Genomic DNA, 143,681 nt, shown 5'->3' with positions numbered 1-143,681 from the left:
CATGCCCGTCTGCCAAATTGCCAATAGAGTTCTTCTTTTTATGTCGATATTAAACCATCTCACCCCCATGCAAAAAAATAAAAAATAAAAAAGAGAGAAAAACAACCCTAGCTAGCTGAATACATATATCTTATGCTTAATTTGAAGAAAAGGTTTGCGCTTAGAGCCTTAGAGTTCTCAAAATTCATGGAGATGGTAGAGTGTTTCTTTGATCTTTCAAATTGAATCATTTTCCATATCTAAATTAATTAGAAAATGCAATAACTACTCCCAATTATTTTTGCTATAAAAAATCCCACCTCGAGCTCGATTCTCATCAAAGACAATGCTTTAAAAGATAAACTTCAAATACATATTGGGATTGTGTGATTCAACATTATAAGCTGTAAATGGATGAAGTTAATCTCATATCAGAAAGGTAATTTAACAATTTACAATATATAAGTTTGATATTCTAGTGTAATAGCATCGAGACTTTTTGAGATAAAATCTCACACTTTTGAATGATTTTATTGGCTTGCCTTCACATTTTGTTGTACCTCTGTGAATAAATTGAGGATACTGGCCGGACCAGATTTAGTAGTGGGTTCACAAATAATAGTCCAATGACAGAAGGAAATGATCAAATTTATCATAAGTCCGCAAGACATAAATGTGCGACCCCATTATTGTGAACTTCAATATTCAACTCCCTCGATCACTACAACTTTTCTAAAAGGTCCACTGCATGTGAGAAGATTGATAACGAAGATGTGTCTAGATGATAGTTGAGTACTCCCTATCATAATTCCTTTTTTCTTTGTTCTATTAATTCTAGTCTCAATTCTAAACCAGTAGCATATGATCGAGCTAAATGTTATGAAAACCCAATTGCCCGTCAAGTAGTCTTTTGTAATTAATAAATCCTTTTGAACAAGTCTTATTAGGAAGTACATGACCCTTGAACTTATGAAACCCAATTGGTCCCAATTTACAAAACCTATTAAAATTAGTGATCGAATGGACAAGAAGAACAAATTAATGTATACAATTGTCTCTTTGGGGTTAGAGAAACACCTTTAGTGCTTTTCTGGAGAATATACAAGACATATGGGGGATTTTAATGACATTTTTAACGTCTGTAGTGCATCTAATAGAAACGTTGCTAAGTAAAATACTCTTAAATTGGGAAAAATAACTCTTAAGTAGTGTAATTTTATAAAGGGAAAATTTTAGCTAAAGGATTCTAGCAATACCTTGTATCTCTATTCATATATGAATTTTACTTTGTGTCAACTGAAGGTTGAAACTTTTATTTTGTGTCAATTAAGGACCCTATTCTTTTTTTCAGTTTTTATCTCAACTTTGGCCCAACATTAGACCCATCAAATCTCTACCAAATTCAACAAACTTATACTTTGTTTAAATTAAGCTATGCATCTCATTTTTACAACCATATAAATATCACTCAAATCAGACATTTACAATTCCAGATAATCAGTCTCAAAGTAAGGTACCCGAAGCTGTCTAATCGGATCTCTGAGAAAATATTTGAAAAATTAGACAGTTTCGGGTACCCTATTTTGAGGCTGATTATATGGAGTTGTAGAAGTCCGATTTGGGTGATCTTTATATGGTGGTAAAGATGAGATGTATAGCTTTAAACCCAGTATAAATTTGCTGAATTTGGTGAAAGTTTGATGGGTCCAATGTCGATCTAAAGTTGAGATAAAAGCTGAAAAAAAAAAATCTTTAATTGACACAAAATAAAAATTTCGGTCTTCAGTTAACACAAAATAAAATTTATGTCTTGAATAAAGACATGAGATACAATTGAAGTCCTTTACTTAAAATTTTTCCTTTTAAGAATAAGTGTTGGGTGCATGAAAATCAAACAAGGTTTTTTTTTTTTTTTTTGTGGCAGGGAACCAAACAAGGGTTGAGTCCTTTAAAAGCACTCTAGCTAGTTCACCACTACCAATGTAAAATCATACAAAAATATATATTGAATTTACGGTTTAGTAATTAGGAAACTTTTTCGATTTATATACTCGGTCAAAGGAACCGTTTTCAATCCATATCTATGTTTAGCTGTATAGTGTGACTTACCGAGTTTAGAAAACTTGAAGTCTTGAATCACAAAAAATATAATATTATACATTGGACCCAACACCCATGATTAACAAAGGTATCGAAAAAATTATGTAAAAATTAATGATGTAGCAAAATATGAATGAATGGATGATGTGGATGATGATTGGCAACTTTGTCGTTGATGGTCACGATCAATTGGGCAAGTTGTCATGTGATCAAACACCAATCCCATAAAGCTCTCTCATACTTAGTGATTAAAATGATTAGCTCAATATTTTACTACTCGAATGCTAAAATTTCATACAATACCACAACACCTTCCCAAAAAGAAGTGTTTTGTAATCTTTTGTGGGGCTTGCACTTGTTCCCTTGCTTTTTGAAAAGTTGGCAAATTGGAGGTTTGAATAAAGTGAAGGGTTTTGGGCATTGGAATTAGGAAAAGGAGAAGGCATTCAGAGTGGGTTTCTTTCATGATTCCATTCTCACTTGGTTTTGGTCCCCCAAATACCTTTTTCACTCGGTGTTTTCTCAGTTATTACCTGTGAATGCTGCACTAAATGAGGAGCATAGCTGCATAAATAGCTACCTTTTTGTGCTTCTCCATGAGAGAGAGAGAGAGAGAATTGGGATCTGGTAAGCAAATATTCAATGAGTTATGTAAGCAAGCTTCTTACTCAATAAAGATTCCATAGAATTTGATAATTTTCTAGGATCCGTGAGAGGAAATGAAGCTTTCTCTCTCATGTGAGAGAATGTGTTTATTTCTCTTATCACCAGTATTTAATGAAAAGACAGACATAAAAAATATATACACTTGTAATAAAAATTGGGTGCTTTAATTTACAAATAAAAACTTGATTCTAAAATATATTTTTGTACTTTATTAATATGTATTTGTGGGATTTTATAGCTTGAGTGATACAACGTTTCAATCCAAGATCTCCATGATAAGAATTTGACTCCTATCATCTCCTTTTATTGAATAGGAAAAAAAAAATTTCTAGTAGAGTATTTTAATTTCTAATAACATCTAATTTTTGGGTTCTTTAAGTCCATTGTAGCCTTGTAGATTTTATTTAAAAATCAAAAGCAAAGCCCAGATAGGTGGAGCCAAGCCCAAGAATCCTAAACCTCGTTTAGATCATATACCGAATATTCCACAATCCACAGTCAGTGGACCCACATGTCCATTCAAAGACTATGGTGGGCAAGGAATAGAGGATTATCACTCAGCACTCAGCACAAATGGGCATCACGTGCCCTGCACATGACATCCCCTCACTTCCCCCTCACCTTTTCCTTTCATTTTGGCCCTCTTTGCAAGTGCTCATCAGGGGTCCAGTCCAACAACTTCTATCACAGTTCTATAATTTACCTATTCGATCGGATTCTTAAATTAATAAGAATATTTGCATATTCTTTCTGAAAAGTTTAGTAATAATTAAGAACACTGAATTATAGACATACTCATATCTTTTGCTCATTTGAAATAAAAAAAAGCTGTTTTATTAAATCCACGTACTATATTTATTAATCACATCTTTTATAATGATAAAACTTAATAATTAATTAGCATAAATAGATCTTTCATAGGTCTTATTTTTATAAGAATTGTGATTAACAATGCGAGGAATGATATATACACACTGTTTTATTTGTTGAGAGGGCTTCTAATTAACTTGAATATTGGTAGGACATTTATCTTTGTCAGAGTTTCATTACTTAACCTCCAATATATCTCTCCCCTTAATTTCTGTTTAGTAGTACCCTTCACGAGAATCACCCAAATTTTTTAAGAGGAAGCACGAACAGGACACGTACGTAGTACTCAAAAGCTCTTTGTTTCACATGAATTAGAAGGCACATATGCAACATGTACAGCTTCAGTTATGGTACGTCACTTTTTATAGGAGTTACACACCAAACTAACATGCACCAATTACCAATCCAAAACCACAAGAAAACCATGAATATATAGCACAGTCCTGCATATATATATAAGATAAACCCAAATGCAAAAACAGAAATTAAACAAATTAATGAAAGTACTATACAATGCATAGGAAGTGGATTGTATCAGTCACATTGCCCTCACTTGCTCTCTCCCTCTTGGTATTCATCATATTCTTTAACTTTCAAGTACTAAAACCCCCACCAATCCCTTCACCCAAAACCACCACCCTCCAAACCCAATTCAGCCTCGTCATTGGGATCCTAACCCGCCCCGACAATTACGACCGCCGCCACTTCCTCCGCCTCATCTACGGCATCCAATCCTCTCCCATTGCCCACATAGACGTCAAGTTCATCTTCTGCAGCCTCACAAAAAACGACCAACGCCTACTCGTCGCCCTAGAAATCCTACGCTTCAACGACATCATCATCCTCAACTGCACCGAAAACATGAACAACGGCAAAACCTACACCTACTTCTCCACCCTCCCGCACGTGCTCCAGCGCAAATACGACTACGTCATGAAGGCGGACGACGACGTTTTCATCAGGCTGGACCCCCTGGCCACGTCACTTAGGCCGTTGCCTAGGGTGGACTTGTATTATGGGTTTGTAATCCCATGCAATAGCATGAACCCGTTTGTGGATTACATGTCCGGGATGGGGTTTGTGTTGTCCTGGGATTTGGTTGAGTGGATTGGACATTCGGACATCCCTAGAAAGGAGGTGTTTGGACCCGAGGATAAGCTGGTGGGGAAATGGTTGAAGATGGGGAATAAGGCAAAGAACAGGTTTTCCAATAAACCCGGGATGTATGACTATCCCGGGACTAATGGGAAGTGCTCGCATGAGCTTATACCTCAGACTGTGGCTGTGCATAGACTCAAGAGGTGGGATCATTGGTTGCATGTGCTTCAATTTTTCAATGTAACCAAAGGAGTACTAGAGCAATACTCTAATTATCACTAGCTATAAGCTAGCTATACCATCTCTGCTTCAACTATTTATTAGGAAATTAATTTAAGTAGAATTTGTTAATATCTTAAGGGATTAGTAATATTCGCGCATGCTTTTCACAATTTGACTTTATGGAAGTATCTTAATTTGCAGGTCCTAGCTAGTCATATATCTTGATGTTAAAATGAAGAGCTAGTGAGTAAGCTTTACTTCTGATTTGACTGATAATCTAAATTAAAACTTATATAAACATGATTTTTTTTCTTTTTTTATCCATACAAAATATCTTTTTTGATTCTGTGGTCATGTGTACCTGATGACCATATACAGGCAATAATAGGATGGCTATTAACATAATTTTAGGATGAAAAAAGAGTAAATATCTTAAACTACCTACTATTGAGCACCCATATATAATTCTATCATAACTACGAATGCTTCAACAATATATGAAACTGAGATATTGGAAGAAATTAATGATAGAATGGGAAGCGCGTACCAAGAAATAATGAACTACCTACGTTGTATATTGACTTGAATTAGTATTACATTATACTAGCTTATACTTATATAGGCACTGGTGAATTTTGTGGATTTTTATAGTTAGCAGTAATTAATTTAATGTTATGTGATACAGGTTGTAATTTAATTTAACTTCTAACAACGATTATGCGATGGGAAAAGAACGGGAAAAGCCTATCTAGGTTCTTTTCTTACCTAAATCGACTAGGACTTTGAAAATGAACAACCAAAATGTAAATAAAAGAGCAACATGAATTTAAAAGAGAGGTTAATAGAAAAGAACACTAAAATAAATTCAAGGAACAAGAAATGTTCTTGAGAAACCCAAAATATAAGGAAATTGCATAAGCATAAGAAAATACAATAAAAGAAGCCTTGAAAGGCTATGCAAATGAAAACAAAGATAGATTTGAAAAATAAAAGCCACTAGGCTAAATTGGGAGCAAAAAGCTTGCTGATCGAGAAATTTACATTGTTGTGAGTTTTTTTGGGGTTGTGAGTTTTTTTGGTGTTGTGTGTGTTGGAGAAATTGGATCCTTAAAATTACTTTGTGAGCTTCCTTTTATAATAAAACATTTACTTTGTTCTTAAGTTTTGTAGTCATGTGTGGCTTAGAATGACTTGTTTTTAAAGTAGGTAGACAGCTATAAATGAGCTACTTCAGTGGTGGACAACTGTCTATAAGTTGTGCATAAGCTGTGGATGAGCTTGGAATAACTAAGTCACTTTTATCCAGCCAAGGTTGTCCACCGAAAGGATGAGAACGAGGGTGGTCAGTCGAGAGTTTAGTTGAATTGGTCGTGTAACTTGGCTAATGTCATATACATTCAGACTTCATGCTTTTCTCCTCATTCACTTGTCAACAAATGCTTTGCCTATCCTCATATACTTTATTCCCATGCCACGTGTTAAACTCCCACTTTCACCAAGTTTGGAATTTTGCTTGCAACAAATTCATTCATTGCTAGCTAGTGTCCAGGGTAATGTATATGTATGTATATATTATGGGACTATGGTTGTATTTTGCATATGAACTATTACTCCTCTTTGGCATGCGTCCAAAGAAAATAAGAAAAGAGAATAGGCCCTTAAACGTACATTAAATGAAAGGGGTCGCTTGGCTCAAAGAATAGGACCCATACCTATGTAAATCTAAGGGGACCTATAGATAAGGTATCATCGCTAACAATATCGGGCCGGGGTATTAATTACCACAAGTTGAAGGACCCATTAAACATAGAGTAAATGATAACTACCCTCACACTCACTTTGAGAGTTGGATGCATCCGAACACGGAGATACATCCAAACCCATGAATTCGTCCGAGCCTAGGGACCTATATGAGCTCGTAGATTCATCCAGGTTTGCACTCAAAACTCACGGATGCATGCATCCAAGTGTACATGAACCCACAGAGGTATTTCCATACCACCCGTGACTAATGAGACCTAAGAATTCCATGTTCTATTAGGATTCCAACTCCCATATGGATCAAAATGGCTTGAATAAGAATTCAAGTATAAGAGTTCACTCCCACAATGAGTATACTTCCGGATGACTACAAATTTATCCAACTTACAGTCTTAAGGCCATAAGGATCGATTCATTCTCTATATATATACTCTCATAAGATTATTCAAATGTATGTAATTCTTAAGCTCTAAGTCATTGCTTTGAGTTAATAACGAATCTTGTTTACTAAGTTGACCGACAGAGAGCCTTTGGCCAACACCACACTAGTGTCACCTTATCTCTAAAGATTTTTCTTCTGTTTATAGGACTGTTGCTTTTTGAGTTTAGCTATTTGGAGATTTCATGTTACAATATATATATATATATATGTGTTCCTTCTCCTTAATCAAGCATTGCAAACCTTTAATGCCCTCTAATTTTGGGAGGGGTCCCAACAAAAACCTTTGAATGATATTATTTTTAATGAAATTACAAACAACCTTTACCTTCTTTTACACAAGAAAGGACTCTTTCGTAGATGTTGGGGTACGTAACCTAATTGGAATGGCGGTAGAATTGCCTCTTCTTTATCTAAGTTCGATCATTCTCCCTCCCTAATAAAAATGGAAACAAAAAGAAATGACTCTTCCAATTTTTTTCTCAAGATCAACAACTAACAATTAATCCTATACGACGGCACACAACATACCCACTCATAACTAAGCCATTCCAACTCACTTGCTCACTAAACCACTATTAATTCCTTCAAACCATAACATTATTCAAGAAACTTAATATTTAAGGTGACAAAATTAATTTAATGTGGTGCCCACTTGTAGTTCCAATGTTTAAGAATATTTATCATTATATTTAAGGTCTCAAATTTGAATTCTTCCTCCAAAAAAAAAAAAAAAAAAACCCAAATAAATATTGTGAAAAATAAGTTACATTATAATTGATACTATTTTTTCATTTAAAATGGTCAAGAGAGTTATATATAGGCTATAGCGCACAGAAGGAAAATTCATAAATAAAAATTTAGCCTATAGCTCACTCAAAGACTGCACTTCCGTAACAAGAAAAAAGGTTCATTTTTGCTCACTATAGTGAGCATTATATATCATCATAGTAAATAAGTGACACATGCCACTTGACCACCTTTTTGTGATATATGTCACTCATCCACCATGGTGGTAATGCTCATTACCACCTTTTCGTGGTGAGCAAAAATAGACTCAAAGAAAAAAAGACTCTACTCCCCCAGGTCAAGTCCTTCTTATCCTAGAATTATGGTCTTGTCCATAGACTGGGTCATGTCCAACCAACATGCCTTTGGTAGGCTTCTCAGCAACTCTGGCGTTAGAAAGAAGTTAGTATACAACAATTGTATACAACAATTGTGTACACTATACAAAGATCGATTATTTCTTAATTCAAGTTTGGTTACGAAGCCACTGATCTCGTCTAGCTAAAGATAAATCGATTCCAAAATAGGGTAAGTAAATTAAACCTTCAAGCTATTTTTTTCTCTTTTCTAAAGACTAGAGTTGTAAATCAATGCAATTTAAGCTTGATTCAAGTGCATATTTTGATCTTGAATCCACTTAAGACTCACTTATATATTTATATGAGAAGAGATTATTTCATGGACTATGCCTTATGGGTATCATCTCATAATAAGATGGGACACACCTCATTCAAGAATTAGTGCTACATGAGAGGAGGTGTATGTGGTCAAGATAAAAAAATGTAGCATGTTCTCCCTAAAATCTAAATATATTGCAAATTAACTTCCTCATCTTAGAAAATGGGCAATATTTAACGTACACGGTACACTTAATCTATAGCCAACTGACAAGACGTACCAAGGTCTATATACATATTCTTGTAGAGCGCCGTTGGCTAAAAGCTATACCCATGGTGTCTCATCAATACCCCACACATAACACACACATTTCTCAATCATATTAAATCCAAAACAATATAAGACTGTATAGTCTGTATGTCAATCCATTCTATTTTGGAGAAAAATTTATATATAAAAGGTGTATACATCAGCTCTCTCACAATTAATGGTCACATGATTAGCATGTGAGGACATGTTGTGAGAAAGTAGGTATATACACCCTTTACATGTAAGTTTTTCTCTTTTCAAAAATATAGAAATAGACTCAAAAGTATATAGTAAACACATCAATAAAAAAATAGTATATAGTAAATACAATTAATCATGTGTATGAAATTGGAGAAGGTTGAAATGTTGAATGGGTGGGCTGTAGAATACACATACTAAGCGAAAACAAGATCTTGCATGAGCTACAGCCTACAGCCCATATAGCCCTTAAGTGGATTTGTTCTTGATTGTGGTAGATGATAATCATGATACTAGTCTCTTTTTATAAGAGTAAGTAAAAAATGCAAATCTCATGGTGACGGTTGTTAATAAAAAAATTAGTTTTGTTATGTTGTTTTGCTGGGCCCTATTTTATCTTACCATAGACCCAAATACTATTCGGGCCGGGCCTTGCTCACCCATTACCAATTTTTTTTTTTGCTCACCCATTACCCAAATAAAGACCCATTACCCAAATAAAGACCACAATACACTAACAATACCCCACGAAAGCACCAACCCGAATAGTTTACCCAAAAAAACCGAAAAAGCCACAAAAAACGATTACGCCGTGTCGAAAAAGAAAGCAAAAAACGCTTGTAAAAGCAGCCTGATACGGATATAATGCCACGTGTAAAACGGTCAACGTCTCTGTCTGACTGAGACTTGCCTGACTACCGACTACACCACTTTCCCTCGTAGAAAAAACCACTGACGTCGTAGACTGCAAACTCCACACACACCAACAACAACCACCTAACCGACGCTTTGCCTTTTTCCTCTTCGTTCGCTCGGAGCCCCGAATCCCAAGGCCGAACCCGGAAGCCCGTGACCGATGGCCGTGGCCTCCGCCAGCCCCGAGAGGATCCAAGTCCCGCAGCAGCAGCATCCGATTGTCGAACCGTCGCCCTCCAGACTCTCCACCGAAGTCGCCTCCGAAGGCTCGTCCTCACCTCCCTTATCATGCTCCGCCGACACACCTGATCGCAGCGATCCTTCGTTCTATTCTCCCGTTGCTGCCGTCACCGATCTTCAGGTTCTCACCGTCTTCTTCTTAATTCACTTAGCTTATATATATGCTTGTGCTGTGTTTTAGGAAAGTGCTTAGTTTACTCGCCCAGTTAGGAAATGTGTTCATTCTTATGTATTTCTTAAATTACATGCCAATTTAGTAAGGAGAAATTAATGAATTTGCTTTATTATGGAAATTTAGTACTTGGTTTGCTGAAAAAATGGTTTTTAGTAAACTGAGGAAGCTTATGAGTGATATTGGGTCGTGATTTTTGATTGATTTGCTCTAATATTACAGTCTGCGGCAACGTTGAGGAGCGAAGAGTATCGGCAGCTGTTTCGTCTTCCACCTGATGAAGTGAGTGAACCAAATTTTGGGTTTTATACGAATTTTTTTTCCCATTCTAGTATTTTGGCTTTCCCATTTTAATGGATTGTGAAAATTGTAGGAGTTGTTTGATAACATTTTTTTATATAATTTTAATTAGTAAGAGAAAAGATAGATGAGGGATGAGAGAGGTAGGTTGGAGAATAGATAAAAAATTAAAATTGAAAACTAAGGGTCTGTTTGGTAAAATATCTTAAATAAAATTTAATTGACGAAGAATACCATGGAGCATGAGTTGGAATTCACTTCTGCGGAGGAACCTACAATGATAGTAATCTTGGGAGTAATGTTTGTGCTGTTAGACATTGCAGTGAATGATAGGAGTTAAAATGTCTGGTTGTCTTTGGATATCTTCACTTTATAGTTAAGTTATGATTCAAAGAACAACTAAAGCTTATTCTGTTTTTTACTTATCAAAGAAGAAAGTTCAACTATGGCAAGCAAGAGTGCACAGATTTATAAGCTTTTGGATGGCATTTAAACTATTTGTATGCCAAAGTGAATCTTTTTTATGTCCACTTGTGGCATATATACAGTACACACATACATATATCATACATGCACAGAGGAACATGCATAGCGTGGATCATTACTTTTATGCTCTTTGAATATATCTTTGACATTAATCTCTTTTTCCTTTTCACTATAGGCCCTCATTGAAGATTTCAATTGTGCATTCCAGGAGAACATACTTATTCAGGTTCATTTTATATATTTTATATGTTATTATTCAGAATGTTAAGTTGTATGTCAGGAGTTATCTATCTGATTGTTATACAGTGGTACTGCTTCTCATTGTTTGGTAGGTTATTGCTTTACCATGAGTAAATGGTGAAATAATGATTTTGGCCAACATTTTAATTTTATATGTTCTTTTTAACTTCTTGATTGAATGGTACTCTTTAATGCTCAACATTTTTTATGGCTTTGCTAACTTTTTATATGTTTCTTGTAGGGTCATATGTACCTGTTTGTTCATTATATTTGCTTTTACTCAAATATCTTTGGATTTGAGACAAAGGTACGGTGGTTCCATTTTAGCCTCTTTATGCTGATCTTTCCTTTTCTCCCCCCTTTGTGTTTAGCAATTTTGGATAGAAATTCCACTATTCTAATGCATGTTGTGATTAAACACTCATTCATGAGGGGCAACTGAAAATGGTTTGATACAAAAGAGATCTTGGATAACAACCATCTACCAAAAAGTAAAATGAATACACAACTTTACTGGCTAATATAGTAAAAGAACGTGAAGAAACATAGGATTTTCTCAGTTTCACTGCTTTCTTGTTGATGAGAAAGATGATGATAGAAAGATAAAATGGTAGTCTTTTTTCCTTCCCCCCCTCCCTCTTTTCTTTTTATCAGTATTTTTTTTTCTTCTGTAATTAGTTAATGGAGTCTATTTGTTAATCTCTTCAGAATCCACAGAACAATCGAGACTGATACTAATATTTTCAAGACCCTTTTGCACTCTTTGATATTAAAATCTGACAATTTGTTATATATAGAGAAATTAGTTGTGTTAAGAAAAACATAGTTTATATCGAACTTGCTGGCAATTTATATAGTGAGCCTTTTTATGTTGTAGGTCTTGATTAGTTTTAAAACTTGTTGATGAGCTTCTGGATGTGGATGAAGGTCTGCAACTCTTTACGTGGATCCCTTTCCTTGATGGATATGATCTTGTTCATCTATAGTAGCCTTCAAAACCTAGAATCCAGCCGTCACATACTTTAGGAGATGGCCCTCTTATTAACGATATGATGCCGATCTCTACCTGATACAAAGATTTTAATACTTTTTGGGCTTAATCTAGTCTCACTAAAATGGCCTTAAGTCTTTCCTAGGGCCTCTTTGCATTGAAAGCTTACAGTGCCTATTGGAGTATGTAGAACTTTGTTGCTAAGACAGTTTTTGAGGCTGGTTGAGTTCAGGAAGGCCCTGAATAATGCAATAACAGATAGAAAGAATACGCCCGTTCTCCATGGATCCATGCGGTTCAAGAAGTTGTTTCAGATGACTAATAGCCCTCATATCGAAGATATGATCCAAACAGATCTATACTTGCTGATTTTTTTTTATTTTTTATTTTTGTTTTGTGGTCAGTGTTGTCCACAAAAGATGGCCTTAAGTCTTTCCTAGGACATTAGGGGGAGACAGTTCTTTCGCCATTTTACAATTTCTAGTGGGCCATTGGCATAAGTGGAACTTTGTTTCTAAGACATTTCTTGAGTAAATTGTAGTCAGGAAGGCCCTGAAAAAGGTGGTTATGGATAGAAATGAATGCACCGTTTTCATGGATCCAGACATTTCTATGAGTGATTCGTTTCCATGGATCCAGACGGCTCCATAAATTGTTTCAGGAGACTTAAAACTGATTCACTTTCTGTGTACAATTAGTTGCTACATAATTACGTTTTCAATTTTGCTTTGGACTTAAAAAAAAAAAATTATGTACTAAAATATAATTATGTTTTCAATTGTTCATCAGAAAATAATCCAATTGCACGAAGTCACAAGTGTACGAAGAGCGAAGACAGCAGGGATCTTCCCTAATGCCATAGAAATTTTTACTGCAACGAAGAGGGTAATGCTAAATCTGACATTTATATTCCAACTTTTTACTTTGTAATGGCGATATCTAGTAAACTCCTGGCCTGAACCTTTATTAATGTCATTTCAGTATCAGCTGCAATGTCTTACACCACTTATTGATTTGGCAGTACTTCTTTGCATCCTTCCTGTCCCGTGATGAAGCTTACAAGATCATAAATGATGGATGGTTGCAATATGTTAATGGTGCCAAAGAGATTACAGAACAGCAGGTGTTTTTATTGTATTACAGTTAGTGGTGATAAATGTCGTTTCCTTTATTTGTATTAATTCAAATACAAATTCTGCTTTTACTTCTGTAGAATTTCCTTCGAAAAAATTTCATTTTTGTTTCTTAATTTTTATTTCTTCCTCCTAGTGCATTTAACTTTACATAACTCTTTTTGTTAATGTGAACCATGCATAACATAGCCATAAGAATTTTCAATAGGAAGTATAGTGTATGGTTGTGAGAATTTCTGAGTGATTGTATTCATCACGATATGTATACTAGTTACAGGGAAATGTAAAGGCCTATTAATAGTCACAAGAAATTTTAAAGGTGTAACTATTAAAGAACTTGGCAAAAAATAAATTTGACATTAATAAAGAGACAACTAGGGAGGCTATGTAATATATAGTTTTTGGCGTAATGTTTTATTTCCTCTTTCTTACCTTTAACTAAGTATCCATGTTTCATGCTTTCAGAAGATGCTTTAACAGTGAACTAAAATTTCAAATCTCTTATGATCTTTATTTAGCTTTTTTTTTTTTTCCTTCAAATTACTCTAATGTTTGATATTTTAATCTCGCGAGGACAATACTGATATAATCATACAATACATAGATTAAATCAGTTGATATTCAAAGTGACAATACTTTGTTTTGTCCACAGATGATGGATTTTAGAGTGCCCGACAATATTCAAACTATTCAAACTATTCTATTTGTAAAAGGTTTTGAACTCCATTTGGTTTAGCCACCACTGAATTGATTGGATTAATTTTTCATCTCTGGTGGCTGAGAGGACTTGTGAAAGGTTGATTTCTAATTAGTTATTTTGGTATATGTATTTCATAATTGTCGTTTCGTAGCTGCCGTTGTGAGTATAAAATACTCGGGTCTGTCAAATAAGTCAAAACAAGAAAAAAAAACTTCCATAAGCTTTACTTATTGTAAAGTCTCCCTTGTATTCCAAAGTTCTTTGTTGTTACATGTTAAATCCAAAATCCTGTTTAGTGAAAATTCTCCGCTGTTTTGTGAAAATTCTCCCCTGTTTTGTGCTTAATCTTCAGCCATCCTTTGAAATTTTTGAACTTATGATTTACAGTTTGAAGTGTATCTCTACATGAGCATGAATTCTGTGATTTTGAGTTATAGCTAAAACTTAATATCTTTTAAGTTTTACGTAAGAATTTTAGTGATTCTTGATTTTTGTAATGACCATGGTAAAGTTAACATCTGTTATCCATCATAATTATATTTTTTAATTGTAGTTTGGGAAGGGTAAAAGTAGCTCAAGCATGGAGTAAGCATATGAAATCACTTCCTATATGCTAACTGTAACTGCGTGTGATATGTGTCATGTATGATCAGTCTTTTGCCTTTATTATGAGCGTTACATGTGCATATGAAACTTCAACATTTTTTTAAGTTTTGAGCAGTTATTTATTGCTTGTCAGTAATTGTATCAACATATTACAGTATGTTGTGCTTGACCCAAAAGATATCATCATTACTATCCAAACCCTGTGCATTTCTAAGGATACTTGCTGACCTCAGCGTGTCTTTATCTAAACCCTCCTCCCTTCTCCCTCACCCTCTTATGTTCGGATTTTATCTCAGGAAACAGTATCTGAGACCAGCAGCCAAGAGAATGGAGGCGTAATTGAAAAAGTGGAGAGCTCTAATTGCTTAGTTAATGAATTGGATTGCACTGACAGGTACTTCATGAGAAATGTCGTTAACATATTCTGGTATTGATGTTTTGTGACACTAACTCATCTATGTTTATTGCATCTGTGAATCAGGAGCAAGGATACTCATATTTCAAAAGATTCCGAGCTTCCATCCATTGTCGAAGATGATTCTGCGTCGACATCACTTCCAGAGCCACAATATATTGTACAAGAGGATATAGAACCTGTTCCGAATAGCGACCCTTTATCTTCAAGAGATACCTTGATCTGGAAGGAGGAAGATTATGATTCCCCAAAAAGTGAGTTTACAATCTAGGATCATTGCTCATGTTGCTTAATTTGTTAAAGATGAACTTGCATTCATCCTGGGCTCCTTTGTCTGTTATAATTGTCTTTGTGGTGTGCTATGTCCCTGTGGAATACACATCGGCTATCACAATACCACTTGATACATCACTTTCTAGAAGTATGAAATATTTGGGGTCTTTAGGGGACGTTGTGTGCATAAGCCCCTAGACTTTAACTTAGTAGTAAAAGGGTAGGGTGGGGTTGAAGTTTGTCACAGGTTCAAATCTTGCTAAATCGTGCATGTGTGTGTTGCTTGGCATTGACAACTAGCTTTTGGTAATTTATTTGATGCTTATGTATATTTTCTTGACCGCTATTGTGCCGTCAATTCTTGTTTATATCTTGTAAACTGAGCTGGTTACATTTGACATGCAGTTCCGGAATTTTATACAAAGGTTGCAGAGTCGCAGTTTCCGGTAGTTCCCTTTTCTTTTTTAAAAATTCATTATTTTTATGTTGTGTGAAATACATTCCTCTCCCAAGTTTGGCTTAATTACAATAATTCCATCGTTTTTAAAATAACACTCAACACTTTAACTTTCATGTCTAGATGACATACCTATCTGCTACTACAGCACCAGAATCTTGCATTGTCATCATATATTAATTATTTTATACTGAAAATACCATTTTGTATAATGTCTGTGAAAAACAAAGAAAAGAAAGTGCTATTTATCCCAACTTTTTTCCTCAACCTTTTGACACATGTTATGCACACTATCAGTTCACCTAAAGAAAAGCAATAATGTTGTAGAACTCAATGTGAGAATACCTCATAAGTTGGAAAAAGAAGTTGGGTTCTATAACATTATCCAAAAATAAATACCAAATTTGGATATCATGTGTTCTGCAAATTAGAAATACTAACATGAAGGCTTCTGTGATTCTAAGCACCATTTCTTTGAGTCTCTTTCACTTGAAAACTTAGATCATATTTTGGGCAAGGAAAGACAAAGGAAAAAATTAGAAAGAAGAAAAAAAAAATGAAAAGCTCTACCCAAACACCAAATTATCACTCACAGAAACTTGTACAACATTTCAATCGTAAGTCCACTCACATTTTTCCCAAACACCACACACAGAGTCAAACCCACACCCACTCACCAGACAACCCAAACCCCAAAATCAAATTTGGGCGGACCAGGCAGATTTGTTTTTGATAGGAAACAAATATTTTTATTAATAAATCAGAATAACATTTCAACAACAGAGAACCAACAGCCAGTCGAGGGTTCAAACATATCCATTAACCATCAAATTTAACTAACTATTAACAATACAACTAATCAGCACAGACTGAATCAAAATTCACAAATATACCTAAAGAGTCAAACCCACACCCACTCACCAGACAACCCAAACCCCAAAATCAAATTTGGGCGGACCAGGCAGATTTGTTTTTGATAGGAAACAAATATTTTTATTAATAAATTGGAATAACATTTCAACAACAGTGAACCAACAGCCAGTCTAGGGTTCAAACATATCCATTAACCATCAAATTTAACAGCTATTAACAATACAACTAATCAGCACAGACTGAATCAAAATTCACAAATAAACCTATGATTTAGCAGTCTTCCAATCCACATTCAGCAGAAAAAGAAAAAACTAAGGGCCAGTCAGATAACATTTTTTTTATAATTAAAGAAGGGGAAAAGATATGAGAGAAATGATAGAGGGAGATGAGAGATGAGATAGGTGAAGCAGGAATGAAGGAATAGATAAAAGTAAAACTAAAATATAAAACGGTTTAAACTGTTTTGAGTTTTTATTTTTCAACCATTCTATGTAATTTCTGTCATTTCTCCCTGTATTTTCTATCATCCCTCTTCTCGTTGTCCTCTTCATTTTCCCTCTGTATCTTTAATTTTTTTTTAAAAACCTCCAAAACAAAAACGTTATCGAACAGGCCCACGATACAGCTCCTCCCAATCCAGTTTCAAAAGACAGAGGGAAATCATTGAACCCACATCCACTATCATAACCTGAGCCTCCACCACATTGCTGTACAACCAGTCAAAAGCTAAAATTGAAGACCCAAATTCTAAAACAGAGGTGGATGGGGGAACTCTGGCAGTCTGGCAGAAAAAGTGGCAGATTAATGGTGGCAAGGGGAGTTGGATGACTAGAATGGTGGTCAGGTGAAGGTGATAGGAAATAGTGATGCGAGAGAGATGTGAACTTTTTGATGTTATAGAGGAAAAAAGAAATAAAAGGAGACGTGTGAGGTGGTGGATTTGGATGACTAGAATTGTGGTCAGGTGATGGGAAAGAATGATACAAGAAGATATGAACTATTTGATGTTAAGGAGGAAAAAGAAAGAGAAAAGAGACATGTGAGAAAAATGTAGAGAGATAAAGGCGACCAAGAGAACGAAGTGAGCTGATAGGAAAAAAGGCTTTAAGCACTCAAGGGCAAAAGGGTGCATTTATATAATGTAAAAGGTCTGGCCCAATTTAACACACACAAGGGAAAAAGTGCAGTTTTAAAATTGAGGGGGGGTTTCTGCTATTAGAACAAAAGCCTTGACGGAAGGGAATATAATTTGATCTTTTTTTCCTGCCACATATATATGTATTCTTTTTTCCATTTTGGAAAAATAATTTGAATTCATGCCCATCTTGTGAAGTGCAGATTAAGGCTGAGGATTTCTTTCGTTTCTTTTTTTCTGACGATGTGTTCACTGAATCATTTCATAGAAGTTGTGGAGATAAAGGTAAGATACTTGGCGTGAATTGCTTATATTTAAATGTGCGTTATTTAGGTTTCTTGATGGTTACCTTTTTTAGAATATCGAGGAAATAGCCTTCTTATACTTTTGTATTTCCTGCTCTTTGCTTATATGAACTTATGCCTTTTCCAGAGTTAAGGTGCACTTCATGGCATCCTCACGAAAAATTTGGGCATGCCCGTGATGTTTCATTTCAGCATCCAATAAAAATTTATTTTGGTATGGCTGCATATTATGCTCTTTCTTTTTCACATTTATCTTTTACTTCATGAATTTATTATATGGGCCTACATGCTTTGTAGGTTGCTTTTATTATATGTTTTTCAGTCCCCTTTAGTATTATAAATGATGTTTCGTTTTGTCATAAAGGTGCAAAATTTGGTAGCTGTCAGGAGCTCCAAAAATTTCGAGTTTACAGGAACAGGTTGATTATTATTTTAAACCGTTTCTTGGAATTAGTTTTCATAGATTCTGATTATTATTGTGTAGGAGGTAAAGCAATTAACTTAGGCACCATGCCAATTTGAGATTGAGCACATGCATATCTTATTTTAGCTTTGGCCAAATCAGCTGCATACATTATGCTGATTTGGATTGTGAACTATTATTGAGCTATTTTCTGTAACTTTTTTCTACTTTGCTTGTGTATGTTGTTTAATTCTTCTACCTTGTTTTTTTGTATCTTAAGCATAAATAACCTGCCATGACTTTAGTCCACAGAGCTCTCACAAGTTTCTGTTAATTTTGTGACACTTTGACTTTTTTGCCAGTCATTTAGTTATTGAGACATCACAAGAAATCAACGATGTGCCTTATGGAGATTATTTCCGCGTTGAGGTATAAGCTTCATTTAATCCATTTTTACACTTCCCCCTATTTGTTAAATATGTTAAATTTCCTTTTAAAAATTTTTCTGCGCAGGTCCTTACAAATTATCTTAATAATTTATTGATTACGCTATTAATTTGCATGTTTTTTCCCCATGTTTCTAATATCAGGGTCTCTGGGATGTGGAGAGAGATGCTGATGGATCAAAGGAATGCTGCAATTTGAGGATTTACGTGAATGTGGCATTTTCAAAGAGAACTGTTTGGAAAGGTGTGCCCTGAACAACACTTGTTTATTTTAAATTTATCTTGGTTTGTGTTGGCCAATCATTGACATGAACATGTGACATGGGAAATGACATGATGCAACATGGGAAACATGAGAGCTTCCAAAAATATGACAATGTGGAAAAGACAGGCATGTGTACATATACATATACTTTGTTGTATATATTCAATTCCCAAAATTTTTGATTTACATAAGAATCAAGATGTAGTAAGTCATGAAAAAAATATATGATATGTTGTGAATGTACAATTATATATTTGTAGCAAAATGGAAGGTAAAATAATAGTACAAAATAATTAAAGTTTAGTTTATAACGTGATCTAATTGTGTTGGGAAGGTTTCAAGACTATGATCCTGTTGTGTCTTAGCCTTGTCTGACAAAAAAAAAAAAAAATTTAAAATTATACATGTACATGTCCTGCATGGGGACATGATCACTCTGAAGTGGTGGTGCATCAGAGAGCATTACATGGGTTGCACCCCCTAAGCATTTTCCAGTAAGTTTACTTCTCCACTGATCTCAGTGTGATGATACTACTAGTTAAAATCTACCAATATCATTTGAAGCTATCTTTCTAGACTTTCAGACATGTGCTTTCCCTACATGCATGTCCCAAAGAGTTTTAGGGGAGTTAGGGCCTCTTTGGTCCCTAGTTTTGTGCTTTAGGTTGATTTGGCTTTACTTCAAGTTACTTTATACAGAAACCAATGTCAAGTAGTTTGATGGTGTAAATACTACATATAAGTGGGGGAAGTCCCTAGGAAAAAAATTTCTTGATCCAATCTTGTCATTCATAGAGTTGGGGTTCTTGATCATTTTGTTCAATGGAGATTTATTTATCTTGTCTTTTTAATGTTATTTCACATAATTTTAGAGATCCATGTTTAGAAAGCTACTCATTAGTGGCTTTTTTTTGGCGAACCATTAATGGGTTTATATCTTTATACTTTGCACATTTTTTGTGTGTGACATTCTATGCATATTAAATATATAAATTTTATGATGTAAATAACCTGTATATTAAACAATTAACATTTATGAATGCGTGTGTGTGTGGGTGCTGAATCAGCCTCAGGGGATTTGAGGCCATAGTTGCTTGAGGTACTTGACTGCTTGAGCCTTTGCTTTGGTCTTTGCTCAAGGTTTATATGATTCGCAAACATTATAATTTAAAGCATTTTTATTTGGTTACATTTTCAGATTTTGAAAACATGCTTGTGTGTTTGCTAAACTGTCTTGAAATTAGAGATTTCAAACTTTTAATCTTGATCTGATTGGAAGTGGGTGTATGTGGTCACAGGCAAAATAGTGCAATCTACCATGGAAGAATGTCGAGAAGTTTATGCAAACTGGATAAATATGGTATCATTTTCTTTATTTAGTTATTCTATTTATTCAACTATCTTGAATTTGAAATTTGTCAAAGTTAATATTAACTTGAGAATCTGTAAGAATGTGTGCGTTAATGTTTCTTTCAGGCGCATGAATTGTTGAAGACGAAGAACCTTGAGAAACAAGAAGGTTGGACTCTTGTAGACACAATTCCTCCGCAACATTTTATTCTTTGGCAATGCAGATGATGACATTAGCATGATGAATAATGAATCATAAATGCAATTATTTTTAACTGGGATTAATTCATGCCATTATTTTCGTAAAGCAGAGATAATTCCTGCAGTTAGCATGGTTCAGAAATGTGAAGTTCATTCTACAACGGAAGCAGTGATGGTTGAATCTTCAGAAGGGTTTTACGAGCCAAGTGATCACACTAGGATACAACAAATGTCTGAACCCATGGATACTAACCAGCAAGTTAATGAACTGTTGCAAGCAAATCAGATTGATACTTCCTCTCTTACATCATGGTTAAGAGAATCTTTGAAGAAATCCGGGTTATCTTTGAGAAGTCAAAACCATCTTCCCTTAATCATAGTTATCATTGTTGCCGTGATTTTCATAATGCAGGTATTACTCTCCAACCATATGGTCAAATAATCAATTATCTACTATTATATATCAGCTTTGTTGTTGTGGAATCTTCAACTACATACCCCATAAATAGTTAAGAGTGCACATTTCCTTGGAATTGTTGTTGTCATCTTTGTTGGAATAAGTTGCTGTTATTTTTTTAAACTTTGTTATTATGGTCAAAGCTGTTTATAGTATGTTTGATGATGCATAATGTGACAATGAATGTGAATTTTCATTGTATCAGCTTCTTAATCATTCATTAGATACTGGTGTAATGCATTGTTGTTTTCTTTGGCTGTAGTTGAGCATACTTGTGCTACTGGCCAGACCTCAACAAATCCATGTGCACTCTCCTGTGGATTACTCGAGTGGCTTTGGCAGTGGAGTTGGTGGAAGATCATCTGAAGCCATTACTTTGATGGAGAAGCGAATGCACCACCTTAAAGACGAGATGCAGTTGGTTGAGGCTTGGCTTGAGAGGATGCGGAATGAACATTCTCTCTTAAAAGCTCAACTTGAAGACTTTAAGCATCTCAGTAAAGCGTAAGATAATATCCAATTGTATATCCTTCTCTTTCATTTGGTGTTCTTTTTTCTCTTCTTATGGTCTTCTTATGAAGAAATATATGTTGTTGTTCCAAGTCGATTTGTCTTCTTATTTTAACCACCAAAAAATAAAAAGGAAATGTATGTTCAGTTTTGTAAGTTAATAAATTTGTAGAGAAATTTCTTGAATAGAAATGTGTAGTTCATCAGTCCTCTTGTGTAATAGGCAATCATAATTTTTCAAATGCTATCACTTGATTTTGAGTAATAAATTAAAGCGCATATTTTTCCCACACATTCCTATTTTTTGATATAGAATTGTCCTCTTATATTTTACATGTTTATATATATCCAAAGCAATGTTTTAGTGTTTAGGATTATGCGTTTTGGATTTATGATTTATATTGCATAGAAATTAATGAAAGTTAAAACAACGTAGTTTTAGATATACAGTATCAACAAAGAAACTTGGGGAGAGAATATGAACTTGGGTTGCAGAGGCACCCTAGGGTGGACTGTATCTGCAAAATGATGTTGCCGTAGCCTTGCTTCCTTAATAGAAGTTTTACTTAAACACCAAACAAAAGCAAAAGAAGCTACTTGCCCAGTAAACAGGAAGAGTATCAATTTAAAATTAACTACATAACTTAAACTTGCCCAATAAACATTGAAAGTTATATTAGTAGATGTTTATTTACTGATATTATGTTTGTGTTTGACTGTTTGTGTCCAACCCAACGTTATTTTGGGTTTAAAGTTGAGTATTTAAAATATAAATTAGAAAGATAATACAGTAGAAGTCTGAAACGATGTACTTCTGAACATTAGCACCGTATCAACACATAAAAGATTAAAAAAGAATCTGGATACCCATTCAACCCAAACAAGTGCATCCTGATAATAAAATGGAAGTAATAGCCCTTATTAATTTTTATTTGAGAAGTTTTGGGTGATGATTTTCCGTGTAATAACATTTAATCCAAACACTTATTGTTCATTGTTTATATGACCATGTCATTTTGAATTCCACAGCCATTTATCTAATGTGTCCCATGCTCTCCCCATTAAAAATTATTGAAAGCTTGCTTAGAGGGATTGTTTGGTATTCTTTCCGAAAATTGGTTTTTTGTTTTCATTAGTTACAAATATAGATGAAATAAGAAAGAAAAAATATTCAGCATCTGCAGTTTTTGGGTTGACCATGTGGTGTTGGGAAAGAAATAAGGATAAAAAGGAGTTAACTATCAAGTGTGATAATGGTTGGAGGCTATGAATTAATCATACTACAAAGAGGGGCTAAATAATCCTTTTGACCCATGTGGTTTGGCTCTTTTTTTCACTTTTATTCGTATAATTTTAATTTCGGCAATTTATACTTCTTGTAACGTCTACAATTGAACAAAACTCGAATTTCTGTCAAATTAGTAAAGCAAAATTGACCATGTGGGACATGCATAGTAGGGCAATTTTTCCCTTTTTTTTTTTTTTTTTTGGGTCTGATGTGCAATTTTTTCCATTCAAGCATGCGTGGGTGGAGTCAACAAATTCTTCTTTTGATATATAACATCATATTTTCAAATTTTTTTTTTTTTTTTTCACTTTTATGCTTGAACTTTGAATTGTATCCCCAATTTGGTACCCACTCTAATTTGCTCAAATTATTTGAACTATATCTATGCATCGAATAAGTACTAAATCATAATGTTGTCAACCAAATTAGTCATGTGCATAGTCCCATGAATAGGTTCAATTACGCATGACAATGTGATAATGTGCAATATACATAACCATTTGTATTAATTTGACTGACGGAATTAAGATTTAGTATGTATATAATATAAAAACATAGTTTAGATAGTCAATGGGAAGAAAGTAAAGTTTGGATTTCTGAGACACTAATCAAAGGTCAGGCACCACCAAAGATAAAAAAACTATATTTACACCATAGTCTCAAATCACAAGCCAAAAGGAACGTTGGAGCTACAATGGTTTGGTGCTAATGACCTTCGGAGGTAGCCCATCAACAAAAATAGACTGTCTATTACTTTGTCCTCTATTACTTTGTCCACGGAGCCTATAATAAATTAGCCATGGACCTAAGATTGTGATTTGTGACCTGTGACTTGTGAATTGCGGGCTACGCATTGAGCCATTTTTGTAGCTATTCAAAAAGTGCTTTTTTATTTTTTTAAATATTATATTTAATACTAGAGGAAATTATAGATTTGGTCTACTTATTTTATATAATTATACCTAGTTCAATTTTGATTCACGATCTTTTTTAAGTTTAATTTTGGTCCACTAATTGTTTCATTTGTTCAATAAAGGTCCAGATTTGTAACTTTAAATCCTTTGAGTTGTGTTTTCTTCAATTATAATTGAAGTATAAGTTATATTTCATCATTTTTTAGTCATAAAAACAAATTTGGAGTATTATAATCTAAGAGAATTGAGATTTGGTGAAATTTGAAAAATTGGCAGTTTCGGGTACTCTAATTTGGAGTCAATTATCTTGAGTTTTAAAACTTCAATTTGAATGATCTTTATAATCTAAGAGAATTGAGATTGGGTGAAGTTTAAAAAATTGGCAGTTTCAGGTACCTACTTTGGGGTCAATTATCTTGAGTTTTAGAACTCCAATTTAAATGATCTTTATAATCTTAGAGAATTGAGATTGGGTGAAGTTTGAAAAATTGGCAGTTTCGGATACCCTACTTTGGGGTCAATTATTTTGAATTTTAGAACTCTAATTTGAATGATCTTTATATGGTTGTAAAGAATAAATGCATAACTTTAAAGCAAATATATATTTGCTGAATTTGAGTGAGATTTGATAGGGTAAAAGGCAAGCCAAATTTGAGAAAACAAATCTGGACCTTTATTGAACAAGTGAAACAATTAGTGGACCAAAATAGAACTTAAAAAAGATTGTGAACCAAAATTGAACTAGGTATAAAATAATTAGACTAAATCTGTAATTTCCTCTTAATACTATATTTATAAATGACAAAACCAATGTGTTCCATTGAGTAAGGTTTCATGGATATGGATCCTCTCCACTTTGGTATAGCAAATGGGAGAGCTAGATTTATTAGGTCGTTTTTATTGTTTCTGATAGATAGTTAATTTGACATATGGATGTATCATCAAATGATATCAAGTACATCTAGATACCTTGTTTTCATGACCATTTGGAATAGGAAAAATTACAGATTTGGTCCACTTATTTTATATCTAATTCAATTTTGGTCCACGATCTTTTTTAAGTTCTATTTTGGTCCACTAATTGTTTCATTTATTTGATAAAGGTCCAGATTTGTGACTTTAAATTCTTTGGGTTGTGTTTTTTTCAATTATAATTGAAGAATAAGTTATATTTCATCATTTCTTAATCATAAAAACAAATTTGGAGTATTAGAATTTAAGAGAATTGAGATTAGGTGAAGTTTGAAAAATTGGCAGTTTCGGATACCCTACTTTGAGGTCAATTATCTTGAGTTTTAGAACTCCAATTTGAATGATCTTTATATGGTTATAAAGAAGAAATGCATAGCTTTAAAACAAGTATATGTTTGCTGAATTTGGGTGAGATTTGATAGGATAAAAGGTAGGCCAAATTTAAGAAAACAAATCTTGACCTTTATTGAATAAGTGGAATAATTAGTGGACCAAAACAGAACTTAAGAAAGATTGTGGACCAAAATTAAACTAAGTATAAAATAACTAGACTAAATCTGTAATTTTCTCTTTGAAATATTAGGCGAAGGGCCATTAATTAATGTTCAAATAGACCTCACATTTGAGTCACAAGGGGACCCAAGACCCCTATTGGCCTAGCTAATTGGATCATGAGTGCTCATTGCACACACATAAATTTAAAACCTACCCTACCATTTTCATGATTGATTTCCCTGAAAATTGTAGAATGATGCAATCTCCGACGAATTATATTTTAGCACTTTGGATTGACATTTGAAAAGGACACAAAATATGAAATAGTGCACATCACACATATACAAGAGTAAGCTGAAAAATTTGGCCTTTCAGAGAGTATCATGACCCTCATAAATTGGTGAAGACCACCGACCTCTAAAGTTAATCTAAACCAATACTGAATGAATTTAAACCACTCTGCTCCCCTTTTTTTCTTTTAGGTTTTTTGTGGTTGCTCACTTTGGTAAAATAAAGCTGCTGCATGGATTTTTGGGGGATTGAAACGGTATCAGCCTCGATCTTCATAAGAGGGTTATGATTAATTTGGCATGTTACACGTTGTTCTTATTTTTTTTGTAAATTTCTGAAGAAGATAAAGGCCCTGGAAAGTGCAACATTACAAAACGTAGTCTTCTATTCTTTACATTGGTTCCTAAGTGTTGTACTCGTTCCTATAGATCATGTCCACATCATATGTGGAGTTGATTACTTGTGCTGATTTGAAGGATGATTTTTTTTATATGATGATCTTTAACGTGTGTCCAAGAAATTAATAGTTTGGATAATAGTAATACACGGTGAAAAGAGAAGAGATCCATAATGCACACTTTTGCTTTTTCATGTTAAAATATGTGCTCTTTTGTTTAATTATTAATGGGAGAACAATACGTGACATTTTTCTTTTAACACAAATTTTGATATAAATTTTTAATGGGATCTATTTCATATAAGATTTAATGATCATAATTATTCATATAAAAAATTAAATAAATTGGAAACTAATTACCTACAAAGATTAAATTAATGGTCAACATTTCAAGTGTTTATTTTGTTGACTATTTAATTTTTGTATGTAAATAGTTTCTAATTTACTTAATTTTTTGTAAGGATGATCCATTAATAGAAACCAAAAAAATAGACGGTTCGGATAATTGAAATCCTATATAAAGTGGGCCACATTAAAAACTTGTGTCAAAACTTGAATAAAAAAATATAATGTCACGAATTCGCCCCCATTAGGCCATCCACAGTGAGGCTATGATTCTGATTTTGATTCTTAAAAATGGGTCTCAAAACTTGATTTTAATACTCACAGTGGGCCGGTGATATTGATTCTTATATGACCTAAGTTTAATATGTGATGTTAATATATATATGAACATCACTGATACTGATTCTTATTGAGAGTGGGGCCAACCCATGTATGAAATCAGAGAGGAGAGAGACAGTTTGAGGGAGAGACTCTTCCATGGGGCATGGGGAAGATTTAGCCCGCTTTGAGTGGCAGACATTGATTGGCAGATGGCCCCCCGTCTGATTGGCTTTGGGTGACGTGCATGTGGGATCTGGGCTTCCTCACGAGCGGCCAAGATTGCACGACCATTGGTATCCAACGGCTGCAATTCAAAATACATTTTGGGCCCAACAAAATATTCTGCTTTATTTGAATTGTGCTTTCCCGTAGGTAGATCAACAATGGTGAATAGATGTCCGTTGGAGATCAACGGACAAGAATAATTCCTTTTTTTTAATTTAATTAATAAAAATACTTAAAAAATGCAACAAAAAAAAAAAGCATAAACACATAATTGATAATAGACACATTAAATACATAAACACATAAATTAACGATAACAAACACATAATCAAACCCATAATGGCCGTTCAACCAAATACTTGAATGAATACATAAATTAAACTACAACAACGACATTCTTCAGTGGTTCCCATGGGTTGAGGACGATTGACCCACGTTGACATAAACATTCTTATAAATTAAAATTATAACAATATGAGGTTTTTGCTTTGGCCTCACAATCAACACATGGTAATTGAATGCCCTTCCCGCATGTGCATCTCGAAAGGAGTCTCGTCCAAGCAACTCGAAGACTTTAATAATTGTTGTTTCTTTTCTTATTTGTTTTCAATTATTATCTATGTGTGTTGCTTATATATATATTTTTTTTATTATGTTCCCTTATGCAAGTTGCGTATGTGCCCAGTTTATGGTTCATGTTTATGAAATTAAATAAATTTGTGTGTTGTGTGTGAAATGTTAGTTCATTAACCTTTATTAAATAGTGCATTAGATCAAGATAAAAAAAGTAATTTTTGGGCCTTCAAATAATTAATATGTAAATATATGTAAAATTGGACTCTTTTTAAATATTAGGTCCGTTGACTTTAGGTACCAAATTGTAATGTTTTTTTATTTTAACTACCAAAACGTTCATGTAATTCACTTTAGATACTAAATTTCAGTTTATGTACCAACTTTAAAAAACATGAGTATACCAAGTTGTGATTGTCTAACAGTCATAACTTTTTTATTGATTTGTTATTTTTTCAATATTTGCAAGGCTTAAACTTTAATGTTTAGTCTATGAGTTATATGACTTCATCCTCTAAGCCTAAATCAAAAACATTAAACCCTTATAAATTTTAAATTTTTATGACTTTAAAACAGTCACAACTGTGCATAACTGTATAGCAAACCAATTTGTGACCTAATCCAAAATGTCTTGTTTTAGGTTAGTACCTAAACTAAAAAAAATTAGTGTCTTGCTGCTTTTCTGAAAAATTATTGATATTTGGTATTTAATCCTAATTTTCTATTAAATATTTTATTAAAATAATGTCATTGGTATAATTTTCATAAATAATTACATTATAAATTAAAATTAATGACCACTTAATCAAAATTAAGGCTAATTTAAATTAGTACAACAATATTATTCTCAACACTATTCAGATAGGAATCAGGCCACTTTATGCATCAAAATCGCTTCATCCATCAAAATCAAAATCAAAATCAAAATCAAAATCAAAATCAAAATTAGAATCGCTTCATCACTGTGGAAGGCTTTACAATCCACACACTAACTAATCACCACGTTTGATTATTGATAAGTATTATCTTAATTAGTGGAAAGGATAGATTGCATGTATAGGACCCGATCGAATATGGTAATCTCTTCTATGCTCCATCCTAAGCACAATTTTTGTGCCTAAATTAAGATTCCAATTTATCACCTAATCAATTAAGTATGAAATCATCTTTTTCTTCTTAGATTATTCTGTTAATTTCTTCAAATGATAATAATGAATAATAAAAACCCTCTTCTCCATCATACTTAGATATGGATCTACTAGGCTAACGCAAGTAGTGAACGACAATGGAAAAAAATGAGTTATGTTTAAAATAGATAAATAATTCAATCTCTTTTAATATAACCAAAAAATTATAATAACTTATATATATGTCGGGCACTACTATTTTCACTTCTGTTTAGTTTCTAACAATTCAAATCGAGTATTTTATAATCTTTATAAGAAAGTAGACTAACGTCTCTAACAACTTTTAAAAATATCCAAATCTATTGGTGATATATATATATATTGTTTGTGGATAAACCCACACCGATCTAACAGCCAATCATGGCTGGACACGTGGCCGGTCAGACCCAACTTCAGTGTTTGACTTCTCAGTGGTCAAACTTTGACCTTCACATCATCATGCAGCTCGGCACTTCCTTTGTTAGCTCAGATCGGATCACCCTGGCGAGCCTTTCATGCCTGGTCCGACCCGAACCGAGGATCTTCCAAAGGATTGAGTGTTCATTTATCCTTAGTCATCCCAGTTCGGCTCGGCTCGGGTCGGCCCTAAGGGAACATCTTTTCGGACTCTAGTCACAACCAGCTACGACTCGGAGGGATCACTACCTACTTGATCGGTTCGGTTCGAAAGTTCATGTCTGATCCGATCACACATGGACTTTATGTGCATGCATAAGGACGTGTGTTCGGGTCGGCTCGGATTCCCGTCGCCATTCCAAGGAAGATCATGTTGGGACAAACCGCCATACTTAAATGCACTTGAAAAGATCTTCTGACAGATGAGACTTCCCAGCTCACATTCATGACTATTGAGGCAGTTCACCTGAACCTTCCATACTTGCATTCAATGCAGCATTGAATGCAAATGAGGTGGGTAGCTGTGCATGCCACTATTCACGACCGAACGCGTGGATCTTTCTCAACCAACCAACCACATGCAGGTAACTTACTCATCACAATTTCATTTGCCTATATATACCAACTCATATGCACAAAATCACCCAGTTATCTATCACCAGACAAACACTTTCACAAAATTTCCACTCACCCAAGAGCATACCCAACTTGCTGAGAATAAACCCAGAATATTTACCTTGTTCTTCCCATTCTCCCAAGTTCATCCTTTGTTCTTCCTCGTTTACATTCAAACACCACCAGATACACATCACTGACTTCATCACCGGAGCGTATTGGGCTGGTACCATACCGGTCCATCTCCTTTGATTTTGTGTTCGTTTGCAGGAAGGTCTCACGTCATCATCCAACAAGACTTCAGATCAGTCAGGTCACAATTTCTAAGTTGTTGCATCTATCTTACGGAAATTTGCATCAACATATATATATATATATATATAAAATTTTTTTTTACTTACAAAATGATGGCGCTTTTCAACTTTGCATTGAGCATTCAAATGCATGATTGCGCACTTTTTTTTTTTTTCTTTTTTTGCAGATACACATTAAAATTTAGGATTTATAGTTTTTATTTGAGATGCATATGTATAGGTGTAATTATAGACTGTAGCGACAATAAAGTATAACTACAGTACATCTATAATAAGTATTGAAATCCTCAATACGGTACCTTGCTGTTAAAATTTTAAACCCTCCATCTATATATTATTGAAACCTCGCTCTGCCTCTGCCTAATTCTTATGCACTAGCAATGTAGAGTGTGGTAAGCTAAACATGAGTGTCAGTGAATGGCCCATCATTGAAATGATGAAATACGTACGTAATACATGCATTTGGAGGCCACAGAAAATATTGCCAAGAAATACTTACAGTTTACGTCATGCAAATCATGAAGATATTGATCGAAGGTTCCACCAAATTAGAACCGCCATGAGAAAAAGGCTGTTCATATATAAGATCAATTTACTGTGACATGCATGCATGTTCCTCGTATGCACATAAATATATCCAAATACTTATTTGCTCCCTAAATTCCTTCTACCTCCCAATATCAAACACCACCAAACATATATACCAAACAGATTATTGTGGACATCCAGTTCATTTACTTGAAAAACGAAAAGAAAAAAAGATTTGCTCATATTATAATTCTTGTTTTTTCTCTTTATTTTTTTATTTTGTTCAAAGAAATTGACATCTTATAATTTTAAAGACATCGCGACTAATGAATCACTTGAAACAAGCATAATACAGTGAATATAGCTCAAGTTGCACAAGGTCACATAGAAAAGTTGTAGAATACTAGAATCTAAGTTCAAATAGTAGTAATTTGGGGATTTTGTTTGATTTGGTTTGCTGCTTTGTTTTCTGCCTTACTGTCTTGGTTTGTTTTTGTACTGTTCTTTGCTTTTGTGGCTGTTTTAATGGAAGTTTCATAGTGGCAAAAAAAAAAGTTCAAATAGTAGTAAGAAAAAATAAAACAAAAAGAAAAGATATATATTATTTGATCAGCGCACAAGAAGGCAAAAAATAGTAGAATCTAAGTTCAATGCATCGTGCCAATCTGTACCAATCGGAAGTGAAATTTCATGTGAGAAAAATGATACTATTTGATCAGCACACAATAATGCATGGTTGTAGTACTAGAAAGTGATCTATAATTATTTTCTCAACAATGATTGTACAGTTGAAACAACATTGGCACGTAAATGTACATTTTGTGCTTCCATTGGCTCATTTCCATTTTTTTTTTCCCCTTAATTAATTCTTTCTCATTCCCATTTCCTAGGTGTGTGTATCATGTGACACATTTCATTACGCCGGAAAAGTTTTTCTCTCTCTCTCTCTCTCTCTCTCTCTCTCTCTCTCTCTCTCTCTCTCTCTCCAACTATTGGGCAAGAAAGTAACCACTCAAATCAATCAAGTGTTGATGTGGATATAATTTGTAAGCACCATATTACTCCATGCCACAAAATATGTGACCCTTATGGAGTTTGACCCATCTTGTTTATGGGCCCATGTTCATCATTTCGATTTTAGCCTAAAGTTGTAAATGTACATTTTCAACATCCAATAATATTTATCAAACAGTTATATCATAGCTAGTTGGCTATTCCTAAGAGTTCTTCGAGCCCATGATGGCATATATCATTGGCATGCACTAGTACTAGAGTAAGCCAAAACAATCTTTATTTGGATTTTCGGGTTTAAATCAAATTTGGATTTTAATAAGTACCATGTATACCAGCTACAGAAATATATAAATATATATATATAAACAATTGACGTACATTGAGTTAGCAAGCTAGCCTAAGTTTAGTTTTAAGGATATTGCGAAGGGATATACATAAATGCTCTAAAGTTAACTAATTAACAAATTAATATAAAGATAATTTCTCTTTTTAGACTCATCACATAATATAATTTTATAATTCGAACCGTTCATTTTTTAAGTCTCACTTCAAAGATCATCTTTGTAAAAAATCTCCAAAATTATAAAACTTTTAGTCATTTGATTATAATAATAACCATTTATATACTTTTATCGAAATCTAGTGTTTGTCCATTTATTTGATCATAATTAGATAACTAAATGGTTTTTTATTTAGTTGATTTTTTGCAATGTTAATATTTGAAGTGGAGCTTAAAAATTGGACGGTTAGAATTTTGAAATTACTTATGTGGTGGACCCAAAAAGATAGTTAGCTTCGCACTAACTTGCTATTTAGTTAGCTTTAGAACGCTTCTCTATATATATAATGAAGTATTTTTATCAATAAATTCTAAGGGACGAAGTTTGAGCAATTGTGAGAAACAATAATTATTTATAGTTGGAAATGTGTAATCTCCTAGATAGATAACTCATGGATTCCTATTAATTCCCAACATTGAGTGAAAAAAGTGCTTACAATTGCCTAAAATTTATCTTTTTTTTTTTTTGCCACTTTAAAATTTTTCTCTTGATAGAACGAAACTGCTTATTTAAACCCATTAATTTACTTTCACGCAATCCATGTCCAATCCAAGATGAGATTGAGCCCAAGATAGGGAGAATGAATTTTAACCAAAATACAATAGCAGAAAACCTACTATTTCCCTTTGGTGCTAAAAACCTACTATTTTAGGTTAGTCCCATTGCACAAGTAATTCCCACAAGAAAAAAGGTAGTAGCTAGTAGTATACTAGTATACATGGGAGTTGGGTTCACTCCGTGTTCGAATAAACTAGACACTATGCAACCACAACTTAAGGGCTAGTTTGAGGTTGAGGTTTGGTAGAAAAAAGTTATTTTAAGTTTTGATAGGTTATAAGTATTTGGTTATAAATTTTAGAAATGCTTATTTTCAAAATTGAAGTCAAAAGAAGTTGTTTTTTAGGGGGTCAAAATAAGCAGATGATGGTTCACAACTGTTTTATATCAGAGCAATACCAAATTGGTCTTAAACTAATTTTCATACATCTTATTATTTTTTATAAGTGAAAATATTAAATTTCACATGAAAATTAAAGTTGGCGTGTAGAAGTTGGAAAGAGAGTGAGAAGGAAAGACAGCAGAAAGAAGTTGTAAAGAGAGTGAGAAGGGAAGACAGCAGAAAGAGAGTCAAATCTTCAAATCCATTCGATTTCGATGATCATGTTAAAATCTTATTTAAGATGTCTCCTTGACACCTTGTTTTGTTCTTGGTTAGCTTGGTTTTTTTTTTTTTTTTGAGAGAAGAAGGCTGTAATTTTTATTCAAGTTGCATCATTATGCAGAATTACAGCAAGCCAATTTGGCCAGTTATTAAGAGTAATAAGAGAGCCAACATGAGAGACAGCATACTTGGCAAGGTGATGTGCTGCATTGTTGCTGGTTCGTCGGCAGTGGCAACAGGTTGTCGATGCGAAGCCCATTAAAAGAAGTTTGACATCCTCAACAAGGACCCCATCAGTTGCCAGGCAGCTAGAAGGTTCATTGATGCAGTTCACTGCATCCAGTGCATCCATTTCCAAAACAATATGGTGAAGACCAAGATCTGAAGCAAGTTGCAGCCCCATGATAGCCGCCATGAGTTCAGCTTCGCGTGGCGAATGGGTGCCAGGGATATGCTTGGAAGCAGCGAGAAGGGCCTCCCCACAGCTGTCCCGAACCACCACCCCCAGACCACACGCCCGAGTTCGTGTAGACACACCTGCATCCACATTGATCTTAAAAACACCCTCCGCAGGCTTCTGCCATTTTTCCACAGGTCTGTTCATCATGGGGCTCGGTTGGAGGCGAAGCCAAGCCTCTTTGTATTCAGTAGCAAAAGTAATCATGCGGGTATACTGATGCAATCCATCTCCAACCACGCCAGTATGCACAAAATCATTCCTCATATTCCAAACGCCCCAACAGATAAACGCAAATTCCTCCTGCTCGGCTTTGGAGAGAACAAGTAGAATTGAGTGGAAAAAATCAGTGAAGGTTCCCTCCCTGTACCAGCGCACCAGCTCACCAAGAACAGAGCAGTGCCAAACATTTTTTGCAGCACTGCATCCCCAAACAGCATGAAGGACCGTCTCTGGTTTTTTCCAACACCGAGGACAGACAGGCCGAGGGATGATCTTACGATTGAAGAGATTGACATTACATGGAAGGATTTCTTGGCAGCAGCGCCAGAGGAAGAGTTTGATCTTGCCCGGGATTCTCAAATTCCATAAAGTGCGCCAGAGTTGCTGATTGGGCCGATGAGAGGAGCAGCTGGGGAGGGTCGAAATGGTCGCCGAATTCATGGCAAGCCAGTACCCACTCTTAACGCTGTAAAGCCCATTTTTAGTATAATGCCAGATTTGTCGGTCAGGGTGATGCAAACTGCCAAGGGGAATACTAGCAATTATGTCGGCTTCCTCCATCGAAAAATAGTTGTAAAGCAGCTCATTGTTCCAGACACCTGACGGAGTGATGAGGTCGCTGACCAAACAGTCAGTGGGAAGGAGCCGTGGAGATTGCACCGAAAGAGTGACAGGTGTTGGAAGCCATTTGTCATGATATATCTTGATGTTGCACCCATTACCAACACGCCACCTGATGCCATCCTTTAACAGACCACGAGCCCAAATGAGAGACCTCCAAATAAGTGAGGGTCGCTGGCCAATGGTGGCATTCATAAAAGAGCCATGAGGGAAATATCTGCTTCTCAAAACCCGGCTGGCCAGAGAATCAGGGGAGTGCACGAGACGCCAGCCCTGCTTGGCAATGAGGGCTTTATTAAAATGCTCAAAGTTTCGGAAGCCCAAACCCCCATCCAACTTGGAGGTGCACAATTTCTCCCATCGTAGCCAATGTATACCATTCCCCTTTACACCACTACTCCACCAAAACCGAAAGAACATCGCACGAATCTCCTTACAGACACCCTTGGGCATGCGAAAAACACTCATATAATAGGTAGGAATAGCCTGAACCACTGCCTTCAGTAAAACTTCCTTCCCCGCCTTAGAGAGAAACTTTTCTTTCCAGCCACTTAATTTCCTCCAGATACGCTCCTTTACTGATTGGAAAATGATCTTTCGCTCTCGCCCCGCCACACTGGGGAGGCCAAGATATTTTTCATGACATTCCACTTTCGGCACCCCCAGAACCTGAGAGATAATAGTAGAAATTAAATGGTCAGTATTTTTGCTGAAACACACCGCTGATTTAGAGAAATTCACCAATTGGCCAGACACTTCGGCATAGATATTGAGCATGGATTTTATCGCCCAGGCACTTCCTGGTGTGGCCTCAAGAAAGAGTAAGCTATCATCTGCATAGAATAAATGTGTCAGTTCTGGGGCATTGGGGGCAACTTTCACTTCTTTTATCATTCCCTGGCGGTCTGCATTATTAAGCAGGGTGGTAAAGCCTTCAGCGCACAAGAGGAAGAGATATGGGGATAGAGGGCATCCCTGCCGTAGCCCCCTTTGGGGTAAAATATTCCCCAGCGGGGCACCCCGCCAAAGGACTGAGAAACTCACCGTTGTCAAGCAATCCATAATCAGAGAGATCCATTTTTCATGAAAACCCAGTTTTTCCATTAGCGCCCGTAAGAATTCCCATTCCACACGATCATACGCCTTAGCCATATCCAGCTTTAGGGCCATTTTCGGGGTGCCATCCGCAGGCAAGGTCTTAATTGCATGGGTCGTCTCAAAAGCCACAAGGACATTATCCAGAATCAGGCGCCCCGGGACAAAAGCACTTTGGTTTTCCGAAATGAGTTGGGGGAGGATCTGCTTCAGTCTATTGGCAAGAGTCTTGGCGACCAACTTATAAAGAACGGTGCATAGGCTGATAGGCCGAAAATCACCCACATTTTGAGGAAGAGCCACCTTCGGGATAAGGGCCAAGAGAGTGTGGTTGACACTGCGGACACTCTCGTGCCCATTTAGAATTTTGAGACAGAAGTCCGCAACCTCATCACCTACAATTGACCAGTATTTTTGATAAAAAATCGCAGGCATCCCGTCAAAACCCGGGGCTTTGGTGGGGTACATTTGCTTCAATGCAGCTTCAATTTCCACACGAGTGAACGCCCGGATAAGATTGTTATTCTGTTCAGTCGTCACTTTGGGCTCCACTAAAGAAAGAATTCTGTCCATATCCACCCCACCGGTACTGGTGAATAAATCAGTAAAGAAATCACAGAAAAGAGCCCCCAGCTGAGCATTGTCGGTGACCCACACCTGTTGATTATTATACAAACCTGCAATATAATTTCGTTGCCCCCGCTCTTTTGCTGATTCATGGAAAAACCGTGAATTCCTATCCCCCTCCTGTAGCCATTTAATGCGCGACCGTTGCTTCCAATAAATTTCATCGGTTTCAATTAGAGATTCAAGTTCTCGTGTGATCTCCTTTTTGCGAGAAGGATCTTGGTTGGGTTGAGGGAATTTCTTTAGTTGTTCAAGCTCAAGTTGTAGCCTTTTAATTTGTATCCGTCGCCCCCCATAGAGCCTCGAGCTCCATTTTTTAAGTTGTAACGCACAGTGATGCAGGCCTTGTGGCACCGAGCTGCTGCGTGGAAGAGAGAAATTTCAGGCATCACGGATGACCTCTTCACAGCCCTCCTCTAAACACCACTGCTGCTCAAAATGGAAGCGTCGGGGAGGAAGCCCCCTAGTCGAAGTGCACTGTGATTGCACCTCAACAAGAATAGGTAGATGATCGGAACCAGGAATCTGAAGATGATGCTTCATAATATACTCAAAATAATTCCGAAAACTGGAGTTAACCACACAGCGATCAAGGCGTTCCCGAAGACAAAGTTCCCCATTCTGATATCGCTCCCAAGTGAATAAATCGCCAGCAACACTGACCTCTGATAAACCACACTCTAGGAGCACATCCCGGAAGGCCCCCATTTGCCCTGGGGGTCTCACCAAGCCACCAATTTTTTCTGAGTCAGTCACAATTTCATTAAAATCCCCAAAAACCATCCAAGGACCCGTCCTCATCCCATGCAGTCGTCTCAGCAACTCCCACGAATGATGTCTATGATTAGTCACCGGGTTCCCATAAAAGCCAGTGAGACGAAAAGTGGAGCCAGATGGTTGTTCAATAAACATGTCAATATGACCCACGGAATAAGACAGGAGGTTAAGATGCCAGCCATGCCGCCACAACATAATTAGACCACCACCCAGCCCCCGTCGTCCCACACGCATAGCACCTTTCAGTCCCAAAAAAATTGGAAGCTTTTCCATTTGTAACTCCGTCATTTTTGTCTCCATTAAAAAAATGACGTCCGGCATATTAACTCTCAAGACGTGCTTGAGAGAGGCGAATGTTCGAGGATGCCGGAGACCTCGAACATTCCAGCTTAAGAGTTTCATTGCTTGTGGTGGGCCGGCTGTCCCGGTCCCACCACTTGGCTCCTAGGCGAGCCTGCTATAATTCCGGTATCAACAGACGGTTGGAGAGAGCGACCCTTCTTATGTGACCCCACTATCATGTCTCTTTCCCCATGCATATCTTTCCTTTTACCCCCCAAGACACTAGCCGCCTCATAATCCATAGAAGCTGGACTGGAATCATTCTTGTCTTTTCTTTGTCGGGGCCCAGGTTTGGCCTTAGAATGTTGCTTCCGAGGAGTCGCCCCATGCAAAGTGTCACGCATAAGATTCCCCAGGTCCTGAACTTGTACCTGGGAGGGCGAGTTCCGTGTCGCCAAGGCTTGTTGCGATTCCTTAGAGGTGATAAGGGGTGCAAGGTTGAAAATATCTTTTTCCACACTCTGGGTTAAGCTCTCAGAGGTCTCAATTTGAGTTAACAGCAACTCTGTGCCCAACGACGTAGAAGAGCCCCCCTCTCTCTCCGTTCGTTTTCCCCCTGGTGGTGCCCCAATGAGGTCTACATCGACCATCGGACCTCTTACGTCCTCCTCCTCATGTCGCATTTGCTTTCCCTCAGTTTTCTTCAAAGCGTCTATCCGTTTCAGCCGTGCAGCCTCTTCCTGCTGTCTCCTTTGTTCCCCAATAGCAGCAAGCTCCTCCCGAGACACACGGGTTTGTTGTGTCACTTTAAAAGCTGGTATAATGGATCCCTGGTTGCCAATCAATTGGACCGTGTGTTCTTCTCTTTCGTCCTCAGCCTCCTGCCCGCTGGCCTCGACAGGGCGATACTTTGTAAATGCTGGTTCCGCTTTTAGCCAACTCCCCCATTGCTTTCCGGGGTCGGCACGGTCAGAATCCGTGGTACAATCACACTGTTTGAAATTGTGTCCAATCCTTCCACAAACATAACAGAAGATTGGAAGCCGTTCGTAGAGCAGTTGTATTTCAACCCTTTCCCCATCTTCCAGAGTTAGTCTTTTAATCCGAGGTAGTGGTTTCGTGGTGTCGAGTCGCACCCGAATACGAAGAAACTGCCCTACCAAGTGGTGCTCATATCCTCCCCCGACTTCCAGACACGTCCCCAGGCCATTCCCGATCAGCATCCCCACTTCCTCCGTCATATATAATAGTGGCACATTGTGTGCTTGAACCCAGAAATCGGCATGTATCAAAGCCATAGCATTCGGGGCAACTGTACCATTAGGTTCCTCCAAAACAACCAAAGCTTTGTCAAAAGTCCAAGGGGCTTGATTAATGACCCGTTGCTTATCCCCCTCGGAAGAAAAGGTGAAGAGAAACAGGTTTGGTCCAAGGTCTTTTGCGGAAACATTCCTCATAGTGTCCCAGAGTTTCAGCATCGTGTTTTTGAAGGCAGGCCGATTGAAGCTCTTGGGTGTTAGGACCTTCGCCACCAAGCTCTTCCGGAGAACCTCTTTGTTAACTTCCGCCCCCAGCTTGCGAATCGGAATCTCCTCCTCTTCCCCTTCAACCAGAGTTAAACGTTTGGAGAAGGCAGACTCAATGGAATCCATGGCACTGATCTCCCCGATGACCAAGAACAGGTTGGGTTCGGAACTTAACACTGAAAAGCCGCCGCCGGAGGGAACAAAAACTGGCACAAGGAGCCAGGAAACCCTAACGTGAAGTTAGGTTGGAAAAACTCCTACAAAAGCGGGAGGAGAGCATACCCAATCAAAGACTTTTTCTATTAAGCACAGGTTAAATTTATTTTTCAACAGTAAATGATTTTACGTTGTTTTGGAATCCTTGGTTAGCTTGGTTAGACATGAGGTTTTATTGGGTAAAATTTTCAATGAAAGGCACCATGGCTGCTATGGCCATCCACTAATCAAAAATTGAATACCCTTTGGGACGTCTCAAATCATTTTTTACTATGTGCCGACTCTTTTACCCTTACAAATATATTGACATGCACATATATAACGTGAGTAAGTTTGATAAAAAAAATAAAAAATGAAATGGAATGAACGACAAGGACTAAAGTGAGACACAAGTAAAAGTTTGAGTACAAAACTCAAAAGAGAATTTGACATACTAATGTGAGAATCATGAAAACTGCCACTATATATTGACTATAAAAATCATTATTCAATGGTTGGATTAAGGACCAAGTATTTTCATGACCAACGAAATGACCAAAACTCATGTTTAGTACTCTATATTGCATATAAATGGACACAAGAAAAGATGAATAACTTAACTAACTTGTATATCATTTTACTAGTAAAGAGAGAATTGCAAACAATCGATCAGGACATCCCAGTAGTCAAGAAAATCGCCTAGATATTCATTCACTCACGAAAATAACTCTCTGGTGTAGATCGATTATGCCACCGTCCATCATATATAAATGGGTCCAATTAGAGCTATATATTGTTGATGGCGATGTGAATTGTGAACTGATGAGAGGAGCCAAACTAGTTATCGTGGGATACTGACTAGCACATATATAAACCACGTCACTTTCCATATATATGCTTCCAATTTCACCTATACTTGATTGAAATAGATATGCATAAATACTAATCTCACATATATATATATATATATATGTATAATTTAATTTGTAAGCATGCATTAAATCAGAAATCAGAAATGATTTGTAAATAGAGCGTCAATACAAACACTAAAAATAATTGTAATGGTAATCAATACTAATCATATTTGGTGGATCAAATTTTCTTAAGAAATTAAACTAATTATCAACTAGTAATTAATACTTGAACTCTCGATCAACATCAAGATTAGCTCGGCTCTAGTTTGCCAAATATCTATAGGAGGCCGGGTAAGATTAATTGAGATACCGGTAAAAAGAACGTACTTTGATGTTTAAGTCAGTATTTGACATGCTCAAAGTCAATGTTTTATACGCTAAAATTAAAGTAGAATTTTTATCAAGACAAAGTTGTTAAATCACTGTTTAGATATCATGTAAATCTTTCTAGCTAAGACATTTGGATCATAAATCTGTTTGGTTTGGTTAATTCCTACTCATGATTATATTGTCAATTAAGAATTCTTTGTCAAATGGATTTTTTTCAATTTCAGTACCTAAATTTTGTCTTATGTCCCAGTTAATATGGTATATATCCAAATATTTATTTTTCCTACTTAAACTATTATTTTGTCTCAAATTGACATAAAAATATAAAATCAAACTTCTGTGAAAAAAATGAAAAATAAACAGAACCTAGGGGCATTTTAGTCACCCCAATTCATTTACTCCCCATCTCTTTCCCCACTCCGGCCCTTTTCTTTAATCAGAAATTGCAGACTATATAGCATCCCTTAGGCAACAGTACGTAGAGTTGTCAGTGAACACTGTGCAGTGCAATCATAAGCTCGACGTATACAAGGAAAAGTACATTAGCAAAAAAAATAACCATTCCATTCCAAAACAACCAAACCATGGCAGTTGGGCTTCGAATAGGAATATTGACCTTAAAAACCATCCATTAAGACATCAAACCACATTTCATTTTTAACTTTTTTTGTGTGGCAAGTTCTTAACTCTTTACGGATGGATAGGGTTACTATTTAATTTCTTCATTAGTGATTTTTATATCCCACAATAATGATGATCAATAAATGTTGAAATGGTAAACCATTGCCCTATTCAGAATGAAAAGGATGTACGTACATTGATTACTATACTTCATTTATGAGACAATCAAGAGTTAGGTAAAAATTTATTATTGGCCAGATGTATGAACGCCTGTTTTAATTTGTGAATCTCATGAATCGTTCTCATAAAATCTTTATTCTTTTTTTCTTTCTGATATCTAAAAGTAGAGTTTATTTTGACTTCTTCAATGTTAATAAAAGTCTAAATCTGGTAGATAGATAGATATATAATAATATTACGAAGACTGAGAAATAATTGACTTTAATTCAAGCCGCAATATATATTGGCTTGTTTTCTTATATACCGAAGGCAGTTTTGACTGCATTCGAGAATTGCTCTGTGGAACCATCAGCTTCGGACATCTGGAATTATAAGTGATAGACTGCTCATGTTATTACTCAAAACGACAAGCGCTTTGTTGATCCCTTATAAGACACGCAACCCGACCGTTCCGCAAATTATATTGATTTTACATTAATTACAATATTTACAATTACATTATAGATTCTCAATTATAAAACTCCCAACACATATTTAAATACATTATAAAAACTTCTAATTAATCCCACAAATATTAAAAGTCAAGAATATTATAAAGAAAAAGATTCAACAGTAAGTTCAGTAACTATAGTTACAACTGCAACTACAATTGTCAAGCGATCGATATTTATGCTGAGCACTCAATAATTTAAAATCCGTTGACGCATGTGCCAGATATGTTCAAAAATTCTCCTTATTATTACGAAATTAAGTTATGCCTGTATGTGAAGGTAACAAATCAAACTTAGTTACGTTCTTCTAAGTAATTTTAAAAAAGTTTAAGCCCTTGATATTAATAAATTATAAATTGTGGATCTTAAACTAACACACCAAACTGACAATTGTCTGTGAAGGTAACAGTTCTCACCAAATTGTCGATCGATATAAGTTTGGGTAGGTGCAGATTGATCAGCAATTGCAGTACAACAATTACAAAATACATACGTATATGAATCCAAACGCAATCAACGTAATTAATAAAAATCTCAGATAAGAAATACCAAACCATCTTATACATACGATTAATTAGATTAATTAGTCAGTCAGATTAAATCTCTATAACGAATTAAGAGACAATTAATTAAGTCTTTAATATAAAAAAATTGACCAGTTTTAGAGGACCACCGACTTAGTGGGAGAATTATTTTTAATTAGGATCACGCTTTGCACAGGCCACCGTCAAAGAGTCGCAGTCACAAATCTTCACAGCAGTATCACTGTGTATCATCGTCGATGGCTACGTGCTGCTTGCTGTCACAATTACAATATTGACCTCTCAGGCTCAGCTCCCTTTCCTTTTTTTCGGCTTATCGAAAGTGACCTTCCTCAAGCTTTGTTCATGTTGGGATTTAGGGCACTGAACTCCCACGTTTGTCACACTTTCATGCACGCACTGCTATATATATGTCTTAAATCGTACCTAGGAATATTATGGTCCATTTGATATGTAATTTTTTGTTTGGATAGTATTTTTTTTGTTTTTATCTATAGTCGTTATATAAATATCATAAACGAAATACAAAGTAATTAAGGAGATTTTTTAAAACAGATTTCGAATTGCGAATTGAAGCCATATATCATACATGCATGTAATAAGCGTGGATGGTCCTGCGAGAGACTGTATATAATGTGATTGGGGCACTTGAGCATTATGCCATGCGTACATTATGTAATGCTAGCTGAAAATGATAATTGTTGACTACAGAAGATTTAAAGACGCTAGCTAGCCTTCAAAATTTTTTGGCAACAATATTAATATTTCAGCTTTGAAAGTAATAGTATGTACTTCTATATCATCAAGTAATTCAATTTTTATCAAAATTTGAAAAGATGGTAAAGAAAAAGGCAAGAATAATAAAGTTCTACTACTCTTCTGTGGTATATGCTTTTTGTAATGTTTTGTAAATGGAAAAAACGTGCAAGTTATGGCTTCTGGGAGAGTCATCTAAACTTGATTGGGTTGATTATTCTTGTAGATGCATGCATATGGGAAACTTGTCAGTACTCGATAACTAGTTCATCCAACTATAGTTAAATAGGTGAGTAGTAGGGTTTTTTGAGGTCCCAAAAACATATATGCATACATATATTTATTAAAAGAATTCATTTCTGTAATGAATTGTAAAATTTAGATTCCCTTTAGTGGAGGTTTCTAATATTTTATTTTTTTGCCAGTAATTAAGAGCAACTATTATTATTTGTTAACAATAGAGCTTTTATAATAATTAAATTAGTTAACTGTACGAAAACTTCAATAAAAATGGTTTTCTATATTAAGTAAGTTAGTTATTTTCTAAAATTTCAAAGATATATAATTATATATTAGATGATAGGTTATTTAATTTGTAATGATTTTTCTACTAACCTTTTAATTGAAAGGAGGGAGGATACAAGAAAGAAAATATTAAAGAACGAATAATGTATATACATTACAGAACTTTTAAACAAAATCTGAAAATTATTTTAGTTTTGGTTCTGCATATTCTTACAACTATTTTGGTTTGATTTTGTATGAGAGGGTATTTAGCCGGTACTACATCAATGTCCCATAAATTACTCAATCATTTACTTATGTAAAATCTTAAAGGAGAAGTTCTGCTCGACGTATCCAAATAAGAAAATATAAATACTTAAGAGGAAATTACAGATTTGGTCCACTTATTTTATACCTAGTTCAATTTTGGTCCACGATCTTTTTTAAGTTCTGTTTTGGTCCACTAATTGTTTTATTTGTTCAATAAAGGTCCAGATTTGTGACTTTAAATCTTTTGGGTTGTGTTTTCTTCAATTATAATTGAAGTATAAGTTATATTTCATCATTTCTTAGTCATAAAAACAAATTTGGAGTATTATAATCTAAGAGAATTGAGATTTGGTGAAATTTGAAAAATTGGCAGTTTTGGGTACCCTACTTTAGGGTCAATTATCTTGAGTTTTAGAACTCCAATTTGAATGATCTTTATATGGTTGTAAAGAAGAAATGCATAGCTTTAAAACAAGTATATATTTGCTGAATTTGGGTGAGATTTGATAGGGTAAAAAGCAGGCCAAATTTGAGAAAACAAATCTGGACCTTTATTGAACAAGTGAAACAATTAATGGACCAAAACAGAACTTGAAAAAAATTGTGGACCAAAATTGAACTAGGTATAAAATAATTGGACTAAATCTGTAATTTCCTCAAATACTTAAATTTGCTCATATACATTAGTTGATCGAATATAATTTTTCTTTTAATAATCACATCTATAATATTTAAACTCATAATCTATTCCCACAAAGAAGAAATTAGGTATCACTGTTAGACTAAATGATTGTTAACAACTTACCAGAATTTGGTCTGAACAAAAACTATAACTATTTTATTTTTCTAGTTCCAAACAATTATGTTTCTTCTTTTTTTTCTCACTTCGGTCATCTCTTTCGGTTCTCTGCTTCTAGTCTTAAAATAGCAAAACAAGAAACAGAAGAAAAACGTTATGAAATTTAGGAGCATACGAATTCAGCCAAGCAAAACATCACAATAACCTCCATTTCCAACTGATTGGTTGCTTATCCCTCAATTTGACTACGATTTTTATGTTCCTTGTGCGCTAAAAAAAAAGGCATGGTCTCAATTAATCGAGTGAAAAAACGGCGCATGCAGAGAGGGGTACTTCGGTCATATCCCCAACAAACCGAGTGAGAAAGTGTTCGGTATGGACGGCGATACCCCAACCTCCGTTACGTCAACAACAAAAGTACCCCCCTCTGGTACCAGGTCGGTGCGAGCAGTCAAATGGCAACAATACATAATTATGGTCGGCACCAAGGGCATTTCTGTACTTTCACTCCTGGCGCACGTGATACCCTACGCGGAGAAACAAACAATCTTTGCCTTTTTGGGGTTGCGTCAGGATATCAAACATGGGCCGGTGGTACCGTCGTGGTCTACGTGTAAAGCAACCACCTGCTGCTGCGTTGTGACTACTGTAGCGCTGTATTGCTTTGTGTTTGGGGAGAGAGAAAATATAGAAGGAAAAGAAACTGCTTTTCCTATTTTAGCCTTACCTGGCTGTGTTATAGAACAGTCAAGTATGCAAATTTGATTTCTATCAAGGGTTAGAAAAGTCACACCACACTTGATTATCAGTAATAAATTAATTTCGGTCATTTTAATTACGGTTCTTTAGTCCTTACTTCCCCCAATTTGGCGGGAAATACATTTTGTATGTACAAGGAAAAAAGGAGGATCAAAACGGCGTCGTTAGTGGTTAATTTCTCTCTCTCTCTACGGGTTTATTTATTTAATGTACGTTTAGTACTACGGAAGAGTTTCCTGGCAGTGGCTTTGAAAGGGCACTTTGAGCTGACGAAGTTGTCCACCAGGTGGAGGTACGTGCCGAGCTCGTGACACGTGGACACGTTCGTGGCGTTGATGTACGGCGAGTCCTTGCTGCTGAGCCTAAGCTCCTTTCCCACCTCCGAGTACACCCACTGCGTGTCCAAGACCCGGTTCTGGATCCAGTTATGGAAATCCGGACCCGCCTTGTCCACGCTACTGCTGCGCTTGCTGCACGACACGTGGCGGGCTTCCTCCTCGTCAACGACGAACCCGGGAACTTTGGTAATTACGTCATCGGAGTTCACTATGCGCAGGACTTTGGCGCCCTTTTTTTCCAGGTGGCGCCGGAAGCTCCGGTTGCCGACCCGGGGCCCTCCGAATGACACCACGGTGACGAGCGGCGCGCGGTTGAATGTCGTTTTGATGTCATACGCGGCGAGCGTGGCGAGAGCGGCGCCGAGGCTGTGGCCGGTGATCGTCAGGCTGAGGGGCTCGTCGCCGTAGGATTGAAGCAACCGACCAATTTCTTGGCGTACCATTTGTTGCAAACTCGGCATTAAATTAGTCCCGGAAGTGTAGAGGCTGAGGAATCCGCTTTCCACCATGGGTGGGATCCCGTCTGGAACCTTTTGACCAGGTCTAGACGGTAGATGTGTCAAAGGGGCTCGAAGATTTTCGAGCCATTCCAGACACGTAGCGGTGCCTCTCAAGGCAATGACCACGTCGCGGCGGCCAAGCCTGGCGATTTCCTTCCTGTCCTGGCAAACCGCTACGTAGCCAATCCAGCTGGACTGGGTGGCCACCCAGCTGGGTCCCTTTTCGATCCAGCTCGGCAGCTGGATTCCTGACGTGGCACGTAGATTTTTTGTGATCCGGTAGCCGGTCTTGGACAGCCCGGTGTTCTCAGACAACGTGTTTTTCGGGTATTTGCAGGTGGCGTAGGAAGGTGAGTCGGGGTCGAAGTCGAAGGCCTGGTACGCGGTGTCGACGAACTGGCCGTACCGGAGAATCTCGCGGCGTAAATTGTCGTCAAGTGGGTCGAGCAGACCTTCCCAGTTCTTGACGCCTTGGTACTCCATCCAATTTTTTCCGATTTCAATGGCTGGTCTGGTGGTGGTGGGGGACGGGAGTGTTAGAGAGTCCCGGTGGACCGGGTTGAGCAAGTGTTCCCAGTTGGAGATGTTGTGTGTGGTGAGGGTCTGGTAATTGGGAGTTGTAGGTGGTAATTGAGTGAGGGTGCAGCAGCTGATAATTGCCTGCTTGTGTTTAGGAGTTGGGAGCGTGGAGCTGGGAGTTGCAGTAGTACTTATGGGTCTGATTATAGAGAGCCTCATTGTGACTTGTGAGTACGTAGTTGTGGAGATTATGCATATACAAGAGAGAAAAGGGAGTGAGAGAGCTAGAGAGGTCTCTCCCTTCTAAGTGGGATGGTGGCAAATATTCAATTGCGTTTTGAAGGGCCATGGATGGGCCATTTATAATTACAAAAAGGGTATACAGAGAGAGAGAGAGAGAGAGAGAGAGAGAGAGAGAGAGAGAGTAAAGGGGTAGTGCTTAATTTGATGAGGAAAAAAAAAGCTAGCTATGACAGTGTTTCACACTCGTACTTTAGAAGGAGAGGAGAGAGAGAGACTTTCATTAAAGTCTATCAAAAGAGAGAGACTGATGAAAAGGTGGATTACTTTATTAGCTAGAGAGAGATATAGAGAAATATATGGTAGGTACATAACATACGGAAAAGGGTAGTAATTCGGGGTTCCTATGTAATGTGTGTGTTCCAATTCTGTCAGGTCTGTATTCACTTAATTGTATGCATACGTATACGACATGATTATTAATTACGTCAAATATCCTCGGACACAAATACAATCATATTGTTATGCTTTCATATGGAGATGGTCTTTTAACACTACAAAAAATATGAGCAAAGTCCACTAATGATTGGCGGCTACAAAATGGGTGGCAATTTGGAACTTTAGTGCATATTGCTCAATTGCCACCAATTTTTGTTAAAATAGAGGCACTTTAGTCTCTATTGCTAATTGCCACCCCTTTTATAGCCGCCAATCATTAGTGGGCTTTGGTCATATTTTTTGTAGTGTAAGTTGAGACGGTCTTAACAACGTTACTCCTATTTATATGGGTCTTATTTGTATTAAAGAGATAGTCTACAAAATTATCAGTTGAGATAATTTTAATAACATTTTATATATATAAGAAATAGCTAATATATAACCATTATATCATTATGTGGTATATTTTAACCCAACTCGGATCAACTAGGCTCCGCTTGATTTGGCGGTTAAATAGAGGAAGGGAATGTTTTTCATTGTCCATGTAGGCAGGGCCGCACGGGGACTGTTGGACCCAAAGGGTTACTCATGTAGATTTCTTTCGATCGTTAGTTAGTTTACTAGGAAGAAAATGGAAAACAAACGCAGTTCACAATTTTAAATGCCAACCTCATGCTTCAATTGCGTGCATGTGCCCTATGCCCTCGTGCGCATTTCAATTCTACAAATGCTTCAATAAAAATATGCCTATAACTTTGTGTACTAGGCTACTAGATAGGTTCATTTTTTTTTTTTTTTTGGGTGCCTTTTTCTGGTAGGCACAGACTGCACAAAGAAAGAATTGCAGTATGTACGTAACTTTGTTGATATTGTACTTATGTTCAGAGTTGATCTCAAGTTTTTTATGGTCGGGGCCATTATACAAAGTATAAACATTCATGATGTTACAAGACAAAAAAGAGAAACGAAGTAATATTATAAAAAATAGATTGAATTGGGTTTCCTACAAAAGAATAGAAAATTATACAATGAAACTTTTTATGCACACTCAGAGCTTTTGGGCCTCTAACCTAAAAAAATTGAGTTTAAAGCCTAAAACATGTCATTGTCCTAAACAAAAAACACTATTTTCGACCCTGGATTAGACTTGAATGGCTTGAATGAGCAATTTCAGAGCAAGTTAATCTTTCTTGTTGGAATATATTAAAGAGCTGAATTTTTTTAAGGAGATTTAGAGTTCAGTCTATTTTATGAGTCTTTTTTAGACTAAGACTGATAGTGATTTAGAGTTTTTAATTAAGTTATTTTATTTTTCTTCTTTGATAACTTTATATTAGGTTTTAACTTTTTGAACTCCGTCCAAAATTTCCAAGTTAAAACCTAATATGCAGCCTCTATAAAGCTCATTCTATACTCTAAGAGGGAAAATACCCTTCAAATCGAGGGAAATATCCTTCAAATCGGAGAATGACTTTATTATGAATTAAATGGATTTTCTTATAAATTAAAAAGACTTTATTATGAATTAAAAAAAATTCTTATAAATTAAAAAATTTTATTATGAATTAAAAGGATTTTTTTATAAATTTTAAAATACCCTCAGGCCATGTTTGTTTCACCTTCTAAACAGGGACTGGGTTAGTTAAGACTTTAAGCCCATGTTTGGTGAGCTTAGGATTAGAAAAAATGAGGCTTAGTGAATCCTCTCCAACTTAAATCAGCCTTCTTAGGTGGGCTTAATGAAACCCGTGAAAATGTGGAGGTTTAGCTAAGAACCTCCTTAGCTGGGTCTACCTAAGACCAAACTTAAAAATCAGAACACACTTCATCAATTTCATATCGAGAACAAACTGAAGGAGAAAGTGGGCAGCAGCGACTTCATCACTGTGGGCAGCGGCGACCGACGAGAAGAACTAGGCAGCGGCGACCGGCGAGAAGAACTGGGCAGCGGCGACCGAGGAGAAGAACTGGGCAGCGGCGACCGGCGAGAAGAACTGGGCAGAAGCGACTGGTAATTTCAGGTTGTTAGTCCTGCACTGCACCAAACATAGGACAGGACTATTTTCATTATCCAGGTTGTTAGTCCTGCACTGCACCAAACATTAAGGCAGTTCTTAGCTAGCTTAATCCATGCCAAGTCAGTCCATGCCAGTCCCTATAGCTAGTCCAAGCCAAGACAGTCCTGTGAAACAAATGAGGCCTCAGTCTTTATCTAAAAACTGTTTTTTTAATAGAAAATTAAGATTAAATACCAAATATTAATAGTTTTTTAATAAAGCAGCAAGACACTAATTTTTTTTAGTTTAGGTACTAACCTAGAGTAAAATATTTTGGATTAGGTCACAAATCAGTTTGTCATACAGTTGTGACTGTCGAACAGTTACAGTTGTAATTGTCAAACAGTCACAGTTGTGACTATTTAAAATTTATAAAAAATCAAAATTTTTAGGGTTTCATACTTTTGATTTAGGTTTGAGGGATGAAATCATATAACGCAAAGACTAAATATTAAAGTTTAAGCCTTGCAAATATTGAAAAAACAATAAATCAATAAAAAAGTTATGACTGTTAGACAGTCACAGTTCGATATAACTATGTTTTTTAAAGTTGGTACCTAAACTGAAATTTAGTACCTAAACTGAAATGACATAAATGTTTTAGTAGTTGAAATGAAAAAACATTATAATTTGGTACCTAAAGTCAATGGACCTTTTTTTTAAAGGCCTTAATTCTAATTATCTCATTTTTTTTATTCATCTTTTTTTTTTCTTGGTAAAGAGCTGAATTTGCATGTATGGGTGGTGCGTACGTACTTTCGGCAATTAATACGGTTGCATGGTATAGTTTGGAATTTTGGAATGTGCATGGCATATCTTAAGCTAGTGGGATTGGAACCAACAGTTGTTTTTTAATTGGTTCCAGGACCTCCAGGTAGATAGATATATAGATGTTATTATGTTAATAATATTTTGGAGATTGCTTCAAGCAAAGTAAGCATATAATTTATGACAAGCCATATACGCTTAAATCCCATTTCATCAGCTTAATTACTGTCAGTAATTAAATTTCGCGTACACTGGAAGGGCATCAATTAATGGATTAACATCAAATATCTTAAGCCGTAAATATATATATATATATCAATGCACCAATCACATGGATTGACATGGTAAAAAAATCTGCTTGCTAGCTCCTAATTTTGGAATATCTCACAACCCATATTTTCAGTGTGTCATTTCTGTTAAATGCAAACTCAATTTGTACATTAAATATACCAAGGCCACACATGATGTTTCCAAAGTCTCAACCCTAGACTAGCTAGGCTATGCACGAGAGCTTAATTAGCTTGCTAGAAAAGTTTTTGAGGTGAGTTAAGCCAAACACATAGATAGCGGAGTGCTATAAAATTAACTAGTTACTAAGTTAATATGAAACTAACCATATTTTTGAGTCCACCATATAACTAATCTCATAATATGAACCGTCCATTTTTTAGATCATACTTCAAAGATCATCATTGTAAAAAATCAACTACATTAAAAATCATTTAGTTATCTAATTGTGATCAAATAAATAGACGATCACCGTTTTCGATAAAAGCATATAAATAAATGTTATCATAATCAAATGGCTAAATAACTTTCGATTTTGAAGATTTTTTATAAAGATGATTTTTTAAGTAGAGCCTAAAAAATGGATGGTTCAGATTTTGAGATTACATTATGCAGTGGGCCTAACATGGTGGTTAGCTTTGTATTGACTTGCTAACTAGTTAGTTTTAGAGCATTCTTGCACATAGATATATGCATACACATGCATATATAAATATATATATTTAAAACCACATTGTTTTGGATATTAATAAAATGGCATTTTTGCACCAATATATATATATATATATATATATACCACCTAGACTATTGAGAGTGTGCACATTTACCACCAAAAAAAAAATTACAATCAACCACTCATACTTACAATCAATTTAAAACTAAAAATTAGAACTCGTCTACCTATACCCTCAAAAATTGGCAGAGGAAATAGCGATGAGCGCTGCAAGAAACGATCGCATGTTTTGGTGGCGTTACCAAATGCTTGGTATCAAGTGTGAATGTGCGAACATTCACACCTGAACTAGTTCATTGTAAATATAAGCCCCTTCTAATGTGAGATCTCTTAAATAATTTTATTTAAGGGATCCTTTTGGGCTTATTATATTGTATTTTAACAATGCAAACCATCTATTTTGTAGGTCTCTATTTTAAGATCATCTCTGCAAAAAATTAGATAAATTGGAAATCATTAAAATATCTAATTTAGATCAAATAAATTGATGAACATAGTGTCTTCGAAAAACACTTGAAATAAGGATCATTTAATCAAACGTTTAAATAGTTTTCGATTTATCTAATTTTTTACAAAGTTGATCCTTGAATTGAGACTTAGAAAATAAACGGTTTAGATCATCGAATTACAATGTAAAATGGACCTCACAAAAGATCCCTTATATTTACAATTAAATAAGGAATCACACATTAGAAGAGGCATATACATATATATATTGTTCTTATCTTCAAAATTGTGAAAATGTGGAGTGTTATCCCACATTGGAAAAGTATAACCTTGCATAGTTGCTTATAAGGGTTTGAACTACTCCTCTCATTGCTAATTGGTTTTGGAATAGATGTCTAGATTCTTTCATGGTATCAGAGCAGGTTCGCCCACGTGTGTTAGGCCGAGTGGCCACACGTGCTCCACGTCACCCAATATGAGTTGTCCACGTGTTTGGCTTAAGTGACGCCACACATGCAGGGGCGTATGAGAATGTGGAGTGCATGTTATCCCACATTGGAAAAGTATAACCTTACATAGTGGCTTATGAGAGTTTGGGTTATTCCTCTCATTGCCAATTAATTTTGAAACAGATGCCTAAATTCCTTAAAAAATAAATCGAGTTTTCATTTAATTATTTTTTTGACATATAAATGTACCCTAAAATACTACACCCTAAATTCATAGAACTTTATCTTGAACTCAAAATAATATCATTTTGAACATAAGTGTAATATTAGCATATAAAATATGAGCAAAGGGTTAGGCTAATTAGCTATTTGTCTAGTATTATTTTTCTTCATAATGTTAAGAGATGTCATAAATTCGAATCTCCTTTCTCTCAAATAATCAAAAAAAGAAAATCAAAATATAAAACTTCCATCAAGGTTTGAGCAAGATAATATTTTTAGATCCGATGGGCCAATCAGGTAGCTGAGTGCATGTGTATGTGCTACAAATTCTTACATGTATATATATATATATATATATTTTTTTTTTTTCCCAATTATGGCACTTGATATTTAAAGCTAAGGAGGTACGAAGCTTTTAACCATCTCCAAGGAAAAGTAGTGTTTGTGTCACATGATCACATCCTGCACTTGAAGGCCCACTTCTATTTCTTCTTTTCCTCCCAATCAATTCTTTATAATTTATCTGGGAGATCGATGAACTACCGTTTAAGGCTTGGAATTATTGAACCGTTGGTATTATCTTATTCTTATATAAAAGCTGTTCTTTAGTCTATATTTGAAGTACGTGCTTCAATTCTCACGAGCAGATCCAAATGCCGTACTGATCTGTCCCCCAAAAAATGGAAAAGAAACTATCGCTGAAGGGACATTTTGGGTGCTAAGTAGCTGAGTTGAAATTTAACGTATTGCTACCCACATGGGGAAATGACAACTGCGTGTACCAACTCATGCCATATTTACAAAGACAATGATTAATTATTGTATTGTATAGCCATGGGTATATCATATATGTACAATTAATTAATTAATTATTTACACCAAAAGCACTTTTGAGAATTTTTTATATTTAATTTTGGATGAGAGAGAGAGACTGAGAGAGAGACTGATACAAGAATTGCTTTCTGAATATCTTTTGCAAGATGGAGCATCTATAGCTAATCATCAAAACTAAATAAATGGGTATGCATAGATGATTTATGCTAATTAATTTTGTGGTCCTACTCCTACATGTGGTCAAAGATATTATTTTGTAGAAAATATTTTCTTGATGGATAATTTGGTATATTATGCTGTTGTAAACAATAACGCTCAAACACTCATTGATTAACTCGTCAGTAAATTAAAAAAGTAATCATTGAGTTATTGTGTATAACGCTATTCTATATATTGAATATTTATCTTAGAATTTAAGTTATTAGGTGGAAAGATTTAATGAATATTTGTTGTCTTATTAGATACTTAACTCATCTGAAACTCCTCTTTAGGTGGCCGGTCATGATATATGTGGACAAATTAATGGTTTCTCTTTTGGATGACCTATGTGTACGTGATTCATATAAAGAGTAACTTATATTTAGTGACTATTATACCATATTGAATTTCCTTCCGAAAAATTTAAATAACTATCAGGTGGAGAGATCCCATGAAAATTTATGGCCTTATAGACACTTAAGTACTTAACCCTTTCAATACGAGCCTAGTACTCAAAGTATTATACATTCTTTTGTTTATATGTACATAGAGTTATTCATTTAAGCATAAAGCATGTTTCAATTTTATTAATCTAACAAAGAAGCAACAAAAAATAAATTATAACAAGAGAAGCGTATTCCAATAACAATTAATTATATGTGCATATATATATATAGCTTTTACTAATATTTTATCCAAATTAAGTTGGGGTTAATCTTTAGGAAATCAAGTACGTGGACCCTTTTCCATCATTTTTCTTATAATCCCCTTCCCATCAATTTATGTGGCTGAAATGTGGTGCATGCCTCTTCTTATATTTAATTACATTTATGATTTAATTTCATGAAAATATCTAACGCATATATTTAACTTTTTTTTATATTGTACAAACCATAGGAATATAATGCTCATCGCATATATGCAGTCTTTTTTTTTTAGAATAAAGCATATCATTGCATTAAAACAGTCAAAAAGACAGAGAGAATACAAAATATGAGCCCAAAGACTTACGAAAAATGGAGTAGAAAAGCCCACAGAAAATTCAAGATCTCATAACATCGGCATCGAGCAGATACTATAACCACCAAACGAAGCCAGAGAGGCACCGTAGGAATTAGCGAACTAGTCTTTAAATGAGGCTTATCATATACTTATAAATCAAATACGGACAAGTGTACCACTGCGCTACAAAGGTTGGGTCACTATTTAATCTTCAATATATAGTTGATGGTATTGTATATGTGTGATTAAATACTATTTGTTTTTTGGTTCTTTAAAGAGAAGTTAATACCAACTTTATGATAGGGAAAATAATAATATTACCATGATGAAAACGATCGATGTGTTCACTTGTTTGGATATATTGGAAGACAATTTTCCCCAGCTTCTAAGGTCGCATATATTTCTAGAAATGCACAAGCAATTTTTCCTGATCATGCATGAACTTACAAGCCTTCTTGTTGATATTGACAATGTTGATGGAACTAATTTATGATATTCATAAAATTTTAAAATAAAAAGGACTTGTCTACTACATATTGCTCATGTTTAACTATTCACTAGCTCATGTTAAACTATTCACCAACTGAAAATTGAACTTTTCATGCATGTATTGCATGAGATTTTCATTTCTCATGCACATTTTTAAACCCGCATATATACCCTCTTGGCTCTTACTGCATCTTCTGCCCTTGAAAATGGGTGTAATTTTTACGTTTTGTTAATTCCAAATACCTCTATTAGAAGTTTTTAAAGGGAAAGATTGGAACCAAGTACCCATCCTCAGAACCCTTGCCTAGTTAATTCGATTTAAGTTTACATCAAGCATACAGTAGACCCAACTGAGCTTACTTGATTTTGGACCAATCCGATGGGTTTAAACTCTCTTTGTGGGCCCAATTGAGACCTTATTATATAGTCTAATTATTTGCACGAGGATATAAAAGGGGGTTTTAAATTTTTTATATACGAGTCCCTAGCTAGCTATGAACTTTTTCACTTTCTGGCCCAAGCAAGAGGCACATAGACTTACATCAGGTGCATGGGGTTCACTATTATGTGGAACATATCACGAGGCAGAAGCGCCGCATAAAAATCCATATTAAGCCAAAGAAGAGCGAGTGGACTTGAAAGCCATTTGGTACTAGCTAGTCAAAAACTTCCATTACCAGTTCCATTAATTTTAATTATTAAATTTTAATAATTTTTTAATTTAGATATCAAAATTAAATAACATTTTAAATTAAATAATAGTTAAAAAATCAAACAAAATAATAAAGTAAAATATATTAAAATTTACAAATATTCATCACATGTCACTACAATAAAAAAAATAATATTACATCACAAATATTATATTAATTTATACTATATTGTATTAAAAAAAAATCAATCTAGTCATAACTTAACTATGACTGTCTTGGTAAATTGAAAGAGACAACTCACACTACTATATTATGTATTATTTTGAGTAAAAGTATTGTTTTGACACCTATTTATACTATATCGTAGTATAATTTTTCTAAAAATAATTCAATTAAGTCACAACTAAATTTGAAGTTGTGAGTGTCGTACAGTCACAACTAAATATAAAGTTGAGACTATATTAGCAAATTTTCAAGATAATGTAAAAGCCTCAAAGGTAATTTTGTCAAAACCTTATAAATTTTAACTAACACCCATCATATGTGGGCCAAAGAACAAAAATATCAAATAAAAAAGGCTAAAATCAAATGAGCCAACATTTTTGTGACCTAATATAAAAAACTACATTTAAATTTAGTAGTTCAATTGAAATATTATATGGTATTCATGTTATACCAAAAAATTATTGGAATTTAATATTTAATTCTAATTTTCTATTTTGATAATAAATACGTTACTAAAATTAAAGATTAGCAAAATTATAAATAGGTAGAAAACAAGTAGAGAATCTAAACTCATTAAGTCAGTATGTATATATTTATAGGTCCATTGACTTTAGGTACCAAATTATAATGTTTTTTCATTTCAACTACTAAAACATTTATGTCATTTCACTTTAGGTACTAAATTTCAGTTTAGGTATCAACTTTAAAAAACATGGTTATATCAAACTGTGACTGTCTAACAGTCATAAATTTTTTATTGATTTATTATTTTTTCAATATTTGCAAGGCTTAAACTTTAATATTTAGTTTTTGGGTTATAGGACATCATCCCCCAAACCTAAATCAAAAGTATGAAACCTTTAAAAATTTTGATTTTTTATAAATTTTAAATAGTCACAACTGTGACTGTTCGACAATTATAACTGTAACTGTTCGACAGTCACAACTGTATAACAAACTGATTTGTGACCTAATCCAAAATGTTGTACTCTAGGTTAGTACCTAAACTAAAAAAAATTAGTCTCTTGCTGCTTTATTAAAAAACTATTGATTTTTGGTATTTAATCCTAATTTTCTATATATTTATACACCTTAATTAGTTAATTATATCTCAAAGGTATTTAATATTTAGATGACATGAGATTATTATTTAGTAACACTCCCTACTAAGCTGCGTCAATGTTGGAGGCATTCAACTCTCCCCACAAGGCAAGACAAACAAACGTACTGGACCCATTTAACATTTGATCCAAACTTAATTTGCAATAAGTGTACAAATTTTATATATGGAAATGGAAGACTAAGAATGCTGAATGTCTCTAGTCATGGCATTGAGGGCGAGTGTTAGTTTAACCCCAACATCGATCATCTGGGTAGCTATATGTATATATATGGGATCATGTGGCTATATTATAAACACATACATATGCACCATTTCTTTGTAAATCACTTTTAAGGCTGAGTCTTATTTGATGATTTATCATGGTATTACGGAGATTTAAAATTCAAATTTATGTAATTATACTATCCTACTATATATATAGAGGGAGCTAATTATAGTGGTTGAGATATACTCGCATATATGTTATATTATGGTATTAAAGCGTGTAATTCATTAGGGTTTAGGGTTTAAAGCCCGCAATTCATTCGTACAATCGTACCAGTTCAATCACATGTATTTCATATCACTTGTATAATTGGTTTACGTGTTTGATTTCTTTTTTTTTTTTTTTTTGGCTACCGCGTTTGATTTAATCTGACCAGATGTGAGAAGGCTTAGAATATTAGACAAAATCTTACATCAGATGCTCTCTATATATCATGTATCTAAAACAGAGCCCACATGACGTTGCTAGGCCTTCATATGTACTGAAGGCCAAGTGGCCAACTATTCGTTTAAAGAGCATTTCGTTTTTTATTGTTTGGGTAGGAAAAGACTATTTTGTTATTATTGATGTAAATTGTAAAGAGTCGAAAGTACTACAACAAAGAAAACGGGGAAGAATATGGACACTAGTACTTCCTAGTGAGAAGTGACAGTGATCAGAATCAGATGCATGCGTGTATGCCATAAGAAAATGTATCCTCTACTCACCGCTCGATCACTCTGCCCTCAATCACATTCCTTGGTGATTGCTCCCTCAATTCCTACTATCAGGCTATAAGCCAGAGGCCCAGAACATGCATGCCAAATTAAACAACTGTAAATTATATTTTTGGTCCCCATATTTTCATCTAAAATAATATTTAGTCCAAATGGTTTAAATTTTATTAAATTTTTATATTTTATGTTGTTTATAAACTAAGGACAATTTTGAAATTTCGTCAGTACGTTGATTGGACAAAATCCATATTTTTAATTTGGGAATAAATTATTTGTTTGTTTTTGAAAAAGAAAATTGAGTTAGGAAATTAAAATATCATCTTACGGACTTTCTAAAACTAATTTCAATTTATATTTTCGTGTTTATTTCTAGAGAAATTGGGGTTGGCAAAATTTTTAGAGTTTGAACTTTAGTTTAGGATTTCTAGATTCTTATTTGAAAATCAAATTCAAGACTACATACATTATTTTCGATTATTCTTGAGTAAAACTAAAAAATTTTATGTTGGATACAGAATGTCCTAAAACTACCAATATAAAACAAAGATAAATTAATTATCAAAACTTAAACCACATGTCCCAAATACGATTTCAGGTCAAAACACATAGACTGATTATATAATTTACCCATTAAAGAATTGGCCACTTTGTTTCCTTGCTTTTTTTTTTTTATTCATTCGATCTTTAACTTTTACCGTTTTATAACCTCCTCTTGTCACATTTCTTTATTGGGTAATTTATCATTGAAAATTAATGTTCTATTGAGAGCATATATTGGAATTTGACATCAAGAATTCTAGCTAAGACTCATTATATAATTAAAGTCTAAATGGATCTCTTCACTAGTTGTTAATTAATTTTAAATTTAATATCAAAACAGTCAAATTCACATATACTCCACGTTACCTTATTTAAGTCGTCCGCATATCAAGTTGAGACTTTATACAAAATCTCCTATCTGGAATTCTAATTGCATCACAATATACAAGGTATTCAATATAAAACTCCTTCAATTACGTACAATCCACTTTATGCCTTCTGGTCCATAATCTTCGGTCACCAAATGGGAATGAGGATAGCTTGATCTGTTGATCAATCATCTATTAATTTTCAAGTACTTTTTCGTTTTCAAAGTCCTACATAAGGTTAAACAAGCAAGCAATTAATTAAAGAGAGATTTAGAATTCAGTCCATTTTATGAGTTTTTCTTAGACTAAGATCGATAGTGATTTAGGATTTTTAAGTAAGTCCTTTTATTTTTCTTCTTTGACAGTTTTATGTTAGGTTTTAATTCCAAGATTTTGGGTTCTACCCAAAATTTCGAAGTTAAAACCTAACATGCAGCCTCTACAAAACCCACTTTACACCCTATGAGGGGAAATACCCTTCAACTAGAGGAAAATATCCTTCAAATCGGAGAAGGACTTTATTATGAATTAAAAGAATTTTTTTATAAATTATTATAAATTAAAATAATTTTTTTTTATTAATTTTAAAACACCCTCGGTCTCTATCTAAAAATTGTTTTTCTAAAGAAACTAAGTCTAATTATCTCTTAATGAAACAACTAATCCTTGGTTTTAAATTAATATAAGATGAGCTTAGAAGAAAGTACGTCTGAAGATGAAGTTATGTTTCACTTGGCCAGCCCGTATTCAACAATAAATGGAAACCTCGTGTTGTTCATTTTTCAACTCATCTTTTTTTCCAATTCCTATATATGGCATAAAACAATCAAAGGAAGAAAGCTACTAACAAAGTAAAATTGGTTTGCATTCACTTGGCGTTTTGACTGCTTAAGATTTTCCCACTTAATTAGCCATTTTTCACATTACCTTTGTAGAACGAAAAGGTAATGTGAAATGAGGATAAGAAACATGTTTTTTATGCTGATATGGTACGTGTTTGTCACCAAAATGTCATTAATACTTTGAAACATCGAAATTTCCTAATCACATTGGAGAAAATCTGACTTGTCATAATTCTCAATGTAGCTCATATGGACTTAACATGAAATCGATCCAATACATATGATTGAGTTTACTTCAATAAATTATTGATTTCATAATTGTGTTAGTTGAATTCAACAATTGAATTTGTTGTCCATGCATCACTTGTCTCTCATATTAAGTCTATTATATGAGCCGAAATGTCCTAATTCTAACTCATTATGTCACTTTTTTTACTATTTAGACTAACCTCAAAGAATTTCTAATGTCAAGATTTATTTGAATACAGACATAATATCAGCACATAGAATATAACCAGAGGATGGATCCAAACTCTAGGAAATTAAGGAAGATATGAAATTATGAATTGAACTTCCTTGGTTTGTACTTTTTGCTTCCCTTTAGCTCCATTTTCTATATATGGTAGTTACCCAAAAGAAATTGGTTCCGTACGATATTGATCTTGGATCATAAGTCATAACCCACTCAACCCAAATTGAGTTGCAGGTAAATATCCATTAATCATGGCAGAACAAGTACGTGAAGTTAAAGCTCATGATTGGGTAGGTGCTCAACCTTATGAATGGTGAGAACAAGATATCTAGCTGGTCCTCAACTAAAATATGCACTTAATTTGGGAAGCATTTTTTTGGAGGATAAGAAGCTAGTTTAGTAGAAATGAGGAATGTTTTGGGTGGTACGTATATATTCAGTTTAGGTGAGGGAAATTTTGTTTTCTAAGGAAAAATGGCCAACCATTTAATTGCCTACTGAAGACGTACATACATCTTTCCTTTGTGCCCATCTGAATTGGAAGTAGCTTTCGGTTCCAACTTTTATGCAGACAGTTGGATTTCATTATTTCATGGGTTGGTTGGTATCCAGGTGACTTTTTTTTTTTTTTTTTTTTTCTTCTTCAACGGCAGGGTGGGGAACATAGACAGTACTGCCACGTTGCACACACACATCTTTTGAGAACTGAGTAACTGAATTGAGTCTCAATCTTCATTTCATAAGGAAATGAGGTGTTTTTAGACCCAAAATATGTTGGTGTAATTTCATATATCTCAATACCCATTTGATTTTTATGACGAAATTGCTCTTATAGAATTGTTGAGAGTAATATTTCACGTTGGGGAAGTAAAGCATTGTCTCACATTTCTCTACTAATTACTAATTGATTTTGAATTAAATGTTCTATTTTTCTTAATTTATTACAGTTACTGCAATTAGATAACAATCCAACACCAAAAAGAAAAAATGCTAAAAAAACATCGATCACTCATTAATTGATAATCAATTTGGCGTATCACAGCTGTAGTGTGCTTCTGTGACAGCTATGGCCAGAAAAAGTTTAATTTGTTTAGTTCTTGGGGTGGCATTTGGGTCAAAGCAAAAATCAAAGACTTTGGTGGAGTACCTGATCAATCATTTGAACCACAGCTATAAACAGGTCGATTTGAGCCATGCAATATGAAAATTGTTAACTTAATAAGTTGGAAATCAAGCTTTCAGACAGTAATTAGAGAAAAAAGTCAGAGCAAGAAACATGAATCCTCAACATTATTGTCAATTAATTAACAAGGAAGACCCCATTCAAGCCATAAAGGCATAACGGTGATATATATGTTTGTTCGTAGAGGCATGGACTCTAGAGCACTCTATTGACTAGCAAAAATATTCTAGACCAATTAGGTGACAGACAATTTGATGAATTTTATTTATATATTTATTTACTTTTGCATGAAACATATGGTAAATTATTGTCTAATGTACGGTTCAAATTCATCGATGCATACATGCATGTTTCATTTGAGAAAACTTCTGAGCAACCAAATGAAATCCCAAAGGCTTTCATCAATGTCCAAAATAATGCAATGTCAATCATGAGTTCATCAACATATTTACTATATATATAAATGATCTCAATTTAATGCTAAAAACCTGCCAAATGTTTTATGTACTTTTTAGTCACATTAAGGATATCGAACCAACTACCAAGCAGCAAGAAAATTATACATTAAATTCTTGTAACGGCCAGCCTTCCAGCAAGATACATGCATGCTTGTCAATCACTAGATGGGACTTCAATTTTCTTTAATTTCTTTTATCCTTTCTTATTTAATTTCCCATGTATACTACATTGGTTATATACTTATATAGATACATATATCATATAAATACATATTCGTATTCACACATGTGGGTGTAATAAGAAGAGTGATTGGGGGTTGTTTTGGCAATTTGATCATTTAGAAGCAAACAAATGATTGGTTGAAGTTTTATTGTTTCAATGCGATGGATATGAGGTTCATTAAAAGGGAGGGATCCTTCAGACCTTTCGGGAATGTTCACTAGGTCCATTAAGAGAGAGAGAGAGAGAGAGAGAGAGAGAGAGAGAGAGAGAGAGAGAGAGAGAGAGAGAGAGAGAGAGAGAGAGAGAGAGAGATGGGGCACTTATAATTAATAATGCAGGACTCTCTATCTGTGGGGTTAAGATGTTCTACACCTTACAACAATTAATATGCTCCTTTACGTACCACACCTTATCACTTATTGAACGATTCATATATGTTCAGATGTTCTATTGCACAATTAATAATTTCATATGTAAGCAGAGAAGGTTGTTAGCATTCCACGTCAAATGTTTTACTACTAAATTAATAAACTATGAGCCCCAACCGGCCACTTTTTAACAGGAATAACGAAAGGAATGTTGTTTTTGTTGTGAAAATAAATATTTGAGATATGTAGATTGATTATGAATAACTGTGTGGATTATTTACAACTTACAATTGTCTCATAGGAGATAAAATAACAGTAAATTACTAAAAAGTTCATTTTTAGAGTCTTTTGTACAAAAAAAAAAACTCATTTAAAAAGTTGAAATGATAAATACGTGCACTTTGTATAAATAATTTTTGTACAAAAAAAAATATAATGTGAACTTTATTTGTACAAAGTGGACCTATTTATCATTCAAACTTTTTAAGTAAGTTTTTTTGTACAAAGGCTCTAAAATAGACTTTTTAGTAATTTACCCATAAAATAACTATCAAATATTTAGTATATTAAATGTGATATCTTGATACAATTGATATCTTCTTAATTGTATCAACATTTTTTTGAGATAAACTCAACACCCGATCATAACTATATATAGTGATTTAATCGGGAAGAATATTATTAGGAGTGGTACTATTCCCACCCTCTATTCCTATTTTCCCACCCCCTATTGCAAACAAAAATTAATTACAATATACCTTTTCATAAAATTACCAAGAAGGACATTTAAAAAACAAAGCAGTCAGGTCGCTTGTCCTCCATGGAAACCCAGATGTGGAAACCCAGGTGCAGCAAATTAATTGGGGTACTACTTTTGTAGTACCACCATTCCTCATAAATCATAAAAAATGAAAGACTATAGAGGTGGGCTTACAATCCATCGCCTACACATAAATTTTTCAACAAAATGTAAAACAATGATGCTCCATACCAAACAATGTAATCAGTCCAAATGAAAGTATTTAGGATCTATTTTTCTATTGTATAAATTATTTCATTATCTCTATTCTATAAATAAAAATGTTCCTAACAATGAAATTCGCTCTTTTCATGTCCGTGGCAAAATATAACAACTTGAGTATAATTTTTTGTATTGAATGAGTTTCTTAAGTATCAGTTGGGAACTTGGGATGCTGCCATGGCAGCTGGGTAATTGCTTCTTTTATCTTTTTCTTTAGGGCTAGGGTTAGAGTTGGGAGGGAGAAGGGGAAAAAGATGAAAAGGGTAGGAGTAATTTGGGAATAATGGTGGTGAGATAAGTATATTTAAATTTTTTTCAAACATTCTGAGGGGTGGAAAAATTAGGTGGGTGATGAAATAAGAATAGGGGGTGGGAATATCACCACTCATTATTTGTATAATATGAGAGGCAGAAATTATGGTATCATTGCTAACGGTTCAACTGGGATGCACATACCTCACACCCACTAGGTGTACATACTCAAATTAAGTGATTAAGTCATCGCTTTAACATGTAGACGGAAATTTGAGAACTTTATAATAAAAGCAGTATACAGGAATAAAAAAAAAGTAATGAATTCATAACATTTGTGAGTATACGTGATATAAATATGTGAACCTTTATATTTGTAATACAAAAAAAATAAAAAGACAGTAAAGACAAACATGATAGAGAATCCACTTCCAACATGAGAAATGTTTCTTATTCTTTAGCGGAAAATAGGGTCTCACACTTGGGATAAGAGGTCGCAAAATAAACAAGAATAATAAAAAAAGTAGGGTAATTTATTCATGCAAAAACTAAAACTTCTTAAAATAAGATAAATAAACTTAAATTGAAGACCTAAAGGAAGGAATCTGATCGAAATTGGGGTGTGTCATTGTTGGGGAGTGGGGACAACATGGGTCTAGCTCGAAGATCCCAACATATCTCAGAAGATTTAGCCTCTAAAGACAGTCACTTTTGTTTTTTGTTCGAAAAACTGTCACTTTATCATTATTTTCTTAGACAATTGACGGTCCAAGAGTCAATGTAAATCCTTGACTACAAAACTAGTGTTGCAGCTTTAATTAGACCACAAATTTCCTTTCTTTGAATAATTGACCGGTTTGTTCCCACAAGACATGGCATACCTTTTAATGGCCATCAAATGGGTCATTGTTTCATACTTCCTTGCAGTGCTATGCATTAAAGAAAGGCAGGCCTAAAAATCGAAGCTATCCAACCTTGCTAGTATGAAAAGCCTGCCGCCCATTTAATAGATTTGGTTCTGATCAAATGAAGGCCAAAAGTTAGATCTTCGCGAGGACTCCATAATTAATTAGAATATGTTGTTATAGAGATGTGATTCATGTGTTAAATAATCTGTAACATTAATAATGTTGCCTTATTGATGTATTTTTTTTATTTAATCAGAATCCCTAGTCAACATTGGGGCCGACCTAACCACTTTTCGACCATTTTTAAGTCGGTAAGTAAAGATTTTCGATTGATTGATTGTTTGCAACAATCATCCTTGAAGGGGACCTAAAAAATATATAGTTTGAGTTGTCTATCACATTGTGTAGTGAGTCTAAGAAAACCATTAGTATCACAATAATTTACTAACCAATTAATGTTTAAGATTAAGTTTATTCTTTCCGCTGATTATATCCAACTATCTTTTAGTGCCATTTCAAGCCTGCCAAACAAAACAATGGGTGATGAACGTCGTTAATACATTTTAATAACACATGATCGTCTTGTCTTTTCCACAATATTTATTGTGTTTGATCTTTATCCTAAAGTTATGCAAGAATCTTAGGGGAGAGAAATACTACTCAACCAATAACTAGTTAGTAAAATTGTTGGTTTCTCAATTGAAGGTGGAGTTATGAAAGGCACACATATGGCTATTCTAACAAATGATTGGATTTGGAGGTAATATAATCATCTAGTTGGGAATGCATTACTTCTTAAAACAAGGTGTCAATAGATAATGCACTCCTTAAAACAAGGTGTCAATAGATGATGTAGAGAGGGGGACTGGTCAGTGGATTGAGTTAAGATGAGCCAGAACCATGTAAATTGGTGGTGTGTAATTGGGTTTGTTTGAAGACAATGGTTTATCTTGTTTGTGGTTTGCAACTTTGCAACAAAAGTTTCGTGCTTGATTTTGAAGTAGAGTTTTTCATTATTCTTTGTGCATGGTATACTTTGATGCTCTAACAGTCCAAGTGATAAATCTTTTATGTGCTCTCGTCTAGACAATTCACACGCAGTGCAACACATTCACTAGAGGAGATAACTTATTTATGAAAACAAAAGAAGTGTATATAATATCTAAAGTTTTTTTTCGGGTAAATTAATATCTAAAGTTTATGAGATAAATTGGATTCTTTATTATTAGCATACATTTTCTTTTGAGAAAAAACAAAAAAAAAAAAAGGAAAGAAAGAAAGAAAGCTAGCTTCTGAGACAACCGAAAAACTTCTTACAACAGCATGATGTCAAGGCCTAAGCATACTAGATGCCAATGTGCAACATCAGTGTTCATCATTTGTCTCATTGTACCTTTTCATAGTCATTTGCAGCCCCACTCTATTCCCCCATGAAATTTCTGATTGAAATCCCTCTCCATAATGCTAAATTGCCAAGTAATATGGAACTTGTATTGATTCACCATTCATTTATTATATGGGGCATACTGGAATATAATTATATAAGTCAAAACTGCATAATGATTCATATTTTGGCTTACATACCTTGAAATTTCAAACTCAAAATCCCATGATTCGGTTAGCCAGACACCATGCCATATATGTCAAGAAAAGCTCAACATTAACTTACAGAGAGGACAGACAGGTTTTTCTTTATTTCTTTATTTTTCTTTCTTTATTTCTTTCTTCCTTCTTCTTTCTTTCTTTCTTTTTTCTTTTTACACTCTGTTCATGTAGCATCCAGGGCTAAAATATATATGCATCAGGAAAAGAAAAAGCTCCCACACAAATCATATCAATTGCCCACTTCCCACAAGAACCATATCAGTCGCTCACTCTGCCCCAGCACTCTCTTTTCTAATCCAATGTTGGACAGGTCTTCTTGGATTCCGTACTCTCTGCTTCCGTGAGCTGGGATTCCTCTGCTCATTGGTATTTGGCCTATTTGAGGAACCAACGTACTTCCTTGAGCTGGAACTCCTCTGCTCATTGGTATTTGGCCTATCTGAGGAACCACCAGAATGCATTTCTGAGGCGACCAGAGGATCTCTTTGTTGTTGTTCAGCAGATTCTTTGGCTGCCACAGAGGTAGATGACGTGACTGGTGGTGAAAGAAACATACCAGGCACGACAACAACATTTCTTTTAGGTTCATTTATGCCACTGTTTTCTTGCTGTAACTTCAAAATGGCCTCAAATCTTTGCCTTCGGACATTCTCTGAATCAGACTGAAGGACTTCCTCACTGTCATCATCTTCATTTTTATCCAAACTCTGAATCCAACACAGCAGTCAAATAGTCAGATAACTTAAATTAAAAAATAAACAAGACTTGACTTGTGTGCAAACATGTAGAGTATTGCTACTTAATAGAAACAGATTTAACAAAATATTTGCCAAATGATCAAATTAACACAGGTGAAAGCTTCAGCCAAAGTTGACACTGGAACCACAAAACCTGAGACATGGATCCATACTTATTTCTACCATTCTGGACCAAATTTTGGCACATGCTTTCAAAATATGCGGATTTATTTCTACATATGCATCAACTAGGTCTTCTATTATCAGGACATTTAGGTTCTACTGCCAAGTCTACCATCTTCTATAATAGCTGTCAATGTAGCCATGTACTTATTCAAAAGTTTCAAATGGCCATATAAAAAATGTGGTGAAAGCAGATAAATTGACTTTATGTTCTTCATGCATTTCAAAATAATTGAATTTAGCTTGCTATAAACAGGGAAAAATGGGCAGACAATTCAAACGAGTCATAGAAGAACCTAACAATACTATATGCGTTATCTTTTTTATTATTAGGTGGGACATCTATATCACAAATTAGATGATGGGGTATATACCACTGAACTCACATAAACTGAGTAATATTCCTTTGAATACTTAATACAAATATACTAATATTGATTTTAAACAAACAGTTCTCATTATAGCAGAATACTGAAATATTTATTTATCTGCAAAACCCATAATTTGTAGTTAGATGACATACAAGTTCAGAGGAATGATTGCCAACCAACTCAAGCACGTGTTCAAAATCCTGGGCATGAAAAACTTTACGGCAAACTGGGCAGTTTCCCATACTCTCTTCCACAGCTTCACGTGTACCTAACAACAACAAATCATCACTCAGAAATTAATATAATACCAGAGAGAACTACAAATGTGTTTCAGAAAATATAAAATGTTACACATGACATGGCACTTGTAGTCACACCATAATCCATATGTTTAACGCAGCCCATCACCATGGGACACATTGCAAATGGTTCTAATCCATCTCACACATATATTTCTTTATTTCTTAAAATAAAATAAAAAAAATAAGAGGGTGTTGAGGGGGCATAACCCATAAATATGTGGTATATTAACATTCTTCTTCCTCATAGAAGAATATAAAGAGCGTAGGAGCTATCCTTAATCTTCATAAGAGAACATTGTAGATCCCCATATGCAGGACTATTGAACTACAACCGAAGGCACCAAAAATCCCACCTACAGCATAACTCTCTATAATACCTGATTCTCCAGCCTCACAACTCTCCCGTACCATTGGAAGGATCCAATTAATCCGAAATAATGAGAAAGTCCGCAATTGCCACGCCAAAGGATAATGAGAAAGCCCGCAATTATTCCAAACTAAGTCTCCTCAGATGCATGCACGCATGCCATAAAAACCTGTGTCCCCAAGTATACAATCAACCCCAAATTATTAATTTGTTTTGGACTAGATTTGGATTGGACAGAATAGCTAGAGTACTGTTTGTGTTTGGTGCAATATGGGATGGACTATTGTTCAATTTAATTGTGACAGTCCATCCATTTTTTAGGCCACCCAAACATGGGTCTTAGAGTTTTGCTAAATTTAATTGTAATAGTCAAATCCAGTCCAGCTTCCCAAATGAAGCATAAAAGAATAAAAAAGTAAAACAACAAAACATTTATATTCAGTTTGACTACAATCTATGTAGTGAACGAGCAATTCAAGACAATCTGATCAATACTCTCACAATCACTTTACAAAAAAATAATCTGTACCTTATTTGGCACACCTGTTTCCCAAATGATCTTAAATAGGAGTCAAAAGGGAGAGCATGGGAGCTTTTTCTCTCAACTATAGAACTAGAGCTACATAAGCATGGGAGAGTATCTCATACATGCACAAGCACATGTGAAGCACACACTCAATACAATGTAAAATCATAATTGTCCAAAGAACATGAAGTCAAAAACCCTTATACAAACAGCAGCTTTGCATGTTCATTCTTCCTTTATTAGACCAACTCATATATGTAACAATCAAAACAAGAATATGAAGAAGAAATTGCCACTAATTGCAGAACAATAGCAACAGTCATCATGTGCAAGTGAGGATTAGATAGTGAACAAACATGAAAGTAGATAATATAACATGCTAATCCAATCGATAACGCTAGATATTAACTCATTGAATTTATTCTGTCTAATCAATAAGCTTTTGATTTGGTTTAAGTGCTATCTTGGTCTACTTTTTCTAAATTTTCAAAAGGTTTTAATCATATCTCTGTGTTCTCTTTTTAAAACCAACCAAGTTCAATACTAACCCAAATAAATCTTAAGTAAATAATTTTAAATTGCTAAATTATCTCCTCGAACTTCTCATGTATACATACCTTTATGATTTGACATGTCCTTAACAGACCGCACATGTGCACTTGATGAATCACTGGCATTGCTTTTTGCTTCTGTTTGAAGCCAACTCCACCATCTAATGATGCACTCACTGCCATATTTAGAACAAAAGGGACAACAAAATTTAAGAACCAAAACCCTTGCCAAAAATCTGAGACCAAAAAAAATGAAAAACTGTTAAGAGACTAGAACTACCTGTGAAAGCAATGGAAACAAGACATCAACTTCATAAATGGCAAAACTTTACTCTCCTCATCTTCTGGGACCAAAGGATTCAAACACAATGGACAATCACCATCAGGGTGATTCATAACAGTGAGCTTCTCCACTGCTTCCTGGACACATATTTCAATGAATCAGTCTCCAGCATATGCAAGTCTTGAGGTATCCATTAAGGTACATATAATTTCTATTCTGCAGCTTTAGGGTCATATTTTACACAAATTTCTTGAACTGATATTCAAACATTCATGAATACACAAAACTAACATAATGTGCATAAAATTGTTCATCAAAATTTTTGACTTCCACATTTTAACAAAGGAAACAATATTTGCTAAATGACTATGGCAACAATTACCTCACAAATTGCCACAAGCATTAAACAAGATGAGAGTGCACAAGCTTTGTCTCGTATACAACTTATCAGATACTTTTGACTTTGTTCATCAAGACCCTTTGAATCTAAAAGACCAATATGCGGCGGTTCCTTCGGATACTACCACCAAAAAAACAGATAAATCAAAATCGAAACAAAGCTAGAGTACTAATCAGCACGTACAGAAAAATTATTCTCATTATAATCTATACCTGAGAACCTGCTCGAATCCCAATAACAGCTTCCACAAACTACAAAAAAAAAATTGCAATATTCTGATTAAATAAGACACTTTGCTCTACCAGCTGAAGCTTTCACACTAAAAAATTGCGAAAATCAAAGAAATTGAAACGTGAATCCGCTGTTTGGCAGCTGGGAAATTTTAGGAAAACATGGGATGCAGACAAAACGTGTTCTTTCGATTTTTTTCATTTCAATTTCCCAGACTTTCTCGGCAAACAAACAGTAGGTGAGAAAAGGACTACCTGTTGGGAAGCGACGTCGGCGGTGCGAGGTTTGATGTGGAGGTGGAGATGGGGAGGATACGAATCGAGAACCATGCAATCGTCGCCGTACACGGATTGTACGGCTTCCACTTCTGCCGCCACTTCTTCTTCTTGGGCGGCCATTGGAGACAGACTTACAGAGAGAGATAGAATGGCCTGGTTTCGGCGTTTCGGCGAGAAATGATAAATATCGGTTCGATTTGGTTTGGTTTGGTTTCGGCGTCCCTTTCTTAATTTTTTGGTGGGGTCTACTGTGCCGTCGTTTTGCCACGTCTAGACTCGAGAGCTGGATGATGGTGGTGCACCGGGCGAAAGCCGTGAGGAGGGGATGCCAATTTTTGGAGAAATTGTATTTATGCCTTTCATTTGGGAGATTTCAACTTTATCCTTAAATATTACATAATTTTTTAACAAAACAAAAGGCTAGTTACAGACGAGTAGTAAAATTTCGGTTTCCAAAAAATTTTTGAAGAAAATTTTGATTTCGATAAAGTTAGGCAAAAATGACAAAAATTGTTATCAAAATATAGAAATTTTGAATGAAATTTGATCATATATTTATTTAACATATTATCTACTACATTGATAAAAAATATTGAAGAAACCAAATTATATAGTAAGTTTCATATGATATAAGGTGAATATAATATTTGCTGAAGACAAATACTGTTAAATAAATTAATATAATGAATAAATAAAATTAGTATATTATATATACTTTATAATCTATAGGCTAAATTCTAAACTAAAGCCTATATATTCTATAATATTTACTCTATATTGTTTATGATATGATATAAAATATTAGTATTTAGGTCCTTTAGGATATTTTTAATTATTTTTTATGTAGAAATGTATTAGGGTTTAAAAATAACTAAACAAAACACCAAAATGGCCAAAAAAACTCCAAACTTTTTTTTTTTTTCAATTGCCCAAAGGCCCCAAATCCTAATCAATCCTAAATTTTTTTTTTCCTTTTTTTTTTCTCTTTTTATTTATTTATTTATTTTTCTTTCCTTCATTTTCCCTCGTGACCTCTCCCTATCAATATAGTGAATTCTAGAGTCAACCCATACCAAAAGATAAGGAGGGTTACAGTACGTCCTTTTGCCTTCCATTCAAAAGTAAGAATCTGATCTCCATAGCTTTTTTTTTTTTTTCTAGGCTCTTCTCCATTCTCCAATCCTAGTGCTTCAGCTACTTTTAGGTAAGCTAAGCAAAGTCTCCAGTAGTACAGTCTTCTTTTCCCTCTCACCTTCTCTTTCTCTCTCCGACTCTCCTAGTCCTTCACTCTGATCTCCCCCTCTCTCTCTGATCTCTCCCTCTTCCTCTTCTCCCTTCAGCGACGGGCGGCTCGATCTGCCTCTTCCTCCCCTTTCTCCCTTCTGTCTCTGCCTCCCCTCTCTCCCTTCGGTTTGCCTCCGATATTTTCGGCGAAATTTCAGTGAAATTATGGAAATTTCCCGAAATTTCTGAAGTCTTGACGAAAATATCTTGGTATTTTTATAAAATCTTGCCCTCCCCAAAAAATGAAATTTTCCTCCTTGGTTACAAATTAATCACTAAATATTTTCATATTTACAAATTACTCAATCTACTTTTTTGAAATTTTATTTTAGTCACCATTGACCAAAATGGAAGAATATAAATTACAATAGATCAATAAACATACATTTTCATACAAATTTATATTTGTACCAGGTTTGTGTTTGATTGCTACACAACAAAACGACTTAATGTTTAGCTCTCGGGTTTTAGGTGAACCTACGCCCTAAGCCATAAGCTCGATAACCCAAATTCTAAACCATAAACCCCATTTTTAAACCCTAAACCAAAATTAAGGGCAACATTGTAATTTCATGTATATAAGTAATAAAGAAAATATAATGGGCAAATTTGTAGTTTTCGACGCACCAAAATATCTAACATCTTGGCCTGACTAAAGTGGAAAAAAATTTCAAAATCCATTGACCTATATGGCTATATGAAAAAAAAAAAAAAAAGACTCACAATGACTATTATATAATATTAAAATGTTTTATTGATTTAAATAAAATTACTAAAAAAACCCTTGTTTTTGCCTAAAATTGAAAACCAAACCAATCATTTGTTTTGGTTTGGGACCAATCGACCAAATCATATACTAAATTAAACCAATTCATTCATCAAGGAAAAGATAATGAAGAGATGAAGACGAACGAGAGAAAATATGAACAAATCTATATAATAAAACAGCATAGTTTTTGAATCTTAAAATTTATCTCCGGGTCTGAATGACTGAGATCGTTTCAGCTTTCATCCAATGGTCTGTTATCTATTTCCCAAATTTACTTTCCCGTCTATAAGAATTGGTTTGCCGCCTCTCTCTCCTTAATTAATTACCCCTTAACATTCAACTTCCTTAATTAATTTTCCCTTTGAACGTGCCACTGGCACAAGTTACCACTAGTTTAAGAATAAGATGAAAAAATGTTGCAAAGATATCAAGAGATGGAGATATTGACTAGAGTAAGGTAGACATTGAAAGGAGTTTTAAAAAGAGAAAAAAAGAGTTGAAATTGAAAAAGAAGACCGGATGAGAATAATGGAAGTGGAAGGAAAATATAAAATGAGTATCATAATACCAAAAAGATCCTATTTGGTTTGGTTTCATCTAATTTAGGCAGTTTACAAATAGTTCAAATTACTCACCAAATTGCAATAGTGGTTTGGTTCGATTTTTGAACTGATGAATTTTTCTTGTATGTAAAAGTGTAAAACTCAAACCAAACTGTCATGAATGGTGACAGTCATAATGATGGAATCAAAATGAGTAAAAAATGATAATTATAGAGGGATTGGGTCCATTGGGATAACCAGTTTGTTCTTCGAAGTCAACTTCATTTTGTTTTGAATCATAGTCATTGAATGTAATCTAATTAGTTGTGAACCACTTAATGTGTTGTTATTGAGTTTTATTTTTTATAATCTTTGGTGTTTCTTTTTTATCAATATTTTTGTCAAACTTAGGGTTTGCGATCTTATATTACAAAATTATAGGGATTTGACGTGCTTATATTTCTAAAAAACTTGTTGGAACTTATAACTTTAGTAGTTGAGAGTATTTACTCATACACATGAAGCCTTTGAGTTTGAATCCATTTCTTTCAATATCGTTTGCTAAACAAAAATTTGTAACAAACTTGACCCAAGGTTTTCATATTGTCATCTTGTGGCTAGACCATAAAGTTGGGGGTAAAAAAAAAGAACATAACTTAACAATGACGGAATTGTCTTGCATAGAAATTAAGCCATTCAAACTACGAACCTCAAATAGAAGATCATCAAAGAGGTCCTAATGAAGAAGTCCAACACGTTAGAGGTACATTCTCATCTTGAAAATGACTCACCATTTCCAAATGAAGTCTCATGATTCCTATGACAACCAAACTCAAGCTCCCTAACTACGGACGTATGAAGGAAATAATGATTCACTTGAAAACCTTCAAGGCAATGATGCAACTGTGAGGGCACTATGTGAATTTGTAACTATCCTTAAAAGGTCAAATACTATAAAGTTTTTAGCTATAGTCTACCAAAACACTAAGTGATTTTTCAGATTTACTAATTTTAGTAAAACACATATAATTTGACACAAACTTCATATAAATTGTTACAAAAGCACAACAAAATTTTAAAATGATGAAAATAACAACAAAATTAAACCAAATATGACGGATGATTGAAGGGAGAAATAAAGACAAAAAGAGGAAGAGGAAGACATTGAGAGAGAGAGAATGTGGGAGGAAGGGGGTGGCGGCCATCCGTGAATCAAGAGGAGGATTGGCCGTTGGTGGTGGGTTGAGGTTAGTAGGTAGGGTTGGGTTTTTTTTTTTTTTTGGACTAAATTAGGGTTGGGTTTGGGAATGTGAAAGAAGACGTTGATATTTTTGGTTTAGGGGACAAAATTAATTTTGAAATTTACAAAAAATGAGGGGTAGCAAAGCAAATTGGGTATCTTAAGATGCCAAAAAAAAAAAAAAATGTTAAACCCCTGTAAAGTTCTTCCAGTCCAGTTGCTGATAAACCCAACTGGGTAAGACTCTAATTACAAGCCTCAAACTCCGAGCCAGCCATGGCCATCCTCGCTCTCCCACTAGTCATCTCCGTACTCAAGCCCAACTCTTCCCGCCTCTGTCTCCTCGGCGCCGGCAAGCTCAATCCTAGCCAGCTCTGTAAGCCACACGGCTACTGCCGCCGCCGCTTCACCAGTACCACCGTGTCTGCAATTAGCACCTCTGCGGTCCCACATCATTCGTCTACGGACCCAAATAGCGAGCCAAAAAAAGCCTCTGCCCTTACCTTCCAACAAGCCATTCAACGCCTCCAGGTCACTGTTCAACCAAACTCGTTTCAGTCTGTATTGCCATTCGACACATATGTGCCGAAGCTCGTTCAGTTTAGCAAGTTCAGCTTTTTGGACTATTTACTCGAAACCCTTTTGAGTTGACTCACCATGTACATATGGTTTTTATGTGTTTTGGGCTTGAATGGATAAAGCAATTGTGTTTGAATTTTGCCACTCTTGGTGGGAATATAACTTCATTTTGTTTCTTTGTTTGAATGAGATTTCAATTTGTTGTGCAATGGGTAGCGAATTTATGGAAGTTCAAGACTAGTTGGAAATGAGAATATGGGATCTCATTTTTAATCATAACTTCAGCCACTTTTAAATCTTCTTGTACTTTCATAAGCTTATATTGGTCTTGCAAGGATCTGGGATATTCAATGTAAGCTTTTAGGAGAGTTGCTAGCTACCTTAGTTGGTGAAGTCTCCTGGTGTCCTCCTAAGGATCTGGGATATCCTGTCTTTGCTTCCGATGGGAGGAGACTACCTAATGTTTTATAGCCCCTAGGAACAATGAGTTTTCACTGGTAAAAGAAGAAATAAAAGCTCTTAAAGTTTCTTATTTTTATGCAATTGTATGAATTAAATGGATAAATTTTTTATTTATTTCCGCAGTTAGGATGTGCCCCCTTAAAATTGTTAGATATTTGGGATTTCTTGATGATCTAAAACCCCAATGCCTTTTGGCGGACCTTCGATCAACCACAGGGTGTATTCTACCTCTGCTCCTTCATTCTTGGCTATTTACTTGATTATTATGTTTGGTAATCTCAGCTTTTAGTGTATCAGGCGATTTCCCATATTTTAACATTCCATTGATGCACTTATTCTTGGTGTTATAGGAATATTGGGCTTCAGTTGGATGTGCCATAATGCAATGTAGCAACACAGAGGTAATGATTAGTGTTTGCCTTTTCACTTAAGTTTACTTATGTCCACTCTTTTATACTTATACCGTGTTCAATTCTGTTCCCTTTTTAAGTGTTGCTCTCTTTGTCTGTTTAAGATATCTATCATGTCCTCCCTTCCTTTTTTGAGGGTGTATAAAATAATTTCTTTTGGACGAGGAAAAGTAGTGGTTTTAATTTAGTTTTTTGTTAGTAGTGGTTTCCACGATTTTGTTGGAGAAATTTAGAGGTTGATGTGTTTTTCTGTGCTGAAATTGTTTGCCTCTAATCTGGATGTCTTGCAACGTGCACTCCTGTGTGGGTCGTTCTATATTATATTGTTTTTTAAAATACATATTAGAGAAGAAGAAAGGTCTGCTGGGAGGGGGAGGGGGGGGGGGGGGATTCTGCAAAACATACTTTAATCTTATTCTGCCATTCTATTTGTTAGATTTGGGCATTAAGCATCTTAGTTTCTGTCTGCTTATCCAAATTGGTGTCTATTACATATTATTCTTACTGCGTCTTTGGTTATTGATCAGGTTGGAGCTGGGACTATGAATCCTTTGACATTCTTAAGGGTTCTTGGACCAGAACCGTGGAATGTTGCGTAAGTATGCGTAAGTTTAAGTTACTACAGTAACATATTAAGTGGACTATGTATTGATTTTCCCAAAGCAGAGGATTATCACTGGTTGTGGTCTATATATATCTTCTTAAGTTTGCTATTTCTAAGTTTACCTTTTGGTATCATCTGTAATTTATTTCCCTTCATGGAAAACACTATTTTTTGTTGTCTGTGCCCATAGGTGCTGCTTCTAATGAAGAACTTAGTTGCGTGGCATATAGAATTCTGGTTTCTGCACTTTTATGGTGAAGAAACATAAGAAGGTCTTCTTTTTTTAAAAAAAAAAAAACGATAAATCCTAGAAATTCAGGTTTACCATATGGCTTAAAAGAATAAGGCATTTAATCTGAGATCTGAATAAAAAATTTTAAAAAATGAGCATAACACCGAATGCCCTCAGAACCACTCAAAGGTATGGTATGATGGGAGTATCAATTTTGGAACCCTAAAAAATGTTCTTGGAATATCAAAGTCCGCAAATTTTATGGTAATTTCTAAATAAGGCTGGCAATGATCTAGAAGGAATTAATGTTCAAGCTACATACCACTGTGTCAGGCTACTAATGCATTTTACACAGTTCAATATGGAGTTTTTTTAGAGGGAGTTATGGCTAAATTACTGCAGATGATTCAGTCTGGCTAGTGCTACCCAGAAAATGACTTGTTTACTTCTTAATATGACTTTCTCATGTTTATAGGTGCCTTTTCAGTTGCCCAATGGATCTTGAGAATTGTAATTTATTTCCAAGTTAAAATATTCACAGTTATGTCTTATTAAAAAAAATAAAAAAATAAAAAAAATATTCATAGTTATATAAATCCTAGGGCATGCATGCATTTCCGACTGGACTATGCATGTAAACATATCACATTGGTAGGTCATAAGTAACCAGGTGAGAATAAAAAAAGTAAGTGGGAATAGTTGGATTTATCTATGCACGGGATAAAGAGTTGTGTTGAGTTGAGCTTTGATTGATATGTGTCCACAGACCGTCTCAAGACTATTTTTCCTGGAAACACTGATTGCTTTTAAGCTTCTGTAATTTACTGATCGAGAAAAAGAAAGAAAAAAGTTTCCTGAAATTTATGGTTTGTGTTTTTATTTGTCGTGCAGATTTTTGATTATGGATACAATTGTTTGTCTTGTGCCTAAATCTTTAGAACATAGTTCAATTCGCTAATTTAGGATGCTGCCAGTTTTTCTAACATTCTACTGTTAGTTCTTTTGTTTTACTTTTCATAATGATTAACTCATAGATAGAGCAGCTGGTCTCTTAATGTTCTTTGTTGTAACTGCCAATGTGGACTTCTTGGTGATAGGTATGTGGAGCCTAGTGTCCGACCAGATGATAGTCGTTATGGGGAAAACCCAAACAGGCTCCAGAAGCACACTCAATTTCAGGTTAAGTTTGATTTTTATGTTGATCAAGTTATGCAATTTTAAATTCTTTATTGGAGAGCTGTTGTATTTTAAATCGTGATTTTGTTTCTGTTTTGGCTTTGTCTTGGTTGGTAGGTCTTCTTGTATATGGTTTAGCTTTATCATCATGGTGGACTACTGGTCCACTTTGTTTTGTAAAGTTTTCTGCAGTAATAAAATTTGTTTCTTATTCAAAAAAATTTATGCAATTTTAAATGACATATGGTTCTATTCTTTTAGTACAAATCTTTTTTATTACCAGTTCTCATGGACATTTCCTTGTCATTCTATCTCTCACAGGTTATATTGAAGCCTGATCCTGGAAACTCACAAGACCTTTTCATCCGCAGCTTATCAGCTTTAGGTAGTCAAGAAACATCTTTTTCTTTGAACCATTCAAACAAATCATTTATGTGTAGATGTATTTATATGCATACACATCTAGTAAGAAGTTGTTTGTGTATTGTCAGTCTGTTCAAGTTCAAGTTATTGAACATGGCCTTGCATAGTGTCTATGCATCACTTTGTTATATTCGCACGTATCTATATACATACATTGCACACGTGTTTGATTTTAAGCATGCTCTATTATCTCTTACCATAAATTTTTATCTTAAGTTTTCCAGATAAATGGTCAAAAATGTTATTTGATATTGATTTTTTTTTTCTCTCTTCCAAATGAGCAGAAAATAAATGAACACCATCTATGTTCTTGGTTAATTATAAACTAGCTTGAGAGCCTAATGCCACGATCCCACATTGGATACGAATTGGTTGGGTTCTGGGCTTACTAGGGGGGCCAGGCATCACCACCTAACTTGCTAATCTTTTGGGTGGGATGACAAGCGCTGAGCTTGTGACACTGATATAAGAGCAAGCCTAGGCTCTTATCCGCTATGTGGGCCTCTCATTTCCATGCCAAGCGCTCACATTGAAGGATGTTCACGAAGATAGTAGGCCCCACTAGAGGGTGGGCGGCTAGGCTGGTCCGATAGGGCCCAACAGATGTGGAGCCAGTCTTGAGAAGGGTGTCACTTGTTGAATTGGGTGGGTTCTGGGCTTATAAGGGGAAAGGTGGTAGGGTGCACCACCAAATAGGCTAGTCTCTTGGGTTGGATGGAAAGTGCTCAGCCCATGATGCTAAGGTTTCTATGGGTTTTGATGTGGAGATGTTCTTCTCTACAATCATTACTACAAGATTGTGAATGACAGAAAGTAGTATATTTTGCTGTTAATCATGTCATATGATATTATAACTATAATATCAAGACCAGTAATTATGACTGTCTAACATGACATTGATGTGTATAGGTATGCAATATACATGAATATGCATACACACAGTTCACATGTATTGTTTTGGGGGTGCTCATTGTATACTTCCTTTTAACCTGGCTTGCATCCTTAGAACCTTTAATTCATATTTTTACTTACCTTATTTTTGACTGAAATATGTATATGTTTACTTACCTTATTTTTGACTGAAATATGTATACTTGATAACAAAAAAGGAAAAAGGAATTTTTCGAGTCATAGATTCAACAAGGAATTGAAACTGATAGTTTTCATGGATCAAAATAAGGAAGAGGATCCTCTTGTGCCATGAGATGCTATTTGTTGGGCCATGGGGATTAAGTATTCCATTTCAAAAGGAAAATGGTGGAAAAAAGTTATTGTTTGCTGTGTAATTCACTGACAAGATGTATTGTACTGTAATTCTTTAGTTTAGTGGCCATCTTGCCCACTGTATTGTATTTTCATTAATGAAATTTTTTTCCTACAAAAGAAAAAGTTCATTGACAAGATTCGCAGATCATTCTTATTGGAAAAGGGAAAGAATATAAAAAATTATAGCATTTGTTTCTTGTTTCATCTCGACCATTCAACTTCTGACATTAGCATTTGATGTTTGTATGCTTGACAGGTATTGATGTACGTGCACATGATATACGATTTGTGGAGGACAACTGGGAAAGTCCGGTAATATTCTGTCATTAACTGGTGCAAAATCAATCTTTTCATGTTAGTTTTTTGCAGTTATGGTTTGAGCCTCTGAGTGAGATGCAATTTAACTTGTTGGTTAGATTTCCTTGCAATTTCTTTTAGTTATGAATAAAGAGTCCGATATCTGTACTGCTTGTATTAGAAAGACATTTGTGCATGAAATAAATCATCTAGCTGATGTGCTATGTGTATGCTGGTCATAAATGCCTTTAGGTGCTTGGAGCTTGGGGTTTGGGTTGGGAAATCTGGATGGATGGGATGGAGATTACACAATTCACCTACTTTCAGCAGGTTTCTTCTTTTACATTGAATTAAAATATGATACTTTTTCATTTGGGAGAATATGGTTTTAGTGGCTTTTTTTTTTTTTTTTTTTTCTTTTCTTTAACCCCTCTCTCTCTCTCTCTCTCTCTCTCTCTCTAGGCTGGAAGTCTTCACTTGTCACCAGTATCTGTTGAAATTACTTATGGTCTTGAGCGTATCCTCATGTTGCTTCAGGTAGATTTGGATAGCTATTTTCTTACTCTTTCTTCTCTTCTGTTCACTTAAGTTTTCCCGACTATTTGGCAGGGAGTTGATCATTTTAAAAAAATTCAATATGCTGATGGAATTACATATGGGGAGCTATTCTTGGAGAATGAGTAAATGAACTACTTAAACTACTGATTACTTTTCTTTTTTCCGTTGAATATATACTTTTTTTTTTTTTTTTCCAGTGGAGTGTGTTAGATGTAATAATAGTCAGTCCAAAGAATATATATGAATGCTGCTCTCCAATCCAGCAATATAGAAGAAAGAGTGTTATCCTTAAAGTCCGTTGAAACGGAAGCCCACAAAGAGGACCAAAACCGTACTCTCTCCCAAAGCTCCTCTACTCCAGCCCCTCTAAAGTCTTCAAAAATCCTCCTATTTCTTTCCATCCAGACCACCCAGATTACAGCCAAAACACTACAGCCCCAAAGCACCTTAGCCTTTTTCCTCCACCGTATGCGAAATGCTGTTCACTTAACAGAGATTGACACCCTGCTGCAATCACCCAACTCAGTCCGGCCTCCCTAAACAGCTTGTGCCATAAACCTAAAGCTACTGGACAGTGCACAAAGATATGATCAGCACTTTCCTCCTTTATCTTGCACATAATGCACCATTCGGGAGACAGAGGGAAACTTGGTCTCCTTCTCTGAATCAAATCACATGTATTCACCTTCTTGTGAGCCACAAGCCCACCTACGATCTTGACCTTCGGTGGAACTTTGGATTTTCAAATTATCTCTGCAGTGTTCTCAAGATTGAACATGCGTTATACTTATACTTTCTAATAATGGCGAATACAAAATAATTATCATATACTTCTGTTCAGGAAGGAAATGAGTGCATATTATCTAGAGCATGCTGGTGTGCATCATGTTCAGAAACACTTTGATCTTTCTGAGGAGGAGGCTCGTTCCTTGCTTGCTTCAGGCCTAGCAATACCTGCGTATGTTACACTGTATTTATCTTATGTTTGTTAATTGTAAGTACCAGTTTTTTTGTCCATATTTCTTTAACAATTCCCTGATTACTTGCTAGGTATGATCAGCTTCTGAAAACATCACATGCTTTTAATGTCTTAGACTCTAGAGGCTTTGTTGGGGTAACAGAGCGTGCTCGCTACTTTGGTCGGATGCGTAGGTAAGGCTTCTTTCCTGATGTGTGGCAAAGAAATTCCCTTGAAAACTTGGGGCACACATTGTGTAGTCAATGTCAGTTTACTATCAAAATCAATGCTGGAAATTTGTTTGTGCTTCGAAATAGTATTAGGGAGTAAATTTAGGGGGGGAAAAAAATTAGAAGCCATTTTCTCTTCATTCAATAATCTGTCATTCTTGGTGCATTTCTCTTTGTAGTTTCCATGTCTGTGCCTATAATTATCTATGATCACACACCCTACAACCTGCTTTGTTGAACTTAGTTATTTTTTCAATTGTGTTGAAGATTTATGGAAAAGATATAGACTGCTAGTGAAATTTGGTAGAATGAGTACAAAGCATTGTTATTGTAATTACCTTTTTCTATCAATCCAAGGTGGACTTCAAGGCAAAAGCTTAGCCTTTCGGTTTTCTATAATTTTGATGCTGACGCTGCAGTGGCAGTTTTGCCTGTTGGGTCTCGCTACTTGTTTTATCTTCTTTTAGAAGAACAGTTTAAATCTTTCCTTGAATTTACACATCATGTTTTATTATGTTTGTTTCTCAATGCTTTCCATAAGCAGTGTAATTAATATGTTATTTATGATTATTTTTGCTGCCTTGATGGCTTATCATAGTTCAAGAATAAACCCTTTTTAGGTGGGCGTTTCTCTTGGATTCTTGATGATTAAACCTAAGTCTTATATATTAATGACTAATGTGGGTGAACCTGCTAAGGAAGAAATGTATGAGTTTGATACATGATATCCTAGGACTCTAGGGGGGCGAATATTGTCATCACAAACATTACTTTAGGAATAAACTCTTAAGGGATCAAATTGATGCCACAGCAGAAAGATATTAATCTAATTATCGAACCCTGTGATGTGTTATGGAATGGTAAGCATTTGTTTTTTGTCAATGCTGGAATAAGAATAAAGCCCTTGGCACACCAGTTCTCTATGATTTGTGCTCTCCACTTTTGTGTCTATGCTTAATACATCTCTCTCTCTCTCTCCTTTTTTTTTTTTTTTTTTTGTTTTAATATTTTTTATCAGTTTAGCTCGTCAGTGTGCACAACTTTGGTTAAAGACCAGGGAGTCCCTTGGATATCCATTGGGTGTTGTTTCTGAGACAGTTAATCTTGCGTGTCCTAAAGAGCTTGTGAAGGCAGCGGTTGAAAAGGTTAGTTTTTGTGTACAGAAAACTTTATTATTATTATTTACATTAGCTGCAGTATAAATATAATAGTTTTGTAAATCCTCTTTTTTTTTTTTTTTTTTTTTTTCTTTGGTTTTTGTAAAGCCATTAAGCTAGTCCTGCATCTGTCAAGGTTTCTTTCTTATATTGCATCTTTAGTGGTTCCTACAACTACTTGTCCAAGAATGACTTATTTAGCACCACCTTTTTTGGATTGATATTTGGTAATTATTGTTTATGCCATCCTTTTAGTGATTAACTGTCGGGTCATGTGGATGTGGTGTCATCTTCAGTACACCAAGAACTTTTGATTATTGACCTGTCATATAACAATTCTAACAAAAGAAACGTCATAGATTATACTTGACAAAAAAGAAGACATCGTAGATTTTTTTTTTTTTTAGTAGGGAACTAAAAGAAGAGCAAACAGTACAAACACAGGGCACTAGAGGTCCACCATCCACCTAAAGGGAGCTCAACCAAAATGAAACAAGTAGAGGAAGCAACAGGAACCCTCCAAAAAGAAACCCAGAACAGAAAAATCATAGCAAACACACAACCCAAGCAGCAACACAACCAGGCCAAAAACAGCAGAGGAGCCTAAGAAATTGCTGTGCCTCAGTTCATATTCAACAGAAAGAAAGGGCAGTCTCTAAACTCATTAGAAACTGAGGCCCATAAAGATGCCCAAAAATGTACCCTATCCCATAAAAAATCCACCGTCTCTCCATATCCCATAAGACATCATAGATTATATATGAATGCACATATGAGCTTGGCATATATTTATGTGCACAAACACATGTATGTATCAACTCTATGTATACATTTGTCTGCGTGTGCACCACATGAATAAAGATAGAGTGTCGTAATTTTTTTTTTTGGCATTTTCAGTTCAAAACTTTTATCCTGGAAGTATTGTAGTTTCATCCTCTCTATAACTTGGTGCCAAATATCTAGCGAATGTTTTTCTCTCCTTTGTTGGTCATTGTATTTGATAATATCCTTATCTTCTAGAAATTTGGTTGAAATGAAGTTTCTGGAAATTGTTGTGTTTTCACCATCTCAAATATTTTGGTCCAGATGAATTAGTTATACATATGTTCACATAAAACATTTCTTATTATTTAGTGTGTTTTTTGTGCTTCTTGACTTATCTCCCAGGTGCATGATGATTCAAGGTTATTTGTCCTTGAAATTGGTACTGAAGAGATGCCACCTCAAGATGTAGTTGATGCAAGCCAGCAAGTACATTTTATTTTCATATGAAGCAATTTCATTCTTTTACATGCATTTCTTTCTATTTAAATTCTGCGGGTCATTTTATATACTCCTGGTTGGAAAAGTTGGTTGGAATTGAGGAGTTGAGTTTATTTACCATTTTAAAATTGTGCCTTTTCCATATATTCAATGAGTCATTCTCACTTCACATATGCTCTGGTGGTTGTTGCAGCCCAAAGATGTAGTTTATCTCTTTTGTAAACCTTTTCTTATATAAAAAAAAAAAAAAAAAAAAAAAAATCTTTGTAAGGTATAAATCATCAATTAAGGCATCAAATAATTTGTTTCAGTTTTTATTACCTCTCTCTCTCTCTCTCTCTCTCTCTCTCTCTCTCTCTCTCTCTCTCTCTCTCTCTACTGGTGCATGAATGTGTGCAACTTTTGTTTTTCCACTAGGTCAAAAAAGCCCCGATGGGTCCTTATATTAATGATCCTTTCTCATTTGTAACTTTATTAACTGATTTACATTTTAAAGGTTTATGTGGCTTTCCATATTTGGTTTTTCTCTGACTGTGCTCAGCTGGTCATTGCAGCTGAAAGATTTAACAGTGCAGTTACTAGCAAAGCAAAGACTGAGCCATGGTGAAGTGCAAGCTTATGGAACACCTCGCAGACTGGTGGTATAATATAAATTTTGCTGCTTTTTTCTTTGGCAATTTCTAGACTTTTTTTTTTCTTTTTTTTTTTGTCCTGGGGCAATTTCTAGACTTAATTCTTCTCAAACATTTTTATTTTGAGGTTGACCTTTTTTATTTCTTTTGGGTGCATCAATATAATTGGTTGAATCTGGAACTCTGTCATATGTTGATTAATAACTAAATGGTCTTAAGCTTGCATGATCTTAGGGTGAAGGAACTATGAATGATCAATTGCTATAAGATTGTTAAAGTCAAAAAAGCCTACTATCTCCGTAAATCTTCATATTTGAATTCAACTCCTTGATTTAGGTTTTGTCAAGATCATTGAGTTTTAAATCTGTCTTATTACAACTGATCCCTTTGGATGCGTCTGCTCTCACAAGAAAGAAAATAGGTATTTTCAGTCAAAAAGTCTAAACTCCTTCATTGAGTTTTCGCTCTTAAACTGTCTTCTATATCCTTGCTTCCTTTTTTCATTTTGAGTTTTCAGATAAGATAGCTTTAGCAGGTTTTTTCAGTTTATCTTTTTGTTATTTTTGGTCAATAGTTTATCTTTTTGTTTATGTTGATTTTCCAATCGCATAATTCAAGCTTCTCTTTTTTGAGATACTTCCACAATTTTATGCTTGGATATCTATTCTATCTGGTTCTCTTTCTTTCTTTATCTTTTGAAACTTTGAGCTAATTAAAGCTTTAATTGCTGCCTTGTAGTTTCTATCTTGCTTCTCTTTCTTTTTATTGTTAATCTTGTACTCTCTAGGATTGGTCCTATTCGTAAATAAGTTTCTAAATTATGAAAGACTACAAGAGGAAAAAAGTAAGAGGGGAGATTTACTTTTTCAGAACGGGGTTTTAATTTGTTATAATGCAAGCCTTACATGAAAGATTTTAAATTTTGTGACGAGCCTATGAGTAAACTTGGATATTAAGTTTGTTGAAATTAGAGAATCTGTGTACACAAATACCACCCAGACTACAGGGGGTGTGCACAAATAAATTTGTGTGACTGTAGGTGTCACATTGTCACACCTACAGAAATTTGGGTGGTAAATGGTAAAAAAAAATTTGGGTGGTATTTGTGCACACCCCCTATAGTTTGGGTGGTATTAGTGCAAAAAAGCCCTTACTCTTATGATTTTTATAGTTCTCATTTCATGTTTTAATAATTACTTTCATACTTCCAGGTTTGTGTTGATAATCTCCGCACTAAACAACTGGAGAATGAGGTTGAGGTTCGAGGCCCTCCTGTTTCAAAAGCTTTTGATGTTCAAGGAAATCCTACAAAGGTGATACCTGTATTTCCCCTCTATTTTTGGCTTTTCCTTTAAGGCTTGTAGGCTTTCTCGAATATACCTCTTTGTCTTATCATGATTATTGATGTCATTGCTTTTGCATGCTAATGTAACCTAAGAATTTTCCTTTTTCATGAAATGTTACATGATAATGGATATGTAAAGGCATCTACTTTTGAACCTGTTATTTCATGTCAGGCTGCGGAGGGTTTCTGCCGGAGATACTCTGTACCATTGAACTCATTATATAGAAAGTCTGATGGTGAGTCTGGGCAGATGCATGCATAAGTGCATGTGTTTTGAACCTGTTATTTCATAATGTACATTTTGCTGCTACTTAGTAGTTTGTTCTAGATTTCCACACTTCATTAGGTGCTTGGTTTCCACTTTGCAGGTAAAACAGAATATGTCTATGCTCGTGTAATAGAGTCCGCCCGACTTGCTTTGGAGGTTAAACTTTTCTTTTCCTGTTTACTAGCAGTATTGCTGAACTCAACTTTCAGATTTCAATTCTTTTCTTTTTTTTCAATTTCATTGTGAATTTATACTTGAGTAGAAGATGATATCCTTAAAGATGCTTGTGTTACTGTGCTCAGTGTGCTTATTGAAGTTAGAGCTCAATGTGTGCTGACTTTTTGAAATTTATTACCTAGTTTGGTTCATGGTTGGCTATATCATTGGTAACTCGATTATGTAAGCTATTAGCATATGACAACAAAGAAAAAAAACCTCAAGAGTAGGAGAACATCTTTATTATTCATATCGAATGTGATAGTTGCTGTATTTTATTATGTAGAGTACTTACTTTGGGGTGAGCTGGGTGATCTCAGAAGGGTGCTACACTTTGTTAAGCGAAAAACATGTGGTGTTTGGAGAAGGAAGAAGGCTAAAGTCCTCTGGGGTGCATTCTTTTGGCTGTTCTGGGTCCATTTGGATGGAGAAGAATAGGAGGATCTTCAAAGATCACAAAGGGACAGGGGTGGTGGAGCTTTGGGATAGAATAAGGTTTTGGACTTTGTTGTTGGGATCTGTTTCAATAAAATTTAAAGACTTATCCTTCTCTTCTATCCTTTTAGATTGGAAGGCTGCAACTGGATAGTTACATTTTTTTAGCTTTGGTCTGGGTTGTGTTATAACTTTGACAGTAGAATTGTTTTGTAGTTCTGATGTAGATCCCTTGTCCACAGCTATTTTACTTTTTTTGAGATTAAAATTTGTTTCTTCTGAAAAAAAAAAATAAAAAAAAAATCATGCTAAAGTATTGCACATGTTTCTCCTGTATGCTGTGTGTTAGTATGTATGATTTGAGCTAAAGACCGGCTCGATGACTTTTTAAGTCTCTTAGAGCTTGATGATAATTGCTTTTACGATTGTGTACATGAAACACCATGATATGTTTATGAATAAAAATGTAGATTACGAATGACTGAGTGTACTTGCTTCTGTATGTAATCTTGAACCCAAAAAGTGGAAAAATTAATGAGCTGAAAATTTGCTCTGTGGTTTCTCAAGTTTCTATGGACTTAATGGCTAGTTACTTTGGCTCCTGAATTAGTGTTGGATGGCATGCCCTTTTCAGATACAGATTATAAATCCTTAATTAATGTAACAATGTTACGTATGAAAATTTTCTACACAGCTCCTACATTAATATTTTCTATTTTCTTTTGGTTAGGTTTTGTGTGAGGATTTGCCCAATGCAATTTCTAAAATATCATTTCCAAAGTCAATGCGTTGGAACTCTCAGGTATGCTAAATTTGAATTTTATGCTCAATTTATGTGGACACTTTAGTGGGTCATAAATGAGATGGAAAACTATCCCTGGGCACCCTGCTCCTTTGCCATCTGTATTAATGTAGACTTATATATTGTAGTGCATGAAAAGTTGTCCTTATCTTTTTGTTTTCATTTATTTATCTATATTATTATAGGAAGGAGCTTCTCTGTCTGCACGTTCTCCTTTTACAAAAAGATCCCCTCTCAGCATAAGGAAACTTAATTATATCAGGACAATTATGTATTTTTATATCATTTCAGAAAATATAAAACTACTCATTTATCCCACTTAACTACCCACTAGCCAAAACAATCACACTTCTCATACACTTTATCTCATCATTGTTTTTCTTCTTTTCTTTTTTATCTTTCATTTTTAATATCACCATTTATATAAGAGGATCAAGCTAATACGTGTGGATCACTTGTAAGACTTATATTATGAACATATCTGAATTTAGTTCTATACGGTAACATTCTCATTTAGCTGATGTGTTGTATGTGTGCTTATTATTATCTAGGTTATGTTTAGCAGACCAATTCGTTGGATTTTGGCACTCCATGGAGATGTAGTTGTGCCCTTTACTTTTGCTGAAGTTTTGAGGTAATGTCAAAGCCTTAGGGTGAAGCATTTAACTTTTATGGACATGGCTGTCTGATGGAAGTCATCCCTTAAAAGTTTAGATATGACACAGAACACCATACTCAAGCTTTAATTGGGTCGTAAAATTGTCAAGTTAGGTCCCGAATGCAAGTTAAATATTGCTGCATGTCATTTTTCACAATGATGAAACAATTCTATGTGCTGTGCTATAACACTTCACTACAATGTGAGGTCTCATCAGCTGAGGATTTTTGGGTCCAGATTATGTTTCTAATTGATATTCTCGCTAGCTAATAATATGTTTTCCAGATGAGTATAGTTTCTTTCTTTCTTTCTTTTTTTTTGTCCAGTAGATGAGTGTATTTTCAAGCGTCAAGATTTGATGTTTATAAGGTTGTTTTGGAAGAGGCATGTAATATCTTCAGTCAATTCCTTATATGCATAATGTATCTAAAAACCTTAAGGTCCATATGGTAGTGATGGAAATATCAGTGTTGTGTATTAGTATATGGCTATATGCACATCCACCAGGTGATGAAAATATCCATGGTGTATATTAATATATGTATATCTTACCAAGTTTTTGTCAGCATCTCTTATTTATTCTAATTCGATAAGTCCTGTTTGATGTAAATCAGTGTCTTGTTAGTCGTTTTCTTATGTTTTCAGTTTATGCAATTTACTTATAATATAATTCCCAGATCTGCATTTTGCATGATCGTACCTTTGCAATTTTTCTTCTTCTTTATATAACATTGTACTTCAATTATTTGTTTGTTTGTTTGTTTGATTTTTTTTTTTTTTTCTGGTGCAGTGGTAACCTGTCTTATGGGCTTCGTAACACTCCTTCAGCTACTGTCATGGTATGTGGTGAACTAACAGTATCTATCATGTCAATTTCCATAATCATCATCCTCAACTCTATTCTTGGAGTTGATTGTTGTCTGATTTACAGAGTATGATACCTACGTATAAATCTTGAAAACAATCCTCCCTCCACCTTTAAAATGGTTGATCTAACACCTTTTTTTTTTTTTTTTTTTTTTTTTTTTATCTCAGTATAGTTTATAAGCTCGAATTTCTGTAGTCTTAATATCCTTGTGAGAGGGAACAAAGTTGAATTCATGTGTTATGAATGGCACATTTTCATCAAAAGGCTAACTTTTGGATGCATATGAAAAGCACATAGTGGTAGATTTTTCATTATTTCTTGGTTTCTCTTTTCCTTCAGGATAGTCCCTTTCTTTTTCCTTTTTCCACTCTCTCTGTGGTTCTTGGAAGACCCCCAAGGCCTCTTCAAAACATTATTAAACAGTTTACCTATTAAAAAAAAAAACTTATTAAACAATTGATTGTTAGGGTTTTAAAAGCTATTGGATCTTTAACGTAGTTGGAACCCTAGGAGCCCTTTGAAGTGCTTCTACAGTTTAAAAGATGTGTAAACTATAAAGGGTTATTTATATGCTTTAAAGCCGAAAAATTTATTGTATAGGTTTAATTACATGCATCTCTCTTTTTTCCTTTTTCTTTTTTTTACTTTTGTTTTTTCAACTTTCCTGTGTGCGATTAATAGGTGATCCACTGTCATGCTCTTTACTAGGTTTCATGGAGTTTTGTTCCCCATAGAATGCGGTATGTTTGAAGATTGACTTTAGCTAAACCTTTTCAATCATAGGCTCTTATTTTAAATTTTTCAAATAAGTGGCTGTCAACAGTCAATTCCTTTTCCTGTTCAGTTTTCTAGTGATATTTTTCTTTATACTCCTTGTACGTTGATTGTGTCTCAGCATTGAATATTGTTCTTGGTATTGCTTTTCAGGGAAATGTGGTGTTGTAGTAATACCCATTTAAATTTGAAATTCTACCTTCTGGACTTTTAATTGGTTTTGTGTTTCTGTGTTTTGCTCATTATTCTCTATGTCTAGGATGCTTGAGTATATGTAATCAAGGCTCCAGAAACTGTCCACTGGACTTGTAAATGCTCTTGTGTTACTTTGTTTGACTCATTACTCTCTATGTCTATGAGAATGATAGCTCCAGAAACTGTCACAGGTTGAAAGGGCAGAATCTTATGCTGGTGTGATGAGGAATGCTGGGATCAGTATTGAAATTGAGGTATAATAAAGTAATTTGGTACCTTTTTTAATTCTCTAGAATAGTTCTCTCTCTCTCTCTCTCTCACTTGAATGATTAGACAGTATTATTATTGGCAGCTTAATTACTCAATCAAGTACTCTACTTGCAGGAACGTAAGAAAACAGTATTGGAGTGCTCTAATGCATTAGCCAGAAGTGTCAATGGAAAAGTGTTTATTCCGGAGGGCTTACTTAGTGAGGTTGGTAAACTGTTGTCTCTGGTTATAGATAAAACATTTTTTTTCTAAATATCTGCCAACATAATATTATAGGTTGTAAATCTTGTTGAGGCACCTGTTCCAGTCCTTGGAGAGTTTAAAAGGTCTTTCTTAGAGCTTCCTAGTGATCTTCTGACTATGGTAAGCTTTTCAAACTTTGTGGACTATTTTAGGTACAGTCTTTTTGCCTTACAGTATTATGTTGTAAGATTCAACAAATATCTAGGATGATGTAAGATTATACTGTCATTTTTGTAAATTTATTTGTTTTTTTTTTAACTGTTATGAGTGGTCCATGCAGGTTATGCAGAAGCATCAGAAGTATATTGCTGTGAAGGATGAAAATGGAATGTTGTTGCCATACTTCATTGCTGTAAGTCATGCTTTGCAGTCATATGAGTTTTGACCTAATTTGTTGCTTCATAGTGACAGTTAATATGTTCATATTTTTTTTTTTGATGACATGGGGGTTTACTTTTAGGTGGCAAATGGAGCAATTGATGAGAAGGTGGTCAAAAAAGGAAATGAAGCTGTACTGAGGTAAGCATGTGTATCTCTTTTCTATGTATATTTCTTGTGCACGGGAAAAGTCATGATCTACTGGAATTTTTTTTTTTTGGGTGGTTGGGTAGGGGTTGGGGGAGTTTAAAGTAGATTTGATATATTTCTTGTGCACATGTGTCACACTGTTCTCCTTTCGAATTTTTTCCTTTATTTATTTTTGGTTGAAAATGATAAGCTATAACCAAAGAAAAATCTTATAGGATAGTAACCCTATTATGGTAATGGCTATTATGCTTCCAATACACTTTTCATATAATGGGCCGTTTGGAATTTCAAGCTTATAAGAAAAGTTAATGAGCTGACGGGTGAAACTTGACACAAAACCTGGGGGCTACACTAAGGCCTAAGGGCCCCCATTACCTAGAATCAATACTGCAGGAGGGGAGATCTGAATAGTCCTGTTCTCCAACAATTTTGCATGATTGGAAGCCCTCTGAATTATATGCTGGCAGATTCTGTTCTTTGATTCAAGTTCTCTGATTCTTTTATTAAGGTTGAACAGTGGATTGAGCATTTCACAATCTAATATCTATGCAGAGCTCGCTATGAAGATGCGAAATTCTTCTATGAAATTGATACACGGAAAAGGTTTTCAGAATTTAGAAGTCAACTGAAAGGGATTCTTTTCCATGTAAGTCATTTTGTTTTATATTCTTTAGAAAGAGATTACTTTACCTTTTCATATTAGTATTTGGACAATAATTACCCCAATGTACTGTTAGCGCAATATAGAAGAAATAACCAATTTAATAAAAGATTCCTGGTAATTGATATTTGTTGAATCTCTGGTCACTCTTTTATTTTGACTGTGAAACAAATTAGGAGAAGTTAGGAACAATGCTGGACAAGATGCTGCGTGTTCAGAATATGGTTAGCGAACTACAGTTGGTCCTTGGAATGGATGAGAATATAAATGAAATTGTTCAGCATGCTGCATCACTTGCTATGTCAGATCTTGCTACAGCAGTGGTCACAGAATTTACGGCCCTTTCAGGTGTAATGGCTCGTCACTATGCTCTTAGAGATGGCCATTCAGAGCAGGTTATTTTATCTTTGTGCTAGTTATTTTTGTTTCTGGGTTTGCATGATAGTAAACACACTGTAGTTCTTCCTCAAACTAAGCATGCTCATTTTTTTCTCCCTTTTTGTTGGTGTTTTGCAGGTTGCGGAGGCTTTGTTTGAGATCACACTTCCTAGATTTTCTGGAGATATGCTTCCCAAAACTGATGCAGGCATAGTTCTGTCCATTGCTGACAGGTGATACTGATGTAATAGGTTCATTTTCTTTTGCATTGAAGCATCATGGTTTGTCAAACAGTCTACACACACAAATTTGTAGTAGGAAGGAGGTGTATAGTGTATGGATTATTTGTTTCTACTGGACGGTGATTAAATGTGGAGACAGTTAACATTAGTGTATGATATTCAGCATCATTTTCATAAAGCTATTTCCTTCTGGTGTTAATGGTGTAATACCTGAAGAAGAAATATGGAAGGGGTGAGACACTTTCTAATCCTACCAACAACCTAAATAGATAGCTGATTCCAAAAGAAAATTCTCAAAACAAAAACCTCAAGCAAGTTCTGATCACTTTGGTTTGACCTCGCTCATTTATGTTTTGAAACTTTTATTTTGCATAGGGTATGGATTTATCCCACTGTATCCTTTCAGGTTAAGTTGCTTGATTGCATGCTCTCTCTTTTAAACTCGAACTCCACTTGCAAATTTGTAATATGATATGTCTAATGCAGATTAGATAGCCTTATTGGCTTATTTGCTGCTGGTTGTCAGCCCAGTTCTACTAATGATCCATTTGGCCTGCGACGAATCTCTTATGGTCTTGTAAGTTCTATTATCATTGTGATGCTTTGAGGCCCAGCTAAGTAAGCTTAAACAAATTAAATATTTTTTTTCTATAGGTCCAGGTGTTGGTGGAGAAAGATAAGTATTTGGACTTACAAAAAGCTTTGGAACTTGCTGCAGACGTCCAAGACATTAAAGTAGAAGCCAGTACTGTAAATGATGTATGAACAGAATTTTTTTCTTAGTTTCTAAATATGTTTGCCTCTTAACTTGCTATCTTATTTATGTCCTTGTGGGAATCAAATGATGATGCTTGCATATTTTTATTTTGTCTCTGTACTTAGGCACATCAATTCGTTACTCGGAGATTAGAGCAATATCTGGTATGTATAACTTTCGCATAATAGAATTTATCGATTGACTAATCTTGTTGTGTTTCCTACTCTTTTTTTCTTATGGATATATTTTATTTATTTTCATTTTCTGGGTATTCTATACTGAAAGGGATTTACTAAAATAGTGCCAGATAAACCACTATGAACACAGAACTACAAAGGTTGATTGCCCTTAGCCTTTGAGATTTAATGGATAACTTGCTGATAGGATTTTGCATTTCCATCCAATTTAGTGTGTTAAACCCACGCATAGAACTCTTTGGAAAACTGACTTGCAAGGAATGGTGCCCATCTGTTTATACACTGCACGCATCCCAAAGTTACCCAAGTGAGTTAAACTATGTTATCACTACCCCTTAGTGCCATTGTTTGGATACCTGTATGGTACACCTACTTTGACCCAAAACCAATTGGGGATGAGTGGAGAGACCCAGGCATTTATATATTGAGATGCGCACGATATTGCTAGATAATACAAATAAAAAAAAAGGATGTTCTTCCTTTTTCACTTTTCTAATCCCTGTTTTTTTTTTTTTTTTTTTTTTTTTCAACTCTTTTACCTTCTTGGACGATGTCAAATTTTTATGGTGTGTAATGATTGACTGTAGATGGAAGCCTTATCAAAAGGCAAGCTTTTCCCAAATGTTGTTGAAGCATTTTCTCAACCTTCTTTAATTTTGTACACATTGGTTATATTATGCTTACAGGTTGATAAGGGAATAAGTTCAGAAGTGGTTCGTTCTGTCCTTGCAGAGCGTGCAAACTTGCCTTGTCTGGCAGCTAGGACTGCATGTAAAGTAAGTCGCTTCATTTACAAGTTCGAATCTTTCCTCTGCCAAGCTTGATCAATAAAAAGAACTAAAGACGTTCTTTCTTTTCACTCCCTTGTTTTTTTTCTCAACTAAATACCTTCTTGGATTATATTTTTATGGTGTCTAATGATTAATTGTAGATGGAAGCCTTATCAAAAGGTGAGCTTTTCCCAAAGATTGTTGAAGCATATTCTCGTCCTGCGAGAATTGTCCGAGGAAAGGATGTGGACCCTCATATTGAGGTACTCTTTATCTCTTTAATGAAGATAAAATCTGTCTTTGAACCTGAAATTGCATTGTTGCAGGCTATTAAGATTTCCGTGAAGTCTATGATTTCTTTCTTTAATTTTCCTGTGTTCATTTTCACATTGGTTATGAAATAATAACGACCTAAGAGAGTTTATGGAAAATTTATGTCATCAGTTAGTGCATTCACTTGGAAGTGGTTGATCTTGCATTCATCCTTTATCTCATTATTATGATGCCTTTGTGAGGTCCAATCTTTCAATATTATCAGAACCAATACAATTGCACATTTATGTACTAATGTGAATTTAATCCTGGCTTATCTCCTTGGAATGCATGAAAATAAACCTACTAGGTGGACGAGGCAACCTTTGAGACAAATGAAGAGAAAGCTTTATGGAGTTCTTTCTTGTCTGTTAGAAACAAAATGCGTCATGGTACTTTTATCTTTTTCCTTTTGATTTCCATTCTGTTATAGAGTTGAATTTAACTTTGGTAGCGTATTAAGTAACCTTGAATTATTTTTCTGTGATGACTAGGTATTGAGGTTGATGAGTTTGTTGAAATATCATCACAGCTACTGCAACCACTTGAGGATTTCTTTAATCATGTGTTTGTAATGGTGGTATGCTTCCTTTACCATTTGCTTGTATCATCTTTATCGTCATAGCTATACCTTGGAACTTTTGTTTAATTGTATGCTCTTGTAGTTAAAAGAAAGAAGAATTATACAAACAGCTTTTTAGATTTAGCTCGTTTTCGACTTAAACCCTGAACTTTTCTTTTAATACTTACCCAGCTCAACCTGTTCCTGTTTCAAAACTAGTTTGGGTGCAATGGTCAGCTGCATTGTTTTTCTTTCTATATTATATAAACATTAGTTGCAAAATACCCATTTTCACACCATTATGGCGTTTTCTTCTTTTTATTCAGTTATGTTAAGTCTGTCAGTCACAAAGGGTGTATGTGTAATTTCTGAATAAGTAATTACGTGAAACCTGGGGGTCCATATAATTAACTCTAAAAGAAAATTACTTAGCAAAATTATGCATGCACAAAAGGGCCCCTGCTTAGAGCAATGAACAAGTCTTGAATTGTGAAGCACTTCTGCATGGGTTAGAGTTTAGACTCCTTAGAGCTGCCACATCATGTGAAGCTATATTTTGATGTTAAATAATCAAGTCCTAGTTCATTTATCCTCAATGGAGTTTAGAAAGGAAAAAGAAAAGACCAATTTTGCTTTTGCTTATGCACAGGAAGAAGAAAGAATTCGAAAGAACAGACTTGCTATGCTGAAGAAAATTGCTGACCTTCCAAGAGGAATAGCAGACCTCTCAATTTTGCCTGGATTTTGAGTTTTGTCTATCTTGTAGTCATTCATTTATGGTAAAGGAATATCATTGTTTCAGAAGAGAAAAATATGGGGGAAGAGGATTAGAAAGTACAGTCCAAATGGTGTATATTCTATTTACCAGCATACGATGTTAATTTACATAAGTTATCAGTTATATTATATTATATATATATCAAATATCAAGGCTTTTTTAATTCACGTGTAGAGAAAATTGAACGAGTAGGAAATTCATGTCAATATATTCCTTTTCTTTTTCTTGATTACTTGTTCCCAAATTTCTATGCATGCAATGTCTTCATGTATTTTAATATTTTTAGTTAATCAGCTTTTACACTATTTGGTACTATATGTAAAAGGGAAATTCTACCCAATTATTTTCTTTTTTAACCCAACATATATTTTGCACATGAATGGACTATTTTGTCCCACTATAAAATGACTATTAAGGATAAATGATATTTAAACAAAAACCCTCAATTTTCTCTCCATACCCAACATCTCATATCATCAACCTCCCTCCCAAACTTACCTTCAACCTTACTCTTATAACTAAAATCTAAACCCTAAACTAATTTGTGTCTCCATATCATCCAATTAAGGTTGTTTTGACGAATGGAGAATCTAATCGTTGTTTGAGAGCCTTCAAACGAGAGTTGTGTGCAAATTTTTTCGTGTTCTGAACGCCATGAATGAATTTGGGTTCGTGCTTCATTCGGTGGACCAGGGCCGAACATTTGCATTATATTCGGCAGGTGCCCACCGAATAATGATAGGATGTTCAACATGTGCCCATCGAATAGTGCATAAATGTCTAAAATTATCACACAATCCACGTTCGGTGGGCACCTGCCGAATATACTATTATTATTCGGTGGGCACTGCTGAATATAATGCAAATGTTCGGCAAGTGCCTGCCAAACATAATACAAATATTCGGTTCTGGTCCATCGAATGAAGCGCGAATCCAGATTCATTCATGAGGACAAAAATTAATTTTTTTGTGTTCATGGAAGAAGATGGTGGGCTGTTTCGGGTGGAATGTTGCAGGTGAGATTTATTGGCGTAGCGGTGAAGGTGGGTCGTCTTGCGGGGTCAGCGGGAGCGGTGGGTGAAGCTTGGATGTTCAGTGGGAATGTGTTGGTTGGATAGGTTGGGCATGTGAATAAGTTGGGTACGAAAAAAATATATAAAAGAGTGGGTTGAGTATTATTAATAAGGGTATGAAAGTAATTTGAATTAGGTAAAATGAGAAAATATTAATTTTAAAAAAATAATGATCGGGTAAATTAAGAAGTTGGGTAAAATATAAAAAATTTTGGGTATGTTTAGAATTTCCCTATGTAAAAGCTGATAACTCAAGCAAGAGCCTATATGACTCAATGGCCATTTCCTAGCTTTCACTCGGAAATGTGTATAAAGCAAACTTTTATTTTGAAATTGAAGGAGGGACTTTGATTGTCTCAAAAAGGTCATGTGTAGTATGAGCTCCATAACGATTGACTACTGTCGTGTCATAATTCCACATCAAAACCAACATTAACACCACCTCTATGTAACTACCGATAAAGATTGAACATGATTATTTTGTGTAATAAAGTTGAAACTTTCATTAGTTACCCAATAATAAACTTTTATGGGCGATGGTAATCACATTAGCATACTAACGTGGGAGGTCTCATCATTCAATTGAAGTTATTTTTTTATATTTTATAATAAGAGATAATTACAGATTTGGTCTACTTATTTTATAGCTAATTCAATTTTGATCTATGATATTTTTTAAGTTCAGTTTTAGTCCACTAATTATTTCACTTGTTCAATAAAGGTCCAAATTTGTTATCTCAAATTTGTTCCACCTTTTACCCTATCAAATCTCAGCCAAATTTAACAAACATATACTTGTTTTAAAGTTATGCATCTCCTATTTACAACCATATAAAGATTATTCAAATCGGAGTTCTAAAATTCAAGATAATTAGCCCCAAAGTAGGGTACCCGAAACTACCAATTTTTTCTAAAAAATTTTCAGATTTTTTAAACTTCACCAAATTCCAAATCTCTTTTATTATAATACTCCCAATTGGTTCCTATGACTAAGAAATTATGAAATATAACTTATACTTCAATTATAATTGAAGAAAACACAATAAAAATGATTTAAAATCATAACTTAAAAAAAATTGTAGACCAAATTGAACTAGATATAAAATAAATGGACCAAAATTAAACTTAAAAAAGATTATGAACCAAAATTGAATTAGGTTAAATAAGTTGACCAAATTTGTAATTTCTTCTTTACAATAAAGTGGTAAAATTGAATATGTGTTTTGTGGTAACAACACATGATATGTATTGATTAGAAAAACTTATTTTCAATTTCAATTAGTGATATTGTATGATTGGTTGGTCGTACCACACTAGGAATAACACATAGTATAATACATAACTTTTTTTCCGATACCCACTAGCCAATTGGCAAATAGGATAACAGTGCGATTAATCATACCTCCCAGAACAATACTTGGCTCATCCTCTAAAGGAGGAGTTCTTCTAACTCCCTTTTACAAAAACATGTACTTTTTAATCTTTTTATTTAAAATAAATAATAAAATTAATTCATAAATTAAATGAAAATACTAAAAAAGTTTATGCTTCTGTGAGAGGGGTTGGAGGAGCTCATGCTTTAGGGGATAGAGCCAAATATTGTTTTACCTCCCAATTGCTCGGTATATCTCATGCAAACTTCTTCAACTTTGTGCTCATTGTTTAACCCTCTTTAGATAAAAAAATAAAATCCAAACCCTTCTCTCATCCTACCTGCATTCCTCCTCTCACCAGTCGACCATCCTTTAATTCTCTTTATAGACCCAGACAAGGGAGAGAGAATGATAGGGTTGTCAGTTAGTGAGTGTGAGTTAATATACATTATTGGTTTATTTTCTAATAGTTAAAGCTTTTGGAGCATAATAGTTAGAGCACATAAGTTTTTTCTGTTAAAAACGTAAGTTTTTCACACGTAAATGCATAAAAAGTTTTTCATAACACATATTTATTTACCAATGATCATTTGGTTCATTAGATAATACCTAGTCCCTCTTTGTGCAAGAAGGTCTTCAATTTAAATTTCATAAATAACAATTGTTGATAAAAAAAATAAAATTATACCTACTTCTCCATAATACACCTAGAAAGTACTTTTTAACCCAAAAAATAGTTTCATTTATTTCTTTAAAATGCTATAAAAATTCTTTTTGATTATGTAAAAGCACTTTTCAACAGTTATAAAGCACATCCAAACAGGCTAGTTTTCTAAAGATGATGAAAATATGTCACAATTATTGCATATTAATTCACGTAGGCAGGAAAGAAAATGACAACTTATCCATTTCTAAATAAGAAAAAACAGACAACGACAACTTTATTCATCAATACACCTCCACTGGTACATAAAACCCCAAAACACCTCAATAATCCAAAATCACCGTCCCCCTAATCAACGGCCCAGCTGATGCCACGTTGTTGCCACATCGAGCATTCTAGATAAGTCCTAAACCCTTCTATCCAATATGGCATACACGTAATAAATTAAAAATCCAAGCAAACATACCCCCAACCAAGAACTCAAAAATGAAAATGAGACTTATGCTTATCTCATGCATAACCTTGCATTTGCCAACAATAATGCGTCACAACACTCTGTACACAGTACCATCAATTATGATCAGTACATGGAATTTTATATATGAAAATTATTTTTGCTAGATCATTTTAACTTGAAACATTTTTACTAGCAAAAATAAAAACAATTCGTATTTCTTATACATTTTACACACTTAATGCTGTTAAATAATGTGAGTGTTCATGGAATTGCTCTCCAATCACGTCAAAGCGGATCAAGTTATGATGTTTTTAAAAGGTGCATGTGCATAGCCTTATCATTTGATTTTATTATTGACTCAAAAATAAAATCAATTCAAATACATAAAATTCGAGTAGTATAGCATTTTACTCTTAGAAATCTCAAATTTATAAACCAAATTTAAATTCAAAATGATATGTCAATATTTTACTTGTTGTACAAAAATGTCTTAGAGTGGACCTAAAAATAAATCGTTAGAATATTGACACATCATTTAAAATTTAAATTTAATTGAGACTATTTTCATTACTCTTTTAGCTCACACTTAGAGTTAAAAAGAAAAAATTATGTAAATTGGTATCACTCGTTTAATATTTATCGTGGTGTTACTGCTACATAGAAAAGTTTAGTAATAATTTGACTCTCGTCATCACTAGTCTTATATATAAAAAGAAAAAGAGAAAATTACATATTTGGTCCACTTATTTTATACCTAGTTCAATTTTGGTCCACGATCTTTTTTAAGTTCTGTTTTGGTCCACTAATTGTTTCATTTGTTCAATAAAGGTCCAGATTTGTGACTTTAAATCTTTTGGGTTGTGTTTTCTTCAATTATAATTGAAGTATAAGTTATATTTCATCATTTCTTAGTCATAAAAACAAATTTGGAGTATTATAATCAAAGAGAATTGAGATTTGGTGAAATTTGAAAAATTGGCAGTTTTGGGTACCCTACTTTAGGGTCAATTATCTTGAGTTTTAGAACTCCAATTTGAATGATCTTTATATGGTTGTAAAGAAGAAATGCATAGCTTTAAAACAAGTATATATTTGCTGAATTTGGGTGAGATTTGATAGGGTAAAAAGCAGGCCAAATTTGAGAAAACAAATCTGGACCTTTATTGAACAAGTCAAACAATTAGTGGACCAAAACAGAACTTAAAAAAGATTGTGGACCAAAATTGAACTAGGTATAAAATAACTGGACTAAATCTGTAATTTTCTCAAAGAAAAATTTCCCGAAAAAAAAAAAAAGCAAAATGAAAAATAAGGAAAGAATCTATACTATTATAACTCAATAAGTTCACCAATATTTATTAGTTAAATTATACTATATTAAAAGAAAAAATATGTAATAAAAGGGGAGAGGAAAAATTATATTAAAAATTAAAATTAATAGAAAATTAGTGTAAATGTTGCATATATTAGGTATGGAATAATGCTATACTTACCACATTTCTTATACCACATTCTTATACCATCACACGTGTCATTATTTTATTGGACAGAGTTTTTCTTTTTCTTTTTGGGTTTTTATTTTTATTTTTTAGTATCCAATGTATGAATGTCATGTAAGTTGCCACATAAGGTGGTATGAAATTATGGTATAAAAATGTGGTATATCTAGCACTACTGATTAGGTATGTGCATGTAGACCAATAATAATATTATATTGGAGCGACCACAGGACACACGAGCTCTCCATAGAACAAACCACCAACAATAAATTGAGCATTTTAGATTAGGTTCCCTCACTCACTCTCTCTCTTTCTCTCTGCCTCTCTGCTCTTGCGGCTAGGGTTTTTCTCTCTCTATCTCTCTTTTCTCTGTCACTCCAACCCCTAAAGATTCATTCTTTCAGATCTGTTTTTACACCTAAACTTCCAATACGCATTTTTATCTGCATATCTATCTATCTATACATCTATGGAGGTATTGATAAGGTAAGGTCTCCTCTGTCGCCTCTGACAGCAAGAATCTCAGGGAGTTGAGGGTTTTTGTGGTGGGTTTATTGAGCAAAAAAAATGGCGACCATGAACCCGTTTGATTTGTTGGGTGACGACGATGCTGAGGACCCGTCGCAGCTGCTCGCAGCTCAGCAACAGAAGATTGCTGCTGCGGTGCCCAAGAAGGCTGTTTCGGGTCAGGCTCAGCTGGTTAAGCCTGGGGCTCAGAGTCAGGAGACCAAGCCAGCTAAGCTGCCTTCCAAGCCTGCACCTCCTGCTCAGGCTGGTCAGCTTTTGATTCTTGGACCTCTTTGTTTATATTGTTCTTTTTGAATGAGCTGTGTTTTTGTTTCTGTTTGGCTATTTGGATTTTGTGAGAGTTTTTGGGATTTCATTTATAGTTTGGGACTGGTTGTATAGGTGGTTGTGATTGGAAATGGTTCTTTTTCTTTTGTTTTAATTTGGGTTTTGTGAAATTTTGGTATTGTTTTCTCTTTTCTTATTGAGTTGTTTTTAGAAGTGATTTTTGTCTGGTGTCTTTCCTTGTTTGATTGAAATTTGTGTTTTTCTTTGTTGTTTTTTTAAGTTCTCGTCGACTATGAATGAATGTTGGGGTTCTGTGCATTTTTTTGGTGCGTCCTTTAATGTTCTGAAGAGAATCAAGAGAGGACAAATAAGAATTTTGGTTGTTTTTTGTTAGATACGTTTATAGGCATTACAATTTACACACCCACACCTGCACGTATATTTGCACACACACACACACACATACACACAACATATATTTATGTATGCCTGTTTGTACACGCAATTGTGTGTACTTGTATATGTAAAATACACACATGTATATTTTATTGGATAAATAATGTACTTGCATTTAGAAATGCATGTTTTGCACACCAAAATGTACTGTCATGACTATGTTAAGGAATATAGTATCTGTTTTCTGTCTTTAATAAAGTAACAGAGCCACACCTTTTTTTCTCCTCTTATTTGTTGTCTCGTGATTAGTAGTGGTTTTTTTAGCTCCAATTAGTGAGAATATCTTAATTGGTTATGTATGTGACTGACATGGGTTTGCATCCAAAAACACATTTTTGAACCTCCTAGAAGCTCTTGAAATTATATTTCATTCTTTTGTTTGCTGGAGGATACGCTGTTTTCAAGTCTCTCCTGGGGATAATATCTAAATGATTCTTTGTTACCTTGGCATTGCTTTAAATGATTTATACTTGATATATAGTTTTACCCTTTCACCCTGGTATTGATATTTTCCAGGTGAAGCCTTTTATTTCCTATTATGAAAATTTAAATTGGCTTATATGATGTACTTCATTCTCTTGAGACCATATTTAGTGAAATTTTTCTTTTAAGTTGCTGCTTCTTACTTGTTTATATAAATATTTGTTTCTTCTTGAGCAGTGAGGGAAGCAAAGAATGAAGCTGGTCGAGGAGGAGGTCGTGGAGGTGGACGTGGGTATGGATATGGGCGTGCCCGAGGTGGTGGTGGGTACAATCGTGACTCAGCCAACAATGAGAACACATACAGCAACAGTGGAGTCCCTGCTGGCCAAGGTGCTTTTGAGGATGGAGATGAAAAGCCGTCTGAAAGGCGTGGTGGCTATGGTGGACCTCGTGGTCCTTACCGTGGTGGTCGCCGTGTTGGTTTCGGTAATGGGGAAGTTGGTGATGGGGAACGCCCGCGGAGGGCATTTGAACGCCGTAGTGGGACTGGACGCGGGTGAATATTACTTTAAGCGGTCCATTGCAATGCCTACTACATTTTTTGTAAAATGATTCTGAGCTTTAATATAATTTCAACTTGTCTTATTCTATGCCTAGAAGTGAAATCAAACGCGAAGGTTCTGGGCGTGGCAACTGGGGATCTCAAACTGATGAACCTTCTCAGTAACTACATCTCTCTTACAACCCAATTGCATTACCGCTTTACAAATCTCTTTTGATACCTAGTTTCCTTTTGTTTAAGATTTTCTGTAGATTTGTAAGTCTGTCCTTAATATTTGTTTATCTTTTTTTCATACTTAGGGTGACTGAAGAAGTTGTCAATGCTACTGAAAAGAATTTCGGCGATGAGAAGCCTGTGGGAGAAGTTGATGCAGCAGATGGCAACAAGGATACCCCTGCTAACGAACCTGAAGAAAAGGAACCTGAGGATAAGGTGAGTGTCTAAAGCTTTCATTTTTGTTTTTTTTTTCCACCCAAAATTTGTTTCTTTTCATGACTAACTCAAGATGAATTGTATCTATGAATTGGATATTTTATTCTAATTCAACATCTCTTATCATGATTTATCATAGTTCTACCGTCTCCTTTCCCCACCAGAAGAAATATATATTCTGAAATGGCTATCCATTGGTTTTCTGTATGGGGCATGTAAATGCTGGTATTAAACATAAACAAAAACTTCAATGAATAGTTATACAGAAAGCTATGTCACTTATTAAAAAGAAATTACCATTGTCTGTTATAATCCTTTTATGATAATTGTTGCAAAATTTGGAGTTGAATTTCCTGAAAGTAACCAGAAGGAGTGCTTATGCTGTCTACGAAATTAAATTCTTGTCTGATTAATTTTAGGAACTACCAAAAAAGTTTCCTTGTTTTGTTTGGGTGGAACAATTACTTTGTTGCATCAATTGTAAGGTGAATGTGTTTTACTGAAGAATTTTAATGTATATTTTGATGAATGTGAAAATTTTGGCATTAGAGCTTTATCATGCCTCTTATTAAGCCAATAACTTAATAGACCTTGCTAGATTTTTAGCTTTGTGTTAACCTAGTTTGTGTTTTCGTTATGGTTTCTGATTAGGAAATGACACTTGAAGAGTATGAGAAGGTGCTCGAAGAGAAAAGGAAGGCCCTGCAGGCACTTAAGACTACTGAGGAAAGAAAGGTTGACACTAAGGAATTTGAATCATTGCAACAGCTTTCAAACAAGAAGGGCAATAATGATATCTTCATTAAATTGGTGAGATCTGCTTGTCCTTTTTGGAAGTCTAAGTACCTGTTCATCTTGTGGCACTTGACATCATATTAACTGTCCATGCCACTTGACCTTTTTTTCTTTACAGGGCTCGGACAAGGATAAGAAGAAGGAGGCTGCTGAGAAGGAAGAAAAATCCAAAAAGGTACTATTTCTTAACCATGCCTGGAATTCATCTCCCGTTTAATTATTTTTTATTGTCTATTTCAGTACTATATAGGCCTCTTGCTTTCTAGGAAGACCATCTTTTTTTGTCTTTCCCTATTTTTTTTGTTGCCACTTTGGTGTCTAGCCCACTGGTGAAGTAAAAATCAGTGAGCTGGATATAGTGGACTCGTGTACAAGCTTCAAATAAGTTATTGTACCCTCTTTTCTATCATTCTTGTTAGAAATACCTTTCTGTAATCTGCTTGTTAGATGTAAGAATGGTGTAGATTTGTGGTTCCTATGCCGCCGTGTTTCCTGGTGTATCTGTATTTCTATTACACATATTCACTGGGATTTTGGGAACTTTGGATGTACAAGGCATGCCATAATCTTTCACAACGATGACCCTTAGGTTGGATTTTGTAACATTTGCTCTTGACTAATGTTAAGCCATTTTCCAACTCTTACCGAGTGTGCTCTGCAATTTTATTTTGTGTGCTAATGTGTTAGCTTCCTTTCCAGTGTATTCAAAGACGGAATTACATATGTGAGTGTTTTGTAAGTGTAAAGTGAGTTTCTGATTTTGGAAACTTGTTTCGCAAAATTTGATATTTTTTTGTTTGCTTGGTACAAATAGAATCCAGTCCCTTTCCTATTCCAGTTTAGCTAATGCGCATGTGTGTTTTTTCAATATTTAGTTGAATGACACATGGAGCAACTCCCCTTCCCTTCCATCCTTTTCTGTCTGTTCACCAGAGCATCGCTAGTTATTGTTTTTACTCCAACCATTAAAAGAGTTCATATTTGAATTGGGATTGCAATAAACCTCTTGAAGTGTGCCATAACGTTCAATTTCAAGTGGACAATCTCACTGTCTCTTGTGGTCTAAAATTTGTTTAATAGGTTAGCTGCAAGTACTGCTTGAATTACTTACAAATTCTGAGATCTTATTTTTGTTTCTGAATTTGATTGAGCAGCATGATTAAACAATTTCTTTACTGTTTTCCTGTTAAAATTTGTTTTGTGCGAAATTGCTTCTCTTCTCAGCCTATTGGATTGGAATGTGTTTGACAAGTCCTTCCTGGTCTGACAGTGGTGGTCATCTTATATTGTGATTTGCTTTTTAATGTCACTAATATTGTTAGGTTATTTTCAGATCTAATAATATTTTCCACTTTCTCCGTTCAAATTGATACTGAACTGCCATTTTCTTTGTTTTATGGGCCAGTCTGTGAGCATCAATGAGTTCTTAAAGCCAGCTGAAGGAGAAAGGTACTACAACCCAGGTGGTCGTGGCCGAGGGCGTGGTCGTGGTTCCAGAGGAGGGTTTAGCAGCAACTACTCTCAGAGCAGCGTTGCAGCCCCGTCCATTCAGGATCGTGGGCAGTTCCCAACCTTGGGTGGCAAGTGAGATTTTTAAGAACCCCACCTACAGTCTCAATCGTACTCGATTTTTGGGTTCTTCCTTTCATCTGAAGCAGGAAATTGACTAGAATAATTGAATTTCCTGTATTAATTTTTTAAAAGAAAATTTATGACTTGAAAAACTGTAAATTTCAGTCGGTTCATATGTTCCCCTGTAGTTTTCTCTTTTTCTTTTTCCTTTTTTTTTTTCTATCGTTATGCAATGTTACTGTTTTTCTGACTTCGGGGCATATGAAATCCTTTATTTGTGACAAGACATCATCATTGACCAGTTTTGTTTTGGAATAGATGCAAGACTTTAGCTCTCTCTCCCAAGCCCTTGTTTTTCTTAGTAGATTCCTCCAGAACTGCATTTGCACAATTTGTTTCTCCTTGATCGGGGGATGTGTGCTCTGCAATTTGATATGATGAATTGCCTAAAAGCATGCTAATTTTGTTTCATGTTTCTTTTATAGTTGACAAACATGTGTACATGTAGGTTTACATGGGGAAGAACTTTTGCATATAACCATTCTTCTCACCTTTAAACTGTCGACTGTAGCATGACCGGTTTATGAGGGGAAGTTATAACGGTTGTATGCAAGTATTTCCCCAAACATGGGCAGCCTTGCATCTTTTATGTGCACTAATGACTGTCACTAGCCCGGAGACTAAGGCTGCCGGATGTTCACTATTGATGTCTAGCCCAAAGTGCGTTTTTGGGTTAGGTCTTGAATGTGGTTGATCTCATTTACTCATAATTTGGATCTCTTGCCCTCTTTGAAACTGTAATGACATTATATGTTGCAAAAAATGTGGTGGAAGAATTATGAGGGAACGTAAGGACCAATTTATTTGAAAACCATGATGGAAAATGATGAAGATGCAGAAGCTGAAAAAAAGAAATAAAGCTTCTCAATACAAAATCAAAGTGTAGATAGTCACTCGCCTTGTCCTTTATTTTTTTTTTTTACATAAATTCAATTTAGACACATAACTATATTTGCTATTTTAACGGGGTTCACGAACTTTTAAATATTTTAAATATACACCTGATTTATTATATAAATTGAAAAATGAAATTTCGTCCATCAATTTATTGAGAGATCAGTTAAATGTCAGCTTGACTTTTGCTAACGGGGATTAATTGGCGACGTGGCACTAACTCAGCATACATTTCCCCCCAAATGAGTAACACATGTCCACTTGACACGGGCCTACACACCCATCACCTCTTTCTCGCTCGTCGAACGCTCTCCTGACCATTTAGTCTTCAAAAAACATCACGTTTTTCCCCAAATTCAAATACAAATCTCTCACTTGTGTTCAACGAGCAAGAAAGAGATGATGAGTTTGTGGACCCGTGTCAGGGGTTAGGTGGACCTGTGTCTCGCTCATTTGGCGGGAAATGAGTGACACGGGTCCACCTAACCCTGACACGGGCCCACAAACTCTCACTCTCTCTCTTATTATTAAATTGTGGGCCCGTGTCGCTCATTCGGCGGGAAATGTTTGCTGAGATAGTGCCACGTCGTCAAGTAATCCCGGTCAGCAAAAGCCAAGCTGTCATTTAACTGATCTCTCAACGAATCAATGGACAGAAATTTATTTTTCAATTTAGATAATAAATCAGGTGTATATTTGAAATATTTTAAAATTCATGGACCCTGTTGAAATAGTTTATATAGTTATGTGTCTAAATTGAATTTATGCCTTTTTTTTTTTTTAACGAGCAGATAGTTATTGTTCGATAATAACAATCATTGTTACTATTAGGCAATAATGAACTATAATAGTTATTGTTACTATTGAATTGGATTTTGAAAAAGACATATCTATAAAGGCATATTTTATTAATGGATTCCTCAATAAGAAGTGCTTTAGCCCTTGCGTTAGCTCAATTGATGAGGGTGAGTGACGAGGGTGGGTGCGATAAGAGTTATGATTAGGTTAGGTCAATGTTCAATTTCCTCTACTGTAACAAAAAAATAAGAAGTGCTTTGTGGGCAAATTGTGTCTTGTATATACCCAAAAAAAATTGTGTCCACCAATGAGAATTGCCCTTGTCCCTCTTTAACTCTTTAACTCTTGGTCATCTACCAATTCTCTCTGTCTCTTACGTAATTTCATATGTTAGCTTCATTTTCACTACCAAAGAAGTTGATCATGTCACTAACATGACACTAGTGTTCATTTGTTAGGTGATTTGCTTTGAAATGTCACTAACCTTGTGAGATTATTTTCTTATCTAATCATGGTTTCCATTTTCTCCTTTCTCCTTTATGAAATCCTTTATTTGTGACAAGACATCATCGTTGACCAAGTTTTGTTTTGGAATAGATGTAAGATTTTTAGCTTGTCTATCTAGAAGGGACCCTAGTTTTTTTCTAATAGATTCCCCAAGAAAATGATACCTTCAATGTTGAAGCTGTTACTCCATTGAATATCCATGAGGGTGTTTTGATTTCCACTGATTCAAGGATGAAAATTGTATGTTTTTTTTTCTTGTCTATGTAGTTTCCCATTTATTAACTTCATTAAGGTTTACCAACAACCAAACAATAATTGAGAAAGTCGTACAAAAAAAATAATGGTTAAAGATAAGAACAAGGGACATGGCCAAAAAAAAGAAAAGAATAAGGGAAACCAATGGTCCAAATTAAAGAATTGTTTATTTTGCTTCTGTCCACAAACTGGTAAATCTGGTATAGTACTGAGAATATGTGACTAATTGGTCGTCCACTAATACTTGTCGCTGTAATTTCATATCCAAACCCAAGGAATATGTGAATTGCAAAGAAGTGCTGCTTCTGCTCTCAAGTTCACACATCAAAAAACAAAGATTAGTCGTCCTTGTTTTTGCTTGCTCTCTTCAGAAGTACATTCTCTCGATCTCAACTGCTCTGAATTACATTTGCAAGTTAAGAAGAAGAAATCAATCATGGCTTTGGAGGTTGTGGGTGGAGCTTTTCTCTCTGCTTTATTTCAAAAGATGGCTTCTAGAGAGGTCCAGGACTTCCTCAGGGGAAAGAAACGGACCAACCAATTACTGAAGAAGTTGGACATCACGTTGTTGTCTACTGATGCTGTTGTCGAAGATGCCGAGGTGAAACAACTGACTGACTCAAGAGTGAAGAAGTGGCTCAGTGAGCTTAAAGATGCCGTCTTTCATGCTGAGGACCTGTTGGACGAGATCAAGACTGAAGCGTTAAGGTGCAAGCAGCTGAAACCTGGATCTGGGAGTATCACACGTAAGGTACGAAAGCACATCACTTCTGTGCTTTATGCTTTTGATCACACAACACTCAACTCCAGGATAGAGGCAATTCTTGACATGCTAGAGTTTATTGTAAAGCAAAAAGATACCCTTAATTTGAAAACAGATGGTGGACGCAGAATATCCGAAACAATACTACCACCTTCAACTACTTCTTTGGTAGAATCTGATGTGTGTGGAAGAGATGAAGAGAAGGAGAGCTTCATTAAGTTATTGCTATCTGATGATGCGACTGGCAATAACATAAGCGTGCTTCCTATTGTGGGCATGGGCGGAATTGGAAAAACCACCTTTGCTCAGCTCATATACAATGATGTTAGAGTGACGAAACATTTTGCCATCCAAGCATGGGTTTGTGTGTCAGAAAAATTTGATGTTGTAAGGATAACACAAACAATTTATGAGTCAATCACTGAACAACCCTGTGATATGATGAATCTGGATATGCTTCAACGTAAACTGAAGGAGGCTTTGACAGGGAAGAAGTTTCTCTTTGTTCACGATGACGTATGGAATGAAAATTATATTGATTGGAATTCTTTAAGGCAAACTTTTGAGTCTGGAGTAAATGGAAGTAAGATTATTGTAACCACCCGTAATGAAGGTGTAGCATCTATGATGGGCGGTACTCTTCAAACTCACCACCTAATGCAACTATCTGAAGAAGATTGCTGGTTTTTATTTGCAAAACATGCCTTTGAAAATGCAACTGATAGTGCACGCTCAAATCTTGAAGTAATAGGAAGACAAATTGCTAGAAAGTCTAAGGGTCTTCCTTTAGCAGCTAAATCACTTGGAGGTCTCTTACGCTCTAAATCAAATACCGAGGAATGGAAAGATATACTGAACAGTGAAATATGGGATTTTTCGCCTGAGGAGAGTAAAATTCTACCGGCTCTATGGTTAAGCTACTATCATTTGCCTCCATATCTCAAGCGTTGTTTTGCCTATTGTTCGATATATCCCAAGAATCATGTATTTAAAAAATCAGAATTGATTTTGTTGTGGAAGGCCGAAGATCTCTTACAACCCAAAAAGGAGAAAATGGTGGAAGAAGTTGGAGAAAGCTACTTTGATTATCTAATTGCAAGATCATTTTTTCAACATGTAGATTATTATGGTGAGTCAAGGTTCAGCATGCATGATCTTATTAATGATTTAGCAAAGTTTGTGTCTGGAGACTTTTGTGTTAGGTGGGAGGATAATGACTCACTCAACATCGAGAGCAAGGCTCGTCATTTTTCATATATGGAAAAATATGGTAGTCCTCGCTTTGAGAAATTTGAAGCTTTATATGAAGCTAAATGTTTGCGCACTTTCCTCCCATCTCAAAAATATGGGTATGGTCATATGTTCCGAACATTGGACGCTAAGGTACTACATGATTTCTTTTCAAAGTTACAATATTTAAGAGTGCTCAATTTGGCAAGGTATGATTTGAAGGAGCTGCCTGATTCAATTGACAAGTTGAAACATCTAAGGCACTTGGACTTGTCTCGCACTTCCATTCAAAAGTTACCTGATAGAGTGTGCAATTTGTATAATTTACAAACATTATTGTTGTTCTGTTGTCAAGCTCTTACTCAGTTGCCAACCGACTTGGGAAGACTAATCAACTTGCGCCATCTAGATATTGAGGGTACTAAATTACAAAAGATGCCACCACGTATGGGAAAATTGAAAGACCTCCGAGATTTAAGTTACTTTGTGGTAGACAAGCATACTGCAGGGCATGACATTTTAGAGTTAAAGGAGCTTCGGTTTTTGCGAGGAAGACTTCGTATCTCGGGAATTGGTAATCTGGTTCATGTAAAGGATGCTTTAGAGGTGAACATAATGAGGGACAAGAAGTATCTCAATGAACTAGTTTTGAGATGGAAACCAAGTGTAACTGATGATTCACACCAAGAAAGAGAGAGAGAAGTTCTTGAGAAGCTCCAACCTCATACAAACCTAAAAAAGCTTTTTATTTATTCATATGGAGGGACAACATTTCCAAGTTGGTCATATGGGCCGGAGACTCCCAACTTGACAGAGATAAAAATAAGAGGATGTGAGGAATTGAGGTCACTGCCTGAAGACATGCACAGCCTTCTTCCATCACTTGAGTCTCTGTGGATACAAGATTGTCCAAAATTGGAATCATTTCCGGAAGGGGGATTGCCGTCAAAATTAAAATCACTTAGGATCTTTGCTTGCAAGAAACTGATGGCAAAGCGGATGCAGTGGGGTCTACCAAGACTCACCTCTCTTACACACTTGAGACTTGGGTTCAAAGATTGTGAAGAAGTAGTAGATGATTCATTTCCGGAGGAGGGGCTGCTGCCCACCACTCTCACTTTTCTCTGGATCTCCAATCTTTTGAATGTTAAGAAGATGGACGGCAAGGGGTTTCGACACCTCAACTCTCTTCAAACGTTGGGGATTTTGACATGCCCTGAGCTGCAGTGCTTGCCAGATGAAGGGCTACCCAATTCTCTTTCCGAGTTTACTATATGGGGATGTCCTTTGCTAGAAGAACGGTGCGAGAGAGAGAAAGGGGAAGACTGGCCCAAGATTGCTCACATCCCCAACATAAGGATTGATGGGAAGCTCATATGATATTGTATGAGAATGTATGTGTTGATGGGTCCCACTCCCACCCAGTTGTGTGAATTGTAATTATGCAATTCCCTCTCAACATGTAATTTTCTGCAAACTCGATCTGCTTCTTTGTCATCGCATTCTGTAACATAAACTCTATATTTTCAAATTCCAAATGTTTGAACACGAACTCCATTTCAGGAGACCCAAACAATTAGGTCTCACTCGCATCATGCTTCCACGGGAAAACATGTTCTATTTATTATTATAATATATTAATTTTCACATCCCATTTTAGAGCTTGGATGAATCAGAATGCTTTATAACAAGCCACTGTGTTCTGTTTATTATTACAAGAGCTTTTACAATATATATGTATTCAACTTTTGGGCTAATAATTGAATTCTTCCTAATGTTTAGCTGTAGATAACTCATTCACTCATTTAAACAAATTGAGTATAGAGCTGAAGATTAGTCATTTACTATAACATATGGGTACTAATCTTGAATCGACTTTCCATTTGCATGTTTTAATTGCCCATCCTCTTCTGAAAGCTTCAGGATCAAGCTAATAGTACTACTGTTTTTATGTTTGCTATGTATATTGGTGGTGTGGTATCAGCTCCCACTAAATGTGCTATGTCTTCTGAATGCCAATTCATCCTTAGCCTTAAGGGTCTTGAATTATACTTGGGAAAGTTGGCTAATGTATCCTCTTTGTTTTCTGTTCTTTACATGCAGTATATCAGTCACGAAATTTCTTAGGATTCCCTGGAGAGATGTGTATTCCTTGGTGATCGACATTTTTTTGCCTACCTGCACTGGGTAAACTATTGCATCAATGGAGGGTTGACTGTCGAAGGCTTCAACTGGAGCAGACTTAGAAACAGCAAAAGAGGCAGTTCCTAATTTGTAGTGATGTACTGTTGTGTATATACTGGGAGACTTGGATTCACTACGAGTTTTTTTTTTTTTTTTACCCTCTACTCTCTAGACATTTGAATTGACTGGTACTTGTGGAATGTATTGGAAGACTTTAAACAAATTTCCCAACAGTATGCCTAATGATTTCTTGCTCTTTTATTTGACTTGTTATTGATTTTTTAAGAAATATTTGACTCATTTTTGTCCTTTGAATGGACTTCCTGTTTGGATTGAGCTTCTTTTTCCACTTTATGAGATTTGCTCTGTTGCACCTTTGCTTACCCTTTGAATTTTACCATAACATCATTAATGAATATATGCTAGCCCAGTAGTAATGTTTTCTAGAAAAGAAAAGTTGATAGAGACTACCATTCTTAAAATGTGTCTTGAACCGTTTTTCTGGGTTTGTCATTTGAGTATGTTGTAGACTCGTAGCTAAGTTGGCTAATCATCCAATTTAAGTCATCATCCTTGCCCAGTTTTGTTTTGGAATAGATGTAAGCGACCTATTTAGTTTTTCTATTTAGTAGATGGGGCCCTTGTTTGTCTTAGTCAGTTGCTCAAGCATTGGGTTTGCTCAATTTCTTTCTCATAGAAAGTGAGAAATATTTTTGCCTGCAGTGCAGGACCTCTGACAGCTATGTGGATGTGTGCTCTGCAATGTGATGTGATGAATCGCCTGAAATCATGCCAGGTTTGTTTGATCTTTCTTTATAGTTCATGACAAACATGTATACATGTTGGTTTACTTGGGAAAGAAAAAACATCTTTGCATGCAACTTTCTTTCCTCATAATCTGTCATATGACCAGTTTTGTGATAAGGGGAGTTCAGAACGGTTGTATGTAAATGTTTCTCCAAACAGTCGGGCTGGACCAGCCCTTAACATGTTTGGTTCAGGCCTTAAGCCGTGATTGGGCCTTTAAAAATTGGCCTCAATCCAATTTTTTTCCTACGGGCTGAAGCATCTTTGGGGAGATTACAGGCACTCTGGCCAGCCCTAATGGAATTGCAAACATATACTGGAAGTGCAACATTTTGCTAACTATACGACCAAAATCGACAAAATTGAAATTACAAGTATTAAAGTTGAATTTTGAGCAAATTATAGCTAAAAAAACGAAATTTGGCCTAATTTGTTGAAAACAAAATTTATGACTTAAACTGTAAATTTAAGTCGTTTCATATGTTATCCCGTAGTTATTTATTTTATTATTTTTTTTATATTATGGTCATGTAATATTGTGTTACTGGTTTTCTGACTTGAGGCATATGAAATCCTTTATTTGTGAAAAGACCAGTTCTGTTTTGGAATAGATGTAATACTTTTTAGCTTTTCTCTCTAGAAGGGGCCCTTGTTCTTCCTAATAGATTCCCCAAGAATTGGTTTTACACGTACAATTTCTTTCTCCTTTTTAGGATGTAAAGTGAGAAATATTTTGTCGCCTGCGGTGCTCTGCAATTTGGTACGTACGATGAATTGCCTAAAAGCATGCTAATATTGTTTGAATTTTCTTTAGTTGACAAACATGTATACATGTAGGTTTACATGGGGAAGAAATCTTTGCATATATGTATACAGATTTGCATATCCCAAATGTGCGTTTTGGGTTATAGGTCTACAATGTGGTTGATCGATCTCATTCTACTTGTCACAATTGGATCTCTAGCTTGCTCGATTAAGAAAACTGAAAAACCTCTTTTCTCTTTCTCGTTCTCTGGCCTGAACCAATTTATTTGAAGCCAAGATAAATGTGCAGAAGATGAAAAAACTGAAAAATGAATAATGAATAAATTAAGCTTCTTAATTCATAGTTGAAACGCCATGCAGAATGAGAACTTCATGTCCCATGCACCAACTTCATTGTGAGTGAGAAAATGGCGCCTTCCATCAAATATCCTTCGTCTGTTAACAGTGTAAAAAGTAAACTACCAATTTTTTATTGTTTAAAATTAAAATTACTGAAAAAAAGAAAATCGCGATTAGAGTGGACCAATACATTACATCAACAATATATGGATTATACATAAAAAATTCACAAAACAACGTGGGTGGGTAAGGGTTACTGTTTGTTGATGATCCCTGGCTACGTACATTCCCAGGGACGTCATAAATACTATAACTGCTACTCCTAGTTTTTCCACTTGGCATATGTGCTAATTGCTTTATATTCTCTACGTACCTAGCTAACAAGTTTAATCTTACCTTTTACATTTTTTTTCTTTGTTGGAATTAAGATGTCTCTTATTTAAAAAATAAAATTCTAATTTTATAGAGGCTATGATCATAACTTTTCTTTTTTGTTACAATAGAATGTAGGGTTCAAAGCCCAAATTAACAACGGATGTGCTACTAATTTGTTTTCACATCTACTTAAGAAATTCCATTAATTTTTTGTTAAAAAATCAATTATAATTTTATTCTTCTATGAAATTACTCAAAAGAACAATTTGAGTAACAAATTTGAAAAAAAGACGTATAACCTACTCTCTTATTCTAAACATTTAACAAAGAAAACATATACCTATCAGCATAAAATATTAATAATAATTGAGAAAGTATTATAAAAAAATAATAATAATTAAGAAAGACAACGAGTGGAAGTGGAAGTGGAAGTGTGGAACCACCCGTCCCTCTAACTGTTTGAAGAATGGGTCGTCCGCCAATTGTCTTTTTGTTCACGCAACAAAAACAAAAGTCGATCGTTTTTGCTCTGTTCAAGGGTACCTTCTCTGTTCTCTCAATTCCACAATTTCCATTTGCAAGTTAAGAAGAGATCACCATGGCTTTGGAGGTTGTAAGTGGAGCTTTTCTCTCTGCTTCGTTTCAAGAGGTATTTCGTCAGATGGGTTCTGGGGAGGTCATGGAATTCCTCAAGGGAAAGAAACACACCGATCGATTGCTGAAGAAGTTGAAGATCAAGATGTTGTCTGTTGATTCTGTTCTCAGAGATGCCGAGGAGAAGCAACTCACTGACTCAAATGTGAAGCAGTGGCTCGATGAGCTTAAAGAGGCTGTTTATGATGCTGAGGACCTCTTGATGGACATCAAGACAGAAGCGTTAAGGCACAAGATGGAAGCTGATCATGATCAATTTGGAGGTAGCACAAGTTATAAGGTACAAGACCTCATCTCTGCTTCGTTTCATGCTTTTGACCACACAACACTAAATTCCAGGATAGAGGAAATTCTTGAGACACTAGAATTCATTGTAGAGCAAAAAGATGCCCTTAATTTGAAAACAGATGATGGACACAGAATATCTGAAACAGTGCTACCTTCAACTTCTTTGGTAGAATCTGATGTGTATGGAAGAGATGAGGAGAAGGAGAGCTTCATTAAGTTATTGTTATCAGATGATGTGACTGGCAATAAGATAAGTGTGGTTCCTATAGTGGGCATGGGTGGTATCGGAAAGACCACCTTTGCTCATCTCATATACAATGATGACAGAGTCAAACAACACTTTGACATCCACTCATGGGTTTGTGTTTCACAAAAATTTGATGTTCTTAGAATAACACAAACAATTTATGAGTCAATTACTGAACAAACTTGTGATATCAAGAATCTCGATATGCTTCAATGTAAGTTGAAGGAGGCTTTGACTGGAAAAAAGTTTCTCTTCATTCATGATGACATTTGGAATGAGAATTATATTTATTGGGATTCCTTAAGGTGTCCCTTTGAGTCTTGTGTACATGGAAGTAAGATCATTGTCACAACACGCAATCAAGATGTTGCAACTATGATGAGTGGTACTCTTCAAACTCATCGTCTAACACAAATATCTGAGGAAGATTGTTGGTTGTTATTTGCAAAACATGCCTTCGAAAATGCAAGTGCTAGTACACGCTCAGATGATCTTGAAGTAATAGGAAGAAAAATTGCTAGAAAGTGTAATGGTCTTCCTTTAGCTGCTAAATCACTTGGAGGTCTCTTGAGGTCTAAATTAAATATGGAGGAATGGGAACAAATACTGAAGAGTGAAATATGGGAGTTTTCACATGAGAAAAGTAAAATTCTACCAGCTCTATGGTTGAGCTATAATTACTTGCCTTCACATCTAAAGCGTTGTTTTGCCTACTGCTCTATATTTCCCAAGAATTATACATTTAAGAAATCAAAATTGGTTGTGTTGTGGAAGGCTGAAGGTCTTTTAGAACCCACAAAGAATCAAATGGTGGAAGAAGTTGGCAATGGCTTCTTCGATGATCTAACCTCAAGGTCATTTTTTCAAACAAACTATGTGTCTGAGTTCATCATGCATGACCTTATTAATGATTTAGCAAAGTTTGTGTCTGGAGAATTTTGTGTGAGGTGGGGGGATAGTTACTCACCCAACATTGTGAGTAAGACTCGTCATTTTTCATATATAGGAAAATATGGTGGTCATGGCTTTAAAAATTTTCAAGCTTTATATGAAGCTAAATATTTGCGCACTTTCCTCCCTCTACAATATGTGTATGGTGAAAAGCTCCAAACATTGGATGCCAAGGTACTACATGATTTCTTTTCAAAGTTACAATATTTAAGAGTGCTCAATTTAGCAGGCTATGATTTGAAGGAGCTGCCTAATTCAATTGGCAAGTTGAATCATTTAAGGCACCTGGACCTATCTTATACTTTGATCGAAAAGTTACCTGATACAGTGTGTACTTTGTATAATTTACAGACACTATTGTTGTCTCATCGTAAAGCTCTTACTCAGCTGCCCACCAACTTGGGAAGTCTTATCAACTTGCGCCATCTTGATATTAAGGGTACAAAGTTACAAAAGATGCCAGTGCATATGGGAAAGTTGAAAGACCTCCGAATGCTAAATTACTTTGTGCTAGACAAGCATAGTGCAGGGCATGATATTTTGGAGTTAAAGGAGCTTCGGTATTTGCGCGGAACACTTGGTATCTCAGGACTTTGTAATCTTGCTCATGCCAAGGATGCTTTGGAGGACAACATCATGAGGGACAAGAAATATCTCGATGGACTAGTTTTGGAATGGGAATCAAGTGGAACGGATGATTCACAAAAAGAAAGAGAAAGAGAAGTGCTTGAGAAGCTCCAACCTCATACAAACCTAAAACAGCTCAAAATTTATTCTTATAGAGGCACAAGATTTCCAAGTTGGTTAGGACATCATTCTTCTTGTAATCTGGTTTCTCTTAAACTTATGAATTGCGTAAATTGTTTGCTTCTGCCTCCATTAGGGCAGCTACCCTCCCTCAAAGAGCTTCATATTAGTGGGTTAAATGGTGTGGGGTCAATTGGTCCTGAGTTCTATGGTGACAAAACTTGTGTAATTAAACCATTTAGATCTCTGCAAGTTTTGATCATTGAAAAAATGTGTGAGTGGCAGGATTGGTATGTCGTTGGATGTGGCGATGAAGGTGGGGTTTTTCCTAATCTTTGTAAGCTGATTCTCAGGGATTGTGTCAAGCTAACCGGGGGATTACCATTAGACTACTTCCCGAAGCTTCAAACACTCAAATTGAGTAAAATTAATTTATCCCTTACAAGTTCACAAGAGTGTAAATCCCCCAAACTCTTTTCCCTCAGTACTTTGGATATATCTTATTGCCCAAATATTGTATTTTTTCCCGATGGAGGGCTGGATGCGCCCAACCTGACGGAGATAGCAATAAGCAGATGTGATAAATTGAGGTCGCTGCCTGAAGAGATGCACAGCCTTCTCCCATCACTTGAGTCTCTGTATATAAACAATTGTCCAGAATTGGAATCATTTCCGGAAGGGGGATTGCCGTCAACATTAAAATTACTTGGGATCATTTCTTGCAAGAAAATGATGGCAAAGCGGATACAGTGGGGTCTACCAAGACTCACCTCTCTTACACACTTGAGACTTGGGTTCAAAGATTGTGAAGAAGTAGTAGATGATTCATTTCCGGAGGAGGGGCTGCTGCCCACCACTCTCAAATATCTCTGGATCCAGGATCTTTTGAATGTTAAGAAGATGGACGGCAAGGGGTTTCGACACCTCAACTCTCTTCAAACGTTGTGGATTTCGACATGCCCTAAGCTCCAGTGCTTGCCAGATGAAGGGCTACCCAATTCTCTTTCTGTTCTATATATCTATGAATGTCCTTTTCTTTCAGAACGGTGCGAGAGAGAGAAAGGGGAAGACTGGCCCAAGATTGCTCACATCCCCACCATATGCATCGATGGGTAGCGCATATGATGTATGAGAATGTACGTGTTGATGGGTCGCACTCCCACCCAGTTGTGTGAATTGTAATTATGCAATTCCCTCTCAACAGGTAATTTTCTGCAAACTCGATCTGCTTCTTTGTCATCGGCATTCTGTAACGTAAAGTCCATTTTGCATGTTTCATTTGCCCATCCTCTTCAGAAAGACTGTACAACTGTGCAATTCTTAATTTAGTTTTCATAATCCAATTGCCAATGTGTCTTCTTCATTATATATTCAGAAGTTAATTGAAACTGGGTATTGATGGAGGGATGACTATCATTACTAGCTTCAACTTCCAATTTGTAGATACATGAATTGACTACTTGTAGGTTGTAATGGAAAAATTTAAATTAACTTCTCCACAATATGCCTAATGATTTCTTCCTCTCTTGGCTTCCTTGTCATCGATTTTAACTGTGAGGAATTTTTCCCTCTTTGTTATCCACTTTAAGAGATTCGCTTTGTGTCATGCAACTTGAGTTTGGTTACTGAAATGCTTGCTCTAGAGACTGACTACAAAACTTGTACATACAACTTGCCAGATGAAGGGCTACCCACTTCTCTTTTGGAGCTACAAATCTGGGAGTGTCCTTTGCTAGAAGAACGGTGTGAGAGAGAGAGAAAGGGGAAGAGTGGCCCAAGATTGCTCACATCCCCTACATATCCATCAAAGGAAGCGCATATGATATTGTATGATGTGTTGATGGGTCCCAGATGAGTTGTTGTAATCGTAATTATCCAATTCCCTCTCGATCAGGTACTTTTCTGCAAACTCTGCTGCAATATTATATTGAAATTCCAAATGTTTGAACTGGAGTCAAGTGTGGGGAGCCAAACACCTCCAATTTTCTCCTAAAAATATTGATTTTTGCATCCCATTTACAGCTTGAATGAATCAGAAGGCCTTGTGACTATTGACTAGCTAGTCACTGTGTTCTGTTTTATATTGTTTTTATGACAAGAGCTTCTACAATATATGCGTATTCAACTTTTGAGGCCAACAATTAATTCTTCCTAATGTTTAGCTCTAGATTGTATATAAACAATTGAGTATAGTGCTGAAGATTACTCATTTACTATAACATACGGGTACTAATCTTGAATCTATTTTCCATTTGCATGTTTCAGTTGCGCGCCCATCTTCTGAAAACTTCAGGATCAAGCTGGTAGTACTACTGTTTTTATATGTGCTCTATATATATATATATATATATATATATATTGCTGGTGTGCTATCAGCTCCGGATGTTGCAACTATATAATATGCTTCCACTAAAGGTGCTTCACTTTTTTAAATTCCATAGGTTTCAACTTTTGTATACAATTCAAGACAAAGAGTTATTCTCATTCTCTTTAATGCCAATTCATCCTTAGCCTTGGTTCTTGAATTATACTAAGGAAAGCTGGCTAATGTATCCACTTTGTTCTCTGTTCTTTACATGCATGCAGTATCTCACTGAAATTTTTTTGGGAGGCTATCAACTCTCAGACCCCTTGAGGATGCCCTGGAGAGCCAGGAGATGTGTATGCTTTGGTGTCACTGGCATTTCTTTGCCTACCTGCAGGCTGCAGCCTCTTACATAACTGTGAAAGGCTACGTGTATCGAGGGAGGGATGGATGTCAAAGGCTTCAACTGGAGAGACTTAGAAACAGCAAAAGAGGCAGTTCCCAATTTGTAGTGATATACTGCTGTGTATATAATTGGGAGACTTGGAGACACTACTAGATTCTTTAGTTTTTTCAAGACAGTGAATGACTAGTACTTGTGGATTGTATTGGAAGATTTTAAACTAATATCCCAACAGTATTTCTAATGATTTCTTGCTCTTTTATTTGACTTCCTTAGTTCCTTGTTATCGATTCTGTAAGAAATATTTGCCTCATTTTTGTCCTCTGAATTGATTTCCTGTTTGGAAAGAGCTCCTTTCTTTTTCCACCTTATGAGATTTGCTTTCTGCTATGTTGAGTTTGGATACTTATACGTTTTGTGCTTGCTCTGGTGCACCTTCTTGTATCTCGTTTGAACCGTTGTGTGAGTTGAGTATTTTTGTGGTCAAGCTTCAACTTCAACTTCAAGGGTGTAGCTTAGGATTTTCGAAAATTTCGCCAAACTTCAACTTATTGCTTTATATTATAGTATAGATATGCTTCTTGCTTTTGTCTACTAATATTTGTTTCCTTCTAGCTTTTGCTTCTGTCCACAAGCGACATTGTGTAGTCCTATCTCTCAGTTGTGTAGACTGTGTAGTCCTATCTCTCAGTTGTCGCCTTTTATTTTTTGTTAAAAAATTAATTATAATTTTATTCTTCTGTGAAATTACTCAAAAGAACAATTTAAGTAAAATTTTTGAAAAAGAGACATTGAAGCATGCAGCTCCGTGTCTGGGGTTGCTCAAGTTATCTGACGTCTAACCTACTCCCTTATTCTAAACATTTAACAAAGAAAACATATACCGATCAGCATAAAATATTAAAAATAATTGAGAAAGTATTATAAACAAATAATAATAATTAAGAAAGACAACAAGTGGAACCACCCGTCCAATGAGAATTGCTTTGTGTGCAAAATTGTGTCCTTTTGCGTTTTGTCCTCTAATGAAAATTGCCTTCGTTTCTTTTAACTCTTTGACTAATGGGTCGTCCACTAATACTTGTCTCTGTAATTTTATATCCAAACCCAAGGAATATGTGAATTGCAAAGAAGTGCTGCTTCTGCTCTCAAGTTCACACATCAAAAAACAAAGATTAGTCGTCCTTGTTTTTGCTTGCTCTCTTCAGAAGTACATTCTCTCGATCTCAACTGCGCTCTGAATTACATTTGCGAGTTAAGAAGAAGAAATCAATCATGGCTTTGGAGGTTGTGGGTGGAGCTTTTCTCTCTGCTTTATTTCAAAAGATGGCTTCTGGGGAGGTCCTGGACTTCCTCAGGGGAAAGAAACGGACCAACCAATTACTGAAGAAGTTGGACATCACGTTGTTGTCTACTGATGCTGTTGTCGAAGATGCCGAGGTGAAACAACTGACTGACTCAAGAGTGAAGAAGTGGCTCAGTGAGCTTAAAGATGCCGTCTTTCATGCTGAGGACCTGTTGGACGAGATCAAGACTGAAGCGTTAAGGTCCAAGCAGCTGAAACCTGGATCTGGGAGTATCACACGTAAGGTACGAAAGCACATCACTTCTGTGCTTCATGCTTTTGATCACACAACACTCAACTCCAGGATAGAGGCAATTCTTGACATGCTAGAGTTTATTGTAAAGCAAAAAGATACCCTTAATTTGAAAACAGATGGTGGACCCAGAATATCCGAAACAATACTACCACCTTCAACTACTTCTTTGGTAGAATCTGATGTGTGTGGAAGAGATGAAGAGAAGGAGAGCTTCATTAAGTTATTGCTATCTGATGATGCGACTGGCAATAACATAAGCGTGCTTCCTATTGTGGGCATGGGCGGAATTGGAAAAACCACCTTTGCTCAGCTCATATACAATGATGTTAGAGTGACGAAACATTTTGCCATCCAAGCATGGGTTTGTGTGTCAGAAAAATTTGATGTTGTAAGGATAACACAAACAATTTATGAGTCAATCACTGAACAACCCTGTGATATGATGAATCTAGATATGCTTCAACGTAAACTGAAGGAGGCTTTGACAGGGAAGAAGTTTCTCTTTGTTCACGATGACGTATGGAATGAAAATTATATTGATTGGAATTCTTTAAGGCAAACTTTTGAGTCTGGAGTAAATGGAAGTAAGATTATTGTAACCACCCGTAATGAAGGTGTAGCATCTATGATGGGCGGTACTCTTCAAACTCACCACCTAATGCAACTATCTGAAGAAGATTGCTGGTTTTTATTTGCAAAACATGCCTTTGAAAATGCAACTGATAGTGCACGCTCAAATCTTGAAGTAATAGGAAGACAAATTGCTAGAAAGTCTAAGGGTCTTCCTTTAGCAGCTAAATCACTTGGAGGTCTCTTACGCTCTAAATCAAATACTGAGGAATGGAAAGATATACTGAACAGTGAAATATGGGATTTTTCGCCTGAGGAGAGTAAAATTCTACCGGCTCTATGGTTAAGCTACTATCATTTGCCTCCATATCTCAAGCGTTGTTTTGCCTATTGTTCGATATATCCCAAGAATCATGTATTTAAAAAATCAGAATTGATTTTGTTGTGGAAGGCCGAAGATCTCTTACAACCCAAAAAGGAGAAAATGGTGGAAGAAGTTGGAGAAAGCTACTTTGATTATCTAATTGCAAGATCATTTTTTCAACATGTAGATTATTATGGTGAGTCAAGGTTCAGCATGCATGATCTTATTAATGATTTAGCAAAGTTTGTGTCTGGAGACTTTTGTGTTAGGTGGGAGGATAATGACTCACTCAACATCGAGAGCAAGGCTCGTCATTTTTCATATATGGAAAAATATGGTAGTCCTCGCTTTGAGAAATTTGAAGCTTTATATGAAGCTAAATGTTTGCGCACTTTCCTCCCATCTCAAAAATATGGGTATGGTCATATGTTCCGAACATTGGACGCTAAGGTACTACATGATTTCTTTTCAAAGTTACAATATTTAAGAGTGCTCAATTTGGCAAGGTATGATTTGAAGGAGCTGCCTGATTCAATTGACAAGTTGAAACATCTAAGGCACTTGGACTTGTCTCGCACTTCCATTCAAAAGTTACCTGATAGAGTGTGCAATTTGTATAATTTACAAACATTATTGTTGTTCTGTTGTCAAGCTCTTACTCAGTTGCCAACCGACTTGGGAAGACTAATCAACTTGCGCCATCTAGATATTGAGGGTACTAAATTACAAAAGATGCCACCACGTATGGGAAAATTGAAAGACCTCCGAGATTTAAGTTACTTTGTGGTAGACAAGCATACTGCAGGGCATGACATTTTAGAGTTAAAGGAGCTTCGGTTTTTGCGAGGAAGACTTCGTATCTCGGGACTTGGTAATCTGGTTCATGTAAAGGATGCTTTAGAGGTGAACATAATGAGGGACAAGAAGTATCTCAATGAACTAGTTTTGAGATGGAAACCAAGTGTAACTGATGATTCACACCAAGAAAGAGAGACAGAAGTTCTTGAGAAGCTCCAACCTCATACAAACCTAAAAAAGCTTTTTATTTATTCATATGGAGGGACAACATTTCCAAGTTGGTCATATGGGCCGGAGACTCCCAACTTGACAGAGATAAAAATAAGAGGATGTGAGGAATTGAGGTCACTGCCTGAAGACATGCACAGCCTTCTTCCATCACTTGAGTCTCTGTGGATACAAGATTGTCCAAAATTGGAATCATTTCCGGAAGGGGGATTGCCGTCAAAATTAAAATCACTTAGGATCTTTGCTTGCAAGAAACTGATGGCAAAGCGGATGCAGTGGGGTCTACCAAGACTCACCTCTCTTACACACTTGAGACTTGGGTTCAAAGATTGTGAAGAAGTAGTAGATGATTCATTTCCGGAGGAGGGGCTGCTGCCCACCACTCTCACTTTTCTCTGGATCTCCAATCTTTTGAATGTTAAGAAGATGGACGGCAAGGGGTTTCGACACCTCAACTCTCTTCAAACGTTGGGGATTTTGACATGCCCTGAGCTGCAGTGCTTGCCAGATGAAGGGCTACCCAATTCTCTTTCCGAGTTTACTATATGGGGATGTCCTTTGCTAGAAGAACGGTGCGAGAGAGAGAGAAAGGGGAAGACTGGCCCAAGATTGCTCACATCCCCAACATAAGGATTGATGGGAAGCTTATATGATATTGTATGAGAATGTATGTGTTGATGGGTCCCACTCCCACCCAGTTGTGTGAATTGTAATTATGCAATTCCCTCTCAACATGTAATTTTCTGCAAACTCGATCTGCTTCTTTGTCATCGCATTCTGTAACATAAACTCTATATTTTCAAATTCCAAATGTTTGAACACGAACTCCATTTCAGGAGACCCAAACAATTTGGTCTCACTCGCATCATGCTTCCACGGGAAAACATGTTCTATTTATTATTATAATATATTAATTTTCACATCCCATTTTAGAGCTTGGATGAATCAGAATGCTTTATAACAAGCCACTGTGTTCTGTTTATTATTACAAGAGCTTTTACAATATATATGTATTCAACTTTTGGGCTAACAATTGAATTCTTCCTAATGTTTAGCTGTAGATTACTCATTTACTCATTTACTCATTTAAACAAATTGAGTATAGAGCTGAAGATTAGTCATTTACTATAACATATGGGTACTAATCTTGAATCGACTTTCCATTTGCATGTTTCAATTGCCCATCCTCTTCTGAAAGCTTCAGGATCAAGCTAATAGTACTACTGTTTTTATGTTTGCTATGTATATTGGTGGTGTGGTATCAGCTCCCACTAAAAGTGCTATGTCTTCTGAATGCCAATTCATCCTTAGCCTTAAGGGTCTTGAATTATACTTGGGAAAGTTGGCTAGTGTATCCTCTTTGTTTTCTGTTCTTTACATGCAGTATATCAGTCACGAAATTTCTTAGGATTCCCTGGAGAGATGTGTATTCCTTGGTGACATTTTTTTGCCTACCTGCACTGGGTAAACTATTTGCATCAATGGAGGGTTGACTGTCGAAGGCTTCAACTGGAGCAGACTTAGAAACAGCAAAAGAGGCAGTTCCTAATTTGTAGTGATGTACTGTTGTGTATATACTGGGAGACTTGGAGTCACTACTAGTTTTTTTTTTTTTTTTACCCTCTACTCTCTAGACATTTGAATTGACTGGTACTTGTGGAATGTATTGGAAGACTTTAAACAAATTTCCCAACAGTATGCCTAATGATTTCTTGCTCTTTTATTTGACTTGTTATTGATTTTTTTAGAAATATTTGACTCATTTTTGTCCTTTGAATGGACTTCCTGTTTGGATTGAGCTTCTTTTTCCACTTTATGAGATTTGCTCTGTTGCACCTTTGCTTACCCTTTGAATTTTACCATAACATCATTAATGAATATATGCTAGCCCAGTAGTAATGTTTTCTAGAAAAGAAAAGTTGATAGAGACTACCATTCTTAAAATGTGTCTTGAACCGTTTTTCTGGATTTGTCATTTGAGTATGTTGTAGACTCGTAGTTAAGTTGGCTAATCATCCAATTTAAGTCATCATCCTTGCCCAGTTTTGTTTTGGAATAGATGTAAGCGACCTATTTAGTTTTTCTATTTAGTAGATGGGGCCCTTGTTTGTCTTAGTCAGTTGCTCAAGCATTGGGTTTGCTCAGTTTCTTTCTCATAGAAAGTGAGAAATATTTTTGCCTGCAGTGCAGGACATCTGACTGCTATGTGGATGTGTGCTCTGCAATGTGATGTGATGAATCGCCTGAAATCATGCCAGGTTTGTTTGATCTTTCTTTATAGTTCATGACAAACATGTATACATGTTGGTTTACTTGGGAAAGAAAAAACATCTTTGCATGCAACTTTCTTTCCTCATAATCTGTCATATGACCAGTTTTGTGATAAGGGGAGTTCAGAACGGTTGTATGTAAATGTTTCTCCAAACAGTCGGGCTGGACCAGCCCTTAACATGTTTGGTTCAGGCCTTAAGCCGTGATTGGGCCTTTAAAAATTGGCCTCAATCCAATTTTTTTCCTACGGGCTGAAGCATCTTTGGGGAGATTACAGGCACTCTGGCCAGCCCTAATGGAATTGCAAACATATACTGGAAGTGCAACATTTTGCTAACTATACGACCAAAATCGACAAAATGAAATTACAAGTATTAAAGTGGAATTTCGAGCAAATTATTGCTAAAAAAATGAAATTTGGCCTAATTTGTTGAAAACAAAATTTATGACTTAAACTGTAAATTTAAGTCGTTTCATATGTTCTCCACTTCTCCCGTATTTTTTTTTTTTTTTATATTATGGTCATGTAATATTGTGTTACTGGTTTTCTGACTTGGGGCATATGAAATCCTTTATTTGTGAAAAGACCAGTTCTGTTTTGGAATAGATGTAATACTTTTTAGCTTTTCTCTCTAGAAGGGGCCCTTGTTCTTCCTAATAGATTCCCCAAGAATTGGTTTTACACGCACAATTTCTTTCTCCTTTATAGGATTTAAAGTGAGAAATATTTTGACGCCTGCGGTGCTCTGCAATTTGGTACGTACGATGAATTGCCTAAAAGCATGCTAATATTGTTTGAATTTTCTTTAGTTGACAAACATGTATGCATGTAGGTTTACATGGGGAAGAAATCTTTGCATATATGTGTACAGATTTGCATATCCCAAATGTGCGTTTTGGGTTATAGGTCTAGAATGTGGTTGATCGATCTTATTCTACTTGTCACAATTGGATCTCTAGCTTCGATTAACAAAACTGAAAAACCTCTTTTCTCTTTCTCATTCTCTGGCCTGAACCAATTTATTTGAAGCCAAGATAAATGTGCAGAAGATGAAAAAACTGAAAAAAGAATAATGAATAAATTAAGCTTCTTAATTCATAGTTGAAACCATCACCAATTTCAAAGTTGAAACGCCATGCAAAATGAGAACTTCACCTCCCATGCACCAACTTCATTGTGAGTGAGAAGATGGCGCCTTCAATGTTGAAGCTGTTCTTCCATCAAACATCCTTCTTCTGTTAACAGTGTAAAACCAAAATTTCCGAATGGCTGGGGAGGTGGGGGTTAATTAACAATAGAGTCGATCAATCGATCAGTGAGAAACTTGGATCAAAGTGTCAAAAAAGTAGATATGTTTAAGGGCTTTAATTAATAATAATTCTGGTTTATCATTTTCAGTTAAATTGATCGAAATAGAATATATTCTCTCCTGATGTGTTGTGTTGACATTGTGGTAGGCTGCTCGCTACTTTCTGAAAGTAATACTGTAGAAGCGAGGGACTAGTATCGATTGATCGAGCCAATACTGAGGTGGGGTTGGACTGGCCTCCATGCATTGTCGGAAGAGCGCGCATACCCCACATATTATATTATTGCTTGGAAATTTCCAAATGCGGGTCCACCTTGCCCGCTGACTCAAACTTTACGGTGCTTCATTCACTTCCACAGCTCCACAGTGACAATAACACTCGCGTCAAACTCATGGACCAAAATGTGTAACTCTTTCTTAATCGATGACGATGTATAGGGTTGAATATTGGCCAAATGAACATCTCAAATAAATCTGGCCTCTTTCATCCAAGAACGCAACCATTGATCCCGGTCAATATTGTTTATATCCTTATTCTACTTGTCATAAAAAATACTCTTTCCAATTGGCCCTCATGCTTGATCATCAATATGGTTTCTGAATTTCAAAATTATTTAATGTAACTCTAATGCTTTTCTACCGTACATTAATATGATCTCTATTGTCAAATATATTCGATTTTCTATTAAATTAATCATGTATAACTTCTTTATAATTAATAGATTTTTATCCAATGAAAATCCTCTTTTGCTCAACTATAATTCTCTCTACCCCTACTCTCTCTCTCTCTCTCTCTCTCTCTCTCTCTCTCTCTCACAAACACCCTCTCCTCTCGTCTCTCTTTCTCCATCTGCGTTTCTAATATTGGTATACTTCACACTCGAGTACTCAGCTATGCACACGTCTAACCTACGAATGGGTCGTCCGCCAATTGTCTTTTTAATTTCATATCAGCTTCATTTTCAATAAAAAAGAAGTGATGCTCTGAATTTAAGTTCACGCAACAAAAACCAAAGTCGATCGTTTTTGCTCTGTTCAAGAGTACCTTCTCTGTTCTCTCAATTCCACAATTTCCATTTGCAAGTTAAGAAGAGATCACCATGGCTTTGGAGGTTGTAAGTGGAGCTTTTCTCTCTGCTTCGTTTCAAGAGGTATTTCGTCAGATGGGTTCTGGGGAGGTCATGGAGTTCCTCAAGGGAAAGAAACACACCGATCGATTGCTGAAGAAGTTGAAGATCAAGATGTTGTCTGTTGATTCTGTTCTCAGAGATGCCGAGGAGAAGCAACTCACTGACTCAAATGTGAAGCAGTGGCTCGATGAGCTTAAAGAGGCTGTTTATGATGCTGAGGACCTCTTGATGGACATCAAGACAGAAGCGTTAAGGCACAAGATGGAAGCTGATCATGATCAATTTGGAGGTAGCACAAGTTATAAGGTACAAGACCTCATCTCTGCTTCGTTTCATGCTTTTGACCACACAACACTAAATTCCAGGATAGAGGAAATTCTTGAGTCACTAGAATTCATTGTAGAGCAAAAAGATGCCCTTAATTTGAAAACAGACGATGGACACAGAATATCTGAAACAGTGCTACCTTCAACTTCTTTGGTAGAATCTGATGTGTGTGGAAGAGATGAGGAGAAGGAGAGCTTCATTAAGTTATTGTTATCAGATGATGTGACTGGCAATAAGATAAGTGTGGTTCCTATAGTGGGCATGGGTGGTATCGGAAAGACCACCTTTGCTCGTCTCATATACAATGATGACAGAGTCAAACAACACTTTGACATCCACTCATGGGTTTGTGTTTCACAAAAATTTGATGTTCTTAGAATAACACAAACAATTTATGAGTCAATTACTGAACAAACTTGTGATATCAGGAATCTCGATATGCTTCAATGTAAGTTGAAGGAGGCTTTGACTGGAAAAAAGTTTCTCTTCGTTCATGATGACGTTTGGAATGAGAATTATATTCATTGGGATTCCTTAAGGTGTCCCTTTGAGTCTTGTGCACATGGAAGTAAGATCATTGTCACAACACGCAATCAAGATGTTGCAACTATGATGAGTGGTACTCTTCAAACTCATCGTCTAACACAAATATCTGAGGAAGATTGTTGGTTGTTATTTGCAAAACATGCCTTCGAAAATGCAAGTGCTAGTGCACGCTCAGATGATCTTGAAGTAATAGGAAGAAAAATTGCTAGAAAGTGTAATGGTCTTCCTTTAGCTGCTAAATCACTTGGAGGTCTCTTGAGGTCTAAATTAAATATGGAGGAATGGGAACAAATACTGAAGAGTGAAATATGGGAGTTTTCACATGAGAAAAGTAAAATTCTACCAGCTCTATGGTTGAGCTATAATTACTTGCCTTCACATCTAAAGCGTTGTTTTGCCTACTGCTCTATATTTCCCAAGAATTATACATTTAAAAAATCAAAATTGGTTGTGTTGTGGAAGGCTGAAGGTCTTTTAGAACCCACAAAGAATCAAATGGTGGAAGAAGTTGGCAATGGCTTCTTCGATGATCTAACCTCAAGGTCATTTTTTCAAACAAACTATGTGTCTGAGTTCATCATGCATGACCTTATTAATGATTTAGCAAAGTTTGTGTCTGGAGAATTTTGTGTGAGGTGGGGGGATAGTTACTCACCCAACATTGTGAGTAAGACTCGTCATTTTTCATATATAGGAAAATATGGTGGTCATGGCTTTAAAAATTTTCAAGCTTTATATGAAGCTAAATATTTGCGCACTTTCCTCCCTCTACAATATGTGTATGGTGAAAAGCTCTAAACATTGGATGCCAAGGTACTACATGATTTCTTTTCAAAGTTACAATATTTAAGAGTGCTCAATTTAGCAGGCTATGATTTGAAGGAGCTGCCTAATTCAATTGGCAAGTTGAATCATTTAAGGCACCTGGACCTATCTTATACTTTGATCGAAAAGTTACCTGATACAGTGTGTACTTTGTATAATTTACAGACACTATTGTTGTCTCATTGTAAAGCTCTTACTCAGCTGCCCACCAACTTGGGAAGTCTTATCAACTTGCGCCATCTAGATATTAAGGGTACAAAGTTACAAAAGATGCCAGCGCATATGGGAAAGTTGAAAGACCTCCGAATGCTAAATTACTTTGTGCTAGACAAGCATAGTGCAGGGCATGATATTTTGGAGTTAAAGGAGCTTCGGTATTTGCGCGGAACACTTGGTATCTCAGGACTTTGTAATCTCGCTCATGCCAAGGATGCTTTGGAGGACAACATCATGAGGGACAAGAAACATCTCGATGGACTAGTTTTGGAATGGGAATCAAGTGTAACGGATGATTCACAAAAAGATAGAGAAAGAGAAGTGCTTGAGAAGCTCCAACCTCATACAAACCTAAAACAGCTCAAAATTTATTCTTATAGAGGCACAAGATTTCCAAGTTGGTTAGGACATCATTCTTCCTGTAATCTGGTTTCTCTTCAACTTATGAATTGCGTAAATTGTTTGCTTCTGCCTCCATTAGGGCAGCTACCCTCCCTCAAAGAGCTTCATATTAGTGGGTTAAATGGTGTGGGGTCAATTGGTCCTGAGTTCTATGGTGACAAAACTTGTGTAATTAAACCATTTAGATCTCTGCAAGTTTTGATCATTGAAAAAATGTGTGAGTGGCAGGAATGGTATGTCGTTGGATGTGGCGATGAAGGTGGGGTTTTTCCTAATCTTTGTAAACTGATTCTCAGGGATTGTGTCAAGCTAACCGGGGGATTACCATTAGACTACTTCCCGAAGCTTCAAACACTCAAATTGAGTAAAATTAATTTATCCCTGACTAGTTCACAAGAGTGTAAATCCCCCAAACTCTTTTCCCTCAGTACGTTGGATATATCTTATTGCCCAAATATTGTATTTTTTCCCGATGGAGGGCTGGATGCGCCCAACCTGACGGAGATAGCAATAAGCAGATGTGATAAATTGAGGTCGCTGCCTGAAGAGATGCACAGCCTTCTCTCATCACTTGAGTCTCTGTATATAAACAATTGTCCAGAATTGGAATCATTTCCGGAAGGGGGATTGCCGTCAACATTAAAATTACTTGGGATCATTTCTTGCAAGAAAATGATGGCAAAGCGGATACAGTGGGGTCTACCAAGACTCACCTCTCTTACATACTTGGAACTTGGGTTCAAAGATTGTGAAGAAGTAGTAGATGATTCATTTCCGGAGGAGGGGCTGCTGCCCACCACTCTCAAATATCTCTGGATCCAGGATCTTTTGAATGTTAAGAAGATGGACGGCAAGGGGTTTCGACACCTCAACTCTCTTCAAACGTTGTGGATTTCGACATGCCCTAAGCTCCAGTGCATGCCAGATGAAGGGCTACCCAATTCTCTTTCTGTTCTATATATCTATGAATGTCCTTTTCTTTCAGAACGGTGCGAGAGAGAGAAAGGGGAAGACTGGCCCAAGATTGCTCACATCCCCACCATATGCATCGATGGGTAGCGCATATGATGTATGAGAATGTACGTGTTGATGGGTCGCACTCCCACCCAGTTGTGTGAATTGTAATTATGCAATTCCCTCTCAACAGGTAATTTTCTGCAAACTCGATCTGCTTCTTTGTCATCGGCATTCTGTAACGTAAAGTCCATTTTGCATGTTTCATTTGCCCATCCTCTTCAGAAAGACTGTACAACTGTGCAATTCTTAATTTAGTTTTCATAATCCAATTGCCAATGTGTCTTCTTCATTATATATTCAGAAGTTAATTGAAACTGGGTATTGATGGAGGAATGACTGTCATTACTAGCTTCAACTTCCAATTTGTAGATACATGAATTGACTACTTGTAGGTTGTAATGGAAAAATTTAAATTAACTTCTCCACAATATGCCTAATGATTTCTTCCTCTCTTGGCTTCCTTGTCATCGATTTTAACTGTGAGGAATTTTTCCCTCTTTGTTATCCACTTTAAGAGATTCGCTTTGTGTCATGCAACTTGAGTTTGGTTACTGAAATGCTTGCTCTAGAGACTGACTACAAAACTTGTACATACAACTTGCCAGATGAAGGGCTACCCACTTCTCTTTTGGAGCTACAAATCTGGGAGTGTCCTTTGCTAGAAGAACGGTGTGAGAGAGAGAGAAAGGGGAAGAGTGGCCCAAGATTGCTCACATCCCCTACATATCCATCAAAGGAAGCGCATATGATATTGTATGATGTGTTGATGGGTCCCAGCTGAGTTGTTGTAATCGTAATTATCCAATTCCCTCTCGATCAGGTACTTTTCTGCAAACTCTGCTGCAATATTATATTGAAATTCCAAATGTTTGAACTGGAGTCAAGTGTGGGGAGCCAAACACCTCCAATTTTCTCCTAAAAATATTGATTTTTGCATCCCATTTACAGCTTGAATGAATCAGAAGGCCTTGTGACTATTGACTAGCTAGTCACTGTGTTCTGTTTTATATTGTTTTTATGACAAGAGCTTCTACAATATATGCGTATTCAACTTTTGAGGCCAACAATTAATTCTTCCTAATGTTTAGCTCTAGATTGTATATAAACAATTGAGTATAGTGCTGAAGATTACTCATTTACTATAACATACGGGTACTAATCTTGAATCTATTTTCCATTTGCATGTTTCAGTTGCGTGCCCATCTTCTGAAAACTTCAGGATCAAGCTGGTAGTACTACTGTTTTTATATGTGCTCTATATATATATATATATATATATATATTGCTGGTGTGCTATCAGCTCCGGATGTTGCAACTATATAATATGCTTCCACTAAAGGTGCTTCACTTTTTTAAATTCCATAGGTTTCAACTTTTGTATACAATTCAAGACAGAGTTATTCTCATTCTCTTTAATGCCAATTCATCCTTAGCCTTGGTTCTTGAATTATACTAAGGAAAGCTGGCTAATGTATCCACTTTGTTCTCTGTTCTTTACATGCATGCAGTATCTCACCGAAATTTTTGTGGGAGGCTATCAACTCTCAGACCCCTTGAGGATGCCCTGGAGAGCCAGGAGATGTGTATGCTTTGGTGGCACTGGCATTTCTTTGCCTACCTGCAGGCTGCAGCCTCTTACATAACTGTGAAAGGCTACGTGTATCGAGGGAGGGATGGATGTCAAAGGCTTCAACTGGAGCAGACTTTGAAACAGCAAAAGAGGCAGTTCCCAATTTGTAGTGATATACTGCTGTGTATATAATTGGGAGACTTGGAGACACTACTAGATTCTTTAGTTTTTTCAAGACAGTGAATGACTAGTACTTGTGGATTGTATTGGAAGATTTTAAACTAATATCCCAACAGTATTTCTAATGATTTCTTGCTCTTTTATTTGACTTCCTTAGTTTCTTGTTATCGATTCTGTAAGAAATATTTGCCTCATTTTTGTCCTCTGAATTGATTTCCTGTTTGGAAAGAGCTCCTTTCTTTTTCCACCTTATGAGATTTGCTTTCTGCTATGTTGAGTTTGGATACTTAAACGTTTTGTGCTTGCTCTGGTGCACCTTCTTGTATCTCGTTTGAACCATTGTGTGAGTTGAGTATTTTTGTGGTCAAGCTTCAACTTCAACTTCAAGGGTGTAGCTTAGGATTTTCGAAAATTTCGCCGAACTTCAACTTCTTGCTTTATATTATAGTATAGATATGCTTCACCTTCACCTAGTCCGATTGTAAAACTCAGTAGTTAAGCAATGACAAGTTGAGCTTATAACGTGTATCCATACATAGAGCTCAAGGCTAAATTTTATTTTTTTAAAAAAATGAAAGAATTTAAAAACAACAAAAAACTTGTGGGACGGAACCCCCTCTAGACTGAAGAAGGATTCGGAGCCTCATACCATAAAAAGAGGACCTAAAATTGAGGACTCAAACTCCACACAACACTCAACAACCTGTAGAGTGTAATTGGGTTGTGCTCTCATACTTATCTTAGGGGACTTCCAACACTTAATACACTCATATCACGATATATGGGGTTCTAGAGTTTTGCAGCACACAAGGAAAATGGGGTGATGTAGTGGGTATGAGATATTAAACACTTAATTCAAATTTGTAAGCGTATTTTAGTCTTTAAAGTTCAAAGAGTATACATGTAATTTACAGGATCTAATATGAATATGCACTAAAACTCACTAATGATCTTGTACTTTACTCTAGTTTTTTTTCCTTGGGCAAAATCTTTTTGGCCATGTCATTGAACAAAGTGTTTTGTTTTTTTTAGCCAAGGTCATTGAACAAAGTCTTTAATCTAAGCAAAAGTATGCATTTTAAAATTTTAGACTTAAATGACGTGTAAGACCTTTTAAATTTGTTGAACTTGTGTCACACTTTCAATATTTATTTGTTGTCATTTTGAAATAAATGGAACCTTCATTCCTATACTTCTAAGTTCTAAGCCGTTATCCCACCTCCCTTACCATTTGGACCAACCGCTCAAACTTTAACAAAATCTAGTTAAATATGAGAAAATTATTAAAACTTAAGATATTCTTGGAAAAATAATTAATGGTTAATTGTATATTTGTATATACCACTCTCAAACTATGTCATGTTTGACATTTTGCCTCCAAACTAAATATTTTGACACTTTACCCCAAGTGTTTATAGGAATTAAGTTTGAGGGTAAAGTGTCAAAAATATTAGTTTGAAGGGTAAAATGTCAAATATGTCATAGTTTGGAGGTGGTATATGTAATTAACCCTTAATCTTTTGCCAATTTTGTTAAAAAATAGTCATTTTTACAGCACTACTTTGTGCTGCCCTTGGCTGCGTTTTTTAGTGGGTACTTCAAAATTCTAAGCAAAAGACCCGCCAAAACCCAAAAAAGAGTTTTGGAATAAAGATAAATTCTTCATTTCTTCTTAGATAGAGATATCAGTTTCTGAGTTTTTCTCTCCCACCAAACTCCAAAAACGGATGCCCAGTGAAACAACCCAGGATCTAAAGGTGGTGTCTTTCCCTCTCAATCTCAAAACCCATTAATTATTTGGGATTATATACGAACCCAATTTGGGTTGTAAGGGGCCGAGATCTGAGAATCAATTCCTTGACAAGCTTTCTTCTAGAGCCATATATATCGATTCTCCAAAGGGCTTTAGGGTTTAATTTGGTCTGAATCGACACTCTTCTCTCACTTCCCTTTGCTTCGAAGACTTCAATCTGCCACTCTTTTGAGCTTTGAAGATGTATGGGATAAAGGCATGCGAACTGGTCAAAGAAATTGCAACCGGCGAAAAGGGGCAGCTCACGCCCTTCAATGTAAGACCCAACTGCCCATTTTCCCTAATTTTGTTTGTTGTTCCCAGATTGATTGTATATACCCTCTAATCTGATATATATATATATATATATATGTTGCTTTCATCTTACAGAGTAAATTATTTGAGGAAGTAATCGTTGAATGTGATCGACATTCTTCAAAGTTCCAATCCTCGATAAGGTAATATCAATTTTTTTTTTTTTGGCTTCTATTTTTCCATTTCATTTTTCTCATGAGTCATGGCATTACCATAGCAGCAAATTACATGCTCCATCTCAGTGGCAATGACGAAGTTGTTTCAAACTAACTGCTGAAATAGTGTAAAAAAAAAAAAAAAAAAAAAAAAAGCTAAAACTATATAGCTTTGCTATGATGAAGTTAGGATCCATATCAATCCCAACGCTCTCCCATAAATCCATCTCAGTGTTCTGACATGTTTCTAAATTTTGGGTTGTTGAGTTGAATTTTAAATTTGAGGCTGATAGCTGACTTGGTTATGTACTGCTCAGACTTCAGAAACATAATTTATATCATGAGTTTCGGAAACACTTATGATGTTGCAAATATGCAGGCACTACAGTGTTTTATGCGTTTTAGGTGTTTTAAGTGTTTTTAAGTGTTTTTAGAAAAAGAAAAAAAAACACAAATAAATGCATGCATATGTAGTATGCCTCAGTGCAAGCATAAATATCGTCATGTTGACATATATAACCATTTGGTATTTTAAAACTTGTTAACGCTCCGCCATGGTTCAGGCACTGCATTGTGGTTGTGTTGGTGTTATAATGAAAGGGACTTTTTTCCTTGTTACTTGATTTTGTAAATCATTAGGGTATTTGCAATCTTATATTGGTTGCATTCTACATCTCATAAGTCAGTTATTAATTATTTATTTATATTGTGCCTGTGGAGGCATTCTGATGGACATAATATATACTTGCACTAATGTAGGGGAAGCACTTGCTAGAACTATATTCCTTAGAGAGCTAAGGATCGTAGAGAAATCCTCTCTAGGACCTTGAATCTCAAGGGAAATAGAAATAGATAGATGGAAAACTCTCTGAAATTTGTATTTCAAATATGATAATCTGGATGATCATCCAGGTTACAAAAGAGCCTTTATATAGGCCTAAACTAGGTACACTCAGATGCATGTTCAAGATGCATTAAAGCTAAGAATAGTCATAATGATAGATGCATGAAGTAGATGCATTGAACCTACTGTACTACATCATGCACGTTTTACTACATTCTGTCTTACATCAAAGATCATGATTTCCGTATATAATTTCCTATAACAAAGATTTATGATTACTTCATGTAACTCTGGCTTTGTTGTATGCGTACTTAATTTAATATATTTTGTTTCTTTGAAAACTTTTGTCTTACTAACTTTAAGATATACCAGAAAAAAAAAAACTGTGCCAGTTAAGATATATCAGACTATGAATATATTATATTACAGCGTTTACTAAATACTAGAGGTTATCTTTTACTTTTGTTGGTACATATACTCTGTTGAGTCAGACTTTTACTTTTTCAGTGTGGACTGTGGACGTTAGGTAGTCCCAACATTCAAAGTTCCTGATCATCATGTAATAGGGGCACTCTGGCACTTTCTTTAGGAATTCATTTATAGTTTGTTGAATTTGTTTTGAGAACTCCCATTTCAAAGATTGTCTAAAACTGTGCATCTATTGTGGTTTCTGTTTATGTTTCCATATGCCATGATATATCTTTTGGCTTGCATACTCAATCAACTCATATGACAATGTTGAAACAGGAAAATGCAGGAAGAAGGATTAGATGTGACAGCTAAAAATGAGGACCACTATGGGGCACTCATCCACCACCTCTCTTTAGTTCGCAATAAACGCTGCTTAATGGCATATCTGTACTTTTTTATCTGTTGTGTTATTTATATGACTAAACTTCTTCTTTGCTAATTAGTATGTTTTAGGTTTATCATCTTCACCAGCTATTTATTGCATATGGTTCTTGCAACCATGCAGGTACAGCCGAGCAGAAATTTTACGAAATCTGACATGGAAGGTGGGGTCTGAAATTCCAGAAGAAATTCGAGAGAAGCTCAGTGACTTAGAAAAAAAGTACTTTAAGGATCATTATGCATCTATAAAATCGTATATGTCGAAAGTGATACTTGATTTGGCAGTGGTAATCTCTCTCTACACACCCTAAAATTAATCTTCATTATAAATAAACTCTCAATTTATTGAGTCTTTCTCTATGATATTTGGATATTCCCCGTGAATTACAATTAAGATGGTTGTTGATTCAATGGACATGTTAATAACGGAAATGATTCAAGCAAGATGACTGTTGGTCGTTAATGACTGAAAAGTTCTATAGTTTTAATTGAGGGGTACAATGGAGATGTTATTAATGAAAATGATTTGAGAAACTTGACTGTTGGTTACTTCCAAAATTGAAGACAATAGCTTCCTTCTTAAATGAGAAGTTTACAGACCTGTTGGCTGCACCAAATTTGTTGCATACTGTGCTGTGGTTGAAAATATTGTGATTATGCTAGGGTCAATGCTGTTTAGCCTCAGTGAATAACAGTGATGAACATTTTTTTTTTTTTTTTGGGATCTTGTAAGCAGAACCTTTATGTACCAAATGCTGGATTTTAAAAGTTCACTGACATCTCTTTAACCTTTTGTGCTCATAATGGGAAACCCTGGAGAAAACTGTGAAGGAGGATTATGGGGAGTAAGCAAACATGACAGGAAAAAGCAAGAAATTTTAAAATATTTTATATTGGGCGATCATAGGATCTGGAGGTCTGTCAAGCATAATATTATTGGTAGCTACACAAGCAAGAACATTCTTATAAAGAATAATGATTGTCATGTTAGCTGCTGAGGTGCATATAAATCATCAATTTAAATGTACAGTTGAGTTCTTCATATTGACTTCTAACTTTTACTTAGAAAAGCTTTCCAAAGGAATCCTCACCTGAAAAAGCATGTTAAATTACTCAGTGTCTGCATGTTAGACTCGCATGGCATGGGTGTACGGAATGTGCAATATGCCTATTATTAAGTAGATGCCCTATGGGTTTGCCTAACAAAGGAAAAATTCTAGCCATGTTTTCCTAGTTCTTTAGAGTAAAAAATGACTCCTCTATTTAATTAGATTATCATTCTGAGTTCTTGTGTTTGCCAGGATATGGTGCCGCCGAAAGATCCCTACATCAAGGTGAGAGTCCTTGATGACATTGGTGAAGGAATAGTATGCAGTGATAAGACAGCCAAGTTTGCTCGCCACTCAATGCATTTTCTTAAACGAACTGATGCTGAGCAGTGCATCTCACGGGTACGTTTCATTAACCTTCTAGCTTGAATCTGCATCCGCTTGGGGTTTTCAAATTCCTAGCTGTCTAACTACTGTCCTCAACTAAATCTAATAGGGCTTGATGGAGGAGCTCACAGGCTGACCTAACCGGCGTGACCTGCTAACTCATGAACCTGACAGCTTCAACCCTCTTCCTTGGTTACTCTATGTACTATTGTATCATGTTCAGTTTCTGGTTATATTGATAACTTTATTCTTAGTTTTCTTAATAATGTAGCTTTCTGACTGCATGAGCATAAAATGTCATGTGTAGCAGTTCCCTGCAGATAACATGATGATGAAGTTGATAGTTAAATGCAGAGATTTCACTTATACCTACTTTGTCAAATACACACTATTGGTTAAAGTTAGATCCAGCTTTTATGATGAGTGCAAATAGCACTCATTAGCCCTTAATGACAAACCTTTCATCTCCATTACTCTTTATCCTAGTCGTTATTTAGTTAGAATTCACTTGATCTTAATATTTCTCCTTGATTGTGGGCATATAGACTCGCTTAAACATGACAAACCAAGTAACCAACTAGTGCTCACATGGTTGAATTGCTTCTGGTTAAGATTTCACATCCCACTAAAGTTTGATTGCTTGTGCTTCATCTTCAACAAAACTGGCTCTGATAAACTCTTTATTCCAAGAACTACATGTGGTTAATCATTCACCACACCCATAGGCTCCAAGATTTTTGGGGACTGAACTCTAACAGTTTGGTTAAAGGAAGCCAAATGCTTCAGAGACCTGTTTAGAAAAAAGAGTGACAATAGTTTGAGGCTCAAAATTAACCCAAAACTATTTTAAGGCATAGTGGTAGTGTGACTAGTGTCTCACTATCATACCATTAATTATCCAGATGGAAAATAGGGGGAAAATCAAATCAGTAATAACATCTGTGTATAGGGAAAATCAGGATGTAGGTTAAATACTTCTTAGGTGCATTGTAAATTTGCTAAAGCTCTATTTGTTTTAATTGAACATGTTTCCAAGGCACATGATCATATTCCTATTATCATTATTATTATTTGTAAAAAATGTGTTTTTTAAATAAGTAGACAAAAAGACTTTTCCAATCCTTAAATTAGTAACTTTTCTAAGTTTCTTAAAAAACATTTTGCCAATTTTATTTTAATTTTTTGGTTTTTTGGTTTTTTTTTTTTTTTTTTTTTAAGGAATGAAATTATTGATCCATCGTATTCTAACTTCTCTCACGACTGGTATTTGAGTTAACTTCGAACATAATAACCGTTGAGAGAAAAGAAAAAGGGAAAACATTAATTGAAAAAACAAATGCATTAAAAAACTTCCGTTCCTTTTGCCTTTTCCCTTGTGTGCCGGATCCTGTGGAAATCCTTAAAAAACTTCCCCGCCATGGTTTCTTCAAAGAAATGGGCATCCATCATATCTTCCATTGCTTCTTGTATATATTTCCTTGTCATTATCCTTCAAATTCCTCTTTTCAGGTAATTACAATTTGCACTTCTGTTTTAATTTCTCTTAATCATCATTCGTGATGCATGAATTTGAAATATCATTTTTATAGGAAACACCCAAGAAAGAAAACAAATTCAAATGTCTCTACAATATTCAGTTTTACATTTGCTCATTGAATTGAGTTCACACATCAGAAATTTGTATATAGTACGTAGTGTGCTTGAAATAAATATCGGTTTTCTTCTCATTGTCCCAATTTTGTAAGCTGAGACGATATCTTTGTTTGCCCTGGTTTTGATGTGTTACACTTTTTAAAGGGGTTGAATATATATGCCTTAGAATTTAAAACATATGAAATGCATTATAAAAATGTTTTTTTTTTTTTTTTATTTGTGAAATCTGGGTTCTATTCATTTTAAATATATTTATTGATACCATCTATATTGGTATTTACTTAGGCTGCATTTAATCAATTGGCCAGCTACTGGAAAATGGTCATAAATAAAACAAACTAGCACCAAGGTTTTTTCTTCTCTGAAGTGGGAACCATTACCATGTGATTATTATTTCAAAAGCAGTAACTGTACCACAAACACTAAGTTCGAAATTCTAACACTATGTGGCAGATGTAATGTTAGTGCTTTAGTTGGTAGAAATAAATTGGGTTAAAAGGGGGAACAATGCAATATCAGTTGGTACAGAAAAACTTTGATTTATTGTGGTGGCTGTAATTTTACTCATGCCACCAAATTCTTCCTGCGTATCCAAATTCATCCCTGAAATAACAAAAGGAATATATATATATATATATATATATATTTCACAGATTTAACATATTATTATTCTCTTTGCTCCCCAGGGTCCCCTGTAGAGATGGAATATGTAGAACACCAGTAGAGGTAACATCCTCTCAGTTGATTGCATGTGAACTATTTCCTTTAGTTGTAGTGAAGGCACTGGTCTACCCGGGGGCTGTTGCAAATGCATTAGTCAAAAACAAAGCAATCCCAAGCTATAATAGTTTGAAGTTACATAAGTTCACCAATGTAAAGGCAACCACTGCAATTTCTGATCTGCAGCGCCTAGAGGTTAGTATATATGCTCATAGCATTTCTCTCTCAACTCCTATGTGATATTGCTGAAACGGTGAAACCTTTATCATATTTGACTTTTATTAGGATAATTTAGGGGAAGGAATTTATCTGTCATATCTTTTTTGTTAAGAATATTAAGTCCCAGGTTGAGCGATGGAAGTTTTAAGTCTGTCTACTCGTTATCAATTGTTTTCGAGTTAGATGTTCCAACTTTTACATACCATCAAAGTAGACGATTCATTCACGTGTTAGGTCCATATCAGCCACACATGCTTCATGTCACGCAATATAACTAATCCACGTGTAAGAGGAGAAAATGGGAGATAAGAGGAAGAGATGAAAGATAATCAATGTAATGATTTAAAAAACTAAAACTAAAACTATTTGAAATTGTTTGAAGCCAAAAACTATATGAACTAAGAAAAAATGCACTAGCGAATAAAGCATTTTCAATGAGAGCAAAAGGAGAGTAAGTAGTACTTACAAAGTACATAGTAGATTGCATTCTGTTGTACTTATTCTCATTATGGCTTGCACCAGGTTCTTGTTGGAAGCTACTTATCAGTGGCAGGAGCACTTATGGGTCTTATAAAACCAGGGAGAATGAGCCTCTTTGGTATGCTTCTTATCGTATGGGGCCTTGTTAGGGAAATCATTTTGAGAAAATCAGTGAGCACAAATCGTATATATATTTACCCAGCAATGTCAATTGCCATGTTTTCTGCCTTCCTGTGTATAGCAAAGGATGTAAGGAGGATAATTCGTAGCTGTAGAGGTCCGCGGATTGTGAAGGCAAAACATTTATAAGTACTAGAAGCCTTAAAAAATCATTAAATCTTTTTTAACTCTTTTCATTTGTAGTTTGAAAGTGACTAAATATTCTTTACTGTAATTGTAAAGAAAGGAACAGATTTGTTCTTTACTTTAATTGCATTCAGAAAGCAATTTTCATATGTAGCACTTTTAAATTTGCTTAACTTGGTGTTTGTCCTTTGGCTTTTCTTTGAACTCATATTGCATGTGTACTACTGCAGCTTCTGGTCAGTCTCTTTAATATATATATATATATATATATATATATGTTGAATGTTTAGAGATTACTTGGGCTTGAAGTAAGAGTGTTCTGCAGGAAATGAGAAGGCATTGATTTATTGTATATTTGTATGAATAACCATGTATAAGTTACAGTTCACTCAGCAATTCAGCATACAACCAATTGCTAAAAATACATAATAAAGAAAAAGGGTTGGCTCATTGGACCTCTAACCAAACTCATTCTTGTAAATCTTCCCTCTTGTCTCATCCACAAGTCATCTTCAAATATATCCCTCAACTAACATAATGCACAAAGTTCTTGAAATGATTCAAAGGGCCTAATCAAATCACATGGGAATAGACATATGTTTTCTACTAGCTTTTGGTTGTGTTTGAACTCTTTAAATCATTATTTAGAGCAGAGCACAAATTTTCTGCTAAGACCTAAAAACTCATTTTCAAAATTGAACTGAGTGGCCGGCATGATCATGGTAGATAAGCCTAAGTAAATTAAATGACAAGTGCACATTAGCTTAGTTCGTTTACCAAACCTGCATCATCAAAACACCCCCAAATTTTCCTAGTAAAAACTTTTACAAAAATTATTGGCAGGTTCTTTAATGCTATTGAATTTTCAGCAAGTCTTTTCAACCCTAAGTTACACATGAATGAAAGGTTTCTGAATATATGGGGCCTTATGGTAAAGTGTATGTTTTAAAAAAACTAGATGTTTCTCATAATGGCTGAATGTTTTACTCCATGGGCTGCTATGTATTACTATACATACAAGGTTTTTGTGGTTGGGATCACATGGGGGTTCAAGAGGCAATCATATGCATTGTGCACATGGCATTAAGTATAGCCTGGAACAAGTTTGCAAAAGCATTTGGCAATGACTTCTGACCTTAATGATTTAATGTTCTGATGTTATTAGTTGTGATTTCTAATTTCGTTCCCATAAGATAGTAATCAGATAGAGTACCACAAATCCTAGATGTATATATCAAAAAGGGTAAGGAACCAATAAATGAAACAACTCAAGCAATTAGCAAAGTAGCAAAGGTATGG

The 143,681-nt window shown here is 35.4% G+C and overlaps 11 protein-coding genes and 2 pseudogenes across 16 annotated transcripts; 10 read left to right on the top strand and 3 right to left on the bottom strand.

The window, feature by feature from the left end:
• Positions 1-4,128: 4,128 nt before the first annotated feature.
• Positions 4,129-4,995, top strand: LOC147290922 (beta-1,3-galactosyltransferase pvg3-like). Its single transcript, XM_086235847.1, has one exon. It carries the CDS (start codon positions 4,129-4,131, stop codon positions 4,993-4,995), a length of 867 nt encoding a protein of 288 aa, XP_086091973.1.
• A 4,804-nt stretch (positions 4,996-9,799) lies between these two features.
• Positions 9,800-21,991, top strand: VAD1 (GRAM domain family protein). The gene is made up of 18 exons (XM_086235614.1): positions 9,800-10,106; positions 10,380-10,439; positions 11,119-11,169; positions 11,425-11,490; positions 12,964-13,059; positions 13,196-13,297; positions 14,910-15,007; positions 15,095-15,282; positions 15,707-15,747; positions 17,970-18,051; positions 18,199-18,285; positions 18,436-18,490; positions 18,837-18,903; positions 19,065-19,164; positions 20,484-20,545; positions 20,662-20,704; positions 20,847-21,148; positions 21,456-21,991. Exons 1-18 carry the CDS (start codon positions 9,906-9,908, stop codon positions 21,699-21,701), a joined length of 1,947 nt encoding a protein of 648 aa, XP_086091740.1. The 5' UTR covers positions 9,800-9,905; the 3' UTR covers positions 21,702-21,991.
• Positions 21,992-36,703: 14,712 nt separating this feature from the next.
• LOC147290920 (uncharacterized) lies at positions 36,704-37,387 on the bottom strand. The gene has a single exon (XM_086235846.1). The coding sequence runs from the start codon at positions 37,385-37,387 to the stop codon at positions 36,704-36,706; it is 684 nt and encodes a 227-aa protein (XP_086091972.1).
• Positions 37,388-45,464: 8,077 nt separating this feature from the next.
• Positions 45,465-46,844, bottom strand: DAD1 (alpha/beta-Hydrolases superfamily protein). Its single transcript, XM_086235845.1, has one exon. It carries the CDS (start codon positions 46,842-46,844, stop codon positions 45,465-45,467), a length of 1,380 nt encoding a protein of 459 aa, XP_086091971.1.
• Positions 46,845-65,876: 19,032 nt separating this feature from the next.
• LOC147290918 (RWD domain-containing protein) lies at positions 65,877-70,580 on the bottom strand. The gene is made up of 7 exons (XM_086236992.1): positions 70,218-70,580; positions 69,945-69,983; positions 69,715-69,852; positions 69,330-69,469; positions 69,116-69,225; positions 67,456-67,571; positions 65,877-66,719 (listed from the first exon to the last, which is right to left on the bottom strand). Exons 1-7 carry the CDS (start codon positions 70,359-70,361, stop codon positions 66,279-66,281), a joined length of 1,128 nt encoding a protein of 375 aa, XP_086093118.1. The 5' UTR covers positions 70,362-70,580; the 3' UTR covers positions 65,877-66,278.
• A 3,743-nt stretch (positions 70,581-74,323) lies between these two features.
• On the top strand, positions 74,324-95,724 carry EDD1 (glycine-tRNA ligase). 2 transcript variants are annotated; one of them, XM_086236160.1, is made up of 36 exons: positions 74,324-74,607; positions 75,468-75,518; positions 76,055-76,122; positions 77,461-77,542; positions 77,861-77,924; positions 79,485-79,540; positions 79,778-79,855; positions 79,988-80,062; positions 80,135-80,205; positions 80,925-81,041; positions 81,134-81,235; positions 82,290-82,416; positions 83,596-83,679; positions 84,246-84,332; positions 85,535-85,636; positions 85,841-85,904; positions 86,037-86,092; positions 87,318-87,389; positions 87,941-88,023; positions 88,838-88,886; positions 90,076-90,138; positions 90,269-90,358; positions 90,431-90,517; positions 90,678-90,749; positions 90,858-90,916; positions 91,478-91,571; positions 91,763-91,981; positions 92,103-92,197; positions 92,693-92,783; positions 92,861-92,965; positions 93,089-93,127; positions 93,847-93,936; positions 94,092-94,193; positions 94,553-94,634; positions 94,737-94,822; positions 95,454-95,724. In XM_086236160.1, exons 1-36 carry the CDS (start codon positions 74,353-74,355, stop codon positions 95,550-95,552), a joined length of 3,216 nt encoding a protein of 1,071 aa, XP_086092286.1. In that variant the 5' UTR covers positions 74,324-74,352; the 3' UTR covers positions 95,553-95,724. The 2 variants fall into 2 exon arrangements, with proteins under 2 accessions (XP_086092286.1, XP_086092288.1); XM_086236162.1 differs by having other exon boundaries at positions 74,589-74,607; positions 76,055-76,132.
• Positions 95,725-100,898: 5,174 nt separating this feature from the next.
• LOC147290916 (RGG repeats nuclear RNA binding protein A-like) lies at positions 100,899-106,020 on the top strand. 2 transcript variants are annotated; one of them, XM_086237160.1, is made up of 7 exons: positions 100,899-101,423; positions 102,560-102,878; positions 102,983-103,045; positions 103,184-103,316; positions 103,968-104,126; positions 104,230-104,286; positions 105,517-106,020. In XM_086237160.1, exons 1-7 carry the CDS (start codon positions 101,216-101,218, stop codon positions 105,697-105,699), a joined length of 1,122 nt encoding a protein of 373 aa, XP_086093286.1. In that variant the 5' UTR covers positions 100,899-101,215; the 3' UTR covers positions 105,700-106,020. The 2 variants fall into 2 exon arrangements, with proteins under 2 accessions (XP_086093286.1, XP_086093285.1); XM_086237159.1 differs by having other exon boundaries at positions 100,902-101,423; positions 102,980-103,045.
• Positions 106,021-108,480: 2,460 nt separating this feature from the next.
• LOC147290915 (putative disease resistance RPP13-like protein 1) lies at positions 108,481-112,528 on the top strand. Of its 2 annotated transcripts, none has more exons than XR_015121148.1 (2): positions 108,481-111,652; positions 112,294-112,528. XR_015121148.1 is itself a non-coding variant. In XM_086236454.1 (2 exons), exon 1 carries the CDS (start codon positions 108,634-108,636, stop codon positions 111,568-111,570), a length of 2,937 nt encoding a protein of 978 aa, XP_086092580.1. In that variant the 5' UTR covers positions 108,481-108,633; the 3' UTR covers positions 111,571-111,584; positions 112,294-112,528. The 2 variants fall into 2 exon arrangements, 1 of the variants encoding a protein (XP_086092580.1); XM_086236454.1 differs by having other exon boundaries at positions 108,481-111,584.
• Positions 112,529-115,258: 2,730 nt separating this feature from the next.
• LOC147290913 (putative disease resistance RPP13-like protein 1) lies at positions 115,259-125,500 on the top strand. 2 transcript variants are annotated; one of them, XM_086236452.1, is made up of 4 exons: positions 115,259-118,751; positions 119,227-119,441; positions 119,813-119,850; positions 120,134-120,616. In XM_086236452.1, exon 1 carries the CDS (start codon positions 115,259-115,261, stop codon positions 118,661-118,663), a length of 3,405 nt encoding a protein of 1,134 aa, XP_086092578.1. In that variant the 3' UTR covers positions 118,664-118,751; positions 119,227-119,441; positions 119,813-119,850; positions 120,134-120,616. The 2 variants fall into 2 exon arrangements, with proteins under 2 accessions (XP_086092578.1, XP_086092579.1); XM_086236453.1 differs by lacking the exons at positions 119,227-119,441; positions 119,813-119,850; positions 120,134-120,616 and adding an exon at positions 125,201-125,500.
• Positions 121,415-124,469, top strand: LOC147290914 (putative disease resistance RPP13-like protein 1; annotated as a pseudogene).
• Positions 125,501-128,213: 2,713 nt separating the features above from the next.
• LOC147290912 (putative disease resistance RPP13-like protein 1) lies at positions 128,214-133,499 on the top strand (annotated as a pseudogene). The gene is made up of 3 exons (XR_015121147.1): positions 128,214-131,990; positions 132,466-132,680; positions 133,369-133,499. The product of XR_015121147.1 is annotated as a putative disease resistance RPP13-like protein 1 (transcript).
• A 1,766-nt stretch (positions 133,500-135,265) lies between these two features.
• PSF1 (partner of SLD five 1) lies at positions 135,266-139,294 on the top strand. Its single transcript, XM_086238199.1, has 6 exons — positions 135,266-135,679; positions 135,793-135,860; positions 137,464-137,574; positions 137,693-137,855; positions 138,870-139,019; positions 139,114-139,294. Exons 1-6 carry the CDS (start codon positions 135,605-135,607, stop codon positions 139,138-139,140), a joined length of 594 nt encoding a protein of 197 aa, XP_086094325.1. The 5' UTR covers positions 135,266-135,604; the 3' UTR covers positions 139,141-139,294.
• A 1,117-nt stretch (positions 139,295-140,411) lies between these two features.
• Positions 140,412-142,385, top strand: LOC147290910 (uncharacterized). The gene is made up of 3 exons (XM_086238384.1): positions 140,412-140,513; positions 141,344-141,572; positions 142,119-142,385. Exons 1-3 carry the CDS (start codon positions 140,422-140,424, stop codon positions 142,383-142,385), a joined length of 588 nt encoding a protein of 195 aa, XP_086094510.1. The 5' UTR covers positions 140,412-140,421.
• The last annotated feature ends 1,296 nt before the right edge of the window (positions 142,386-143,681 follow it).

Source organism: Dryas octopetala, chromosome 3, assembly GCF_963921425.1.
Source record: "Dryas octopetala chromosome 3, drDryOcto1.1, whole genome shotgun sequence".
Classification (NCBI taxonomy): Eukaryota; Viridiplantae; Streptophyta; class Magnoliopsida; order Rosales; family Rosaceae; genus Dryas; species Dryas octopetala.
This window is presented reverse-complemented; position numbering and strand designations above follow the sequence as displayed.

What these genes read in the sequence shown, in the direction of transcription:
- DAD1 (XM_086235845.1), bottom strand. Translation starts at nt 46,844, where the DNA reads ATGAGGCTCTCTATAATCAGACCCATAAGTACTACTGCAACTCCCAGC.
- LOC147290920 (XM_086235846.1), bottom strand. Translation starts at nt 37,387, where the DNA reads ATGACGGAGTTACAAATGGAAAAGCTTCCAATTTTTTTGGGACTGAAA.
- LOC147290922 (XM_086235847.1), top strand. Translation starts at nt 4,129, where the DNA reads ATGCATAGGAAGTGGATTGTATCAGTCACATTGCCCTCACTTGCTCTC.
- LOC147290918 (XM_086236992.1), bottom strand. Translation starts at nt 70,361, where the DNA reads ATGGCCGCCCAAGAAGAAGAAGTGGCGGCAGAAGTGGAAGCCGTACAA. An exon ending in GGATTCGAGCAGGTTCTCAG is followed by an intron (nt 69,853 to 69,944) that starts GTATAGATTATA and finishes TTTTGGTGGTAG; the next exon opens with TATCCGAAGGAACCGCCGCA. An exon ending in GGACATGTCAAATCATAAAG is followed by an intron (nt 67,572 to 69,115) that starts GTATGTATACAT and finishes TGTTGTTGTTAG; the next exon opens with GTACACGTGAAGCTGTGGAA.
- VAD1 (XM_086235614.1), top strand. Translation starts at nt 9,906, where the DNA reads ATGGCCGTGGCCTCCGCCAGCCCCGAGAGGATCCAAGTCCCGCAGCAG. An exon ending in AAGAGATTACAGAACAGCAG is followed by an intron (nt 13,298 to 14,909) that starts GTGTTTTTATTG and finishes ATTTTATCTCAG; the next exon opens with GAAACAGTATCTGAGACCAG. An exon ending in GAGATTATTTCCGCGTTGAG is followed by an intron (nt 18,904 to 19,064) that starts GTATAAGCTTCA and finishes TTCTAATATCAG; the next exon opens with GGTCTCTGGGATGTGGAGAG.
- LOC147290913 (XM_086236453.1), top strand. Translation starts at nt 115,259, where the DNA reads ATGGCTTTGGAGGTTGTAAGTGGAGCTTTTCTCTCTGCTTCGTTTCAA.
- PSF1 (XM_086238199.1), top strand. Translation starts at nt 135,605, where the DNA reads ATGTATGGGATAAAGGCATGCGAACTGGTCAAAGAAATTGCAACCGGC. An exon ending in GGCAGCTCACGCCCTTCAAT is followed by an intron (nt 135,680 to 135,792) that starts GTAAGACCCAAC and finishes TTCATCTTACAG; the next exon opens with AGTAAATTATTTGAGGAAGT. An exon ending in CTGAGCAGTGCATCTCACGG is followed by an intron (nt 139,020 to 139,113) that starts GTACGTTTCATT and finishes TAAATCTAATAG; the next exon opens with GGCTTGATGGAGGAGCTCAC.
- LOC147290910 (XM_086238384.1), top strand. Translation starts at nt 140,422, where the DNA reads ATGGTTTCTTCAAAGAAATGGGCATCCATCATATCTTCCATTGCTTCT. An exon ending in CTTCAAATTCCTCTTTTCAG is followed by an intron (nt 140,514 to 141,343) that starts GTAATTACAATT and finishes TTTGCTCCCCAG; the next exon opens with GGTCCCCTGTAGAGATGGAA. An exon ending in CTGATCTGCAGCGCCTAGAG is followed by an intron (nt 141,573 to 142,118) that starts GTTAGTATATAT and finishes GGCTTGCACCAG; the next exon opens with GTTCTTGTTGGAAGCTACTT.
- LOC147290916 (XM_086237159.1), top strand. Translation starts at nt 101,216, where the DNA reads ATGGCGACCATGAACCCGTTTGATTTGTTGGGTGACGACGATGCTGAG. An exon ending in CGTAGTGGGACTGGACGCGG is followed by an intron (nt 102,879 to 102,979) that starts GTGAATATTACT and finishes TTCTATGCCTAG; the next exon opens with AAGTGAAATCAAACGCGAAG. An exon ending in AGGAAGAAAAATCCAAAAAG is followed by an intron (nt 104,287 to 105,516) that starts GTACTATTTCTT and finishes TTTATGGGCCAG; the next exon opens with TCTGTGAGCATCAATGAGTT.
- EDD1 (XM_086236160.1), top strand. Translation starts at nt 74,353, where the DNA reads ATGGCCATCCTCGCTCTCCCACTAGTCATCTCCGTACTCAAGCCCAAC. An exon ending in GAGCTATTCTTGGAGAATGA is followed by an intron (nt 80,206 to 80,924) that starts GTAAATGAACTA and finishes ACTTCTGTTCAG; the next exon opens with GAAGGAAATGAGTGCATATT. An exon ending in ATCATGTGTTTGTAATGGTG is followed by an intron (nt 94,823 to 95,453) that starts GTATGCTTCCTT and finishes GCTTATGCACAG; the next exon opens with GAAGAAGAAAGAATTCGAAA.
- LOC147290915 (XM_086236454.1), top strand. Translation starts at nt 108,634, where the DNA reads ATGGCTTTGGAGGTTGTGGGTGGAGCTTTTCTCTCTGCTTTATTTCAA.